General features: G+C 36.6%; 7 protein-coding genes across 7 annotated transcripts in view; 2 read left to right on the top strand and 5 right to left on the bottom strand.

Moving 5' to 3' along the window:
* Window positions 1–3,568, top strand: part of LOC140164517 (uncharacterized) — an 8,687-nt gene extending 5,119 nt beyond the window's left edge. Inside the window, exons 6-8 of the mRNA XM_072187815.1 lie at window positions 1,069–1,146; window positions 1,464–1,677; window positions 3,328–3,568. Of these exons, the coding sequence (XP_072043916.1) occupies window positions 1,069–1,146; window positions 1,464–1,677; window positions 3,328–3,374 (339 nt within the window). The 3' untranslated portion in view covers window positions 3,375–3,568. The remainder of the gene's footprint in view (window positions 1–1,068; window positions 1,147–1,463; window positions 1,678–3,327) is intronic.
* Window positions 3,569–9,595: 6,027 nt separating this feature from the next.
* Window positions 9,596–22,765, bottom strand: LOC140163538 (3-oxoacyl-[acyl-carrier-protein] reductase FabG-like). The gene is made up of 9 exons (XM_072186852.1): window positions 22,648–22,765; window positions 19,393–19,532; window positions 18,074–18,157; window positions 15,400–15,538; window positions 13,926–13,966; window positions 13,272–13,341; window positions 12,908–12,944; window positions 11,957–12,020; window positions 9,596–10,177 (listed from the first exon to the last, which is right to left on the bottom strand). The coding sequence occupies exons 1-9, from the start codon at window positions 22,697–22,699 to the stop codon at window positions 9,992–9,994; spliced, it is 813 nt and encodes a 270-aa protein (XP_072042953.1). The 5' UTR covers window positions 22,700–22,765; the 3' UTR covers window positions 9,596–9,991.
* A 2,479-nt stretch (window positions 22,766–25,244) lies between these two features.
* On the bottom strand, window positions 25,245–35,378 carry LOC140163539 (solute carrier family 28 member 3-like). Its single transcript, XM_072186853.1, has 12 exons — window positions 35,340–35,378; window positions 34,260–34,421; window positions 33,473–33,607; window positions 32,467–32,615; window positions 31,924–32,065; window positions 31,199–31,390; window positions 29,415–29,576; window positions 28,644–28,900; window positions 27,500–27,668; window positions 26,952–27,128; window positions 26,033–26,213; window positions 25,245–25,342 (listed from the first exon to the last, which is right to left on the bottom strand). Exons 1-12 carry the CDS (start codon window positions 35,376–35,378, stop codon window positions 25,275–25,277), a joined length of 1,833 nt encoding a protein of 610 aa, XP_072042954.1. The 3' UTR covers window positions 25,245–25,274.
* A 1,626-nt stretch (window positions 35,379–37,004) lies between these two features.
* On the bottom strand, window positions 37,005–45,226 carry LOC140163540 (solute carrier family 28 member 3-like). Its single transcript, XM_072186854.1, has 9 exons — window positions 45,144–45,226; window positions 42,991–43,132; window positions 41,929–42,120; window positions 41,637–41,798; window positions 39,875–40,131; window positions 39,379–39,547; window positions 38,364–38,540; window positions 37,344–37,524; window positions 37,005–37,075 (listed from the first exon to the last, which is right to left on the bottom strand). Exons 1-9 carry the CDS (start codon window positions 45,224–45,226, stop codon window positions 37,005–37,007), a joined length of 1,434 nt encoding a protein of 477 aa, XP_072042955.1.
* A 12,575-nt stretch (window positions 45,227–57,801) lies between these two features.
* Window positions 57,802–70,842, bottom strand: LOC140164518 (uncharacterized). The gene is made up of 7 exons (XM_072187816.1): window positions 70,818–70,842; window positions 68,571–68,632; window positions 63,608–64,021; window positions 62,088–62,290; window positions 61,458–61,689; window positions 59,904–59,942; window positions 57,802–59,533 (listed from the first exon to the last, which is right to left on the bottom strand). The coding sequence occupies exons 2-6, from the start codon at window positions 68,626–68,628 to the stop codon at window positions 59,923–59,925; spliced, it is 927 nt and encodes a 308-aa protein (XP_072043917.1). The 5' UTR covers window positions 68,629–68,632; window positions 70,818–70,842; the 3' UTR covers window positions 57,802–59,533; window positions 59,904–59,922.
* Window positions 70,843–96,167: 25,325 nt separating this feature from the next.
* Window positions 96,168–108,795, bottom strand: LOC140163541 (solute carrier family 28 member 3-like). The gene is made up of 10 exons (XM_072186855.1): window positions 108,757–108,795; window positions 107,619–107,758; window positions 104,774–104,915; window positions 102,731–102,926; window positions 102,443–102,600; window positions 100,879–101,133; window positions 99,910–100,080; window positions 99,576–99,752; window positions 98,327–98,539; window positions 96,168–96,260 (listed from the first exon to the last, which is right to left on the bottom strand). The coding sequence occupies exons 1-10, from the start codon at window positions 108,793–108,795 to the stop codon at window positions 96,168–96,170; spliced, it is 1,584 nt and encodes a 527-aa protein (XP_072042956.1).
* A 22,265-nt stretch (window positions 108,796–131,060) lies between these two features.
* LOC140164513 (collagenase 3-like) overlaps window positions 131,061–144,179 on the top strand; it is a 13,306-nt gene continuing 187 nt past the window's right edge. Inside the window, exons 1-8 of the mRNA XM_072187808.1 lie at window positions 131,061–131,362; window positions 136,257–136,537; window positions 136,997–137,283; window positions 138,887–139,069; window positions 139,753–139,910; window positions 140,678–140,825; window positions 141,668–141,931; window positions 142,440–144,179. The exon at window positions 142,440–144,179 is cut by the window's right edge and continues 187 nt beyond it. Coding sequence (XP_072043909.1) covers window positions 131,249–131,362; window positions 136,257–136,537; window positions 136,997–137,283; window positions 138,887–139,069; window positions 139,753–139,910; window positions 140,678–140,825; window positions 141,668–141,931; window positions 142,440–142,657 — 1,653 coding nt within the window. The 5' untranslated portion in view covers window positions 131,061–131,248 and the 3' untranslated portion in view covers window positions 142,658–144,179. The remainder of the gene's footprint in view (window positions 131,363–136,256; window positions 136,538–136,996; window positions 137,284–138,886; window positions 139,070–139,752; window positions 139,911–140,677; window positions 140,826–141,667; window positions 141,932–142,439) is intronic.

Consider the following 144,179-nt stretch of genomic DNA (forward strand, 5'->3'; position numbering starts at 1 on the left):
TTTTATGGTCTACTGAGCTCAGCAATGCTTTGCTGTCTTCGATAGCGCATTGTATCGGAGAGGTACCTGGCTTTTATCAAAGCCCAAACCCATTAAAGCCTGTAGCAAACTCTTTTAGGCTCCGCTCAATTGACAACTCTGCTCCGATACAGCGCATTGACCAAAATATCGATCGAATCAATTTTACGACCATGCTTGAATTAACAACCCCTTGAAACCTAATTACACCACTTTATGTAAACATAAACTTACACACATTATTTACTTTCTATTGACCGCAGACACGACCCGAGACATGTGTATTTAATGACCACTTGAGTAGTTGATGAGTGGGTCGTTATGTACTTACTGAACACAAAGGAAATTGATTTTGGTTTTACTATCGACCGTGTTTATAATCCTGCTGCTCTGCTGAACGCTCCGATAGATATCAGCAAACTCGTATACTGTTCGCTTGTTCCTATCGAACGCTCTAGCGTACATGAACCATTATCGAAGACAGCAAAGCATTGCTGAGCTAAGTAGACCATAAAAACTGTCCTCCCTAATTATTATCCGACATTTTAATGTTATTAAAACGTTTTACGTTTTTACCTAACCAAAAGCCAAAATATAACGTATTTAAAACGTTCTAAAAACGTTTTTGTGTTTGTTGGGAGGTATGTCCTGAGTTTTTCCTTTGGTGTATATGTTCCCATTGTAATTTCATGTTTTAATGTACTAGTATAGTATGCGATGCGTGGTTCTTCTATTCCATGTATATATAAAAGTACACAAAATAGAATGGCAAAAGCTCAGGTTTGGGGACCCCCCCAAAAAAAATACATTAATTAATTAATTAAGTGAGTAAGTAAGTAAGTAAGTAAGTAAGTAAGTAAGTAAGTAAGTAAGTAAGTAAGTAAGTAAGTAAGTAAGTAAGTAATTAAGTAAGTTTGCAAAAATATTTTCATATTATATTAATTAACTTTCAAATGCTAGAATATCTAGAAAACCATTTTCTATAATTTTAAATTTTGACTGCAATTTCAGTAAAGTATAACGTCACATTATTCGTCACTATTTTTACAGGGCTGGGACTTAAGCGTGGATCAAATCGTGCGCTTTCAAGGACGGCAGCAGCTCTTCGATGGTCTTTTGAATGATGAAGTAAGTAAATTTAAGCTTGAAACAAAAAAAAACCGTACCTATATTGTGAAACTCTTTGGTGTGATTCTTTTATCCCATTCACATCATTTGAGAAGCTCTAACCTTCCTTGCTTCGAACCATAATGTGCTCGAACGGATTTCCTTGTCCAAAAGATCTAATTATTCTCGGGAATTAATTATTCCGTGAGTCAGCTCCTAATTGGCAAACATTGGAAACATGTAATACAAAATGGTGAGTGTGTGTGGCAGCTGAGAGGGGTCAATTTCGGTTGATAGCACCGGGAAAATAATTATCAAAATGTTTCCTTTACATAAAGGTTGACGCCATATTTGACAACGCAGCAGGTTGGGTTGCCAAAGATCCTGCGGTCGACGTAGTATCCAATGATATCCTGAGCTGTGCGAGAGACGGGTTGTCTGTAATGATGCGTAAGGATAATCAGTTGGACACGTGGTGGAACCCTGCGTTTGAAACGTTGAAGAACACAAAGCAATGGAGGTCCATCTGTAACGATATTATAGATGAACATGGTACGTTTTGTTTTTAACGGCAATTCCTAGAACGTGGACATCTAAAAACATATTTGTACACAATCCGACTCACACCGACACCACCTGGTAAATAATTACATTGTACAGCAGAGAAACTAAAATCAATACTTGGGATCGATACACGTGTATGGCTATGCACGATTTGATGTTCAGACGATAAATCTTTCGATACCGGGGTAGAAAATGATGAATATCTCCCGTAATTTTTTTATTCTAAAGAAGTCGATTTCAAGGCTTGCACTTGAATATGTGTTGAAAGAATATGATAGTCGTTAACTTGCGTATTGAGAAAGAACCGTGCGTTTTGAACTAAAAAACTGACAAAGAATTCTGATTTTATATGTGCCGAACAAAATAAAAACGTTCATTCGTAAACACTCGGGTCACGGAAGATTCACGGTACTATAGCGCAGCGTAGGCCACTGACGGGGGCAGTCTAAAAGCTGATGACATACCATGCTCACTGACATCTACAGAGGTCAGCAGGCTATTGTCAATAGTATTTGTCGGATATCCCTCGGCCCATTATGCGTGTCAAAACTATTAAACAGGTCGGAACAAAATGGCCATGCGTGGCTGTGGATTCAATCTACCATCATGGCGATTTCTGCCATGAAGATATCGGTGCGGTGACACTGTGCGACTCCCTAATCAAAACCAGGGAACAGGTTTTTGGCAAGCGAGACAGAAATTCTACCTGAAATATTTTTTTTAAACGTGCACCCCCGAGTTGTAATGCATGTAGTACTCAAATATTGGCAATGCTTTAGTATATCTTGTGTTTTATTTTGTGACCCATTCCATGTCAACTCCAGGGATGTACACCGCAGCACCTCTTCAATTTTTGTCTTTTTCTGTGTGGTGGTAGATATTGATGAGAAAATAAAATCCTGAAAATTTGAGCTTCATACTCCATTTCGTTTTCCCGTGGCATCAATTTGAAATTTAGGGAGGTCAGCGTAAAAAATGTGTCGCAACGCGAAAGACGACGTTTGGAGGTCCATAAATGTATAAAGGGAATCCTTTACAACTTTGAAAACTATGTATCCTGGGGTACTCTTTCGTGTATAATTCAAAACTGGCATCAGAAAACTTGTAACTCCTTTACTTTAAAAGATATAGGGCCCTCAAAATGCAACCTTTCGTAGTTTTTTTTTCGTATGTTTTTGATGTAATTGTTCTGAGCTTTACTCTGGCAACAGGGGTGCGCCTATTTTAAAGCGGGATTTACGAATCAATCAATCAATGAATCAGCAAGTAACGCGAATGACGCATTAAGTGGGTTTTCAACGAAAATGTGTTTTTTTTCTGATCATCATGATCATGCTAACCAAAGTTAAACTAATCATAGTTTTCAAAATATTTGGAGGGTGAGTGCTTCCAAAGAGCGCATTATTGGTTTTAAAACTCTTGGAGCACTGTGTGTTGACGATAACTCAATTAATCTACAGACCTACATTTGTCATTGACTAACCATTTTAGTAGCCATGCTAACAGGTCTTATAATGTTATAGTCTAATTACCAGTCGTTGGGAGGATCTAGTATATAAACGAGTGCAATGCAGTAACATTTTGTGACAAATTTGGAATTAAATGAAAATAAATAATTATGTTTCTATTTTTCAACAGGACATAAAGGTGGCCCACAACCAGCCGACTTTTGTATTGATTACTGAACCCTGCTGTTCGGTAAAAGATTTTACTCAGCATATCGCCTGAAAGAAAGAAAGGCGTAATTTTACATAGGATTTGATGCAGACATCGGCTTGTTTGGTCCTTGAGCACCTCTAAAAATTTTTTAAAAATTTACACATTTCCTTTTGGTCAGCTCAATGTAGTATGGGGCTGGTTGGGGTAGCCACATGCCCCATATGAATATCCAACAAGCTTAATAATACTATACATTAGCCCCCGATAGAGGGCAGTGCCTAAAGTATGTGGGAAATTGTGATGTAAAAAGCAGCCCGTTACCCTTAAGGTTACTCTAGCTATCTTGCCCTGCGGGGCCCTTATATTGGGTCCCACTTGGAGTGTTGAGTCGTCGTATGGGAGTCCCAAAACACCAAAAAAAATTATGTCTTTTGGGAAAAAATCCATATCTTCAATATAAAAGGTCAAAATTTTCAATTGACCGTCGGCTTTTCCTCCCTGCTACATACACTTTAAGAATATATCATTAGATTTATATAATTTACTTCGAGGACTGTTATATATCAAAATTTGAAAAATATCAAATTTTTATTATTTGTCATAAAATTTGTATTATATTGTGATTTTTAAAAAATGAAAATTATTTGATATCAGAAAGACATGCTTCGTATTCAGAATGCGATTCGATAGGTCTGAGGTGTTCTCATGTCCCACAAAAAATGCTGTCGAAACGCAATAAACGCTCATTTTAGATCCCTTAATGAAACGACCTTAAAATGTAATATAACTTATTCTATGTTGTTATATATTTGTTCACGTATAAAATATGTACAATTAATAACAACAGATGGCGCTATTTATGGCTTACAATGTTTCACGCATACGAACGAGCACAGCTTCTGTGATAATAATTGGAGATATTGACTATATAAATCATGGCTACAAAATAAAAGTTATTTGGTGAAAATGTGATTTTTGGTTGTTTAGATATGTTGGTTACAGCAAATACAGATTTGGCACATCGGAAACGGTTAAAAACTGAAGTCATACGTTTAGTAAGCATCACTATTGCATCTTAGGATAATCTCCATAAAATTGTTTTTAAGATGCAGATGTCCAACTGCTCACTCAGCATGCCTTCTCCAAAACAGAATAAAACTTGTTTTATATGAGAAGAAATCATCGAAGGGTTCAACAGACACACAAAATGTTGGTGAAATTTGCCGGATTTCAACTAGACCACGTTTAAGGGTAATTTACAACTACGTCCATATTTTAAGCAATGCATGCATCTTAACGAGGAAATAAGATGAAAACTTTGTTAATAACATTGTAAATACTTACAAAATACAAAAATGTCAAAAATGTGCATTCAACTTATTTGATTGTAACTTATGATGTGCATTCAACTTATTTGATTGTAACTTATGACCCAATTAATACAATTTGGACTAACAAAGTGCTCACCCGATCGAACTCAACTTCCTATTGAAAAGGGTCAATATGAAGTCTACTCTGAACTTGTATCTCTTTAAAGTTTATATCATGAAATGTAAGGTATAACTCATATTATTTGGCTAATTTAAATTTAAAATATAATATAAATAGCGCCCTAAATTTGCACATGAATATATAGTTTATAGAATTAAAATTACCACAAAAAACAGAAGATGAATAATTTGATATAGATATGAAAATCTATGTTAAAAATTGCTACAAAATGTTTGTGTACATACTGTGTATTAGTGTAATAGCTGTTGGTATTATTCAGGTCTAGAATTGAACATTATAATAACGTTTTGTTAAAAAAATTAATAAATTATCACATCAAACAACCGTGCCTGACACGTAAGATAACAGAGATGTGACGATGGAGGTTTAACCTTTTGACTGACGCTCGTATATCTCGTCAACTAACCAGAGTTTCTGTACCACACAGAATAGAGATGAGGACAGAAGAAAACATAAAAGAAGAAGATTGCTAACATATGCAGCAGTAAGTTACTAGATTACATTAGGGGTACTACACCCCTCGATAAATTTGTCTATTTTTGCGTTTTTCTCAAAACTAATAACACAGTGGTAACAAAAGTTATGTATATTATAGGGAAGGAATCCAATTACTACACTGGAATTTCAGTGACTCAAGACAAGCGGTTTGTTATTTTTGATAAAAAATAAGGTACCGTTAGGATGTACCTCATTTCCTATCATGTATACTGAACCGCTTGTCTTGAGTCACTGAAATTTCAGTGTAGTAATTGGATTCCTTGCCCCAATAATATACATACTTTTTGTTACCAGTGTGTTATTATTTTTTGAGAAAAATGCAAAAATAGTCACAAATTTACCACAGGGGTGTAGTACCCCCTTAAATAATGCTATTACACATTCCAACATACGTACATGGCTTCGCGCTCCGTGAGAGACACACACTGCGGAAACAACATATGCAGCGGTGTACTATCAACAATAGATATCGCAAAATGCCCAGCATGATGCAGTCATGTCTACAGTAGAATTCAACTCGACCTTTGCAGGACTTAAACCCCATTAAAAGCTATTAAACCAAGATAACACTCATTGAAAACAGCTCAACTGATTAAATCATATCTTCTCTAGCTGTGTTCACACATGCACTTATTACCGGTAATATTTTATCTAGGCTTATGTCCGATCGAATTAAATATTTCCGCTAATCCCTTAGTGCGTCCACATTTGTCGGCAATAGAGCTATACGCTGGCGAAGTTACGTAATAATCGGATTAACTACCATAGCAATAGGTGAATCATGCTGATTAGTTGCACCTGTAAGATTAGTATCTTTGAAAAGACCGGTATTGTATTCAATCTATGATTGCAGACATACAGGTGATGAGTGCAACCTGCTTGTAGTACAGCGCGAAATGTTAAATATTGTTTTCACCTATTGCTATGGTAATTAATCCGATAAATGACGTAACTTCGCCAGCGTATGCCCGACGTGTTATGTCCGTTAAAGCCTATTACCGGTCATAAATCTCTTCTTTCTACATGAGCATCATCAGAAAATTTAACCCGATTTTAAATGTTTTCACTGAAAATTCACTTTCAATAAACGCCCCTCTAGAACAAATTACAGACAATGCGGTAGGAATGTCATGTAAGAAAAATGCAAATTCAAAAGTTCCAAAATTAAGACCAATTTTGTATTTATGTAGGTTCTATTATTATTATTATTATTATTATTATTATTATTATTATTTTAGTTTGACAAAGTAGTCCCATTTTACAGTAGACTTAGCTCTATATCGCATTTTATACGTGTAGGCCCTACTATGGTGGACATCTTTGAAAAAATGACAAAAATAAAAAAAATTACACTGACTCCCATCATCATGCTATTTTGTTCTTGGTGGGGGTCCCAAATTTACAAAAAGTCGGTTTCAATAAAATTGCGACCTCCCCTATTTCGGCAGCAAATATTTTATGACCCCCCCCCACCGTTTACACCCCCCCCCAAAAAAAAACAGGCATCAGTCTTTTTGAATAAAATAAACACACTATCTGTAGTCATGCTGTGTTGTGACTCCTACATTTTGGTCATCAAAAATATTTTATGACACCCCCTTTTTTTCTTTCCGTATATCTTTGGGTCCCACTAATCATCTTATCAAATGCAATTGCATGCCTTTCTGTTATCATGCTTATGGCTTAATAAATTTCATCTCCATCTACATCCAGGGCCATACTGCCCCCCCTCCCACTGAACCCTCTGGGGGTTTACATTTGCTACCCCCCCCCCTGAAACTCGTATAGGTTATCCCAATAAGGATGGTCAATTGCTCCTGCGCCTGAATTTTTCACCCGATCATGGAGGGTGCGATGGAGAGTTTTCAGTGCCTTTATCACTACAGGTATCTGCTCCCCCGACCTTATCGGGACCCCCCTTGTCATGTAATAGCGTGGCTATCTCCTCCCAAAGCTTTTTTATCCCAGAAATACTTTCCGTGTCTCTCCAAATTTTGAGTATAATCAATGTTTCCTTGTCATTCCAATTGACCCCTCTATGGAAACGGGAAATCACAAGCAGCAAATAAAAAAAGAAGCTAAAAGGGAAATGTAAGAAAGAACAGATTTTAATGTTCATTTTCAATGATTCTACCTGTTCAGTAATTCTTCCTGTTATAGTGAACGCTCCCATTTACTCATCTAACGGTGATGTCCGAAAAAAAAAATTCGCATCCCCAGGCCTTGCCGTTTGAGGCGAGCGATCGCTCTCGCTCGCCGCCGCTCGCCCAAACTCGATTTTTAGTGAGCGATTTTCCACTCGCCATAGACACTAAATATCACTCGCTGCGAATCTCCCAAAATCAGCCACTGAATCAGCCATTTCAGTATTTAATCGATGCTGTACTCCCTCCAAGCGTAGAAAGTGAAAAATGTTAGTGCGCTTCGCGCGCATTTCAACATAAATGTACATAAATACCGTGTCAAGACAGAAACTCTACTTGATTATTTCCTAAATAAGTGATATTTGTGAAAATTCGACCACTCGCCTACAATCATGCTAGCGAGTGATTAACCACTCGCCTTTAAAATCTAAACGGCAAGGCCTGCATCCCGCTAGTTTATATTAATATTTGCAGCTGCAGCCATAAATTACTCTGCTTAAAATTTTCCGCGAGTGATATAGGCCTACTCACAATTATATCCGACAGCCCAATAGTGCTGCGTGTCCACACGTAATTACTATTACCGGACGTAACGTTTCGATCGGTCTTAACAGCTCTTAACTCTGGTCATCTTCAGCCTTAAATTGTCGGATTTAAAGCACATTACGTCGGATATAGTAATTTTTTTTATATCCGACGCTCATTCACACTGCCACTTGTATCCGATACTATTACCGACGTAATTTAAGTCCGGTAATAGTCCGACTGTGTGAACAAGACGAGTCGGCAATAGCTCTATGTCCAACGTGTTTATATCCGAGCTATTACCGGTCATAACTAACCGGAAATGGTCAGCAGAGCTAATGTCTCCTTCTCTTGCCAGTTCATTCCTCTATTGCGTTTGATATTCGCACCTGCATCCATGATGATTTTGTTTTATCTCTCACTGGTCACACTATTTATACTCTGCTTCAAATCAGTTGCGCGAGTGATTTAATTTAACCCGGAAGTGTTCTTCACGCTGAATCACGCAGAAAGGTGAAAGGTCACAGTTATATCCGACAGCCCAAAAGCGCTGTTCAGTGCTCACACGTATTACTATTACCGATCGTAACGTTTCGATCGGTCTTAACAGCTCTTAACCCTGGTCATCTTCGGATTTAAATTGTCGGATTTAAACCACATTACGTCGGATATAGTTATATCCGACGCTCATTCACACTGCCACTTATACCCGATACTATTACCGACGTAATTTAAGTCCGGTATTAAGTGGTTTAAGTCCGACTGTGTGAACAAGGCTTCTGGTTAATACACACATCATATGTTTCTGCTTTACACGTACAATGGAGCAATGAGCTGGGATTATCCTTTCAGTTGGGTGAACGATTATAAAGCGAGCGCTAGAGAACAATTCTGCATGGTCTTTGTTTACGAAATGAGACAATACGTGCTTATTGTTAACCAGCGTTCTTGAAAATGAGAAACATGGTGGTTTGCAGACTTAACACGGTTTGGAAATAATTTCTTCATATTTTTGGTGTTATCTGTCGTTTACATATCCTTCCTAAAACACCAAAGTACGCATATTTCCAAACATCTAAATTAGCTAAAAATTTAGGACATTTTACAAAACTATATTTTCTAGCGCCCTCGCCTAGCTGAATGTCACTTTTCACAATCTATTTGTACATCATTATAAGTATTATTTGTAACTCTTTTGTTAATACTTCCATTCAGTTTATAATTTGCTCTGGATACATTTTTGGCAGTACCACTCTGTATGCCTATTATTCATGTTATTACAGAGATAGTTACGAGTAACTGGTCGGTAGTGGGCCCGAAAATGGATTGTGCAGGGTGGATTGACAAAATTAGCCTCAGAAATCAAGTTTATTAAGTGTGATGTCTCTCCAAAGACAAGAACTGTTTATTAGCATTTAATACCAAAATAATGACAGTAAGAGCCTACAGATACGGAAGTATGAAGACACCGAGAAAAAGAAACAAAGGGATTGTTGCTTCACACATGTTACCAAGTTTTATTGCCATTACTTAGTAACAATGTGTACAATATTGTACATAGGCCCTGATTTGCATAATTGATGAGGTAATTATATTTCTTTAGTTTTTCACAAAATAGTTATAACAAGCATAAAAAATATTTTTGATCGAGCAAGCTTCCTTCGTGTCCGAAGGGAATAGAATGGAAACAACGGGGGAAACAAGCAAATATTTTGTAAAGAATTAAAAAATCTGAATAATCAGGAGGTGTACTGTTTCGCCCTCTGTGTCAAAGAGAAATGCAAACAGGGGTGAGTCCGGACTAAGTCTAATCTTTTTGGCAATGATTAATACGTATGTGTGTTGGGGGATGGATGTCGGTGGGGTGAACATAATGCTTCACCTTTTAAAAAATGTTAGAAACTTGAGTTTCTAATTGAAAATAAAATCATATAATAGATTGAACCAAATTAAATTCTTCCATGCTATGTTTTAGTCTTTTCTGGTTTGGGTCGAATTATGACCATAGCATGTCTCCCACCATCAATAGTAACTGTTTCCCCTGTGGTATATGAAGAGTCATCAGAGGCCAAGAAAGCAATGGTCTTGGCAACTTCAATGGGTTGACCAATCCTTCCTAAGGCATGGGTTCTGGAACCCTTTTCCAGAAACTGAAAAAACAAACACACAATGGTATGAAATGGACTGTGAATTAAAATATTTTATATGTTCTACCAATAACGATTAGGCCTATAGCAGTAATGACAAATTCTTTTGTTAATATTAAAACGGAAGGTACATGCATAGCCTGATACTGCATGTGGGGATAGAGTAATTATACTTTATTTATATGTGAGAGCGTTTTATAGAAAGTTACAGTTCTTTCAGATGTGCACAAATACTAGTATTCTAGAATATAACCCACAAAATTAGTAAATTATGCAGGCGAGTTGCATGATAGAGCCGGCAACTTGTGAAACCGCCCGGTCGTATGGCATTTTCCATATACTCGGTTAGTTTTGTGGGGTTTATTATCGAACCCCAACGGTTTTAGCTTGTATTTATATTATTAACATAGGCCTATTTATTTGTGATATTTCAAGCGTTTTAAAATTTCAAAATAATCCCATTCAAATACACGGTTGACGATGGAAATTTACTGAATTTAGAGAATGCACTGCGACCACCACCTGAAATTATGCAGCGTGTAAAATATGTCCCAACCAGAATATAATGCAATCAGTACCATTGATTTAAACAAGTTCCCATACATGCCATAATATTACTATATGAGTACAGATTGTTAAATTTTGGATCTATAAAGCGCCTTTCTCCAGATCTTAGAGGACTCAAAGCGCTGTAATTTCGCTGCAATGGTGAATCATCACAATCAGATCGCATCAACTAGGTTGCTGCCGAACGGCGCACATCTATCCGCATTTAGATTGTAACATCCACCAATTATCTGTGCAGCTCCCCAAATTCCATTGGGTGAAGGAAGTTTTGATAACCAAACAACTAATCACCGATTTTTGCGATACAGGAGGAAACCGGAGATCCCGGAGAAAACCTGCGAGATTCCTACCTTTACCAAGATTACTTACTGAGACATCCGTGTAACATTGACCCATCTGTTTTTGGTAAAAGAGATTTTTGGTACCAAAATTTGCAGAAAAAAATAATGGAAGCGCGTGTCCATTTATAAACCTAATAAAGCCACAATGAAACATAGCCTCATCTCCAGCAAGCCTAAGTTGCTATAGTGCCACGCAGAGGGACATTAGGCCAAAACTAAAATGAATCAGTGTGCCTCGATATGAAGGGTTATTGTTTGCGAAAACTACCGAGGGCATTTATTGTTGTTGTGCAATGTGCATGCATGTAGGCCTATGTGACATTGGAACCTATGTAACATTGGCCTACAACCATCAGAGATTCAACAACTGATGAGTTTGGGCCCATCATACTGAGGCTTCCTCTATTCCGTCCATGGTCGATTGATGATAATGTACCTGATAGCAATGAGATGCTCATATCATTATCCCACTCAACATTAGACAATCTGCACACCATACAACCATCCACATCAGTGCGTAGATTTCTTTTTGACATCGGGGGTGATGGGGTTGGTAAAACATTCTTGAAGTATAGTGAATGCAGCACCTTTTTGCTATTTTGAAGCTAAACTGATGAAATATGGTGCAAAAGTGGAATAAATGCGCGCGAAATTTGGCTTTTTTGGGCTAAAATTGGCAAAATTTGCTCAGAAACCCACATTCAGGCGACAATATTGGGATAATTGTATGGACATCCCGCTGGCAGTTTATCCCCTACCCCGGGATCTACGCCTATGATTCATATACATTCAGTTTGTCATATTTAAAAATTAAATAAATAAATAAAAATAAAATAAAACAAATTATAGTGATCACAGTTTGGTATGGTATTACCTGTGCGTATTGTTCTTCATTCATACCTCCTCGTCTGTGTATGTTTGTCTTGATCACTCCAGGGCTACAAGAATTCAAAAGATATACAGAGTTTACTTTAAAATATGATTTCACTTCTTTTATGATTTAAGCCAGGGATTACTCTGTGTACAATTGACCATATGGGGCGCATTTTCAGAAATTTAATATACCATGCAGTTACCCCTTTTACGAGGTCTATTTTGGTATGGATGTATCACAAATTTGTTCAGACTTTCAGGACAAATAACTCAAATTTGCCTACAGTCAGTCTACTCTGAAGTACAGAGTACTTACGCGGACGCACACTTTCTGCCGACTTTAAAGGCACGTAGTATACTTGCAGCAGAGACGCAGCACTGCGCACTGTTTACGGACTGTATACGCGCGAGTTGTCACTTTGTACTTCAGAGTGGACAAACTGTATGCTGGAAATTTGGTAAATTGTCTGTAATTTGACGGAAAACTTCAGCTGGAATTCTGCAGTTACTTCATACCAGAAGTCCTACAATAACACAAATTTGTGTGACCAAAGATAAATTCCTCAAAAAAAGTTTTGAAAGTTTCCAAAAAGGCTTTATATCAGAAATATTTGAAACCTATTTTTATATTGTTTCATATCAATACAAACAAATGACACCAAATTTGTTTGATAACATGGTGGACAGAAAAATAATTGCTTCTTCAAAACAATATGTTATTTGTTTCATTTCATAAGGCACTTCAAATGAGTAAACCAGACATAAAATATTGACAAAATAAGTTAAGAATCGGGTCTTGCACCTACTAATTCAATCTTTGGGGTCAAAGTTCACGAACCTCTGATATTCGGGGGAAACTACCCAGGGATCAAGCAAGGATCAAACAACTTTGTGTGTGTGATATTTTGAAAATAATAAATTGCTGAATTGGAAAAAGAGAATATTAACTTACTTAACTGAGTTGATTCGTACACCATGAAGAGCTAGAGCTGTACAAATAACAATATTAAGAAGATTGTAGGTTATTATGTTTAAGTTCAAGTTCAAGTTTATTTGTTTTCATCTCAATTCACAACAAAATTATACAAATGGAAATTTAAAATAATGAAACACAATAAGAACATGAGAAGTGAAGAGATGTGGATGCCGCAAAGACGCAGAGCGTGAAACTTGTGGCACCCAATCTGAACAAGATGGACATTTAACTTTCGCTATGTACAAAATTAATATGTACAATGATTATATCATGTGGCCGAAATAAGAATAAATGAGTGAAAGTGTCAACCCTACACACGTTATAGTATTAGTAAACCTACTTTCAGCTGCACCCAAAGTAAGAGCATCCAGTGCCGATTTGGACATGCAGTAAGACAGATCACCACGGAACTGTGGGAAGAAGAACAATCATATGAAAAACAACAGTGGGTTAAAGTAGAATTTGTTAGAAATTTATCACAAATTACCCTCTCCCTCTACACCACTAACCCGTTCAAATGTTCCCGAGATTGTGACTAAGGGTGCCAAAACTTTGTGTCTATGAGTTTTCCTGGATCCTAGGCAAACAAGATCCAGAAACGGGCACTACTGCCTTCATTACAATGATTGGTTAATTACGTGATATGATCATGGTGATTTGGTTTGTCTGTAAGTAAGGAAAGAGATGAAACACAGTTCAAGGAACTATTCCCAAGCCACCTTCACAAGAGGAAACTACTAGTACATTGGAGTGCTCATCATAAAACGGGTGAAATAAGGCTCAAGCTCTAGGCTAAAAGAAATATCTAAATTATTTGATATCAGAAGGACATTCCTCGTATTCAGAATGCAATTTGATGCGCAAAAATACTGCGCAAATGTTGCTATCCGATTCCTTAAGGCCGATAGTTCTATCGGTAGTGCCAATATATACATGAATAGGGTTAACATTTGTTTTCATTATTTTTTAACCACTATTTGATGAGAACACTTACAGCTCTGACTCCATTCATGCTGGATACATTTACTACTGTGCCTGTTTTGGTGATAAAACATACAAACATAGCAGTTATAAATTTTAAATGAGCCAGGTCAACTACTTTGAGTCAGAGAGTCAAGTCAAGTCTTTTTAGTGTCAAATTGGCACAAGTCACGAGAAAAATTAAAATCTTTCTCGTTTTGATATTTAGGTTCGTAAATATCATATTACTTTTGGGCTTGGAGATAAAAAAAAAAAAAAAAAAAAAAGATAAAAATTCAAATCGACGCGATGCGTGTGGTCGGTCCGTCAATATGTGTATGTATCAGGTACACAGCAGATAACTTCCTTGCCTGCAGGTGATTTGACGTGGAAATTCACTCGCGTATCTCAAGCAAGAGCTGTTCAGGTAACTTCATTTGAAATTCACACTGTCTGTGTGGAAGATTAAAGGTATTTCTTCCATAGGAGGTGTATGGATTTCAACTGGAATAGCCCAATGGTTTAATCACCTGTGTGAGTTTCTAGCTGCATGTAAAATCATCGGCTAGTAACAGCCCCCATGTCACTTCGGAAAACGCGGTAAATCGCAACATTATTTGCAGAATCTATCAGAATCTATCCTCTTTTCCACCATTTTCAAGATGTTAAGGATCCAAAATGAGCGTTTATTGCGTTTCGACAGTATTTTTTGTGGGACATGAGAGCACCTCAGACCTATCGAATTGCATTCTGAATACGAAGCATGTCTTTCTGATATCAAATAATTTTCATTTTTTAAATCACAATACAATACAAATTTTATGACAAATTATAAAAATTTGATATTTTTCAAATTTTTGATATATAACAGTCCTCGAAGTAAATTATATAAATCTAATGATATATTTTAAAGTGTATGTAGCAGGAGAGGAAAAGCCGACGGTCAATTGCACATTTTGACCTTTCATATTGAAGATATGGATTTTTTTCCCCAAAAGACCTAATTTTTTTTGTGTTTTGGGAAAAAAATCCATATCTTCAATACGAAAGGTCAAAATTTTCAATTGATCGTCGGCTTTTCATCCCACCTACATACACTTTAAGTATAAATCATCAGATTTATAAAGTTTACTTCAAGTACTGTTAAATATCAAAAATATCAATTTTAATGATTTGCCATAAAATGTGTATTAAATTGCGAATTTCAAAAATCAAAATTATTTGATATCAGAATGACATTCTCCATATTCAGAATGCAATTCGATATGTCTGATGTGCTCTAATGTCCCAAAATAAATACTGTCCAAACATTCATACCCCAGCCCTTAAGCTTATCTGCCAGATTTTGTAGTGATCTTTGACGATTTTAGCTTTTTGAGCGATTTCGCTCATTTTACCGCGTTTTCCGAAGTGACATTGGGCCTATTGAATACATACCTTTTGTCTAGACCAGATGGGGTCCTGCTAATATCAGTAGGTATAGTGGCGCCCTGGTATTGAATACATACCTTTTGTCTTGACCAGATAAGGTCCTGTTAATATCAGTAGATGTAGTGGAGCCCTGGTATTAACGGCAAAAGTACTGTCAAAATTTTCCATGGTAACTGTCTCTATGGTATCAGGTTTGAATATTCCTGCATTGTTTATCTGGGTAAATGAACGAAATCTGACAAATTTAAGCTGAACAAGAAACTAGAGCAGTTTTTGCACTTGCTGGAGGATGGATCCTTATTAGGGTGCACCCCTACACTTTAGGGGTGTGCAATATTTTGAGCCGGGGGGGGGGGTAAATTTCCCAATGGCTTGCCAAAAATTGATTGCCCTCCTCTTTCGGCCTGCCAAAATCGTTTGCCTTTCCCCTCTCGGCCTGATGATCTTTGCCCGTCCTCTGCACATGCCACTAGTTTTTGGGATCCCAATTTACTTAAATGGTAAATGGTATTATAATGGACTAGATTTCACGGTTCTCGGGTTTGGTGGTTCTTGTGCTATCTCTAATTACCCAACCCACGTTACCCATGTAGGCCTACATGCTCTGACCTGTTAAACTACTATGATATATGTCTCTCAATGATCAAGACCCAATTTGACACAATAATCACACAATAATCAACTTAGTAGTTTTGTAGTTGTGATGCTTACTTGGCTGTAATTCTGGAAACCCATCGTTTGCCTCTTCCAAGCCCTGTCCTGCTACCACATATGTGACCGTCCACGGCGAATGAGCCGTAAATTCCTCCCCGGTCAATTTTGTTTTATTTCGTGTTTAAAAATAAACATCATAAACTTAAAAATGGTATATCATTTGACTTCAAACGATATCCAGAAGCGGGGTTATGGTTTGTTAAACTTTGCTCCTTCAACAAAATTATAGCTTTTTTCGTTTCTACGTGTGTCTCTTTTTCCACATTGCTGGCAATAAATATCAAACAGTTATAATTGGCGGTCATTTCAAATCATCGACGAGGTTTAAGAAGGTTCTCTCATTGTTAAGTGTTGGTTATGCATACCTATACAAAATACAATGCCTGGTAACCCACCACTTGAAAAGGACTTAGCAAAAGCAAACAAAGACCAGAGCTATTAAAAGTTCTATAGCCATCTAAGGTAGAAGCTTATTATTCACTTCAATAATAATAGGATTATTGATTGGTGTTGTGACTATCAAAATAAGACAGAGATGTCGCGCCAGCTTAAGTGACCGATGAATACGACCTTCGTACACATTTTACACCGTAACTCGGAATACAATTTAGGGAATTTACGGCTCGTTTGTGCTGCCGGGTCACATATGAGGGCCCCAAAAATACCCCGAGATTAGTATCTGGATGTAGTCATGTTGGCCTCTGCACGTGTGCCGTATGTGTTGAAAAAATGCCTATTGATCCGATGAGATGCACCTGCACGATTAACCACACTGTAATGCTTTCCGATGCTCGTACTGCGCCCGTCGGTACTCCGCGCACTACGCGATAGCGCACCGCTCGCACGCGATACGCACCGCGGTCACGCGTTAGCGAGCCACTCGCACGCGATAGCGCGCGGCGCGGGCAGAGGGACGGACGGACGGACACGCCATGATTAGTATTATGTTGCAAGAACAGCGAGCAGGAAAATTTGCATATTTAAGCGTTTGGCTCGTCAAAATGCCCTCCCCCCATTTTACCCTCCCTGCAGGGCTCATAATTATTGCACTGCAGGCCCTTAATGTGCGCTTACTAGGGGCACTTAGTAGGGGTGTTTTGATTTGTCAGTACACAATTTTGAAAATAAGGTGACCGTGGGTTTATTTTATATAGACAAGTTTTTGCCGGTGTTGAAAAGAATTTTCACCAAAAAGTGAGATATGAGGTTTTGTCACTCAACAACGATTTGCTAAACACTATCGCTGCTATTGAATTCTTGCAAGATGACAATTATTGAATTTGACCTGTCATCAAAAAGTGTTGCTGGGATAACATTTTGTAACAATGTACCCATTAGTGATATTAAAATGGTGAAATTCCCAGTGTTACGCATAGGATAATGTAGAATATAGATTATAATGTTCTATCCAAACTAATTTCTCCACACCCGCTGATGAATGGTATATAGCACTGGAGGCTAACGCGATATTGGAAGCCAAAATTGGACCCTAAATTCTTACTCAAAAGTTGGAAACAGAGAAATACGGCTACTTTTTTTTAAGCTGGATAAAGTTTTACATTTTGATTACTTTTGCTTCTATTAAACAGCTTGCAATGCATGCTGATTCAATGTGTCACCGGCTGTTCAATAGACGCAACAGTAATTAAAACATACAACTTTATCCAGCTTTGAACAAAAAACAACTTTTAGGAGCAGTATTTCTTCAGTTGTAATTTAGGGTCTGCAACTTCGAAAAAAAATGTTGAAAAAACCCCGCAATTGTCTACAAAACGCAATAGCGGCCGCGAATACCGCGACCGCGATTTCCTCATTTGTTTATTTCAAAAACTTACTAAGACATCAATTCTTCAAATTGACCTTTTCGGTAAATCCCATAACCCTTTGCGAGTACACCTGAGAACTCGTCATTTTACGTCACGCTGACTTGCAATGCGCAGTAACGATGTTCGATAAACGATGTGCGCATCGGCGCAGAGCAGCGTGACGCAGAATGACGAGTTCTTAGGTGTACTCGCAAAGGCTTATGGGATTTACCGAAAAGGTCAATTGTGTAACTGTTTGGTCGACTAGTTTCTTTACATCTTCATCACGACTAAGGTCACCTTGAACAACAAGCACCTGCCAAAGAAGCATAGTTATACTTATTATTGTTGTCATTATTTATTGTTTACAGTATTTACAATGTATTTGAAAGAAGGCAGCTCACCTACATCTTATTATACTAGCGGTCACCCGTCTTTCGCGGTTCGTAAATTAAAGACGAGGGCTAACCACTACAAAATGATGTATATAAAGTAATCAAGTTTGAAGCAAGATATGGCAGAGCAATAAATATTTATACTTTACAATTTACACAAGAACCAGAATTTTAAATTGGAAACGTTCCAGTGCAGGCAACCAATGCAACTGTCTCAGGTATACGGTAGTGTGGCATTTGTTGGGACAGTAAATGAGTTTAACATCCCAGTTTTGTCAACGTTGAAGTTTGAGGTCCACATGGTTAGATCCCAAAATAAGTGCATTGCCGTAATCTAAACGAGAGAGTACAAGAGCTCTTATGATGTGATGGCAGGAATCTGTGTCTAGAAACCGACGTATGCGCGAGATGTTACGGAGTTGAAAAGTGATGGAAATATGAGGAGACGTAGATATGTGGGTGTCAAACAAGATGCCCAAATTGCGAATAGTATCTGAAGGGTGGACAATTTCCCAAGACAATTTCAGTACTAAGTTGGAGATGAACTGGCGGCATCTTGCGTTTGTTAATATGTGACACTGCTACAAAAAACTTTAGTTTTATTTCATACAAGTAGAGAATTTTGAAAGAGAGCTTTGAATTGAAGTACATGTAGCATCTGAGGGATTGAAGTAAAGATAGAGTTGAATATTTTCTGCATACATGTGATATGAGATGAGATGTTTTCTGATAATGCGACCGATAGGGATAGTGTAGATTTTGAATGCCGCAGGTCCAACAATTAAGCCCTGCGGGAGACCGTACGCGTAATCCATGTGGCGAGGTTCCGAAAAAGCACTGTTGATATTATACAACTTTGGTTTTCCTTCCAGCAAAATAAGACTTAAACCACATAAATGCAGTTCCTGACAGGCCGATTTCATTTGCCATTCTGTTCACAAGTATAGTATGCTCAACCGTATCAAACGCGGCAGACAGGTCCAACAGGACCAGGAACGCACCTTGTTGGTTATGGAGGTAAGTCATAAGTCATGATGGATTTTTATTTATTTTGGTTCTCAACAGTGATCTCTGAAATCCCTTAAAATGAACACCAAGCTGCATGCACGGTGTAAATTAATAATAAATTTAAACATCATTAATACTTTCTACATACTTTGTCTTTAGGCAATCCTCTTTCCTCACACTCTTTGGCCACTTTCATCAAATTATCCAAGTTACGTCCAGTAATAGATACATAGCATCCAAGTGAGGCAAAGTACCGTGCTGTTTCCGCTCCAATACCAGAACTTGCACCTTGGAAAAAAGGGAAATGTAGTAATTGGGAAACAAGAACAACATTGTTATATACTCGTAAATATTTCATTACTTAAAAGGGGACTCCGGCAATCATAACATTATGCCTTATATGTTAGAAAAGTAATTATCAAGCACGAATCACATTGTTTTATTTAAAACAAACTCATATTGACCATAAAAACGAATAAAAACAGTCGGCTCTCAAGTCTCAACACGCGATATTCAAAATTCCCGCGCCGAAATTGTCTAAGTGCAATGACGTAATGGTTATTTGTGTTCAATTGCCTTCATTGTATTACTTGGACGTCATTGCACTCGGCGCCCGGGAATGTTGAATATCGCGTGTTGAGAAACGGATGTTTTTATTCGTTTTTATGGTCACTATGAGTTTGTTTTAAATAAAACCATGTGATTCGTGCTTGATAATTATTTTTCTAACATATAAGGAATAATGTTGTCGTTGCCGGACTTCCTTTAATGTGTATTCAAAGCACTACAAGTCCATTAGTTCATATAGCGAAAATATGAATATATCGTAAACTTGATCCAAGTTGTAAGTCCACCCTCCCGACTGCCAACGTGTGGCAATAAGCCTTTTTGACATATGGCGGGCACAAAAGGAGAGGGCGTATCTTTGAAGTGAGTAATCTTTTGTCAGCTGAGAAGCATACAAAAGATTACTCACTTCAAAGAACGCCCTCACCTTTTGTGCTCACCATATTTCAAAAAGGCTTATTGTAGGGTGAAAACAAGCGGCAAGCGCAGTGATTTATAGTGTGCTACGCACAGGATCAACGCCTAGACATTGGTCTACAAGTATCAGCACACTAGGATCTAAAAAACATAAATTTAGATTTTTTTAATGACCTACCCTCTCATTTGGTACATTATGGTTAAAAAGCATTGCATGAAAAAAATTATACGCTTTGAACAAATTTTTAGAGGTCCCTCCGGACTTGGAAATTTTGTGTGTGAAGTCAATGTGATTTTTGAGGTGAATCTTTTTCTCTTTGTTTTCACTTTCAAAAAGTTAGATGTATGCTAAAAGACTCTCACATATTTTTGAAATGACAAATTCTTTTTTATAATCATGGATATCTGTAAGAATAAAGTTAAAGATTCGTCAAAAACACACAAAACTGAACATCCTAGTTGGGGGAGTGTAGCTTTTAAACACATCTGCTTTTATTTCTGTTACTTTTTGAATTATTTACTACTATAAATATTCAGATCATCACTAACAAAGGCTTGCACACCTGAAACCATTTCATATAAGTATTAAATAAGTCTGCCACAGAGAAGTAAACACATTATGCAATATTGAATTGATCTGATTCTATAAACCATTTGAAGTATTTTGATTCACTGGTTGTAAGTACCTATTTGAATATATGCATTCAATTCAATATTTCAATGGACTATTTCAAGATTATGTAATGCAGATACAAACTAAATTCAGAGCAAGGCCTAATTAAAAATGTTCAGTTTGCCGGCAATTCAATTGCCTGGTAGCATAATGCCATAGTACACAACACATAAAGTATATAGCAAACATAAGAATTTTTTCAAATGGCCAACTACTCACTGGCTGTTGAATATACTGCTGTTACCCCCATTTTGCCCTTTTTACAAATTTGATTTTTTATTGATTTGGGTATATTTTATCCCGAATTTTCTTTCACAATTATGTTACAAATTCCAATAACTCTCTGATGACAAGTTTTGAGGAATTATTTAAGATAAATATTACTTTATTGAAAATAGCTAAAATCACCATTGACATTATGTGCAAAATTAAAATGCTCGGTAGGAACCTCTAAAATTTGTTCAAAACGTATAATTTTTTGCATGCGATGTTTTTTTGACCATAATGTACCACATGAGAGGTTAGGCCATAAAAAAACTAAATTTTATGTTTTTCAGATTCACCCTACAGCACACTTTACACGTTTTCCCTGACCACTACCGCCACTACGGCTTCATATCATTCCATAAACCATTAACAACAACACAGGGACTTTGCAGCTTCAAGAGCGCACAGCATAGACATTCCACAAATGACCAGCTCCCGGGTTACAACGAAACAATTAGCAGTAAGGTTCTTGTCCAGGGAAATTTTTTTCCCGCAAGAGCGTACTAAACCACCGCCAGGGTACGAACCCGCAACCTCTCGCGCCATAGTCGAACGCTTTATCGATTGAGCTAACTTGACTGAAGGAGGGTGGGCCAAGCATTGTATTTTTTTAAATTTTCATCTGCTGCATTCTCCTGATTAAAAAACATATTTGGCGATTAAAACCTAGTTGGAAGTAAGAAAGATATTCTCCATAAATATTTTACTGATCAGCTTTTACCTCAAAGCAACAAATTGTTTTAAAGACCCATTCAGTGATTTTGCTCTTCCGAACAATCGTAAAAATCATCAAAATTCAGATTTTGGTACCTATAGATGTGCTGACATAGCCTGCTAGTGGTTCAGCCGAAAGCAGTGTATTAATAAGGCATTTACATGAATCTGTAATTTAGTCTATAATACTGACAGTATATAAAATTAGCTACCCGTACATGTATTTCAATGGGGCATCAATTTCGTCAATACTGCTGGTTTCTTTGTTTTTTTGCCAAATTTTTCATATCAAAAATACCAAATGACAATTTGAATGACTTTTCATTATTTATTTTAATTGCACTGGAAATCTGGGATCATTGAATGCGCCTTTATCAATAGAATATGTCACTATGTGAAAAGGACAAAATAGCGATTTCGCTGTACAAATAATAAATGCCATGCAATGCGTCGTTATGTCACAGTAGAGAGGTCACTTTGTGGCTAGGGCAAGGCTAGGGTCTCGAACATCAGTTTTGGACAAAGGTACCAGCCGGGTTGGAATTAATTGGTTCGATCAAGCATTGAAGTGCTTTCAAGTTGTGTACTGGATTGTTCAAGCATGCTCTACAAGTTTTTCAATGTAAAGTGCCTTTGGCCCTAGTAGTAGAAGTAAAAAACGGTTACTATGGCCAGAGTCATAGGGCTGGTAGGAATGGTGATAGGTAACTACTTTTACTAATAGCTTCATCATCATGATCACGCATATTATTAAACTTAACTTACCGGTGACGATAGCAACTTTTCCTTTCAATGATGCACCTGTAGCTGTTGCCATTGTGTCGGTGTTACTACATACTTTTATGCAGTCTTGAGTACATGAGTGACCGTGTACGCGTGTGTTTTTTTACCTTTCACCAGGGAGTAGATGTTCTTGAGAAGGGACTCCTTTTCCAACGTGGTTTCTTTTCCAACGCAAAAATATCACGAATTTTGGTGGTTTGCGAGTGCAGAGTGTCCGCACTATCAACGCATTACATAACTGTTATGAATAATTTATTGGGGTTTTCAATGAAATCACCTTGATCAATTAATGTATATTAATATGAAAGTACTTGCAATAGAGGTTATCCACTTCGCTCATGTGTGACTTCTAACAAAAGGCACTGGTTGCCGTAGTATTCTTCATTCAAACCAATTCAATGCACGACCTCGAAGCTACCTGCATGACTTAAGCAGGCTATTTTGAAACAGTCACGGTTGCACATGGAGGCACTTCTTTTGAAAGTCCTGAACAAGGAATAGCAGTTGCTGATAGGATATGTAGCTTATAGAACACGAATAACCTCTATAGCAGTCCGGTGTAGCACCGAAAACACGGGATGCCTGAATTCCGAGTCTCCGGCAGAGGGTAGGATTAGGGTTAGAGTTAGGCTTAGGGTTAGGGTTACTGTTAGTGTTGGCTGTTGGGGTAACAATCCTGTGATTTTGGAGCTGCTGACATCCCGGGATTACGGCAACACATTTCTGACGAAATCCCGGGATTTCGACAATCCCGTGATTTCGGCGCAACACCGATGAGTTCAATGAACTACGTTCTGTTTTGGCTTTACATACACAAATGAACAAAGACAATAAGCGAATGCTAACACATGTGACCTGGTTAGTGACATGTTAAATGATTTGTACAAAAACCTGACTAATGACTATCATAAAGAACATTATTCGTTTATGCGCATGAACTGCACATTGAAAATATTATATAATTTATTACAAGTATTGACATATTATGGTATAAAACAACTAATAATTCCTGCCATCATGGCGTCAGATCAATATTTCATTATACCCCGTATGTTTTTTCCAATTTATTAATTTTTGAGACCAATTTCTCTACCCATTTATAATGTACAAAGGTGTATCATCATTGTTGACCTTGTGATTTAAATATATTCTATCGCACGTGTATCTGAATGGGTCTAGATGGTGCTATCATATCATTCATATGGCGGTGTCATATTCTTTTGTAGATCTAGGAATGCATTTTTCTCAAAACTCTGAATATATCCAATTGTTTTTTTCTTTTTGTAAAAGCCAATTTCAAGGCTTGCACTTGAATATACACTGTGCACAACTTATAAGTTCCCCCTAATAATTTTTCAATTAAGTCGAAAAATCATTGTGTTCAGTCACAATGGTGAATTATGTAAGAAAAGAGGCCGTTTTAAAAGTTGCACCTGAGCCCGTAGCAGTCGGGATTTCTTTAACAAACACATGTATAGGCCTAGCCTGCTATATTGTTTGAGAGATGACTTCTATGGACTCAGATGCAACGTTTAACACAGTTTAAAACGGTCTGTTTTTTACACAATGAACAATTGTGACTGAACGCAATGACGTGTGATGCTATAATTTGGTCCATAGGTGTAAAACAAATAAGGCTACACATGTCTTTTTACACGTTTGCATTTCGTCAAATATGTTTCGATTAATTAAAACAGTATTTAGGGGGAACTTATAAGTTTGTGCACCCTGTATGTGGTATATATATCCGATAACCTTTACTCTGCGTATTGAATTTTCCATCTGTGTCTTGAGAGCAAAAACGGACCAAAAATTGAATTTTCTTCGTTAGTAAACGTTAAACGAGTAATGACCATCCGCAGATCGTGATTTCAGCAGAATTGCCTGGAGTGTTCGGCCTCAATCTCAAAACTATTCACGGCGGAACAAATGCCGTGCTGTTGAACAACGAGTGGATTCGTCTTACTGTTGCCGGGGTGGTACTAATTGAATGCTTTAACAGTATTTCTATATAGTACTATGCGGCACCAAACTCTACCTGAGAGCGTTGGACCCCAAGTAGGGCTCTTCGTACACAAATGAACAAACACAATGGAGGGTAATCTCCTCCGCGGCCAGTTTTATTCAGAGGGAATGGAACCAAATTGGCTGCGGAGGAGAATAAATGGACGGGTCATTCTGGCATGCAAATGAGATAGTGCCAGTGGGTAGCTTTCACTCCGTACAGTTAGGGCCAGGGATTGATTGAATTCTGGATGGTCGACCCCAGGGAGTGTTCAAAAGTACTTTGGTGGGTTGTTGGAAAATATAGGGGGATAAAAGAAAATGTGGTTAAAAATTAGTCCTTAATAGGGCGGTTAATTTACTTAAAAGTATTCAATTGTGTACTCTCAAGCTTCAAATCAACAAAATGTTCACACTTGTACTCCCGTGGTTCAGCTCCTTATAGGAAGGCTAAGTTCGCCATTGTGTATAATACAAAATTGTCGTAATTATGAAATTGACGTATATGATATTTATTTTATGTAACTTGTATCATGTGTATTGTATTGCACAATTTTGAATGTTATATCTATTTTGGCTGCATAAGTCAAATAGCGTTGCTGCCATCAAATGCTGAAACTTGACATCGTAGTATTGCTTGGTGATGAAGTAGTTTCCGAAACATATAATAACCCTGAAAATAAAATGTTAAGTCACAAATAGAAGTCAGATTGTGACGTTTATCATAATTGATCATGTTAAGAATACTTTCGTTACTGGTCACGTAGTATATAATGTACTTTACACATTTATTTAGTGTGAACGACCGTTCCTTTCTCGAAAGTCTCTTTTGTTCGCATAATTTAGTAAAAAAATGGGCACAACAGTTTGCGTTCCCCCTTGCGTCTGCTCACAATTTTCGGATTTCCCCTTGTTTCCCCCATTTCTCCATTTAAAACTTAGTGGTTCAAGTAAAAAAACAAAACAAAACACAGTTTCCATCCTAAGACACCACAACAAATGCACCCCCTTAAACCTCACACTAGCGTAAATATTGTATGGTCCATAATAACCCTTAAAATTTGAGTTAAAAGGTGGAACTTGGTGAACACTTTATAATGATATTATAGTTTAGGCAAAAGAAACAAATTAGTTCGATCTTTCGATCGACCGTCGATGCTTGTTCGGTCCTTAATATTTATGAAATCAATTAATTTACTAGTTTTAATTGTGATAAAATATTAATTTGTGCCTGTAGTGATATTGACCAATATAAATTTAGCGTTAATTCTGATTAATTAGTTGATAATTCATTAATAACAAGCATCGAAGCAGCATCGAAGGTCGATCCAAAGATCGAATTAATTTGTTTCTGGTGCCTTACCTGCAGTACACGCTGTTACGTAACATGCCAATGTACCCCCAATGAGTGCTCGAACAGCAAGACCAGAGAAATCTCGTTTTCTTTCGGGAACTATAGTACACAAAGTGCCTAACTGCATACCAACGGAGCCAAAGTTATCGAAACCACATAATGCATACGTTGCTATCACTTCTGATCTCACCTAAAAATAAAATGGCAAACAAGAGTCATCACTTAACTCGTCAATTGTCTTGTCAATTGTTAAAGTGGTCTCTTATCATGTCAATCAACTCGTCAGGAATGAAGAAGATGGAGGAAAGAAGAAGAAATGAAAGAAGGATGAGGAAAGAAGAAAACAAAATAGAGAAGAGAAAAGGAGAAAACAGAACAGGGAGGAGGAAAGGAGAAAACAGAACAGAGAAGAGAAAAGGAGAAAAAAGAACAGAGAAGAGAAGAGAAAAGAAGAAAACAGAATAGAAAAGAAGAAAAGAGAAAAGAAGAAGACGGGAAAGGAGAAGAAGATTGCTGACATGTACAGCAATAGATTATTATATAGATTACATAAAATAATGCAATTGTAGATTCCAACATCACACGTAGTATTACTTTCGGGCTCTGTTGCTTTGGTAAACTATCCAGAGTCGGCCGAGCGCACCGCGCTCTGTGACAGACACACACTGCGGCTACATCATACGCAGCGGTGTGCTAAGAGCATTAGATATCGCAAAATGCCCAGCGAATAATTGCATATAACAATCTGCTAAATCATCTGTTAATTAGCAACAGTAGCGGCAGACAAAATCAAAATTTTCAACAACAAAAAATAAAAACAAAAGTAACAAAAAACACGCTATGGTAAATCCCTAAAAGTAAATCACGTCATGGAAAACACACACTAAATTGGCTAATTTGTAACATGTTCAGAATGAATCGCACTTACCGATATTGTTGCCCCTGTACCAGCTTCTCTGTTTGTTATTAATTCCCCCAATCTCTCGTAAGCAACGAATTCATTGATGAATGTTTTAATACCTAAGAGTTCCGCAACCTTACCACAGTCATCCCACTCGACACCCATCATGTACGCAATTGGCATGAACAGATAGGAAAATATAAGCTGACAGAAAGATACGCAAACAGATACAGAAAATGAAATATATCTTAAAACTATGAATTAAAATGAATAATTGACGCATAGAAATGACTGTATTCTTTGAGCAAATATGACTCCCATGTAAAATATCAAATATTATGAAAAAGTAAACTTCAACAAAACTTTCTGGAGAAGTCTGTTTATTTACCAGTTATGAAATTAAATACTTTGCCAATCTGCTTACAATATACAATGTATATAATCTTAAAATGTTCAGCCGGACAAAGTACCTGTACGATTCTAGCAACGTACAGGTAACTAAAACACTGTTTTCTTCAGTATTTTTTCTTCCCTGAAGAAAGTTAAGAAAACAAACTTGTAATAAAAAAAATTACCTCAACACTTAATTCAGGAAATCCCACCAATCCACCTGTATATGCTAATACTCCATTAATGAGGGCTAATAATGCTACGAAAGCAATAATATTAGCAATTATATTAAGAACGGCTGGGATGGCTTGAGACGCACCAACTGTAGCTGCTTCAATCACGTTACGCTCCTCACTGTATTTAAAAACAATGTAATTCAGATATCAGGCATTAGAGCTAATTATCCAACCTTTAAACATTATTAAGTTTGACATTACGTTGAAGATCCTTTAAATTTTTGCCATTTTTCACCGTTATAATGATATTATGGACGGCTGGAATTGCTAGAGACACAAGCGCGACTGCTTCTATTACGTTGTTTAGCGCCTCTCTGTATTGATTACGGAAAGTACTAATAATCATTAGTTCAATCAATCTAACAGCATTACCTATTCGGAAAACTGAAATTCAAGATTGGCACTTACGCTACAAGGCCCCCTCAAAATCTGACGCTCACTGGTCCTCGCTGCTTAAAAATAAATTTCCCAAGACCTCCGTACTGGTAAATACCCTTTAAACTTCTGTTTCTTTAAATTGCTATGTAACATACTCTTGAAACCAACAGAAGCAACAGTTTAAAGGAGCTGAATTTATCATAAATCTACAAAAGTTTGACACTGTAATTCATACTAGAAATTGTAACACATTGCGTAATGTTTACTTTAAATATTGGAAGTATATCGTTGAAGTTACCTTATGCAAGATACCATCCCAAAATTATGACGGGATATTTTATCGACCATGTTTAAGACTAAACATTCTCAATATTACCGCCACCCCAAAACATGTTATAATTACACGATAAAATTTAAGATGCCATGTTACTATTAATTTTACAGTAAAATATATGGAAGATCTTAACTAATCTGTATCATTTTCAGTATAATGTAAAATACTGCGAGACGTACGTTTTACTGTAACGTTTGCATCATTATATTGTATTTTTACAGTGTAGGCTATACTTTAACAGTCAGTGGTCGCCAAACCCCAACTATATTATTATCCAAACCCTTATCATATTAACAGGCTAACGCTAATGGTAAGCGGTAACCCTAATCCAAATAATCTAGCCCTAACCTAACCTCATGTTGGTTTAGTTTACATGTATACCTTTTTGGCAATACGAGATCTTTTGCATCAGCCAGCTGCGATTCCTCTGTCTCCGGATACAGTAATTTGGCAATAGCCAATGCAGCAGGTGAAGACATCACCAACGCTGCCAATAAATGAACGGTATCAATACCGAATGTACTATAGACACCTATGCTATCACCAGACATCGTGGCCAAGCCACAACACATGATGGCCATGATTTCAGACTTGGTCATTTTCTTAATGTATGGCCCAATTAAGAAGAACGCTTCACTCTGTAAGTACAAGTAAGAATGAAAATTTGCGATACATATTAATTTCACCAAAAACTCTTTTATTGAGTGATATCAATAATTCTGAAGCATAGTAAAAAATACTGAAACAAAGTATTAGTATAATGATGTTAAAAACACCTATTTGAACTTTCTTTCTTTTACCATGTTTATTGACAACCAACAATAAGTAAAAAATATTTGCCACGAGACCTTTCTTTCAGGCTAAGACCACTACTGAATATAATGCAAAGGTTATGATGGCTGATATTTTTCAAATGTCTCATTCTTAGGTACTTTGTCCTGAAGAAGTCAGAGCTACTCCTGACGAGCTTGACAGTTCTAAACTTGTCCGACGGCGGACCCACTAAAAAACCCCACCAATTGACTAGTTTTCATTTTTACTGAGTAGGATACCAGTAATAAATTAGGCATTATGCAATCATACTTACTGTAGTAGTATACAGATTGAAAGAAACAATTTGAATCATATCAAATTTTATCAGCAAATGCTTACCAATCCAACAATGATGTTACCGGCTGCATTCATGGATTCTGGTGCTGTAGTTTTAATGGAATGCTGCATAAGCCATGTAATCTTTGTAATCAAAGCTTGCATGATTCCTAAATAATATAATACCGCTACCACGCTGCAGAAATATATAATAACGGGAAGAACCTGAAAAAGAGAAACATTATAATTTGAGTAATCACCAAAACACTAGATTAAATTGATTTTTGAATCAGTTGCAACCAACGCTCTGCAGGGTCTATTGTTCTATTGTTTCCGATTAGAACGCTGACATATTGGAAAATGTTGCCAATCAATATTCATGAGAGTGTACATTCAACGTCCAGTTTGCGAAATTGGGTGAGTTGTGTTTGGTAGGTGTGAAATACATCTGACTGGGCGTTTTAATTACGTAACGAATAAAGGCATTAACATCGTCGAATGGCTGCCCAGTGCTGTTATGTGTTTAGTTATTATATAGGCCTAATAATTATTATTAAATGTATTCATCATTCCTTTCTTTTCCCTTCTCTGTACTTATTCTTTCCTAGGCCTACACTTTATCACTCCCTCGCTCTCATTTTCCCCTCTCACCCTCCCTCTCTCATTCCCATCATTTTCCTTATATTTCTATTTATCTACTTGTCTTTATTATATCTTTTTATTTCTCCTTTCCTCCAGCCCTCTCTGTCTCCATATCCCTCCTCCCCTCTTCCTCCCTCCTCCCCTCCCAAGACTTCTCACAGAGGTGAATCTGCCCCTCCCCAACCCCCTCCCCTCTTTGGGTAGGCCTACGCCACTATTTCTATACCAATCTCCTTCTTAAAATAAAATTAAATGGAAATTTCTTAGAAACAACCTTTATAGGCCTATACTTATACTTACATGTATACGTATAGCGATTACCATTATAGTGTAATATAGATATATGAACTGGACATGGCAGCCTTCATACATTCTAATGTGTAATTGATCACCAAGAGCATTCAATTTATTTAAATGAAACGCCTATCGTCAGGTGGGTGGTAAAGATGATTGCATCGACAGCTAAAGCCTCCTTATAGTCTTCAGATCCACACAAGCACACATTTGGGATACATGAGTATAATGGTACCACTTTACACATGGCTGCCCTTACACATGACTGTAGTGTGGTTACTTATTGATAATCGCCTGTTGTGTAGAGCGTTAATATGATGCCGGATCAGTGACCAATTTAATGGCGGAACCCCTTTATTCGAAACAATGGTACCACTTTTATGAATAGCCTGTCGCAACTTCTAATCGGCATCAAACGAACAAAAGATTATATAATCTATTGCGACTCTATTTCTATTTAAAAGCTCTTTGGTTGCAACGGTTGTGATAACGCGCACGAGCATTAAATGGGCTATTCCAGAAAATAGACATGATAGATGCACACCCCCTATAGAGGAGTTCGGATTTTCAGACTTTTTGTCCAGTCGTGATTGTTGGAAATCCAGTCTTTTAAAATGTCTTTCCAGCAGGAACTTGTTCAAAATCAAAAATCCTCAATTTGAGAGCTCATTTTGGACAATTCCGTTATTTTTCATTCGTGTAATTGCATTTCCAAGCTTTTTCCAGTAACATTGGCAACTGGAATTTCAGCAGTTTTCAGAAAGCAAACATGGAAATCCAGACATTTCTTTTAAAGTTACTCCTCTATATGGGGTGTGCCGGTATTTTCTGCAATAGCCCAATGTCTCCGCTCTTTGAGAGTATGAAAATTGACACCAGTACGTTTGTGACTTTTTTTTATGCGTGCTTACCACAAAAGCAAAGAAGTGATCTTCATAAGTGTCACCAAATACAAATATACAACCAGCTGATACATAACCCATAAACGTCTTGGTGAAATCTCCCATGAAATTGAAGAGGTAGAATCCAACCTTTGTCCTTAGAATGAAGAGGCCCAACGCAAATTGTATAGCAATACCCCAGATCACGGGATTCCAATTTACCTAAAAACACGATGGTTTATGATAAAGATGCAATTATTATGAAAGGTGTAACAATGGTATATTTTTGATATAGTAACCGATTATTATTAGTAAGGAAGGAGGTAGTTTAGGGTTAATCAAAGCTAAAGATCTCCGTTAACATCTGAGAAAGTCATGTTAATATATGAAATAATCTGAATTAGTATCGTTAACGTTAAAGTGGTAGCGTTAGTGCTAGTGTTAGTCTTAGTGTTCTTCGTCTCAGTGTCATTGTTGGCATTAGTGTTCTTCGTCTTCTTCGCGTCAGTCTTAGTGTAAATGTAAGCTTTAGTGCTTATGTTGCTATTCGGTTTTGGAAATAGTAGTTTAGGGAATGACAAGGTTATGGCCATGTGCTATAGTAGGTATACTATAAGTATCGAGTGATACTGTTACTTTTTAGTGAAGTTTGTACCACTACAACATTTTTAATCAAACATTGTCTCTATTAATTTTCAAAAGACAGAATCTAGATTGTAAGAGAAAATGCGCAATCTTCAGTTAAGAGTACTTACATGTCTAGGATGCCTAGATAATAGTAAACTAATTAAAACAAGAACAGCAAGACCGGCTAATGAAATCAGTTGACTTGGGTTATCTTTGGTAAGAAAATACAATGTTGCCGCGATAACACCGACAAGAAGGATCCGTAGCGGCCTAGAAGGAAGTACAAAGTTGGGAAGTTAAAGATGAAACATTTTAAGATGACAGAAAAGTATTCCCAAGATGTTTTTTTTTTTTCGCATTGGATTGGTTGGTTTCGTCGAAGGTATTTTTTCATAAATATCAACGACTCTATAATGCCTCGCATTCTAAACCCAGTTTTATTAAAACGGGCAATTAATTTTATTAATATCATATCAGTCATACTAATTTCAGTCAAAGCAAGATTATACTGAGTATAGTGTGTTGCTTTGGCATTGGACAATACGATAACAAGAAAAGATTGATAGCGAAATCTTTAGATCGGCTGAAATGACGTGCGTCATGTTCATGATGTTATGGTATTTGTGGCGAAATGAGTAAGTATTAAACTATAATAATTCAATATCCATTACCATACGATATAAATCCAATACTGTTCGATTTTTGTCCAAAGTGGCAGACAACAACCCTGATAAATGTTTTTGCCAAAGTTATTACGTATAATAATGTAGAAAAGAGAACTGGCCACGATACAGGTGATAATTAACATCACTAGAGCTTCCTGAAATGAAGAAAATAGATCATTGCTCAATACGCTGGCGAAGTTACGTAATTAATCGGATTATTTACCATAGCAATAGGTGAAAACAATTTTGAACATATCGCGCTGCACTACAAGCAGGTTACACTCATCACCTGTGTATGTCTGCAATCATAGATTGAATACAATACTGGTCTTTTCAAAGATACTAATCTTACAGGTGCAAGTGATCAGCATGATATGGTTCAATGAAGAGGTACCGCGTGAACGTATCAGTGTAGCGCGGTATATTCAAACATTGTTTTCACCTATTGCTATGGTAGTTAGTCCGATTAGTACGTAACTTCGCCAGCGTATACTAGTGCAAAAGTTAGCCAACATTGAATTGGGATCTACCGCCATTATCTTCATCCTATTGTAATCTTCTTGGTGAATATGAATATTCTTGGAACAAAACATATTTTTACTCGCACGCTTGTCGTTTCACTTTTATGACGTCATGAATAGAGACGAGGGCGACCATTTTAGATTTAACCTGGGGTTACCAATAGATACACTGATACTGTTCTCCCTTGGTTTAATTCCAAAGATTGGGGAAAGTATTAGTCAAAGAAAAGTTTTCGATCGGGAGAATGTGCTTCACATTGTTCATATTCCCATTACATTGAAATCAAGGCAAGTTATATATAAATTATTGATAATAGTATTTATTGCTAACAATAGAATTAACAATGCACCACTCCTCGGAATATAATTGTATACTGTTCCAGGTATCCATACTTTTGTGACTTTTGAAATATATGATTTGATACACCACCCCTCCCCACCCATCCTACACCCACCCAAGCCCAACACCCCCAGTCCCACCCCTACTGTACCTCCATATCGTAGATACAAGCGTATATAATATAAGCAAGATAACCCATGGCCGATACGAGGTAAATCAATCTCCAAATAAGCGTCTCGTTGGTTTGGTAGAAACGTCTCAACTTCAGCTTCACTTTATCAATATTCTGAAATTAGAAAAACCTCTATAAGTATATTAATGCCAACTTTTCGCAAACATATAGGTAACAATTTTTGAAGTCATGCTACCATGGCTACTGTAAATGGAACACTAAGGGGAAATAGTGACATCAAAATCGGCTCATTGGAATAGAATTTGCGTTTTTGTTTTGTTGTTATTGATAGTGTTGCTCCGTGTTGGTTTTGTTTGTCCTTCAACAGTTGTCACGGTTGTTGAGTTAGTAGTTATTGTTCTAAATGATGGCAACCGGACGGAACCAGCGATCAACCGCCGGTCAAGTTTTAATTTCATCCCTTTGTGGATCTTTTACAAATATTCTATTTTATTGATCATATTTTCCACAATACTTTTGTCGCAGGTTTGCACCAGGACCAGAAACTGTAATTTTGATCTTTCAGTAACATAGTCTGAAGAAAGTGTAATTGAGAAATGTTGAATTGGAAATGCATTAGGTAAATGACCAGTATTGAAAACAATATAAACACGTAGAACTGAAATGAAGGCCCTTTTTTGCCATTATAAACTAAGTTAAGTATATGGACAATGATATTTTAATGTCATTGTCAACCTACTAAATGTTTTCTTAATCCATTTCTTAATGTTCTTATGCTGAAAAACACAAGAGCATGTCACTTTACCTCCCACATTGCATTTTCAATACTTGAATCATTATTGTCCCTGGTCTTGTCTTGGGTAATTTCTAAACACGTGTGTCCATCTTGATCATTAGATATGGATCCTGGCACCTGCAAAGTCAAACTCGTTTCAATGGCAACGCCATTTCTATTTGGTTTATCGTTCTGAAAAAGAAATAAGATTGATTGAACAAAATGTTTCTGACATAATACACATCTGAATGCCCTCCAACCAGAACACTGTACCGGATTGCCTCATAATGTCGATTTGTGTATTTGGAACGACTTAATCACGTTAATTGGCCAATACTGTAGCGGCAAGTTATAAACGCGGCGGGCAGGTTATACTACGGCTCGTACTTGCCCGAATGTCAAGTCGGCCATTTTGAATGACTTGAATCACAAATGTGCAAACGTGAATAGTTATATTGCAAAATACTTTAAGGCATGTTGACTTGCTGGAATACCAGTTGTGAGCCTCCTCTGATTTAGGGTAATGGGTAACTTGATTCTAACGTTATGCGTGGCATCTGGGTAAGTCCATACTAAAGAAGGCGTATAACAGTATAGGGTATCAGCTTGCAGACAGGCCGAACAAATCGGCTAAATCCAGTTCGAAGAGTCGTTTAAGGTTGCAGGCGTGGAACACTTTATTCACTACTTGCGTAGTTCCGCCACTATGCACAATGTGCGAGCCCGGGTGTGCGAGGAGAGCCTCGAACTGGCAGCACACATGAATGAGAATAGAACTTGTCATATTACATTGTGTGTAAAGTTATGTAATTATTCCTTTCATGTGATGTCAGTTCGAGGCTCTCCTCGCACATAGTACATAATGGCGGAACTGCGCAAGTAATGAATAGCTTTCTGAATTTCAATTTTCTGAAGCTCCAGTCAAATTTGGATTCTTACAAAAGCATTTGGGATAAAGAAATTACGGCAGTATGATCAATGAAATTAGCGGTATATAGTACCACAGAACCACTCAAACAACGTGGAAAGGATATAGAGGAAACAACGAACGTATTTGCTCCGAGGGGATTTTATTGATGTTGAAATGACACTTTAAGACAATGAACTTACAATAGATTCGAAGAAGCGTTGGTCATCAATGTCCGCCATTCTTCGTATCCTCTAAAAGATCTCCGCCATCAATAATAATTAAAACTTTCAACTGGATTAAATACTATAGGCGTGCTTTGCCGGTAGCCTATATATTAGCGTTCCATTGATGATCTCCATTGATAAATCTGTATATATTTGTTGTTATCAACTTTAATTGAATATAAGCGATCAAAGTCCACTTGCCTGCCTTGGTGGGAATGATAAGTGTGGCTCAAGTGTGTTGATAACTTGATAATGATAAGAAGTTAAATCAAATGGATAAAGTTTGCATCAAGTAAAACAATACTGACTTCTTCGTAATTGTCTTCTTCATATTCTGCTGCTTCTTCGTCGTCATCACGACCATCGTCGTTGGTGATTTATAATGCTTATTGTATTCCTTGTACAAATGAAGTTGTAAGCAATACTTTGTATATTATAATGTATCTATTATTATTATTATTGTTATTATTATTATTATTATTATTATTATTATTATTATTATTATTATTATTATTATTATTATTATTGTTATTATCATCATCATCATCATCATACGCAATCCTTCAGTTGGACTTAACTGGCGATTAAAGATTTTAATATTTGCTAAATTTTAGGAAATTAGGCCCAAAAGCACAAAAGCATGGGTTTTTTTGTGACAATCAAGCCTCAAGTCTTGTGCAAAGTTTAATATCAGTCTATTAACTCTATTTTTAGCAAACACAATTTTTATTCTGTTTGATTATCAATTATTGATTACATCTCAGCCTAAACTCGATTCTGAATGTTGTATGAAATATGCCGCAGGTGGTTAAGTATTAGGATTGAGCAACGTTTATATTTTAAACCCCTCCCTTCAAAATAGTGCTGTATTTCTCTAGAATCGGGAGTAGTTATTATTATGCAGATTTATCATGGGACCCTAAAGAGGCGGGGGTACCTTTGACAATCAAACCAGAAGAATAAAAAGAGGAAGAAAGAAAACAAAAACAAAAAACGCAGTGATTTATAGTGCGCTGCGCACAGGCACAACACCTAGACGTTGATCCACAAGCCTCAGCACACTTTACATGTTGTCGCTGACCACTACGGCCCCACATCTTTCCATAAACCATTAAACAAGAATACAGGGACATTGCTGCTTCAAGCGCGCACACCCTAGACATTCCACAAATAACCTTCGCAACCAGGATTAACTCCGCGAGTTTCGTACGGGTTACAACGAGACAAATTAGCAGTAAGTTCCTTGTCCAGGGAAATCTCAAGTTAACTCTATTTCTTCCACGAGAGCGTACTAGGCACCACCAGGGTTCGAACCTGCAACCTCTCGCACCATAGTCGAACGCCTTATCGATTGAGCTAACTTGAATACAACGTGTAAGTCATCGATACGTGTAGGTAACCATGGTAACAGCAGGTTTTGTATGGTATTGACCATCATAGGGTTCGTTTCCTTCGTGCCCAAGCTCCTTCTCATTAAGTTCGCCATTGGGCAATAGAAAAATGACAAAACTTGTTTACGAAATTCATGCCTATAATCATTTATAACTTTAAGATACCGGTATGTGCAATATATTGCACAAGTTTATTGTATACCGATTTGGTATGCATAAATCCCACTCAAATCAAATAGAGTTGCTGTCATCATAATATGCTGAAGCTTGACATCGTTGTGTTGATTGGTGATGAAGCAGTTTCTGAAACGTATAACAACCCTGAAAGTGGAAGGACACAACACAAGTTTATTAATTACTATACTAAAGCCACTTTCATTATTAATAGTAAGATTGTGCTTCCTTACAACACTTTTATCAGTAGATTACATTGAAAATGTACTAGGAAGTTTCGCGAAAGTGCATTGAAACGATCAATGTCAACTACATATAGACAAGCTTATGTTTGAATATTCTACCTTGTAACCCAAACAATTACGTTTCCGACGATACAGTTCTTTCAGGGACACCCTGTATATGTTATTATTACCTGCAGTACAAGCCGTTACGTAACATGCCAATGTACCCCCAATGAGTGCTCTAACAGCAAGACCAGAGAAATCTCGTTTTCTGTCCGGCACAATAGAACACAAAGTGCCTAGCTGCATACCAACGGAGCCGAAGTTATCGAAACCACATAATGCATACGTTGCTATTACTTCTGATCTCACCTAACAACAAAGTGGCCAACAAGTTAAGTGACAACAACCATGACAACATTAACAGAAGAAAGAAGGGTAATAAGAAAAAAGAAAATAAATGAAACGAGAGAAACTAGAAGAGGAACAGAAAGAAAAAGGAAGGAAGGAAGAAAATGAAGAAGAGGAACAGGTGGGGAGGAAGAAGAAGGAAGCAATTGCTATTACAAATTAGGATTTAAAAATTGGGGTTCAATAATTATTGGTCTAAGTAATAAAAATGGGGACTCATGTAGCAATTACAAGATATTTTAAGATAAATAAAGCACCCAATACTTACAGAGTCCCTATTAACTTAACCAAAAATGATGTAGCAATTACAAGATATTTAATGTCTAAATAAAGCACCCGATACTTATAGAGTCCTTATTAACTTTACCAACATACCATTAATAATAATTGCTGGACCTAACTTGATTTGTTGGAAGATACCAAGCAAAATAAAAATGGACTATTCCAGAAAATAGATGCACACCCCCTATAGAGGAGTTCAGATTTCCGGACTTTTTGTCCAGTAGTGACTGTTGGAAATTCAGACTTACAAAGTGCCCAAATGCAAAAAAAAAATATCCGGCATAAATGTAGTTCTAAGTCAGAAATCCTGAATTTGAGAGCTCATTTTGGGCCTTACCGTGATTTTTCCTTCATTTAATTGGGTTTCCAAACTAACAAGTTCAATTGGCAAATGGAATTTCAGTCGTTTTCAGAAAGCAGACTTGGAAATCCGGCCATATCTTCGATTGAAAAGTTACTCCTCTACAGGGGGTGTGCACTTATTTTTTGGAATAACCTAATACCCGTTTTAAACTTACCGATATTGTGGCCCCTGTGCCAGCTTTTCTATTTTTTATTAATTCCGCTAATCTCTCATACGCAACGAATTCATTGATGAATGTTTTAATACCTAAGAGTTCCGCTACCTTACCGCAGTCATCCCACTCGATACCCATCATGTACGCAATGGGCATGAACAGATAGGAAAATATAAGCTATGAGAAAAAATAAAACAGCAACATAAAATCAAATACATTTTAACACTCTTCACGCGCGACGACATGTTTCAAAAAACTTTCAAAATTCAAAAATGTCATAAATGTAAATTTTCATGACCATATTTGGAATCAGCATGAAAAATGCATTAAAATGAGTACAAACAAGCCTAGTATTGGTTCAGTGGTTCTTGAGATGGCTCTTGATATTTTGAGAAAATATCTATAAACCTGGGACTTCTTATGTCATTGTATGTTGAAGCCTATGGCATTAATAAAAAAAATAATGCACGAGAACATTCCTTCTCATAGTAGAAATTGACACATATCACTTTCAAATAAATTTTCTGATCTATTGCATTATGTGTATATAGCAGATGAACGATTTTCTCGTTATTTTAACTGGATGTTGAGATGTAATATTTATTATGCCTAATATTTTGGAATCGCTCTGTGAAATATGTGAAGACAGTATTGGAAAAATATCATCATGAAAATGTTTTTTGTCAAACCAAACGAACATAATATCTGTAAACAGGATTTAGTGGATATTATAACTGAAGACCGAATTAAAAAGACTAGTTTGCGTCTGACGTGCTGTCAACCAGACCAAAAATGCCGTACTGCTCAGGTCAGCAACCAATCACATCGCGCCGTTGTCCTGACGTCAGACACAAACTAAAAGCAAACAAAACACTCGGGAAATTAGCAGTTGCAAATACAGTTTTCTCGAATGCTTTGTTTCTGAAGGACGTTCAGAACACATATCTAAATGAGATATTATGTATGCTTTTAACTGGTTGATCAAAAATGGGGATATAACAAATAAGTAATTTACCTCTATACTTAGTTCAGGAAATCCCATCAATCCCCCAGTATATGCTAATACTCCATTCACAAGAGCCAATAATGCTACGAAGACAATGAGATTAGCAATGATATCAAGAACGGCTGGGATGGCTTGAGACGCACCAACGGTAGCTGCTTCTATCACGTTACGCTCCTCGCTGTATTCGAAATAGAAATAAAGTCCAGTCACTAGAGGTAATTGTCTAACCAAAAGAGGTATCAAACTGTTCATTTTGATATAACAATTCAAATATAAGCATAGATTTCAAATTCTATGATGTTTCTTTGCCTATGTAATTCAGCAAAATAGATCAAGGTCAATTGGCATCAATGTGTTACCTGGGTAGCGAAACATCTTGGATAGCGCAAACTATTCTTTGTTCTGATGGATTGTCTTTGTTATATGTTTTGTTGTTGTTCATGTTATTGTTGTTGTTGTCCTTGTTACTGCTGTTAATTTGCTTTGTGTTGTTTTGATAGTTTACCTTTTTGGCAATGCAAGATATTTTGCATCCGCGAGATGTGATTCCTCTGTCTCCGGATACAGTAATTTGGCAATAGCCAATGCAGCCGGTGAAGACATCACCAATGCTGCCAATAAATGCACGGTATCAATACCCATCATACTATAGACACCAATAATATCAGCAGCCATGGTGGCTAAGCCGCAACACATGATGGCCATGATTTCAGACTTGGTCATTTTCTTAATGTATGGACCGATTAGGAAGAAAGCTTCAGTCTGAAAGCAGATTAAGTTTTACATGAAATATTGCCATAATGTACGATCTTTTAATATGAAATTTATTTTAAAAAATCAAACATGATTTTTTGGTATATTTGTTATGTTTACACATGTCCCAACTTGACCTAAATAGAATCAGCCAAATTCATTGAGTTTGTCAGATAAACGGCCAAAAATAGCCAGTTGGTTTTATTTCACGAATATTTAGTTATTTCGGCTTAGAATGGACAGAAACATTTCCCGACTACCAGCATTTTCAGTAAAGAATAACAACATTTTAATTTGACGGATTTATGGTTTAAAAAACCCAGAACATAACAAATAAATATGCTTAAAGAAGGAAATAATGCCGGAGCAGAATAAGAAAAGATTAAACAAAAAATTAGTAAGCATTTCAAAAATCCTAATTTTCAGTGATTTTGATCATTTGGATTAGACGGAAATTCTATACTACTGGAATAATTCAAATTTGCAGAAAAAATAAATGTTGATAACTTCATTCTTTTGTCCTGTTTCACTGCATTGTTAACATTATTCAATTAAACAATGGTAGGTATTCGTCGCGTTGGTGTTTATGTAAGACAAACTGGAGTGAAATATTCGCTGTGGAAGTAGTAATGTAACAGGATTAACTAGATGGCACTGTTGCGTTTGAGCAAACACGAATATCTATGCTTGTGATTCCCCCTACCCCCCCCCCCCTTAACCCACCATGACACCCTTAACCCATCTTGACACCCCGTAATATGTTTAATGCTATAATGGCTATGGGCTATCAGTATACCAACGCAGGGCATTGTAGCTGCTTTATTTACCGAGTAACGGCTGGCCCTTTATTTTAACATTTGGGGCCCTGGGGTCCATAACGTAAGATATATGGGTTCATTTATACTTGCAAATATGGAGTACCCCACGGGCTATCATTGTACCAACTCAGGGCCCTAAGGCTGTTTTATTTGATGAGAAACGGCATGATTGGTATTTTTACATTTGGGCCCGTGACCTTTGACCTCTGGGTCAAGATGGGCAAAAGGCACATCTACTGGGTATGAGCCTTAGCGCCATTGTAGTTTTGGAGATAGCCCTGTCAATATGAAGGGTCTGGAGATGGAGAAGACTAAAGAGCATAAGCAGAATATCTATGCCCTGTTCCACAGGCATAGATAATAACCATAGCGATAATAACCATAGCGACACATTCACAAAATAATTTGTGAATGTGTAGCGCTGTTATTCTGAATCGCACCATTGAAGAATATGCATAAAACATGGATCGTAATTCTATGGAAATTTCACATTATGTGGAGTCCATGTATGTTTCACTCGCACCTTAACAATTGGTGTCTTTGAAACGAGCCCTGTGTATGGTGGTACACATACACAGCTGATTAGTGCTGCCTATTTATAGTGCATGGTAATACATTCAAAAATTGTTTTCATATATCGCTATGATAATTAGTCTAGACAGCGGCTTGAGTTAAATAGTATCATAAAATTCTTACGAATCCAACAATGATGTTCCCAGCTGCATTTATTGATTCTGGGGCTGTTGTTTTAATTGAATGTTGCATAAGCCATGTAATCTTGGTAATCAAAGATTGTATGATTCCTAAGTAGTATACGACCGCTACGACGCTGTTGAAATATATGATGACTGGAAGAACCTGGAAGAGAAAATGTTAGGTAATGACCAAAACATTTGTTCAACAATCTATTTTTGAATACGAGCCATTGTAAATGCATGATCATAAACGATCGGACACACAGTTTGTTGTTTTGTTTGTTTGTTTTTACCGCAAAAGCAAAGAAGTGATCTTGGTAAGTGTCACCAAACACAAATATACAACCAGCTGACACATAACCCATAAACGTCTTGGTGAAATCTCCCATGAAATTGAAGAGGTAGAATCCAACCTTTGTCCTTAGAATGAAGAGGCCCAACGCAAATTGTATAGCAAGACCCCAGATCACGGGATTCCAATTTATCTATAAAAATAGTTGAATGAAAAGTGTGCAATTATTTTAATATCTGTAATTATGTTATGACATAATTATATTGATCAATCAATTGACAAATACATTTGCACTCAGTGTTAGTCTTAGTATAATTATGTCTTAACGTTCTTCGTCTCAGTGTTCTTTGCTTCCGTATTAATCTTAGTGTAAGTTTTAGGTGTTATCATTGGTATTAGTATTATAGTGTTATTATTACTGCTGTAGAGGAGACTGAGGTTGCAGCTGTGGATCGTAGGACTTGGAAGCATCTCTTGAGCCGAGCAGCAGGTGGAGAAATGCATGACACTGTTACCGTAGGTAGGTAGGTAGGTAGGTAGGTAGGTAGGTAGGTAGGTAGGCAGACAGGCAGACAGGCAGGCAGACAGGTCAGGTAGGTATATAGGTTAGTGCTAGTCAATGTTTTAATGTTTGTCACTTAGTCCCAAGTCTTAAAGATCAGGTGTAGTGCAAGGGTTTAATTAGAGAGCTCAGAGAATGGCCAGGTTTCAGTAGCGAAGTAAGGAGTTTAGTGTGAGGGAAAAGTCAAACTTTTCATCCCCTGTTTTTCAATTTTGTATCCCATTTTCAGTCATTTTAAGGACACTTTACTCTTTACCGTCCCCTTTGTATCCCTAAAAAAATTAGGGGAGGGGCAATTCCCCCAGCCCCCTGGCTACGTCCCTGCAAGGTTTGGCTGTGTGTTACGCATACTATGTCTGTAGTGCTGCTGTCATTGTTACACGGTAATGAATTGGGGGTGTGGGGCAGTATTATACAGACCCTGGAAGATGTGGTTTGTACAACTATAGAGCTATAGAGAATATAATTTCAACAAATATTGTCATCTGACTGATTACTTACATGTCTAGGATGCCTAGATAATAGTAGACTAATTAAAACAAGAACAGCAAGACCAGCTAATGAAATCAGTTGACTTGGGTTATCTTTGCTAAGAAAATACAATGTTGCCACGATAACACCGACAAGAAGGATCCGTAACGGCCTAGAAGGTAAAAACAAATTGGCAATGGTTCAATTTTTTTTCCGATGTCAAATAAAAATAAAAATACCTGGGATGTTCTAGCCCTATGTATTAGTCTGGGAACTAAATCCCAAGGATATGATTGGGATCTTCGTTTAGCCTTTTGTGTTCTGACTTCTTTCTGGTGGCTGTTGGCGGCAATTTTGAAATGTTTTTTGGTCTGAAATTGGATTTAAATATATTATTTGACCTTTAATCATGAAAATGATGCCATAAATCAATTTCTTGCATGCAAAAACCTATGAAATGATGTATCATATGTGCACCATTAGTGAAATATTATGATTTAAAATTTTCAAAATGGCCGCCGGCGGCCATCTTGGATTTCTCGAATTCGCAGCCGCTTTCGCAAAAGCACCTCCGTGATTCATCAACCTCAAAGGTCCAATAACCCAAATCAAGTGTCAAAATCTCTACCCTATCCGGTGTAGGCCAGGTCCTAGCTAGGGCCAGGACTAACAAGGCACAAAGAGAAACTCGTCAGTTATAATCATTCTTGCTGTTCAACAACCTGATAATTTTGGATTATTCTGAAATATACATTTTGTTAATTAATTTTGTGGTGAAATTGAGTTACGAAATAATTAAATATGCATTACCATATGATGTAAATCCAATATTGATCGATTTTTTTTTATTTTTTCAGATAACAACCCTGATATATGTATTTGCCAAAGTTATTACGTATAATAATGTAGAAAAGGGAACTGGCCACGATACAGGTGATAATTAACATCACTAGAGCTTCCTGAAATGAACAAATTGCTTGTTAATAGCAGTGGCAAAATAATCCATGCTATAAAAATACACTTTCCGGCAACCTTTCTGTCGGGTTGGTTAGATAGCAACACTAAGGTACGTGAATTTGTCATTCTTACAGAAAAAGTTTTAGACATACCATAGATGCTTCACACAAGGTCTATAGACATTCCCATTGACAAAATGATATCGTGTAAACATAGAATTTGTCTTTGAAGGCCTATGGTGTCAGAATGCCATGAAACGGTCACGTTATAAATAATTGAGAACACTTGCTACTCAGATAGATATTTTCACGACTTTTAAGATATATTATGTCACACCCACACAACCCACCAGCGGTCGAATTCGACGGTATCGCGTCGCAAAATGGGATGCAATTCCCATCAACTGCTATGCACTTTTCCAAAATGCATAGCTAAAAGTGCTATGCATAAATTTGAGCTAAATTCCTTGTCAGATATTCCCAATCTTCTTCCTATCTCTCACTTTGATATTCCTTCCTCCGAAAGGGCAGAAATTTGTCCTTTTTCGAACTCGGTTAACTCTCTAAATCTCTCTTTTTGTTTTTACCTCCATATCGTAGATACAAGCGTAGATTATGTAAGCAAGATAACCCATAGCCGATACGAGGTATATTAGTCTCCATATAAGCGTCTCGTTGGTTTGGGAGAAACGTTTCAACTTCAACTTCACTTTATCAATATTCTGAAATAATAATAATAAAAAACACGCATTATTGAAAGCCTATATACAGAGCCTTATTCCCAAGCAGAGGAGGCGATTTCTGAACTCACAAATAGGAAGCATGGGTGCAAGGATTGATCAGTGGGACCTGGTAGCCTAATGGATAGGACGTCCGTATGTAATTAGTTTGACTCCCATGTCGGCACATTCCCTCGCTTGGAACGCTTGCATGTAAATAACGGAAACTATGCAATGTTGAGAAATGACAATGTCTTCAGCGGTTTCCCAATGTGTCCAACATTGATTGATGGGGAGGCCGGGGAAGGGTAAACCATTGTTGTAGATATAATGTTTGTTCCCAAGCACAATATAGGCCTATGTCATTTCCATGATCATTAGAAATTCTGCACGGAATTTACGGCAGAGTGTGCCAAGCGTTCCAAGTACTTATTTCCAAGATCGTAGGTAAAGTTTTTTTTTTAATTGAGGACATTGGCCTATTTGGACCATAACGTGGTACTGTTACCTTCCACATTGCATTGCTAATACTTGAATTGCTGTTTTCACTAGTCTTGTGGTCTTGGATAGTTTGGTAGCAAATCGATTCATCTTGATCATCTGGTCCTGACACTTGCAAAGTATATCTCAGTTCAATTTCAATAGCATTTTCATTCGGTTTATCGTTCTGAAAAACAATGGTATACATTATGATAAATCTACATGTAATACTTACAATTCGGTGACATTGAATAATTTAGTGACATTAAAATAATTCAGTTGCATTGAATTCCTAAAGCGTACTTAAAGTGTCCAAAGTGTAAGGTTAGTCCCAGGCCCAAATGCCCGTGAAAATAATGTCAGGTCGCGCGGTCGCTTGACAAGCTTTGATATACCGTTTTTTTTGTGTACATGTGGTAATCTTTCGAATCGCCTAAATCGTAAAGAAGGGACGAGCTGCCCTCCTGCATAAAGGGCCTCAAAACGGCTTTAATCTTATTGTGGCTTATTTCGCTAGGTTGCTATCTGGATTTAATTCAACTCCCAGACCGGTAAACTCTCCATGGAATTTACATGTCAGAGTTACGATGGGTTGGACTGAGCAGTGTACTTCGAAATGCGCTTTTATAAATACGCACCTCCGCGCTGCCATAACTGTTTATCTCTTGAAGTCTCGAAGTGACCTTCTACATAGCGAGTGGTCTTTCTATACATTTGATTGCAAAGGCGGAACAACACGAGACTGCTGTGCAGCAAAATTGTCTATTTTGTTCAACTTTGTGATTATATTGTAAACGTTTAGAATGGTTGCAGACATCATTGAAATCATTGGTGTTAGAATTATTACACATGATACAGTTGTACTCTGATCTTTGTTTTATAATATTTATAATTTCTGCTTCTTTAAATAATGTAATTTTGAGACAACGAACTTACAATAGATTCGAAGCAGCGTTGGTCTTCAATGTCCGCCATTCTTGGTGTCCTCTAAAAGATGTCCGCCATCAATAATGATTAAAATTTTCAACGGGCTTTAAACGGACGATTTCAATACTACATTTACTATAGGCGTGCTTTACCGGTGTATGGTATAGCCTACACGATTGTCATACCATCTTCATTGATAAATCTCTGCTTTTGCTGTTATTAATTTTATTTTAATGTAAAAGATCGAAGTCCACTGTCCTGCATTGATGGGAATGATAACTATCATAATGGGCCATGTGTTTTGGAAATGATAAGAATCGATCAAGTGTTTTGCGAATGATAAGAATAGATGAAGTACCGTAAAGTCTCGTTTGAATTAAGTAAACATTTTTCATCATCTTCTTCTACTGATCCCCCTCATTATCAGCAACAACAACATCATCATCAGCACCAATATGCTATGGAATTCGAACCCAAGACTTTTCCTTCCATGGATGCTGAATACAAGGCAATAGAATTTTACTGCAATTTTCAAATCTTGGGTTACTATCATTGAAATGTACGCAGCGTAGAAATAAATTCGGCTTCAAATGCATATGTGACGTGTCATGTCAAAAACAGACACTTTTGGGCATGTTATCCATTTTGAGGTTTTTACATAATACTCTTAAATCTAAAGATATTTTGATCCACAACGCCGTTTTCCTCAGTAAAATCGGACATTCCTAAGCGAAGATATTGAGTTCGTAAGTAAATTGGAAATTGAGATATCGGTCTTTAAAAATATTATTGACAATGTTGAGAGTAGGAATTACCTTGAAAAATGTCTCAAAAATACAAGATGCTAGTTATATTCCTGAAACTATCGGACAATATTTTAAACATTAATAACATTACAAATTCACAACAAACCCAAATTGTGAAAAAATCACTCCCGGGGAGATTTTTGGCTATTTCTCTATTTATGACCCTGCCCAAAAGTGCTTGCTTTTGATATACCACGTCACATATACCATATTTGTCATACAATCAACCGTTTTGGAACAATGGTCATTCATTAGGGGGTAATTACTTGTTGGTAGGTGTTTAGGTAGCCATAATCATGATGATATGTGTCAGCAAAAATGGAGCGATAAAAATTGAGAAAACACATTTCCATACAATACAAAACAGTACTTGACAAAAGGCAGTTTTGAGAATTTAATAACAGCAACTTCAAACAATGTAAATGTGATGTTTGGATATTATACGAGTACCATTACCATGACAAAAGAAAGTTTATATATATATATGACAATTTTTTTTTCAAAATGCATTTTATTGCTTATATTACACCTATAAACAAGTATCTTCCCCCTGAATTAAAGTATAGCTGAGTTATGTCTCTAAAAAGTTAAAATTCTCATGTTGAATACTTGCTTCCTTAAATTTTGTATATAGAAAGTATAGGACAATCTCTAAAACACCATGACAAAAGGAAGCAATGGCCAAATAATTGCCAATTGTTTTGACAATTTTAAGCAAATTAGTCATCATCTTAAAAGAAAGTTGTTGGTATTTGATAAATTAATACAACAGTACTAATAAACTTACTAAACCGTCAAATAATCTACGAGCGTATTTTCTTCATATCTATAATAAATTACCGAGTTGCAAAACTTTTCGTGATAACAGCTCGAACGGTGGTGATGCATCTGCAAATGTCACTTTTGCAAACCTAATCATTCACCGAGTTACGCTGCATATTCACCTCATTTTTTTTCAATCTTAGTGATTAAAGTCTAAAAATGAGCAAAAATACCTTTAAAAATATCCAGGGACCTCAAGGTAGCGGCCAAAATAGTGAGCATCAGTTATCCTCCTAACAATTACATCGCGTCTAACAAAAAAAAATTTGCGCCTTCGCGTATCAACACGCCGCGTCAAAAAAAAACGCGTATCATTTAGTTTGCGTTATCTCGCGACATCGCGTATCAACACGCTGCCTCTAAAGCAAGTGGGAATAATAAAGGGCGCACACCACTAAATAATCGCCCCATTGAAATACGTGTAGAAACACCCGTTTTCTTTGCTCGTTTTGAGGCCTTTTCGGCGCTTTCTGAGAAATTTAGTGAGAACCAGTCGATTGCAAATCGATGAAAGTTTAACATATGTTTCAATGTATGGGTAGTCTTCCACCTCGTTTTCCCGGTAGGAGCCGCTAAACAGCGCCCTCACTGTTTTTGACATGCTCTCAAGACTGAAAACCTGTTTCTGCCCATTTTTAATACGCGGACCTATTTTCTCGATAATTGTAAAAATGCGACTTTTTTGGCGATTCAAATTCATGCACAGGCTTTACACTTTCATTTAAGCTACAACTCGCTGCTCTTTCTGATTATTAGTCCAAAGACCAGCCCTTAATACCTCAAAAACTTTCTGAATATTACCGGCACTCAGTACGGTTGCACAATGGCGCATTGATTTAGTGGTGTGCTCCCTAAACACGGGAAAATATTATTTAACAATCCGCAATGCATGGGTGACCATCAAACTTTGTGAACATGGCAAATATACAAAGTAATAGCCGTTATACATTTGTTGAGCATAGGACTTACTTTACTTATACTGGCTTTAAAATGTGTACATTTTATGTTTCACATTCACAAATTGTTGACTAGGGAGCAGTAGGCTTACTAAAACCATGATATTAGGGACAGATAAGAGGCAAAGCGGATAAGAGGGAGAAGAGTATATATGATAGGAAACGAGGTACATCCTAGCGGTACCTTATTTCTGATCATAAATAACAAACCGCTTGTCTTGGGTCACTGAAATTTCAGTGGAGTAATTGGATTCCTTGCCCCTATAATATACATAACTTTTGTTACCACTATGTTATTAGTTTGTGAGAAAAATGCAAAAATAGACGCAAATTTATCGAGGGGTGTAGTACCCCCTTAAATGAAACGACTGATCAATCTGTAATAAATTAGGGAGTTTGTAAAAAAACACGGAGGGTGGTGATGCATTAATTGCATTTATTTACGAACCGCGAAAGACGGGTGACCGCTAGTTAAACAAATTAAACAAATTTATGTTTTTGGCCTATATCTCAATAATATAAAATTTGTCTTTTTTACAACACATGATGTAATCTTGGAAATTCCCAAGTCTTAATTATAACATTAAACTTCCTTTTGCCATGGTAGGGCAGTATAGGCATCATGGGTTTTCCTAGTTATTTTCGCACTTTGGTCATTAATATTAATCATTTTTAAGTTCAATTTCCAATTTCATAAATCGGTAATTGAAATTCATTTTAATAATGTCATATATTCAAATACTTCACATATAGTGTCATTGATATTCTTCTTGTAAGTCTATTTCGTCCACCATGTTCCAGCATTGACTTTGTTTGTCAATAAAAGTCACAATTGTTGTTTCAGTTAATTAATTTCGTCAAAGTGTATTATACGCCAACATAAATAGGCCTACGGTACCGCTTTATTCACCAATTTAAGAAAAACACAGCTATGAATGTGGAATTTAAACAATGTATTTGTTTGCCAATAATTATAAGCATATTTGTTGACTTAACATGTGTAAATTCGTTGTTTTCTTACTCATCATGCTAAGGTATTTTATATTTGTGTATATTCTCAGTCATCCAGGTATATAAAATATCAAAATTGATAATTAAAATCTATTCAACTGGACTTACTATTTTAACTGGCGACGTTTCACATCCTATCCTGGATGTTTCTTCTAGCAGTCTGATTTCTCGGTGGCGATTGGTTTATAATGTTACAATATTATAGTGACCCGTGACGGGTCACAGAACTGAGTCGTCGAGGGATCTTTTGGATAGCAGAACTGTAGGCCCCCGCCAAGTTGGGGCGCAGACCTCCTTTGTTCAGAGATGGCTCCTCCCGCTTCACTTATACAGCCTCTTTCACATCTCTTTCAAACCACCGCGATTCTCTGTTCAATATGACAACGTCTTTGTTATCAAACGTGTGGTTGGTACTGTTAAAGGAAATCTGTACCATAAACTAATCAATGGCTATATAGTTGCAGTAATAATAAAAACGACAAACAGTAAAAGTCCCTCGCTTATACGTCCAAATAAAGGAGAAATTCTTAATTGCAATTCAGGGTAAAAACCACATGTGCCTGCTAACGGTCAAAAAATTTTTTATCGCATGAGGTGAAAGGGCTTTGGTAGTAGGTTACAAAAAGTCACATCAAAAATTCCTCCGGAGCTTGTTGCCATAGCAACGGCAGATTTTATGATTTTGGCGATTTTTGCTTATTTTGGGGTGAAAATAAGGGAAAATATGTACTTTTTTGAATCGCTCCTGACTTTATATTTGAGGTCACATTAAAAAAGTAACCTTACCACCATAAAGTAATATCTTTGTGCTTTCCCCAGATGTAAAAAATATTTCAATAATATTTCCCTATGTGCAATTTTAGGGCTGGGCAACATTGCCAATTTAGCACTTTTGAAAAAATGCAATTTTTACCCTATCTTTGAAGTCTAAAAACTAATTTTGCTTGAGCACCTAGAATTATTTCCTCTTTGTTGATACTTGGGCAGACATTGCCCCTTCCAAATTTGGTAAAAAATCTCTGGGGCTATTTGATCTGTAAAGCCAGTGTTGCCAGAAAGTTTGATAATTTTCAAAAAATGCATTTTTCGAAATAATGCATTTTCTACATATTTACTCATGTAACCTTTAATACCACCAACTTAATTGAAATATTTGCACACTTTGCACACATGATTAGACACACATTGCTACGGAAGCAACACTTTGAGGCTGGGGACCAGTACAGTCCTGCAAAAACCGGTATTGCCAGACAATCTTACTATATTAATCCAAATTTCCAATTTGTGCGTTTTACAATTATTTATTCCGTGAAGGTTATACTATCAATGTTAGTTCAATATAATGTGCATTTAAACATCATCTGATACAATAGAGGTTCAGACACATGGGCAAGTTTCTCGACAGGTGGCTTAGTAAGCCTTAGGCTTAGGTGACCTTGCGGATACTAAGTCTAGTTTGACCAAAAATAGTAATTATTACATGGGAAATTTAAAAATATGCATCTTGGAAAGTGTATCAGCTTATTAAGATGGATGTTTAGATCAAAAAGGTAAATCACAACATTTTTCTGTGACCCATGGTTCATTGGCCTATTGCCTCTTGGAATTCATAAGTAGGCCTAAAATGCAGGTTTTTAATGATTTTGGTCATTTTGGGCAAAAATTGACCCTTATTAACCATTTTTAGCCATTTTTTGTATTACAAAAGTTTAAACTACACTTAACTTTATTGATAAATAGGACTTCTTTAATTTTAGGCTATTGAGAGAATTCAACGAGTATGCAGTTTCCATGGCAACGGCCATGAATGCTCATTTTTAAGCAAATATCTGTAAAATAGAGCTAATATTTCCCAGTAAAATTAACAAAAAATGGGTTTAAATGGCTGTTTCCATGGAAACTGTCTTCTTAGAATTCTCCTAATAGCTTAAAATGTTATGCCAATCAAACAATTTTTGTAGGCTTTATGATAATCCTGTTAATGATTTTAGTTTTAAAAAGCCAAAAATTTGTAAAATGAGCGGTCCATGAAGCCTTTCGTGGATAAGTTTTTCCCTCTTATTGTAGGCCTATAAATGGTGTTAAACATAATATTGACAAATGCGCGAAAGCAGGAGCGAAAATAGCCACTTGTATATGGATTACGCAGGGGTGTCAGAAGTTAGAAAATTTTGCAAAATGAAAGTCCAATTCAAGCCATTTGGTGCATCATTTTTGCACTATTTAAACAACCCAATTTACAAACCTTGAGACTCGCATTTACTAAAGCATGCATATATCGATGAAGTCAGTATGGAGTCCGTCTTAATACTGACTTTGGTGGCAAAGTGTAACGGGCCCTGCATATTGGCGGGTCCATAGTAATTTTTACATGCTTTTAGGACGAGGACCCGTCTTCAAACAATGCTTAAAATAATCGCCTTTCCTCCTTTTTTCTTCTCTTTTTCCCCTTTCCCTTTCTCTTCTCTTCTCTACTTTCCTGGAAGGCTGGAAGGAGGGGCGGGTCTACCCCCCAAACTACATTCCATCAATGCCCAATTTGGCAGTAAGAACACCAGTTTGGTGCAGACGGGACCCAGTAATGGCCGACTGAATTGTGACCATCACTTGGCTCAATGAATTCTTCTATAGGCCCACTTTATTCGCCCCAAACACTCAATGTGGACCGGAATGTGATCAAGATCAAGGCCCGCATACATAAATATTTTTCTGGTATGCAGGATTTGGTAAATCTTTAGATCCTTCATGTTTTATTATAAAGACCATCGAATGTTATCTTCCACAGTTGATCACATCCTTACATCCCTGATCCTGGGCATCCCGGGAGGAGGAAAAAATTAAATTGGGAGTCTTTCAGGGCAAATGTTAAACATCGGACCTTTCAAAGGGAAGCTAGCTTTAGTAGGGGCATGGAAGTAAGAGAGGTCTTCTTGTGTGTCAAATGTTATTTAGGAATTTATTATTCACAATTAAATTAATCACAGGAATTTTGAAATTTGACCCGTGCATGATGTTTGACCTGAAGTGACCTCTGCTGTGTTTTTAACATGTTCCCATTTCGGTTTATATTCACCAACTTTGAGCCCAATCACAGGTATTTTAAATTCAACCCCTAAATGACCTTCAACCTCAACATCCTTTAGGGTAATATGTATTATATCTTTTCTCCCTTCCACCCAATGATCATACCATGATACTTTGATACCACCGACATGATAACATGTTACATGGCAATTTTAACCAAATTGATAGCATGTACACATACGGATAGAGATTTATCTTGAGGATTGTGTTAGAAACTAGGGAAATGGGGAAAATAGGGAGTGTTTTAATTGCAACAGCCCATCAGGCCTCTAGCTTCATCACCAGTTGGATTTTTACTTGCATTGTAAACATGATAAATATTGTCTGCACGGTTGTTTCGATGTGAACACATGTGATGTTACCTTTCCACCCTGGACAACAGTTCCTGTATCAACGTAGAAGTAGAAGTCAAATTGAAGGCATCGGAACAACAAACGGATGTCTAAATTTATGGAAGAAATTAAATAAGGGTGTCAAATAATGCAAACATCAACATTGATGCCCCCATGGGAGTTTGAAGTTTTTATTGTGCGTATCATTCATTTTACCAGGCTACATTTTTAAACAAATGCACGCATGTTTTGACGAACTCAAAAATTACGGGTATGGGTAAATTAATTGTCATATAATCTGGTAACACCATCATTGCCTATGTTTCAAAACCTGTTTGAGATGGTGGTTAAAAAGGGTCCATTTTTGCCCAAAATGACCAAAATCATTAAAAACCTGCATTGTAGGCCTACTTATGAATTCCAAGAGAGGTCATGGGTCAAAAACTATAGGTCAAAGGAAAATGTTGTGATTTACTTTTTTGATCCAAACATCCATCTTACATGTCTTAGTAAGCTGATACACTTTCCAAGATGCATATGTCATTTTTCAAAACAATTTCCCATGTAAAAATTACGGTACTATTTTTGGTCAAAAACTAGCTTAGTATCCTCAAGGACGCATAAGCCTAAGGCTTACTAAGCCACCTGTCGAGAAACTCGCCCATGTGTCTGAATCTCTATTGTATCAGATGATGTTTAAATGCACATTCTATTCAACTAAACATTGATAGTATAAAATTAAGCGAATAAATAATTGTAAAACGCACAAATTGGAAATTTGGATTTATAAAATATGATTTTCTGGCAATACCGGATTTTGCAGGACAGAACTTGTTCCCAGCCTCAAAGTGTTGCTTCCGTTGCAATGTGTGTCTAATCATGTGTGCAAAGTGTGCAAATATTTCAATTAAGTTGGTGGTATTAAAGTGTACTTGAGTAAATATGTAGAAAATGCATTATTTCGAAAAATGCATTTTTTGAAAATTATCAAACTTTCTGGCAACACTGGCTTTACAGGTCAAATAAGCCCCAGAGATTTTTTATCAAATTTGGAAGGGGCAATGTCTGCCCAAGTATCAACAAAGAGGAAATAATTCTAGGTGCTCAAGCAAAATTAGTTTTTAGACTTCAAAGATAGGGTAAAAATTGCATTTTTTCAAAAGTGCTAAATTGGCAATGTTGCCCAGCCCTAAAATTGCACAAAGGGAAATATTATTGAAATATTTTTTGCATCTGGGGAAAGATATTACTTTATGGTGGTAAGGTTGCTTTTTTAATGTGACCTCAAATATAAAGTCAGGAGCGATTCAAAAAAGTACATATTTTCCCTTATTTTCACCCCAAAATAAGCAAAAATCGCCAAAATCATAAAATCTGCCGTTGCTATGGCAACAAGCTCCGGAGGAATTTTTGATGTGACTTTTTGTAACCTACTACCAAAGCCCTTTCACCTCATGCGATAAAAAAATGTTGCCGTTTGCAGGCACATGTGGTTTTTACCCAGAATTGCAATTAATTCCTTACGACAATCGGCCGTTAGTTTGCAATCCATGGTGGCTGCCATATTGATACCCGATGTTTTTTTATTACTCTGTAACGGTACCCCGATTTTGAAACCAGCGAAATCCGTGCCACAAGCCTCGTCCCTCGTGAACTTTGGTGACACGAAGCGAATACTACCAAAGTTCAGATTCAACATTCGTTCAAAAGAAAACGCGACAATTTTTACCCATAAAACTACAGAAGAACATAAAAAAATGTATTTTAAGTAATATTTATGATCAACAATGTCTTTTGAGAGCGAAAAGTGTAAAAACAGCACTTAAAAACGAAATTCGCTGTGGGGGTCGCGAATGCCATAAAGCAACACACGCTCGCCGAAGGTAGCCGAGGGTCTGTGTGAAAGGTTACACTACCGCTTGTGGCTGAAAGGATTCGCAAGCAGCTATCATGGCGGCTTCCATGAATCGCAGAAACGAAGGACTAAAAGTGCCTTTTCTTTGTTAGGAATATTCCGAAATTCATATAGACCGTCTGGTATGTTTAATTTAGGGGTATATAACTATATTAGCCATTGATTAGTTTATGGTACAGATTTCCTTTAAAGAAACATCCAGGACAGGATGTGAAACGTCGCCAGTTATAATAGTAAGTCCAGTTGAACAGATTTTCAATTTTGATACAACTGTAAAGTTCGTTACATTTTTTCACAACGTACATACACCTTAAACAATATAAAGTTAATTACAGTTTTCTCAAATTATATATATTATTTATTTTATTAAGCGTGCTAAATTCATACTTAAATGCATTGATATCAAACAAAAATCTATTAAAATCAATATGACGAAACACGAAATAGGTTTTTTTGCAATCGCCAGGCTGCCAGCACGCCAGATAGGCATAAGATGAATTTGAACGAAATTTGGAGAAAAAAATTGAAAAAACAAATTGGTTGCAATGTGCAAAATAGGTTCCTAAGATTTTCTCAAACTTAGACCAAATGGATTTAAGGTGAGTTAGTAGGCCTATACCAACAGAAAAAAAAACATAACTGAGTATAACAAAGCGAGTAGCAAAGAAACATGCACAACACCAAACACATCGAAAAGACCAATAGCAATTAGGAAATGTGACGTGTCATGTCAAAAGGAGACACTTTTGGGCAGGATCGTGAATGGAGAAATAGCCAAAAAATCTGCCCGGGGTGATTTTTTTCACAATTTGGGTTTGTTGCGAGAATGTGATGTTAATAATGTTTAAAATATTAGCTGATAGTTTCAGACCGGAATATAACTGGCATCTTGAATTTTTGAGACATTTTTCAAGGTAATTCCTACTCTCAACATTGTCAATAATATTTTTAAATGCAGATATCTCAATTTCCAATTTTATAATACCATAACTTACGAACTCAATATCTTCGCTTAGGAATGTCCGATTTCATTGGGGAAAACGGCGTTGTGGGGCAAAATATCTCTATATGTAAGATATGTAAAAACCTCAAAATTGATAACCTGCCCAAAAGTGTCTCCTTTTGACATGACACGTCACATATAAGTAATTGTAAAGCGGAATAAATTAGCTGTCCATTGATATGCGACACGATGTGAACATGTCACGAATACTCTGCGATATAAACTGAGCTCAATTTTTTCAGGATAGGATAGGATTTTTTTTCACAACTTTATTCCCTGTACTTGAGTCCGGTGGGAGGAGAAAAAAACATACAAAATGACCACCGGACCCCTTAAAAATATTAAAATTATACAGTATATTTGTATATATCTACTTTTACAATTAATATAAATTTAATAAATTCCATTTTTCCATATCAAAATGGGAGAAACATTTCTCAATTTCTTGATATAGACGTAACTTCCCATAGCAAAAAAAAAAGTTTCCCGGTGACCACCCGATGATCATTCGGTAGTCATCAGAAACCTTTCGGGTACCTTTTCCAGAGTTATCCAAAAGTTTTCGGGTAGACATCCGGAAGTCTCCCAAAACTCAAATATTTGAAATGAGTTACCCAGAAGGTTCCCAGAAACATAGATTCTTTGCAGGAGTTACCCGGTGGTTATCCGCTTTTAATTTGACCTTGAAAATAGCATAAAGCATCTTAAGAATGCATTGTGGGTGGGTATATGGTCAAAGGTCACTGAATGAATTCAAAATGGAGCAGCTAGCTGTTGGCAGTTGGAATATATTTGTGCAGAATATTCAAGTTACTTGTGGTCCAAATGTATGGATTTACATGTAGGACATCACAAGATGTTTACTAATTAATCTGGAACATGCTGTAGGAATTATAAAGCATTGAATGCTTAATTTCATATGATAATACAGGTAAGAAAATTTGTATGAAATGATTTGTATATTGATGCAGACTTTATATATGCATGTACCTAATATATGACACATTTGAATGTTTTAGTTTATGTTTTCTAGTAAATCATACATGATTTTGACAGTTAATTAATGTCAATTAAATTAATAATCATCAGCTAATGTGTCAATTAACATGATATAAGCTTTATGTTAAGCTATTTGTTGTAAATAAATTATAATATTTGATATAAAAATTACAAGATGTGTCATCACATTTAGGTACTGTAATACATATGCTATATAATCATAACAATTTGGTTGTACATTAATTAAGGTATGCACATCATAAAGGTGTGAACCAAATTACATCAGAAGAATATTTTTGTACAAAAACTACAATTACATTGTACACTTTCAAGTTTCTTATTGCAAGATAGCACTTTATAAGCTCAACTGCCATGCCTACAGAGTTGTATTTCTCCAAAACTACAATTCAAATAATAAGCTTACTAACTGTCTAATAACTTTGTGCATACTCATGAATTTGTATTTCTGCATTCCCCAAAAGGTCAACAGGAAGTCTCCAAAAAGATCATCAGGTTTATTGTCACCAAAAGTTATCCGCTAGGTCCCCGAAAAGTTATCGGGTAGTTATCCGCTAGTTCCCAAAAAAAGTCACCGGGTAGTTACCCGCTAGTTTCCCAAAAAAGTCATCGGGTAGTCATCCGATACCTATATTACCTGAAAGGTATCCGCTATGGTTTCCCGAAAATTTATCGGGTAGTCACCCGCTACCTATCTAATTTGCATGTGAAATTTGCCGGTGTCTACCCGGTGACTATCGGGAAGTTATCCGGAAAGGTCTAATTTGTTTGATATGGGTTACTTTTGAAGTAAGATCTTTCTAAGATGCCAAACAGAATCTCCTGTTCTGAAAATGATATATCGACATTCAAAATAGATCTTTCAACATCATTCCAAAATTGATAAGAAAAATTACAATTCCAAAAAAGAAGACGTATCGTTTCGACGTGAGATTTCCAAAAGGAACACAGATTTGACTGAACAATACCCATACGAGACAATAGTCCATTTACTGCTAGATACCTATGTAAAATTTTGAATTGAAAATATCTTAACTTAATAGAAGGTGTACAGAGTTTTGATATAGGGTAAATTTTTTCCAGTCCAAATTAGCAACATTAAAATCTTGTGCCCATTCATTTTCTGATATTGGCTTATTAAAACAGTCTGCTTTCTGCTTTTCACGCACTTTCTTTAGCAGTCAAGTTAGCTCAATCGATAAGGCGTTCGACTGTGGTGCGAGAGGTTGCGGGTTCGAACCCTGGCGGTGCCTAGTACGCTCACGTGGAAAAATTGAGTTAGCTTGAAATTCCCTGGACAAGGAACTCACTGCTAATTTGTCTCGTTGTAACCCGTACGAAACTCGGGGAGCTGATCCTGGTTGCGATGGATATTTGTGGAATGTATAGGGTGTGCGCTCTTGAAGCAGCAAAGTCCCTGATTTGTTGTTTAATGGTTTGTGGAATGATGTGGGGCCGTAGTGGTCAGGGTCAACCTGTAAAGTGTGCTGAGGCTTGTGGATCAACGTCTAGGCGTTGTGCCTGTACGTAGCGCACTATAAATCACTGCTTTTTTTTTTTTTTTTTTTTTTAAGAAACATGTCTTGTTCCACACTATTCCACTCGCTCTTTAGTAATTGTCATCTGTGCGAGCATCTTTGTACACATTCTCACAGATGCCTTGTGCTGCATACTAATTATTGGGCTGTGAATGTGGTCCAGGAAGCTGTTTCATGTCAGTGAATTTTGCTGTTGTGTCAGTTGGACATCTGCTTGGTTACTGACATGTGGTTAGAGTAGAGTATTGAACTAATTCTGTGTGTAATTTTGGTTTACTTTGATGGACAGGATTTTAAGATATGACCTTGTGAAAAAGTAGAAGTTTCCTTTTTAGCTCAGGTAAGATGCTTTAAAAAGGGTACAAACTTTTTGAGGAGTTTAGTTCAAGAGTTGCTCTGTTACGAAGGCAGTATTTTATGACGGCGAAAATTAAATTAAATTCAACAGCTTTGTACCACTTTTTGTTATTTTGATAGATATAATATAAGGGACCGTTCACAAACACTTGTTGGGGGCCTGATGCAAAAAGGGGCCCTGAAAATGTTTGACCCTCCTAAGGGGCAGGGGGCCTGAAAAAATGACCACAAATTTTCCTGGAAAAATTGAGTTTACATGCTTTTCTATGGGGTTGACCCATAATTTTCATGTCAAAAAGGGGGACCTGACATTTTTTAGGTCTGTAAACATGGTAAAGGGGGCCCTGAAAAATTTTCGCGATGAAATGTTTTTGTATCAGCCCCCCCATGTATGTGTTTGTGAACGGTCCCTAATCACCAATAATACATGTATTATCTTGAAATTAAATACCACCGCATTATTATATAATTATATGTAGCAATATTATATTATCAAGTACAGACCAGGCCCATACTAGGCCAGGAAGACTGATATGATTGAGTTCGCATGCAATGTCTATTATTTTCCTATTGTTTTCCTCAGCAGCAGATATTGTTCAGTTTCCATGGGAATGGCCATATGCAGTGCTTGCTCAGTTTCCATAAAGAAGGGTCATACACCAGAGGAGGCTTAAAGGCATTCCTACAATGCACTATGATAGGGAAATTTGATCAATATAACCTAATTTTAAAGGCAAAGTCCCCATTGCCACACACACAAAGTGGTAATTTTAAAACTGCAGCCAACAAGCTAATAGTTGAGACTTAGGACTGATATTTGATTTTCTTACAGGAAACATTCATATCGTCCCACTGCATTGATTTTATTCCTAAGTCTCGATGTTATGAATGTTAAATAATAGGATGAAAATACCAGATATTTGCACACAATCCCAATACAAGGCATGATCAACTGTACCACATGTGTACAAAAGCCACAGAAACCCCATTGTGTTGTGGGAATGTCTTTAAACATCCTCTGGTCATACACAGAACTTCTTCAGTTTTCATTGGAGGTCCCTGAAAATAAAAGATGCATTATCATGTTAGTGTATAATTTATCATAAAGATAATGTTACTTCTAAAAGGGTGCGATCAAATCACAAGTGTTGCATGCCAGCTTGTCACATGTCATGGCGGTATAAAATGGTCATATGTTTAGGCTTGGCATGAACACTCCGGCAATGACAATATTATGCCTTATATGTTAGAAAAACAATTATCAAGTACGAACGACGTGGTTTTATTTAAAACAAAATTATAATGACCAAAAAAACAACAAATAAAAACAGCCGGCGCTCAACACGCGATATTCAAAATTCAAGCGCCGGAATTAATTCCTGTGGCATGACATACCATTTATACACAAACGTGCTGGAAAAGGATTTAATAGTGCATTTATTATACAAATAACCAACTTCTATGGCCCACAGAACTGTGTGCATCTATCGGGAACTAACTGTTTGTTATGCCTTCCCAATATTTCGTGTTGAAGGTCGCGCTTTACATACATCAATGAACATCAAAAGAGTTCCCCTGTGTCAAAACATATCACGGAAAATGTGTATTATGTATATTATTTAATGGGTAAAATTTCAAGTTTTTATAATAAAACCGGGGATCCCACCGCTTGTACTTACACTAGGATCGACAACATGCTCATCTTATCAGGACATGATTGTTCAATTAAGGTTATTGAACTATGCCATTGGGATGAGGCCATTGTGGTCCATAGTGCTACGTGCAATTAACTGGAGCTTCATAATAACACCCCAATTTGCTAGGGCCGTACTTCACTGCATAGAAATCTGCTAGTGACTGCTCCTCTCCTAGCCAACTTTACAATCCTAAAAAAAAGGGTTGGCACACTTTGGCTGTATTTTGGTGTATCCCTTCCCCCGTTCCGCCAATTCAATGTTGCCGACGAAGCCATATTGTGGGCAGGTCCGTGAGACCCTCCAACATTGAAAGGGTTGGAGTGGGAAAGAGTGAGACACAGACACTGCCTATCCAATTTTGATATGGCACGTATTTCAATATCATTGTTTAGTACAAGTATGCCAACGCCAACTATTTTTTCCAGGATTGTAACTCCCTCACTTAAGCAGCAATATATCTACCTTCGCGACAATCTTGTTTCTTGCATCTGACAATCTGGTCACCACCTTGTTGAACTTTAAACATGAAATCTGGGGTAGCCCTCTGTCCTTTGGTGTATTCTAAGCAAAGATACTGGTACTCCTCCCCTTCGAACACAAGAACTAGTGCCATGCATGCTTTCCATTGATTAGAACATTAGAATGCAACTTTTGATTTTTATAGTTCCTTCCTTGGGTTTTAGATCACCGTTGCTTTAATTCAGATTTCAACGAATGAGGTCTTACATCATAGATTAAATGGTACAGGTTTTACTTTTGACATATTTGTCTTGGTTTAGAATATACAAGGGTAAACATAACTGGTAACTTAATTCCTTTGCGGTCTGTATGCATGCTGCATAATGCACCGTCATTATAAACAGACACAAATACGCACCTTTACAAGAACCATCTGGTGCTTCAAAGCATGCCTTCAGCACGGTCTCATCAGGTACTCCAGCGAGTTCAAAGTCCATGGTGCTTTGTGGGTTCTTGCTCAATTCAGTACACATATGCTTGACTTGGGCGCATGTCAGACCTATCATGTCAAAATTGGTTGCAACATCATCGTAGGTAAGCATTTGTCCTGGATCACGCAGAGGAATGCTGGCATGGTATGAGGAAAGAACCTGCAGTAAAGTGATGAAAAGAGACATGTAACATTTGTTTGCCATATCCTCAGAGTTAAACGTCCATGTTGTCTCATGCTCCACGTGACTGGTCAGTTTGGTCTCGATTGGGGATCTGCTAGTAAACTGTGGGTTTGTTGAGCCATGAAGACCAACCCTCACGCAAGTTTTCACCCTCAACATTGCCGCTATTTACAAGACTTCCATGGTCTCTCCAGCTTAAAGTGACTGGTCAGAGTGCAGCTAGTGGTCAGTATGATCTCGACTGAGGATATGCCAGTGCCCTGTGGGTTTGTTGAGCCATGAAGACCAACCCTCCAGTAGGTTTTCACCCTCCCGTAAGTTTTCACACTCAATACTGCTATTTACAACACTCGCTATTTACAAGAATAACTAACCTGTTCTTGTCTTCCATACTGGGGACCTTCTCCGTTGGGTCGCTCACTGCCATACAAAGCCATGCTCCACATGTTAAGTCCAACCACTGGACCACTAGCCTCTGTTGTTTGAGCATTGCTGTCAAATGTTATGTAGTTGCTAGGGTTACCTTCGTACAACATCAAGTTTTCTGAGCTTGATTCGGTACCGGTCACAAATACACCTGAAAACCAAACCAGAATTCCCCAGCAGGGAAGATAGTCAGTTTTAATTCCGAATAGATGGGAAACGATCATCCTTCTAAGCTAAATGTACAAGGTATATGTATAAACAGTGGCATGCTGTGCGATGTGGAGAAATTGTCCACTCTCTTGAAAAACTTACACGAAATTTACCAACATTAGCAAAGCAAAACTCCCTTAATACGTATAAAAGATGAAAATGTCAACACTTTTTTTTGTACACTGTCTTGGCAAAGGCATTCTGGGAAATCAGTGGTAGACTTTGTAATTTTGACCCCTTTCGCCGGTTTGCCACTGGGAAGATATTGTTACAAAATTTCTAATATGTGGAACCTGGGTTTCTCTACCGGAAGTCAATTTGTACTGTATGCTCTGCTGATTACTCGCGTGGGGTGCCAACGGGCGTGCGGTTAGTACCTGCATATTGCATTGTGGGAAAGAGTTTCAGTCAAACCAAACCACCCCTGGTAGAGAAACCCAGGTTCTACGTACTATTGAGCAGTAATTAACTACTAGTATTATGAGGTTTTATTAGGTAAACTATTGATGTAATCTTCAAGCGATCATGAGATTTTGATATGCAAGGAGTCATTGAATCCTATCTTATACACATCAGCTAACAACTACAATGTAATTACTGGCCTTCCATAAACTACAAGTGGGCTATTCCAGTTGAAATCATACATTTCCTATGGAAGATGTGACCATAATCTCCTACACAGGGAGTGTGAATTTCAAATGGCGTTTTCCTGAATGGGTAACTCCATTCGAAATCTACAACCCCTGTGTGGGAGATTAAGGTCATATCTTTTTATGTGGTGTATGGCTTCAAACGGGAATAGTAGCCCAATGTTAGTTTTATTTATGGTGCAATTTTAAGGAGAAATCTACTCACAAGAGCACCCCTATGCCTCTCTACTGTTAAAATACTCTGCGTGCTAGCCATAGGCTTCAAGTTTTGAGATACTTTCTCAAACTATGAAGAGCTATCACAAGAACCACTGAACCAATACTAGGCTTTATTTGTACACATTTTAATGCATTTTTTATGCTGATTCCAAATATGGTCATAAAAATGTACAATTTTGAAATTGTATTTTTAATGAAAATTTGAAACTTGTCGTCTGCAGTCGACACCTGTTTGGAGAGAGTCAACATTCAACATGCTCATCTGTCAGGACATAGTTCATTACCTCTGTTATTAGACTATGCCATAGTCGATTTTTGATTTAAAAAAATATGCTATTGTATAAAAAGATATATATATATAATAGATCCCTACGAATATAAATACCTACCTATACATTCAGCTGGTACACAGCTCGTAACTGCACCCTCTGGGGTAGCTTCCATCTCGAAGAAGACACTCGAATCTGGACCCTTGCCCAATTCCAAGCAGATAAACTGTACGGTTTCGCAGGTCTGACCTTCCATGCTGTAGATGAAATCCACTCGGCCGTAGTTCATTGTATGTCCGCCTCTGAACGTGATGGATGCTTGTCTTGCATTAAATGTATCGGTTGTTGGGTTGAGTTGTTCCCCAGAGCCATCAGCATTAGCACTACCATACGCTGTCAGCTGCCATAGACCGGTACCTTCTACATCAACTCCGTTGCCAAACACAGAGTAGCCAATGTCGTACTCGTTGCTTTCGCGACCATCAACGACTGAACCAGAGATCAAGTTTGCATCAGTTCGCTCAATGGTTATAGCTGAATAATTAGAATAGCAATACAACAATTATTATTATTAACAAAAAAGAGAAAAAAGCTCACCAGTTTTTGCATTTCCTACTTGAAAAGAAGCAAAATATTATGGTTAATTATTTGATCTTGATACGGTCAATAATTTTGTAAAACCTGAATATGTTTTCTATCAACCACCACTTTTGACTTATTCCAAATGCAAAAACTAATTATTTCACTACTCAACACAAATAAATGCTTGCATTGGTGACAGACCTATTATAATGATACGATAATTAGTTCCACAATAATGGCTTTCATTTTAACCTTTATTTATTCAACTGAGATTTTTTACTTTTTGAGAAATTAATGAATTTATCGAAAAACTTTTCGGAGATTGGTACCTTAATTGCTTAACCCCTTAACAAAGAGAATTGGCCATTGCTCAAATTTGAAAAAAAAATGTAAGAAACGCTTGAGGTTTTGACTTTAAAACCTACATTTTTAATCAAAGTATAAAAGCATATAGAGTCGGCAAGTCAAAATAAGGCAGATACTACTTATTTACTTTACCAGGGAGTTGCATGCAGCCATACAGCCCTGGATGGGTAAGATCGGGAGACTTTACCATGTTGCATTTTGCATATAAAATGTAAAAGTTCAAATTTGGGTAATTTAGGTGAAAATTTGTTTACAAAGTTTTGAATTTTAGCCTGTATAAATTTGATCATCCAATTCTGGGATTACTTTAGGATGCCATAAGCACCCATCAAAATATTCGTTTAAATTCCTGAAATTGTCATAAAAGTAACTTACTAGTCAAAACCAAGATAAGGGTGATATTTTAAAGTTATCTATTTGACTAATAGAAATTGCACCACGAACTATTTTTTCTTAACATTTCATAGGAAATACAAATTAAATTCGGTGTAATTTGCAATAATAAATACCTTCAATATATTGGTATTGATCACTTAATAGTGCGATTGTTCATTCGTTTCTATTGTTGTTGACTGAAATACAAACATGACCTTTCCACATACTAAAATCATGTTTATCGCAAAAATCACATCAGCACCCTGGAAACTATTCAACGTCGTGCCACCAGGTTTATATTGGGTCAACGGCGGGGGGAACAATCATATGGGGAACGTCTGAAACAACTCAACATCATGGATCTTAACAACAGAAGGAAATATTTGTCTATTTGTTTTGCCTGTACTTGTATATTAAATTGTAACGCTTTTGGTTTCAGCAATTGGTCTGTAAACACACGTCACTCAGAAAACTTAGTTTTTAATCATAATATCACACCCAAAACTGACAGTTTCAAATTTGCTGTAAATTTCCCTCGCCTGTGGGCAGTCGGCCCTGATTTGGTAAAACGGTCTAACTTGAAATTGGGACATTTTGAGATAAATCCATATCATGGGTAATGTGAGGGCGCTCTTTCCATTGGTGACATGCTAAAATCACCACCATGCCACCAAATAATGAGATTGTTATATTTTCTAAGACATTAGATCTGTTTAACAATTTATTTTATTCAAAAAGAAAAACGTCAAGTGTTCAAACTTTAAAGCTCTTTTTCTCGAAAGAGCGATTTTAATTTCAAGTTAGATCATTTTACCAAATCAGGGCCGGGCTGGTTTGCTAAATTCTGTAAAGGATCATTTTATCCTGTACATGGGCGCAAAGTCTTTTAAAAAAACATTTGAAAACTTATTTAGTAAATAATAGTACTGAAGAGCAGGACTCTTAACTTTTGTTGTCTCGGTTTTCTGCTCAGTGACCTACTTTATCCGTCTTCATGGCCTGTGTTGGTCTGGTGGGTGGGAGTGGGGTGTTGCTGGGTGGGTTGGTTGGGTTCAGGTGGGCCGGGGAGGAGGGGGGGGGGGGGTAAATCCATGTTTCTGATAGGTAGGGGTCACTGAGCAGATTTCCATCTTGTAATAATGTAATAATGTGTACATCCATTTCGGGAGGGTGGGCTTGTCGGCTGCTGCATGTGTCTCTTTTCATTTGTTGGCCTTGGGTGGATGCCGGACTCGCCCCGTGTCCCGGTCGCTTGGGGCCATCCCCGGGTTGCCTGGTTTGGGAATATTTTCTGTATTCCTTCATGTGGGCAAGGTGGCGTGGGGATGATTTGGAGTGGCCTCCACGTGGCATGGGTCTGGTTATTGTTCCTGGCTGGTAGGTGGGGGGAGGCGCATGTGGTGGCTGGCGGGTGCTTCCTTGTGATGTGGATGTACACACAATGGGTTTAAATAGTGCAATAGTATATCTTTTTATGTAATTGCCCCAATGGGCTGGAGGAGTCACACCTTTTGGTGACAGTGTCTTGATGCTTCTGACTCTTCCTGGCTAGCCCATTGGGTCTATTTTACTTTTGTTTCCTTTTGTATGTATAGCGTAATTTTACTTTGCTTTTTGATGTATTTTAGCCGAATTTGTAAAATAAAATAAATAAATAATAAATACTATGTCTTTAAAATTAGTTGTGTTCAGATCTGCATGAGGAATTAACCCTAGGTTCACACGTGCATGTATTATACTTTTGGAAAAAATCTACAGAATTTGCAAACTGCTCAGTTTTAAGGGATCTGGAATGAGCGTTTAGAGCGTTTCGACAGTAGTTTTTGTGGGACATGAGAGCACATCAGACATGTCGAATTACATTCTGAATACGAAGAATGTCTTTCTGAAGTGATATCAAATAATTTTCATTTTTTGAAATTCACGATATGATACAAATTTTATGACAAATTATTAAAATTTGATATTTTTCACCTTTTTCATATATAACAATCCTCGAAGTAAATTTTATAAATCTAATGATATATTCTTAAAGTGTATGTAGCTGGGAGGAAAATCCGACGATCAATTGAAAATTTTGACCTTTCATATTGAAGATATGGATTTTTTTTCCCAAAAAGACCTAATTTTATATTTTTGGTGTTTTGGGAACAAAATCCATAACTTCAATACGAAAGGTTTTCTTCGAGTACTGTAATATCAATTTTTAATCATTTGCCATAAAATGTGTATTACATTGCAAATTTCAATAAATTAAAATTATTTGATATCAGAAGGACATTCGTCGTATTCAGAATGCAATTCGATATGACTGATGTGCTAAATTGTCCCACAATAAATACTGTCCAAACGTTCATACCCCATCCCTTAAGTTGAACCTATGCAATACTACTTGATAGTGGCAAAACAAATAGCTCTACAAATGTTCCTTCCTATTTCTTATTTCGCAATTTGCATACTTACTCTACATGTATATTAACTTAATTACCAAGCAGGCTTTGTGTTATGCTTAACATTGAACATATATATAAATTGTATAAATATTGTATAAATCATTCTCATATGAACATGTCATGTATCTTATCATAGGAGATGGTAGCTTTGTGGCAGGTACAGGTCACTTTGTACAAAGTTGATATTAGAATTTGATTTTCTTTCAACCAAATTTCTTTCTTTTCAAAGATTTTCTTTTCAATTATTTCAGTTCAAAGATTAATTGCTGATAGATTTACATAGATTTGACCTCGTAAAACGTGACTCGTAAAAAGGTACCAGAACTGGGCCAGAACTACGTTTTCTGCTGTGTTTTAGATCCATTGCATTCCGTTTTTGAACACCCTTCCATTATTAACGCCTTTGCTGCGGAGTTCAATATGTTTGTTTTTATCTCGGTGTTTTTCATGCTATATATTTTGTTTTTCATGCTGACTGTTGTATTCATTGGATCCATTGGCACCCCTAAGAAGAATATAAAACTGCGCAAAAGTACCCATACATTTGAGAGACAAAAGTTACATTAAAACAGCCCCGGCGAAGAGCATGCTAACGTTAAACCAAACCTTCCATAGTCTGACCTGGTTTCTTCTGCAATTGAGCGTTTGTGTGTACGTGTCAAGGCATAATTATATATTTTTATTCTACAATTTGTTGTGTACAGTCCTTTTTTCCACAATACGGGGTGGAGGGTGCACTTTAGACCAATATCAAGATTCGCTCCTTTGACGTATTTTAGGCACAAACATATAATGGTGTCTTCCAGTAAAAAGGCATTGACCATAAAGTTGAGGGGCTTCTCAGAGGAGAGAGCTCTCTGTTTCATTTTTGTACGTGAAATATACCGTATGGCAATGGCACACATGTGCACCATTAAGTGAATTTTGACAGTATTCGCGGTGAAAAGATGCATAGAGGTAAAACAAAACGCTTCAAAAAGTTATATACTCTTGACTTTTTATCTGTTTTGGAGCTACCTATTCTGGCAATTTCATAACTTACAAACAAAATGTATTTGAACACAGTTTAGGATATAAAGTATAAAATATAGAATGTTGTGTCTTAATAATGTATTCATCGGACAATGTACTTAACTTAAAATTAACTTGTTCATTGTCAATTTGTCATGCGCAATGTGTCCTATCATATCACGTGTTTGGACACTAGCGTGACTTGATTGATTCAGAGTATGAAACGCAAACTGAAAGACAGGCTGTTACAATGCAAGATATTCTAAACTTTTTTTCAAAGACTAGAGTGGAAATACCTGTTGTGTGTCCTAGAGCCAGAATGCTCAGCAAAATGGAACCCAGGAATACATACATCGTCCTGCAAACAAATAAACAATAAACGTATACTTTAAATGCTTCAAAAGCAGCAATAAGTGAGATTTCATGACACTTACTGCCTCAATATCGGTCAAACGCAATGTTTGTCCAAGTGAACTATTTCAGCATCATCATCATCATCCTAAGCCATCGTCGACCCACAGCAGGGTGGAGGTCTCTCCAAGGTGACGCCACTCTGATGTATTCCACGTCTTTCTCATCCAGGTTACATCAAGAGATTTTGTAATTTCATCCCTCCATCAAGCTTCCTGTCTTCCTGGGTGCCTAGTACCATTTCTAGGTATCCATTCTGTAACTAGTTTGGTCCATTGTCCATCTGATGTTCTCGCTAGGTGACAAAGCTTAATTCCAGTGTCTTAACTTGTACAATTTCATAATTTCAATAAAACTTAATTACCCAATAGAAACGTTGCTCGTAAAATGTCTATGCTTTTCCTTTTTACATTTTTGTCTTCAAAATATCTCTGAGGTGGGTTTCTATGTGATACATATCCATAAAAACAATCGAAATTGCCTCATTTGATTTTCCAGAGCCCCTTTAATAATACAAACCTCCGTAACACCAAAGTTTGTCACCGTGGGTCGTTCGATATTATTTATCATGATGCAGTCATGTCTACAGTAGAATTCATCTCGACCTTTGCAGGACTTAACCCCATTAAAAGCTATTAAACCAAGATAACACTCATTGAAACAGCTCAACTGATTAAATCGGATCTTCTCTGGTTGTGCACAAGTGACTGTTTTCATGTGCGATATCGCAATAAAGCTGGTATTCATAGCTTCAGTTGGGTAACCGATTATAAAGGAAACGAAAGGAAACAATGTTATGTGTGGCTTTGTTCACGAAATCAGACAATGTCGTGCTTTTTGTAAACCAGCATTCTTGAAAATGAGCAACATAATGATTTTTGACATAACACGGTTTAGAAATAATTTCTTCATATTTTTGGTGTTATCTGTCGTTTACATGTCCTTCCTAAAACACAAAAGTACGACCCTCTCCAAACACCTAAATTAGCTAAAAATTTAGGACATGTTACAAAACTTTATTTTCTAGAACCTATTTAGAATAATTTAAATGTAGCTTTTACCGGTTTTTTTGTGGCATCCTTCAGAAGTGAGCGGTCCGATACCAATATTTTCGGTCAAATCTCCATTCAAATAACACGGGGAGTTGGCTAGCTATGCCTTGCCCTCACTCATATTTTACAAAAGTACGACCATTTCTGAACATCTAACCTAGCTGTAATTTTAGGTCATGTTAGAGAAATATATTTGCTAGAAGTTTTGGAGAATAAATAAAATATTGGCTGGTTATTTTTCACACAGTGATGTTAACTAGGCAAGTGTCCATTCTCCCAACATACATCATTTGTAGGGGTCACGCGTCATTGGTGAGAGCACTGTGTATTGTGTATAGGAAAACGGACAGTAACTGCAGTATGTGTTACTTTTTGGTCTATAATGATCGTTGTGTTGAGTTAACGAAGCATAAAACACACAATACACATCAGGTGACTAACACGAAATGAAATAAAATTATTTTATTCGCATATTTAAACAAATATGGTTATAGCAAGAAGCCATATATTGGTACATTTCAGTGGTGCTAAACAAGTTTCAGGCTCACTTCCCCATGGTTTTGGTAACGTTGCTTTTGTCGATGTGCCGAACCGTTTTACATACAGCGTGTTTATAGTTAATATACCGCATTTTGAGTATACCGTATACGATAATCCTTGCATGTAGGGCATATATAATATGTACTGATACTCTTGCTGTTTATAGCGAGACACAGCCGCACAAATTATACCAACTAAAATTATCGTACATTTGGAATGACCCCGATGTCACACGGGGGAATGTGTAAATATTGTGGCGCGAGCTATAAACAGCCCATTTAACAATATGATTATGGCAGCAAACATGTTGCTTATGTTTTGATAACTCTAAGGGTGAGAATCGTTCCGAAGTATCGGTACATAATATACAAGGATTATCGTATACGGTATACTCAAAATGCGGTATATTCACTATAAAGACGCTGTCATTCCACAAGTTCTATAGGTTTTATCCCGGGGTTTTATAGCGTCTAAAAAGAACAAATCGACTGTAAGTCGTATATGTTCAAAATAAAACAATAAAAACCACAACAACCCTACCTTATTTCTAGGCTGTCTCACGGTACATACTGCAGTTACTGTCCGTTTTCCTATACACAATACACAGTGCTCTTTCCCATTGACGCGTGACCTCTACAAATAGCCCTACGTTAACAGTATGGGGATATGACTAGTTAACGTCGCTGTGTGAAAAATAACCGGCCAATATTAAAAGTACTCTTCTAAAGTTCTAGAAAATATAGTTTTTAACATGTCCTAAATTTTAGCTAATTTAGATGTTTGGAAATATTCGTACTTTGGTGTTTAGTTAATGTTATAGGTAATAGTACATTGCCTAGTTAACGTCGCTGTGTGAAAAATAACCGGCCAATATTAAAAGTACTCTTCTAAAATTCTAGACAATATAGTTTTGTAACATGTCCTAAATTTTTATCTAATTTAGGTGTTTGGAGAGGGTCGTACTTTTGTGTTTTAGGAAGGATATGTAAACGACAGATAACACCAAAAATATGAAGAAATTATTTCCAAACCGTGTTAAGTCAACAATCATTATGTTGCTCATTTTCAAGAATGCTGGTTTACAAAAGCACGCCATTGTCTCATTTCGTGAACAATGGTACACATACCATTGTTTCCTTTCGTTTCCTTTATAATCGGTTACCCAACTGAAGCTTTAATACAAACTTTATTGCGATATCGCACATGAAAACAGTCACATGTGCACAGCCAGAGAAGATCCGATTTAATCAGTTGAGCTGTTTCAATGAGTGTTATCTTGGTTTAATAGCTTTTAATGGGGTTAAGTCCTGCAAAGGTCGAGATGAATTCTACTGTAGACATGACTGCATCATGAAAGCGCTTCAGTATTATGGTGCTTGCTTACAGACGTAAACGACAATGTTGTGACAGGGTTACGAGCGTCATACGACATGTGATCTAATCTTAAAAATATGCGAACAAAATACAAAACCAAGCTAGAGCTATTGTGGCTCAAGAGCCACAAATATCAGGCGGTGGCTTCTGATTGACCTCATTTTGACCTTTGACCATTTTTTCATGCTCCCTCATATCAAAAATAATTGGCACCAAGTTTAAGCCTAATCGGGCACATTTTAAGATTTGACTTGGGTCAGCGCACAGTGTCGACTTCCTATTCGATAAATATAAATTTAATACTCCGTTGGTGAGCGACGGGCGACTGGTATTTCACCGAACGCAAGAAAAGGAGTTCTATCTGATTGGCTAGCAATCGATCGCTTAGGTCGCTTAGTAGTCAACTACAAACTCAAAACTGAGCATCGTATTCAATTCGATTGAAATCGATATTCTATTATTGCCGTAGATAAAGAGGGTGATAGTGTGTCAATAATGTACATTGTATTGCAGCTGGATTTTACATGCATTCTTTTATATAAATTTTTTCTCAAAGAGTTGAATATGATCAAAATTTTTACTCAGGATTTCAAATTTTTTACCCGCAAATTGCAGTTAAACATATCCACAGCAAAATACCGGTCCTCACTAATTAGTGTATTTAATTTCCAGTTAGTGTATTTAAGATAAAACCTGAAAACAAATAAAATTTTCTTGCAATAGAAATATCATATGGGATACTGATATGGTAGGCCGCAACCGCCACAACGTGGAGCTGGATATACGCGTAGCTGACTTTTTGCTCCGTGGAGCCAAATTGACCAATCATGATCATGTTAGAGTTTTTCATTACTCGGAGGTAAAACTGACTAATTAAGTACCGGTACGACTTACTCATTACGTGAAGCGAATTTATTCATTAAGAATTTGCCAGACGAGCGTCACGTAGTTGCAAGATATCCTCGGTCACGAAAGTTATGATTCAAAAAGTAGTTTATGAAAAGTACGAACTGACTTATTATTAAGATGGACATGCACTCATAAGAAACTCATACAGTATTGTACATAACTATATAGCTAGGCAGAGTGGTGGTAAACTATGCACACAGTTCTGCGATCTGCAGTGTATCGCCGGGAGCTAATTTGTATAACTTGCGCGGTGTCCCTGCGGAATTCGACCTTCAGCAAACTGCAAACCAGCTCGGATTTACTTTATATACTAGTAGTAGGCCATACATACTGTAGTTACTGTCCGTTTTCCTATACACAATACTCAGTGCGCTCACCATTGACGCGTGACCTCTACAAATAGTGTATGTTAGAAGTATAGGCCATTGCCTAGTTGACGTCACTACTGTGTAAAAAATAACCGACCAATATTTAAAGTATTCTCTGAAATTCTAGAAAATATAGGTTTGTAACATGTCCTAAATTTTTAGCTAATTTAGGTGTTTGGAAATATTGGTACTTTTGTACCAAAAAATATGAAGAAATTATTTCCGTGTTAAGTCATTAAGCTTCTCATTTTCAAGAACGCTGGTTAACAATAAGCAGACTATTGTCTCATTTCGTAAACAAAAGCCCACAGTAATTGTTACCTTGCGTTCGCTTTATAATCGTTCACCCAACTGAAACTATAATACCAGCTCATTGCTCATTGCACAGGTAAAACAGACACAAGTGCAGTGTGTATTTAACCAGAGAAGATCTGATGTAACATAGTTGAGCCGTTTTCATTGAGTGTTATCTTGGTTTAATAGCTTTTAATAGGGTTTAAGTCCTTCAAAGGTCGTGGTGAGTTCTACTGTAGACATGACTGCATCATGATTATTTTTAAGTCAACAACATTCAACAATATGATCACCGTGATAGTATGAGAGTATCAGTACCGTGGGTGTCAGTGATCCTGGCCTGACACAGTAGACAAACAAACACGCCACACACATGACACATGCATGCAAGGTAACATTGACTATACACTAATCAAACAATGGTATTGATCCTGTACAACTGGTCGTGGTTTATTTACAATCGATTCATTTAAAATCCCCATAGTAAACATTAATTTTGGCAAGAGTTTTCTCTCTCTGGAACGAGGATGCATCCACTGGCTCCGCGTAATGAAAAGATCTAACATGATTGGTCAATTTTGCTCCGCGAAGCGAAAAGTAAGCTACGCGTAGCAGCTCCACGTTGTGGCGGTTACGGCCAGCCATATATTGATCATGCGAAAATCGTAAAACATAGAATAGAAACAGTGTGACAGGCGCTCAAAATCTCAAATTGTATGCTTAGCCTGAGTTGCACGGCCTATCTCGAATAAAATCACCATGCGTAGTTGTTGAAAAACGTGAGGATTCATCGTACTATCACGGCAATTTTTAACACGAAGATATAGGGATGATGACGGTGTGCAGCGGTTCTTATGGCCACATTTGGTCGAAATCGGGTCAAGCGCTAGAAGCATTTGAAAGATTTTCATATAATGATCTCTAATAACCCCTACATCCTTTCATCCCTAACTATGTCAGTGCTGCTTGTGGCCAAGTTTGGTCGAGATTGGCGCAAGCGTCTGGCACTAGTAGCATTTTAAATGATGGTTTGACGAAAGAAATGGAAGTATATCTAGTCCCAAATCGTGGTCATAGTACATAAACATAGCTGGGCGTGTTGGTGAGGTACCTGACCCCTGCAAAAATGTTCCAAAAATTTTCCCCTAGTCATGCGGTTTGCTGTCACAAAGTTTGAGCCTTGTATTCATTACAGATGTCTAGAAAATGCAATTCTAATATTTGACTTTGGATGGCCTTTGGTCAAATATTTCTATAAAGTTAACCTTTATAGAAAGGTTAACTTCATACGAAGATTTTCAATTGCGATTTTCTCGAAATGCGTGTTTTTCAAGATAGACCAGTATGTGATGCGACCGACGATATATAGGTGCCGGAGGGAACGTAGGTAAGAGGTAGGGCCTATGGGTTGTGCTTTCCGGGGAATAATCTAATTCATAATCAAATTATCTACATCATCATGCATCGTTTATATTTCAGACAAATAAACCCCCCCCCCCCCACCACCACCACCACCCCTCAATATATGCACATGATTTCTACATGTAGGCCTCATATAGAACTCGGGTGTAATTATACCGTGTGTCGAAAGTCCGTTCCGCCTATATTCTTACTTCCCCAGGCGCATAGCATCAATATGGAAGTACCCTCTCTGTTTATTTGCCTTTGGGCTACTAGCTGCAATGAACCCTAAGGCTCATTGCAGCGAAAAAAAATGGTTGGCCGTTGTTCTAGAGTTTTAGAGCTAATTTGGTATGTTTTGACATATTTAAAGGTCTGCAAACCTTGATTTTCAATGGAAAAACAACAATAACCGAGGTTTGCAGACTTTCGGAGGTTATCGACCATAAAAAGACAACAACTTCAAATAAATGGCTAAGTGACATTTATATTGATCCAAAACAATAACCAGTAACAAATTAATATCAAATTAATTGTGTGAGTTTAATTTAAAGCATGTTAAAATGGTTTTCTTATGGGGGGAGGAACAGACTTATGACACACGGTATATAAGGTACATGCACGTGTCATGAAAGTGTGCCACCTACGGCAGAGAGCATCAACTGTCGCCCGCGTTGATAGATATCCGATAATGACAATGTTAGCACAATAGGCTATTATATACGTATGGTTATAGGCCATTATACTTTTGGTTATATATACCCTCTTGTGTCCTCCCAGCACAATAGTGTTATGATTGCAGACCAGTTCATCTCCACTTTTTAATCCCTTGATTTTTGGTTTCTGAACAAAAGAGAAACCAAAACTAATGATTTGAAATGAGGGAATGTAGAAATCATGTTATGTAATACTAGCAGCTATTAATCATGCTTCAGTGGGCAAGTATATCTAACTTTAAAGGGAGTCTCCGGCAATCATAAAATTATGCCTTAAGGGGTGGGGTATGAACGTTTGGACAGTATTTATTGTGGGACATTAGAGCACATCAGATATATCGAATTGCATTCTGAATACGAAGAATATCCATCTGATATCAAATAATGTTGATTATTTTTTGAAATTCGCAATGTAATACACATTTTATGGCAAATGATTAAAAATTGATATTTTTGAGTGTATGTAGGTGGGATGAAAAGCCGACGATTGATTGAAAATGTTGACCTTTCGAATTGAAGATATGGATTTTTTTTCCCAAAACACCATTATCACAACTTCAGCCGTGTAACTTACCTAAAAAGTAGTTCTTTTAATTAAAAATAGAATAAATAAAATCACTCCGCGCTTTTTGTACCAGAGCCGTACTAGACAGGGACCCCCCCCATTTGCACAAGTATACACATTTTTAAAATCAGCACCCTCCCCCCAACACACACACACCCAAACAAAATCCTGGCTACGGTCCTATAATATTTTATTCGTCGAATGGGGTTTCTTTCTTTCTGTGCACACTATAGAAGACGTTTTACAATGTAGAAATCATGTTATGTAATACTAGCAGCTATTAATCATGCTTCAGTGGGCAAGTACATCTAACTTTAAAGGGAATCTCCGGCAATCATAAAATTATGCCTTAACCCTAACCGCCTAAGGGCTTTTTGGCGACGGGAAGGGAAAGAAGGAAAGAAGTTGTTTGCTCTGGTTGGGATTCGAACCCGAGACCCCTCGCATGCCAAGCACTCGGTCGGCGACACTTTGCCACGGGTCTTGGGCTTCGCTGGCCAGCGAAACCGTGCCTATATATCACTTAGGGCGATTGCGTCATCATACCACGTGGGATGCATGCACGAACAGCGCATATATCAAGTAGTATTTTGTAGTATTCAGGAGGGTTAGGGTTAAGGAAGCATATACTGAGTTTCGATAGTGTTCCCCTAACCCTAACCGCCTAAGGGCTTTTTGGCGACGGGAAGGGAAAGAAGGAAAGAATAAAGAGAGAAAAGAAGGAAAGAAGTTGTTTGCTCTGGGTGGGATTCGAACCCGAGACCCCTCGCATGCCAAGCACTCGGTCGGCGACACTTTGCCACGGGTCTTGGGCTTCGCTGGCCAGCGAAACCGTGCCTATATATCACTTAGGGCGATTGCGTCATCACACCACGTGGGATGCATGCACGAACAGCGCATATATCAAGGAGTATTTTGTAGTATTCAGGAGGGTTAGGGTTAAGGGGTGGGGTATGAACGTTTGGACAGTATTTATTGTGGGACATTAGAGCACATTAGATAATCGAATTGCATTCTGAATACGAAGAATATCCATCTGAAATTTGAAATTCGCAATGTAATACACATTTTATGGCAAATGATTAAAAATTGATATTTTTGATATTTAACAGTACTCGAAGTAAACGTTATAAATCTGATGATTTATACTTAAAGTGTATGTAGGTGGGATGAAAAGCCGACGATTGATTGAAAATTGTGACCTTCCGAATTGAAGATATGGATTTTTTAAAAAAAAAAAAAAAAAAGAATGAAAATTATTTGATATCAGAAAGACATTCTTCGTATTCAGAATGCAATTCGATATGTCTGATGTGCTCTCATGTCCCACAAAAAATACTGTCGAAATGCTCAAAACTCTCATTCCAGATCCCTTAAATGTTAGAAATATAATTATCAAGCACACATCACGTGGTTTTATTTAAAACAAACTCATATTAAAACGAATAAACACAGTTGGCTCTCAGCACGCGATATTCAAAATTCCCGAGCCGAAATTGTCTAAGTGCAATGACGTAATGGTTATTTGTGCTCAATTGTCGTCGGCCTTCATTGTATTACTGGGACGTCATTGCACTAGACAATTTCGGCGTTCATTTGAATATCGCGTGTTGAGAGACGGATGTTTTTATTGATCACCAAAAGACTTATTTGATAAAGTTTTAGTTCTGAGTCCGAATCGATTTGTTTCAAGGAAGTCTCTTCTAGGGGTGGGGGACTGAAGCTTAGGGACATAAAAGTAATTGTAATTTTCATTATAATTGGGTGTAGAGACTTAATTGCACTCAGATAAACCAGCCTCATCTTCGGTGTAAGCACATATATACTTGCAAACATATTTGAAGAGCTTGGTTCCGGACCGGTAAGTCCACAATCACATGTTTCTGATTTACCTGTGCGATATTGCAATGGGTTGTGATGCCATAGGTATAGTAATTTCAGTTGGATGCACCATTACAAAGCAAACAGTGGATGGATGCATAGTAACAATACTGTGTGAGGCCTTTGGTTCCCAAATGAGAACAATAATCTCCATATTATTGTTAAGCAGCATTGTTGGGGGTAAATAATGGCTTGTTAATGGTACAACCCATTGTTGCTAATGGCAAACCTGTCAAAGTTATTGTGATTGTATCAAACAAGTAAATGAGAAACATATGATTGTGGACTTAACATGGTTTGGAAAAAAGCTCTTCATTTATACAACATTTAATCTTGATATTTTTGTTTCATGTTTTTTTAGTGATTCGTCCAGAAAACCCAGTAAAGATTCTACCAATACTGCTAGAGAACCGAAACTAGCAGGAAGAAAAGGCACTCAAACATCGAAATATGATGGGCTATGATGACACACAATAAATGTAACCATAGACTAAAAATAATAGAGACAATCGACCAAATGGCAAAGTCCAAGCATCATCTGTCTGGTAAATGGCCAATCGTTCCATATGAAGTGCGACATATGAAACTGCTACACCCTTCACATAAATACAAAGGCAAGATATCGGTCAAAATGCTTACTTTTCTCATTTGAAACAATATACGGGACTGCCCTCCCTTTTTTTCTCCAAACATTGACCAAATATTGATATTTAAAACAAAATATATAATTTAAAAAAAGTATCATAATCATGAGTAACGATTAAAATAAAGGCACTTCTGTGAGTATCAAAAGTCAAATTGTCACATATTTCAAAAGAGAATGAGTGTGATAAACCCTAGAACTACGCGTTTACGCCCAAATGACCTAGGCTATTCGTAGATATTTTGCGCTCATTTTGGTGATAAAATATTTACCGGCCGGCCATCAAATATGACCATAGAGGGTGAGGCCCCACCCAGCAAACTCAAAACGTTTTCGACACCATTCGCAAAAGGTTAGACAAGGTTGCCAGAAAACGTTTAAATGTCGGGTTATCTAAAGGGCATATGAAGGGTATAAAACGTTTTCATAACATTTAAAAACATTTGTTGATAACCTACTGCAAATATTCTAACATAATGTTAAAAGTGTTGACAAAATATTTGGCAAAAAATGTTTGCAAAAAAATATTTTTGAATAACATTTTCAAAACATTTTCAAAATACCGTAAACGTTCGCCTAATGGCGCTTTTGGATTCTTAGAAATATGAGAGCGCCATCCTTGTAAAATCTCAACAGCATTAAGGATACGTGTATGTTAAATTGAGCAACCTGGACATAATGCCTCAGAAAAAAATATCGTGACATGACCCAATACTTAAGGTCACTAGGTTAGTTGCTAGAGCAGCAAATGTTTTGGGGTTTCTTCAGGTATTCTTTCTCAAAGTGTCATTGGACTTAATTTGTAAATCGATTCATACGTTATACCTAACTCATTTTGGTAAATCTTTTTATAACATTGTAATTTCTTCATATTTTTTTAATATTCTTCAGTTCAAAATTACACCCTTCTATTGTCTGACCCGTTAGCTCAGTTGGTAGAGGGTGCGCCTTGAATGGTGAATGGTACTTGTTTGACTCTTGATTTCTGCCCCCACTTTTATGTGAAGAAGGGTCAAGATTTTTTTTTTGATTTTGTCCCCATTTTACGAAAGAATATTGTGAATTTTAATTTTCTTATTTTTTAGATAAATAGGTACTGGAACAAACGGCAACAAAACCCGCTGACAAAATTTGCTCCACCTGCTACCTATCAATGCGTGATATATTCCACTACATTTAACAGTTAAATGACCTTTGAAAAATAGAACGGCCTCAATGTTTCAAATTGTGTAACTACATTACTTTATTCATTTATGCATTATAAATGATCAGCTAGATCAGACCATTGATCATATACGCTGGCGAAGTTACGTAATAATCGGATTAACTACCATAGCAATAGGTGAAAACAATTTTTGAATATACCGCGCTGCACTGATACTTTCACGCGGTACCTCTGCATTGAACCATATCATGTTGATCACTTGCACCTGTAAGATTAGTATCTTTGAAAAGACCAGTATTGTGTTCAATCTATGATTGCAGACATACACAGGTGATTAGTTCAATCTGCTTGTAGTGCAGCGCGATATGTTCAAAATTGTTTTCACCTATTGCTATGGTAGTTAATCGGATTTATTACGTAACTTCGCCAGCGTATAACTATCAGACCACGAAGTACGGTTACGTAACTCCGTGATGGTATCGGAACCAAGCACTGTTTATATGGCGATCATTACGATCACGCCATTTTGGTATGCCTTTTTTGTGTACTGATTGTTTCGATCGTGGTTCATTACTTAAGCGCGTGATCCCGTTGACATAGTAACATTACGTAACTTCGATACCGGGCTTAGATACTGAATAGTTGTTGAGTGCACATAATATGGAAAGCCATTGGGGTATTGTGTGGCTTCCAAAGCGCCTTATAACATGTTCTCATTGTGTTGTGGAATCCTAGCCAGTATTCAATGATAGCTATAGAGGCCTTGCGTTTATCGATTGGCTCCAAACAAAGGATTTGAACCGGTTTTTTCCCGTAATCATGGCGCAGTGCAGTCCATTCAATCAAATGTTGTCATCAACCTATTTGATCGTAGTGCATTTTGTTATGTGTGTGAGACGAACTGTCGCGGTAGATGCAATCATGCTTTTATTGAATGCATTTGAGTAGTCCGCCACTAGATTTACGGGATGATACGTCATATGCACAGCCTCTATTCAGTTGGTCGTTGTATGATTTTGTTCGTTCACTCATTCAAATTTTATTTATATCATTTGAAGACTATAGGTCATTTATGATACATCCTCCGTGGAACAGTTTCAAACAAATATAGCTAGGGATTATTGGGACAGAGGTTATCTTTTGAATCCTCTTAAGGGCTGGGGTATGAGCGACCTTGAAGTTCCGGTATCTGGAGAGGGGAAGCAATGAGTTACCCCAAATCACAGCGGCAGGTAGTGACTGGGCCGCCGAGTGCTAATATATATTTAGTTTGGAAGGTTCGTGTTTGTTTTAAATTTTGGGGCGTTTTTCCAAAATTTGATATTTTTGGTCATATTTCAAAAAAAGCGACATGCCAAAGACAACTCTTTGGGCACATAGTTTGTTATTGCTATTGCAGTTCTTTTCCACATACCTACGTTAACATTCGATTGGGTGATTTACTAATATTATATATTTTATGACTGCAATTTGGCGTTTTCAATGCGTTTTACACGTATCATGAAATTAACGCAAATATCTAGTCACGCTGCTTTTAGAATTTTTACCTGATCGTCGGCTTTTGCAGGCAACAGAATGCAGATTGGCTCACGATAGATGTCGTATTCCTCTATGTGGTTCACTCATTGATAAAATGAGTTTGCATTCCTTGTAACAACACACACATTGCCGTCTGGAAACCGGGTCTGGTACTGATTTTGGGACAGCCAATAGACTTCAGCGCCGTATCAAATCTCATAAAAACCACACGACTGACGACTATGTGTTTATGTTTCCCGCACGAAATCTTGTGTCTACATCTATTACTATACTTCTTTGGAAACGTTGACCTTTGACCATTCTTTGTATAACGCTCTGATATGACCTTGATATGTTCGCTTGATTGGGTACGTTATAGCATCCATTTCATTGAGGTGTTAGGACTTGGTCAGTATAATACTTGCAGGGATACAATAGTTTAACATGGTGTGTGAGCATGGTGAAAGACTCATTATTGATTAGGCGCGGACATATTAAAGGCACAGGTCCTTTGCGTGTATAGCAGAAAATTATAATAGAATGTGTGAATAGAATGTTTGGAATTTTGCAACTAAAATACTAACTGCATTCTGCATTATGTATTTATTTATTTATTTAGGCCTATGCCTATTTATTTATTTATTTACTGACTTATTTATTTATTTTATTTATTTGGTATATTAGTTAGTAGGCCTAGTTAGTAATATTCCATGATAGGCCTACGTCGGTTTATTATTGATTGTTGATAACTTGACAACTTGATTGATTGATCGATTGATAGTCATTTCACATTATATTCCTAGTTTATAGGCCAATTTGAATAACATCGTACATTAGATAAATAGACCTATCAGTATTGATTTATTCTATTCAGCAATATCAAGGATTACTATCAAACTTCTCATAGCTGATTGTCAGTTGGCTCAGTGGTAACGCGGTAGGTTTTACAACACCGAGGTCCCGGGTTCGATTCCCACCTCTGCCTATTTTTTGCAAGGCTGAGAAAAAATGAAATTTCTGGACTGCAAACTTATTTGGCGCGCGATCTGAGCTGGTCCTTTTCTGGTGGCTGTGTCTGTTACAAGCACACTCCCTCTGCATCCAAACCAGGTTCACGCTCATTACACCTCCCTTAAAGGGCTATCATTTTTTTCGGAAGGGGGGTCCCAAATTTACAAAAAGTCTGCGTCAATAAAATTGCGCAACCCCTATTTCGGCAATAAAAATTTTATGATCCCAACCCCTAAAATTGTATTGAGTCTTTTTGAATAAAATAACACACTTTCTATGGTCATTGTGTGACTCCCTACATTTGGTCATAAAACATTTTATGACCCCCTGCTATTATTCTTTCCAAGACTTTATGACCCCCGTATATTTGGGACCCCCCCCCCCCCCCCCTTTTCGAATAAAATGATATACCTCTTATGACCACTAATGCATAGGCAAGGACACTCGCGCGAATTGAAAGACTTGTCGCACGCGACAGTTCGTCTCACACACATAACAAATGCATACAATCAAATAGGTTCATTACAACATTTGATTGAATGGACTGAGTTACTCTAAAATGAAACGAAAAAACAAAGAATCATGAAAAAAGACACATACAAGATAAAATAATAAAATTATATAAACAATGTTAAAGATAAAATCAAGAAAATAGAGAATAAAATTTCCTCAAATCAGAAAAAAAACCATTGACAGACATCATAATCTATCAGAAATTACTGCATGAGATTCGAACCATCAAACTTCTCCACAAGTTCTCTTTATCCTCGCACTATAGTCTAATGCTCTGCTCACTGAGCCACAACGTATCAGGTGAATGATTACCGCATTATCATGAACAAGTTTGTTCGATCTTGCTCATAATTGTATGTGTCGATAGGTTTCAGTGACAATAGTCGGCGTTTACAGGGATGGCGCTCTCTCATTTCCATGAACTCCATACCGCCATTAGGCGAACGTTTACGGTATTGTTGTAGTGTGTTTTCATACAAAACGTTTTAAAACGTTTCCATGACCTTTATATAACCCGACATTTAATTGGAAAACGTTTTTATCTAAACCAATACCCAATATATAACATGTTTAAAACGTTTTAAAAACATTTTTGTGTTTGCTGGGCAATGATTTTCATTTCGCTCTTGTGAAATTATTTCAAGAGCTACTGACTTTTTACTTGTTAGGTGAAAATAGTCATTTTCTGTTATTTTTGTCAAATTTTTATCCGAAAATCAATTTTGATTAAATACATAGCCAGAATTTCCAGAAATTGCATGGCCGCCCTCGCATTATGACATCATAGCGACATTATGTGGGGAATGTTTGTACTTATTTTGGTATCACTGGATAGAGGAGAACAATAGCTATACATTATAGACCAGGCTGTAGATGAGCTAGGTGTCACTTGGAGCGTAAACTTATCCCATGTGGTTTTTCTAGATCAGAATTTCATGAGGAATAAGAATATCTTGGGTAACAAGCCCCTATCCTGAACAGGCTCCCACAAAAGGGGGGTTCTTTCCGGGGGGTCCATTTTTTAAGGATAAAATATCATACGTTACGTTTTAACACAATAGTGTAGAGCAAACTCTTATCAATCTCATAATGTACACCCAATTAGTAAATTAAGCCTAACATATTTGATGTGGTAACAATCTGGAGGGTGGAGGAGTAGTAGGGGGGTCTCTAAAGGACCCCCATTTCCGGGGGGGTCCATTTTAAAGGAAAACATACCCTAAGTTACGCTTAAACACAAAATAGTATAAAGTACACTCTTTTTAATGCCAAGATTGAACCCACTTATTTAAATAAGCCTTTTATATTTGATGTGGTAACAATATGGGGGTGGGGTGTAGAAGGGGGTCTCTAAATGGCCCCTATTTAAAAAACAACACCAGTGAAATTTGCCTAAAGTTTATTCTTTGTTTGGTATGACCAGATTTTTATGAAGATTAAGTATATCTTGACCAAGAAAGTCAAACTCCTTCATACAAACATCCAGCCACCAACTCCCCACCCCACCCCACCCCCAAACAGGGAGGTGCCATTCAGGCGTTATTAGCATTTTGAGAATATAATGTGTAATAATGTATGATACTGTAATTTCAAATAATTATGATGCAACACATCTTACAACCTAAAATCAAAATTAATGTTGATATGTTATTCCAAAACTCGATGGCAACAATACTGTGTGTGTGTGGGGGGGGGCTGGAAGAGGAAGTCTCTGAAGACCCCATATTTAATAGACGGGATGGGGTCTTTAGTCTATAGGGGAATCTTATATTATACGGTTCCAAGCATTTGGGTCCGTAATTTGTAGGAAAATACTTCATACAATTATGTTACCCTTTGGTTCAAATAGGGCACAAATACTTGTTTGTACTATAAAGTTTGCTTTAAAGTTCTACCAATTATGCTTACTTAATCCTCTGTATCGCTTTCATCGCTGTTGCCTACAAAGTCTTCACAATCATGATCTATAAACAGTTCTTGCATATCATCAGGCATAACCTTCTCGAGCCATCTCAGTTCTACGGATTATGTCCATCCATTGTCTGCAATGTTTCCAGCCTCATAACTACAAAGGACTGCTGAGCGCCATTCTCTAGCGATAAAGTTTGATCTCAAAATATGAAGTCTCAGTGTGGTGGTGGTAGCAATGACACATCAGTGATCTTGTTCTGTTTGGTAAATTTCCGATCAAAGAGTATATACCGGGCCTCGTTGACGCTTTTAAACTTTATGCCATACACCAAGGCAACATATTCTTCAAGGTCTGCCTCCAGGGTTTCAGCAGAAGACACCCCAAGATTGGAGAAGGTATCCAGGAATTTGTAGTCATTGCCTGTGAAGGCATGAAATCCTATCAGCGATGTCTTCTGTGCTGGTGTTAGGTCTATGTCGCTCATTCTAAAAACCTTGCGATATGTGCTTGTGTTTGTATCTAGTACAACTCTTGCATCATCATCAATGAAGTGTGATAACGCTAGGATTGCAATATCTATGTCACCAGAATGAGATCGGATGATGACTGTGCCACTATCATTATTTCCCAAGACATGCTGCGCGTGCAAGATAACCTTTGTGTCAGCTTCTTCTTGTTCTGTGGTAAGTTCTGGGACCTCTGCAGTACCTTCTTTGGTCACGAGAGTACATTTCTGGTATGAAGAGAAGTAAACCACTTCACTCTTAAGACTTCCCAGGATAGTTTCTCTCTTGGACTCCAGCACACTCTGGATAAGGTCAATCAGTCTCGTTTTGTTCTCACCATTGGAGAGGAAACCTGTGAAGTCGCGGGCAACTTTGATTGGGCTGACCGCACTATTATTTTGGGTGCCGTTCCACGTCTATCTCTCTCAGTTGATTTGATACTCTGTGGTAGGTAAGCATCAGCAACAATATCAACTCTCCTGTAGCCTTTAAGGATGCATGAAAACACCTTCAAGGCAAGAGCCTCAAATGTGTTGGGATACGTTTTAAATGTTCTAAGTAACGCCATCAAGTCAACCACATAAGCAGCCACACTTTCATTTGCTGGTAGTCTGCTGGTAGGATCTAATGTGTCGGTAGGATCCAGTGTACTGTTCTGTAATAGAACTTTCATCAGGTCACTTTTGTCATTTTTCCTTCTTGTACCATCTGCATTTGCAGTTAAAGGATACTCTAAGGCTTTCTTGAAATCGATGATTTTACCATGGTTTGTTGATGTAGCTAGAAGCGTCCCTACGACATCTCGATTAGCTTCTACTACCTTCACTTTGCCCTTCGCCTTAATTTCAATCTTCTTACCACTGTCAGAAAACAGGGAAAGTTTGTTGCGTTTAAGAGGATCGTGGAACTTGGTTTCAGTAGACTCAAGTCTGTCTTTTACAAAGCTTTCATGTGCACCTTTCCCAACTGACGCAACATCAAGGATTCCATCTGCTAGATCTTTTTGACAGGTGTTCCAGAGCTGAGATTGTACAACTCATCTGAACTTAAACTTCCGAAGTCATGACATGGACAAGTTTCTGCACTCGTTTCTCCGATGTTAGGATGCTGGATGGCCTTACTTGTTTGTATACATCATCTAGAGGCTCAGTATTAGAGAAATTAAAGGGCATATACTGAGACTTCATATTTTGAGATCAAACTTTATCGCTAGAGAATGGCGCTCAGCAGTCCTTTGTAGTTATGAGGCTAGAAACATTGCTGACAATGGATGGACAGAATCACTAGAACTGAGATGGCTCGAGAAGGTTATGCCTGATGATATGCAAGAACTGTTTATAGATCATGATTGTGAAGACTTTGTAGGCAACAGCGATGAAAGCGATACAGAGGATTAAGTAAGCATAATTGGTAGAACTTTAAAGCAAACTTTATAGTACAAACAAGTATTTGTGCCCTATTTGAACCAAATGGTAACATAATGGTATGAAGTATTTTCCTACAAATTACAGACCCAAATGCTTGGAACCGTATAATATAAGATTCCCCTAAAGACTAAAGACCCCATCCCATCTATTAAATATGGGGTCTTCAGAGACTTCCTCTTCCATCCCCCCCCCCCCCCCCCCCCCCCCCCCACCCCCCCCCCCCACACACACACACACAGTATTGTTGCCATCGAGTTTTGGAATAACATATCAACATTAATTTTGATTTTAGGTTGTAAGATGTGTTGCATCATAATTATTTGAAATGACAGTATCATACATTATTACACATTATATTCTCAAAATGCTAATAACGCCTGAATGGCACCTCCCTGTTTGGGAGTGGGGTGGGGGTGGGGAGTTGGTGGCTGGATGTTTGTATGAAGGAGTTTGACTTTCTTGGTCAAGATATACAATCTTCATAAAAATCTGGTCATACCAAACAAAGAATAAACTTTAGGCAAATTTCACTGGTGTTGTTTTTTTAAATAGGGGCCATTTAGAGACCCCCTTCTACACCCCACCCCACCCCATATTGTTACCACATCAAATATAAAAGGCTTATTTAAATAAGTGGGTTCAATCTTGGCATTAAAAAGAGTGTACTTTATACTAGTTTGTGTTTAAGCGTAACTTAGGGTATGTTTTCCTTTAAAATGGACCCCCCGGAAATGGGGGTCCTTTAGAGACCCCCTACTACTCTTCCACCCTCCAGATTGTTACCACATCAAATATGTTAGGCTTAATTTACTAATTGGGTGTACATTATGAGATTTATAAGAGTTTGCTCTACACTATTGTGTTAAAACGTAACTTATGATATGTTATCCTTAAAAATGGACCCCCCGGAAAGAACCCCCCTTTTGTGGGAGCCTGTTCAGGATAGGGGCTTGTTACCCAAGATATTCTTATTCCTCATGAAATTCTGATCTAGAAAAACCACATGGGATAAGTTTACGCTCCAAGTGACACCTAGCTCATCTACAGCCTGGTCTATTAGTACCATGACGGTAACGACATGACGGTAACCACATTTATAATTGAAAATTAAGGAGGGGTCGCAACAATAACCCCCTCTTCGTAGTTCGTGTTAAAAAAAATGGCACTGTAGTTCTAGGGTTAAATTTAAAACGACCTAAATTAATGTCAAATGTCAACATTTTGGAAAAAAATTGTATGAATGCAGTTGAAAGGAGCGTCATATTGATCAACACTGCCGTTTTCTTTTGCCTTTGCTAAATTTTTCATATGACTTTTCTTTGACGTATCCGTTACTTTCTTACAAATTCTTATTTTTTTTTATAACTTTCGCTTGTATCACTGCTAGTGCCTTTAAATCACATTATTTCCTATAATTATACCCAACAAAACGATGTAAATAAAACGTGTTTGGTTTTGGTTAAAATAACACTTAAATGTCGGGTGGGTTATTAAATGTCGGTCATGAAAACATTAATGAAAAAAACAACCACTGCAACTTCATTTTAGGAATGTAATAATAATTTTTTGTATAATATTATTTGGCAAACATTTTTTGCAAAATATTTTACCAACACTTAACCAAGCCAAACTGTAACACCTGGGGAGGCAACTACGCCGTGGGCAGCTTACACAGGTGGGACGGCGACCTGGTTGGCACCTCTTGTGGCTAGATCAGCGTTTTCTGCAACAACAAAAAAATCAAATATTTCGGGTATATACAACGATTGTTTGATGTGATCATTTATTAAAGTTTCTATTAAGGGATCAGATTTATAAAGTTTACTTCAAGTACTGTTAAATATCAAAATATCAATTTTAATGATTTGCCATAAAATGTGTATTACATTGCGAATTTCAAAAAATCAAAATTATTTGATATCAGAAGGACATTCTTCGTATTCGGAATGCAATTCGATATGTCAGATGTGCTCTAATGTCCCCCAATAAATACTGTCCAAACGTTCATACCCCTTCCCTTAAACATTATAATATGTTCATTCCTAGAGGGCTATTGTACAACAGCTATCATACTAATATGCACATATTTTTTTTAAATTATTTTTAACATTTTCGGTTTTTTTATAAACTTATTTATCTGTTTTGCGGTCATTTTATTATTATTTGTGTGGAAATTGAGGGCGCTATTTACATATATTCTAAATTAAATTTAGGCAAATAATATAAGTTATTCCTTATAATTTCATGATAACAACTTTTTTTCTGATGTTTCAGTGCCATAGTCTACCCTTGTAAAGATGAAAACAAGATTTAAAACAAGGAATTTTTTCTATTATTTCATAATAGACTTTAAATAGTCTGATTTTTCATTTGAGCATAATCTAGCAGTTGATGTTGTTTAATGCAAACGGTGCGTGCAGTAATAAAACAATAATTTGTTTTAAATATTTAGTTTTTCTGATGGGTTGCAGTTAATATATGATTTCTATTGGTATGGTTGTAGTGGTATCTTATTAATCCAATTTGATTATAAGTGAATTAATCTTTTTAAAGATTTTAAAAAAAGTAATCCAAGAAAAGATTACTTTGTAATCCTAATAGATTTGTCCTTCAGGACAATCTCAAATAGATTAAAAAGTTAATCTTTTAGATTGAAAATTTAATCTTTCGAATTTAGAGAGTAGGCCTACCCCAAGATTTATGCTAGACAGGTTCGTGATCCCTCGACTAACTTTTTACTGTCTAATTGCTTCCACTTTTAAATACTGGTATCAATCTTTTTATCAATTTAAAGCTTTTGGTATCAAACGACCGTGTCAATCAAATTGTCATAACACTATGAGCAGGTTTAGATTTACTTAATACAAACTTACCTGCATTAACTTCAACCAGGATATGGACTGCAAAAAATACACAAACCATGAAGAAAATAATCCGTGACTTCATCTTCCTGTCAAAATAAATAATAATACAATAAAAGTTATTTTAGGATGTCTATAATTGTTTTCATTGCACAATTTTAATATATAGATTTTAATATGATTTATGATTTTTGTTAAGTTAGGTATAAATAATTTTGATTCATCACGTATACTTACAGCATAGTACACTGATTTGCTGTATTGAACAAGCGAATGGGTTCCATAAGCTAACGACGACGCGTATGACTCTCAGATGATGTGGTTTTGAAGCTTTTGTGCCACCGCACGGATTCGTTTTCATTTAATATACTTTCAAAATGTCTATGATTCCATTGCACTTTTGATCATATGCTGATGTGAAATGCAGAAATTTAAAAAAAAATAATGGTATCAATTATCATAATGAAACATTTGGTTAATTTTTCAAACGACATTCATTTGATGCTTTACAAATGATAACTCTCATCAGTGAAAGTACAAATCAATTAAAGCATGTCGTACATTTGAATTATCTATTGAATAATTATAGGATCCACAACATAGTTATTAGTTTATAGTTATTTTATTTCCATCATTAAAAAAAACTTTTTCAGAGTTAATATTTTCAATTCTGTCAACTGTCTTCAATCGGGAAATATTTGTTACTAACTTTAATCGCTAAAAGAATGAAATCTTAAATTGAAAGAATTAATAAGATGGTGACTTTCCCTCATTTCAAATATATAGTTTTGGTTTCTCTATTGTTCAGAAACCAAAAATCAAGGGATTAAAATGTGGAGATGAACTGGTATGCAATCATAACACTATTGTGCTGGGAGGACACAAGAGGGTATATATAATCAAAAGTATAATGGCCTATAACCATACGTATATAATAGCCTATTGTGCTAACATTTTCATTATCGATATCTATCAACGCGGGCGATTTTTGCCGTAGATGGCACACTTCCATGACACCATAAAATTACACCCGAGTTTGATAAGTTATGCATAGACATCGTTGAGACACAAATGATGGATATATACGAGACCTAGGCCTACATGTAGAAATCATGTGCATATATATAGAGGGGTGGGGGGAGGGGTGTTTTGTTTATTTGTCTGAAATATAAACGATGCATGATGATGTAGATGATTTGATTATGAATTAGATTATTCCCCGGAAAGCACAACCCATACCTCTTACCTATGTTCCCTCCGCCACCTATATATAACCTCCTCCCTCCCCCTCCCCACACTCGATATCGACTCTTCCCTATTCCACTCCACTCTTGAGCCCCCCTCTCCCCCTCCTTCCCTTCCCACTTCCAATGCTCTCTCCCCTCTGTTTCTCTTTCTCCCTTACCCTTACCCCCCTCCCCCTCACACACACACCTACCCTCTTTCCCTGGCGATCTCTTCTATCTCTCTCTTTATTCTCCAATAAACAGTCAGCTACCTGCACAACCGATTCTTTTGTTCTGCAAGGCTCACTCAGTCATTTAATGAGGCAATACAAACGATCGAAATTGGTGTTGAAATGAGCAAAATTTTGAGTTACACCTTTTCAGTGTAAAAATTTTTTTTCTCAGCCAAATGAAAAGCAATAATTTTCATTTTTTCAGTAAATGGCTGGAAAAACTATAATGCTTGATACTGATTTTTTTTAAAATCCTGGTGTTAAACTTAGGCCTGAAATTCAGTCATTTAGTGTAAGATATTCGATTTTTATAGGCTTCAGCTCGGCCCGCGAGCTTTTTCTTGGATCAACCTTTTAGCTTTTCAAAGTAATATAGTTCGCTAATGAAGGATTTTCCCCAACTTTCTAAAGCACATCACCGTGAGCTATATATCATAGTTTTGTCAGAATTTCCGTTTTGATTTCACCATCTTTCACTGTCGGCTGAAAAAATTTCTAAATCAACACGTGAAATCTAAAGGCTAGTACTAGCATTTTGGATCGATATCCCTGGGTTTAATAGGAATACCGGCATGGCTATAGTGTTGCCAGAACTTCAATATAGCAAAGAAATTCCCAGACCTATAGCGCTCCTACTGATCATGTTTAACCAGAACACCCAATTGGGGATTTAATCGCTGGTCGGGCAATTTGCTTTCAATGAAAAATTGACCTGGATAACAACAAAGGAAATATCGACTATTTCTGCTGGTTGCTCTCGAGATAAAAGTACTCACCATTGCCTACTTTTACTTAGTTTGACATTTTCGGAGCATAAATGGAAAAAGGGTAAAACAAAAACGGAAATTCTGACAAAACTATAACATATAGACCCACACGATGTGCTTTACAGAGGTGGGAAATATCTTTCTTTAGCAAACTATGTTAGTTTGAGACGCTAAAACATGAATTCCGTAAAAAGCTCGCAGGCGAATTCAAGGCCTATAAAAATCAAAAATATCACACTAAAAGACACAATTTGATGCTTAATTTTAACACCAGGATTTAAAAAAAAATGTATATTCAAGCACCAAGTTTTTAACTGACATTACTGAAGAAAAAAAATATTGCTTTATATTTGACCGAGAAAATTAATTTCATAGCAAAAAGGTGTATCTCTGAATTGTGCTGATTTTTACATGTATCGATCGACTTTTAGCGCGACTAAGCATTTCTAAAGAATTGGTTGTCCAGGCGGCAGACTGTAAATAAATTGAATAAAAGTTAGTTTAAACCAGCTTTCTATGATATTGATCTTCCGTCATGCGTCATGCACATAAATAGAGTTATGTATAATAGTGTTGATATCAATGAAGTCATAATCTGTCAAGTGGCTATTGTAATGTCTGTGGAAATATTTCGATGGTCTATATATTTTCACAGTGAAATCAGCTTAGGCTAATTCGTAGTCTCAAGTCAATGCTTTCAAACTAAATCAATGCTTTCAAATGTAGACTGCTTTGTTCGACTTCTCTGCTCGTGAATATTGCACTGCGAAATTTAAACATTTCTTTTGTATACTTAGAGTAGGTAACTTCAAATCAAATAATTTTACGATCCACACCACTTATAAGAAACTGAAACCAAAACCGAAACTAACTGACACAAATGTTCGGTTTTAAACAAAAGGTAGACACAATGCCTCATTTCAAATATATAGTTTTAGTTTTGGTTTTGGTTTTGGTCACGTGGTTTCCTATTGTCCTGCCTAACCACTTGAATCACAAGATATCGAACTCTTTGTTTCTACCTTTTGTTTAAAACTAAACATTTGTGACAGGTAGTTTCGGTTTTGGTTTCAGTTTCTTATAAGTGGTGTGACGAATAAAATTACAGGATTTTCGAGTTACCTGATCTAAGTATACAAAAGAAATGTTTAAATTTCGCAGTGCAATATTCACGAGCAGAGAAGTCGAACAAAACAGTCTACATTTGAAAGCATTGATTTAGTTTGAAAGCATTGGCTTGAGACTACGAAATAGCCTAAGCTGATTTCACTGTGAAAATATATAGACCATCGAAATATTTGCATTCGACATTACAAAAGGGCCACCACTGTAATTGTATAGGTGCTATAAACAAAATCGATTCATATCCTTAATACCATGTACCAGACTCGATGGAAGGCCATTCTATGACCTCTAATAACCTAATGACTTTTACTGAAGCAATTTTTACTGCAAAAAGTAGAAGATAGAGGGGAGAAGATTGGGGTGTGTGTGTGTGGGGGGGGTTGGAGGGCAAGGGGGATATGGGCCGGGAGAGAGAGAAACATATGAGAGAGAGCATTGGAAGTGAAAGAGAAGGGGAGGAGAGCTCGAGATGAAGATATCGAATGTAGGGGAGGAGGAGGGGAAAGGGGTAATTTAGGAAAGAGGTGGTTATATAGGGAGGGGAGCCCCCTCTTAAAGAGGTATGGGTTGTGTTGGGATAATAAACTAATTCATAATCAAATCATCTCCATTCATCGTTTATGTTTCATACAAACAAACAAATTCCCCCACCCCACCCCATCCTTCAGTATACGCGCATGTATATGATTTCTAGGCCTAGAACTCGTGAGTGTAATATGCCACCTACCTTCGACAGAGAGCATCAACTGTCGTCCGCGGGATAGATTTCCGATATCAATCATGATAATAATTATGTTAGCACAATAGGCTATTGTATACTTCTGGTTATATACCCTATACTGTGTCCTCCCAGCATAATAGTGTTATGATTGCAGATCAGATCAGCTCTACTTTTTAATCCCTTGATTTTTGGTTTCTGAACAAAAGAGAAACCAAAACTATATATTTGAAATGAGGGAATGAGTTCGATATCTTATGATTCAAGTGGTTAGGCAGGACAATAGGAAACCACGTGACCAAAACCAAAACCAAAACTAAAACTATATATTTGAAATGAGGCTTTGAGTTGGGTGGGGAAAAGAGGGAGGAAGACACATTCCGCATTGGAGTTAAAATCTTCGCAAGCTTTGAGATATCATTTTTTGCCTAACATGTGCATGAGAACACAAAATCTGATTGACATAATTATCATTTTGGTTTGTGTAGTTTATGTCTATATCCAGATATCAACAGATGTTGGCAATTAAACTGAACTGTTATTGCATTCATTTATATTTGTGTGTATTACTGATGTTAATATCATTGTACTATACTAATAATGAATATTGCTATAATAATTATGTCGATAAAAGTCAATATTAAATTACAGATCGCAGATCGACAGAATTTTTTTAAATCAATATTTTCCTCAATTATCATTGTCTTTTTATACATTTAATAACCTTATTTGGCTTATGTTTCGCAACTTAATATTTCTGTAAGCGTCATGATGACTATTTAAGCTCGTTGTGAGTTTCTGCCTGTAGCAGCCATCATTGTTTCGTTCCCTTGGCCATTTTGCATCTGTTAGTTATTCTGCATCTGTCAATTGTATAATTTTGCTACTCCTCCCAAGTTTTTGACCAAAGGATTTTAGGCGCTAGCGCCCTAAAAGCAACATTTTTTCAAAAAAATTTAAGCTTTTTCAATTTTTGGCGCCCTTTTTCTTTTGCTAATTCGTTTTGCCGCCCCTTCGTTTTTGCCGCCCCTGTTTTTGCCGCCCCTTCTTCTTCCGCCGCCCCTTCGTTTTTGCCGCCCCCTACTTTGACCCCGGGGGGCTGGCGCCCCCAAAGCCCCCCCCCAAATACGCGCATGCATACGGTACGTCAGAGCGACGCAGCTCCCAAGTTGACTGAAATTGAATTCAACTCCTAGACCTAGCGATCTGTCGCTTTGGGCAAACTGGTACTAAGAGTGAATAATATCTCGGCTTGCTACTGGCAACTGTAACTGCTGCGACTGCAGTGTGCAGTAAAATTGTTGTCAGAGCAGCAAAGCGGCAAGCGGCAGGAAAGTATGAAACCAGCATAGATAGTGCCACAGGTGCCAGTCTCTCCAGACTCTACTGCTAGCATTGGTAAATCCTTCAACTATTGCAGCTGCACCGAATGTTACCGGTACTGTATTTTGCTGGCCATGAACTTGGAAGCTGCATGCCTTTGAACCTAGTAGAGTTCTACGATAAACACAGACTATCCTTAAAGAGATCATGAGATTTAAGACAAGTAAAGATTCTGAAAACATAATAATGATAAAATTGGATGGTTTTTTTCACCCAATACTACAAATGTATTGGTCTCGCTATGAGTTTTAAAATATTGGAATCGACTACGTCTCGTCCAATATTTTAAAACTCATAGCTCGACCAATAAATTTGTAGTATTGGGTTCAAACCATCCAATTTTATATCAAACGTGGGTGCTTTTTGGGTGCTTTTCGTTAAATATTTGTATACTGATGGTTTGCAAAAACAGCAAAAAGTAGAAAGTCAGCATCCGAAAGTCTGCGTGACACATCTCCGTACAAATGTTCTTGAAGACCCCCCCCCCCCAATTTACACTTAAACCAGTAGGTCTATTATACCATCAAGTAACGAGTATTTGCAAAACAAGGTATAATTTTATGTGCTGCTTTGTGAATGTTTTTGATTTGTTTATTTTGCAATTCGTATTAATTGTTTATAATGAGTAAAATACATTGTAATTAAGCTGTAACAACTTGACATAGGAGTAGATATCATATAATTTCATGTAGCATAGAATTTAAAATTGTCAAAATGACAGTTGTTGATTGATCAAATCCTTAAATACATTATATAAGGCAGCACTTCGAGTTAATTGGTTTGGGAAATAAGTTGTGACCTCCCAGCAAACACAAAACGTTTTGGACATTATTTGCAAAGGATTGAAGAATTGGTATAACGGGTATAAAACGTTTTCATAACATTCAAAAGAATTTAATACAAACTATTCTACATAAGAATGTTATTTATGTTTTCGAAAAAATATTTGGCAAAAATGGTTGCAAAATATATTTCATAATAACATTTTGACAATATTTTAAAAATTTTGTTATATTTTGTTTCATACAAAAACGCTTTCATGACTTTTATATAACCCGGTATTTAATGTTATTAAAACATTTTTACTAAAACCCACAATATAACCACCTCCCCTATTTTTGGTGTACAAATATTCTATACTACTGTATTTGCAAAAACAGTTTGAAACAGACTTTTTAACTTTGAGATATTAACCTTTGAAATTGGGTAAAGTTGTTTTTGGACCACCCTGTACCGGCTGTATCAACAAATCTACAAATAAGTAGGATCTTATGTTAAATTTTGATGTGTCAGACTCATCCATTACCATTGAAAACTAATGGGTACAATTCATTTTGATACAGTTTGTATATGACTATAATTTGGCTACGCAAGTCAAGTAGCTTTACTGCCATCAGATGCTGGGGCTGGAACTTGACATCGTTGTGTTGGTTGGTGATGAGGCAGTTTCCGAAATATATAATAACCCTGAAAGTTAAATACAAAGGCATAAACAAACAACAAAAGTCAGATTGTCAGGGTTTATCATGTTTTATCATATTTAATTTAAGATACTTTCGTTATTGATCACATGGTATAGAGGTCTACTTAACACTTTTCTTAGTGTTACAAAAAAGTATGCTCGTTTATTTCTCAAAAGTGAGTTGACATGGGTAATATCATTCACGTACTAATATAAGCCTATTAATCAAACAACTTTTAGAAAAAGCACGAACATTGCACTCGGTATTTTTCAGATTTTTAATGTTGTGGAGTGTTCTTATTCTTATTAAAATGTTTGAGAATGCTATACTTATGATAGCATTTTTGTTTAGATATAAAATTCTGCAGTTAAAAATCTTTTTTAAGCTCTATCTTCCTAACTTCACGAAACATTTTTATAAAGAACACTTTTTACAACATTTTATACATTTCTGAAAAGGAAGAAAGTCAATTATACATAATTAGTGTAAAAACAAGCATTTTGGAGAAAATCACAAAAACAAAACATTTGCATGTAAAAAATTTCGTCTTTGGATTTGTTTTGATTTTTAAATCTAGAGACTCAATTCTAATGACTATATTGCGGTCTTTTATTAAATTTTTGACCAAATAAGGCAATTTTTTGACTAAAAAATTACTTATTTTATACAGGATGTCCCAGAATGATTTATACCGGGAAAGTTGAATTGTTTTAGGAATGAATTGCATTACTATTGGTGGCATTTTCTTACATTTTACGTTTTACATTATATTTAGCTTTCTTAAGAATTTTAGATTTTAACATTGGACGTTTCTAATCGAATTTCAGGATGTTGCGTAAAAATGGCGAATTCTAAGTTTAGACAAAACAGCCTATTTTGTATATCTGTAAAATTACTAACCCTTCAGCACAAAGTTATTTGGAAAAACTTATGCCGGTATTTTTGTTGTGTCCTGTTCTTACTTCCACTAAAAAGGCAATATCTATCGATTATTTATGCTGTTACGAAGCACTCCTTGTATGGAACAAAGAATTTGTTACGCTTGAGTGACCTTATACTATTCTGTCTTTCTGGCGCAGCTTTTAAGATGATAGAGGTTATCCGTGTTCTATCAGCTTTATATCCTATCAGCGACTGCTATACCTTGTTTAAGGACTTTCAAAAGAGAAGTACCTAAAATAGCCCGCCCAAGTCATGCAGGTCGTGCATTGAATTGGTTTGAATGAGGAATAGTACGGGAACCAGCGCCTTTTGTTAGAAGTCACACATGAGTGAAGTGAATAACCTCTATTATTACAGGGTGTGTGAGTTTCATCGTTTTAAATGCCGGTAGAGATGGATTTGTCACAAAAGTTCTTAGTGCCGCATCATGTATTTATGTTCACAGTATATTTGGCACATCTGCAGCTACGTAAAGGTGAATATTAAATTTGCTACAAGATTTTATTGAGGAAGTTATCCTCTGTAATTATGACATTTTTTGGTAAAATTGTGATAAAAATTACATGAAAAATACGTTTCTAACCTAAATATCTGAACTCATATTGAAATGTATCACTTAATTCCATCTATCGAATTATTCAGTGTTGTACGCTCTACATCTGTGTCAAATTTGGTTTCTTTTCTATAAAAAAAATGTATGATTTCTTGAATATATTACACAATACAGCTGGAAGATGGTTATAAAACATCCACGTGTTATGATGCTTTTGCACTGTAAATTACACACATATGCAGTTTTCTTTCATTTTCAAAAATATCAGCGTCACGCCCAAAACGAATCGAGCTACTTCAAATGAAAGTCACAGACTAAGTAGGTGACATGTGTGTCATTGTATTGCACTTATTAAAATTAGATACACTGTTGATTATGTATTTTTAATATTTTTTCAAACATGGTATAGATCATTCTGGGACACCCTGTATTGGTCAATATAATCAAACATAAAAAAAAAAAAACCTGGCTCTAGAATCGAGTCCCTATTTAGTCGCCTTTCCCCATCAGATCTTACACCCTGGGTGCCTCAACTGACATGGGACGGCCTTGGTCACCATCACCACCACCCCTACCCTTGCGTTACTAGGATGATATGGCATTTTACCTGCAGTACATGCTGTTACGTAACATGCCAATATACCCCCAATGAGTGATCGAACAGCAAGACCAGAGAAATCTTGTTTTCTGTCCGGGACAATCGAACACAAAGTACCTAGCTGCATACCGACGGCGCCAAAGTTATCGAAACCACATAATGAATACGTTGCTATTACTTCTGATCTCACCTAAAAGTAAAGTGGCAAACAGAGTCGTGACTTAAAGGAAGTCTCCGGCAATCACAACATTATGCCGTATATGTAAGAAAAAAAATTAACAAGCACGAATCACATGGTTTTATTTAAAACACACTCATAATGACCATAAAAACGAATAAAAATATCTGTCTCTCAACACGCGATATTCAAATTTGTTTTATTTTTTTTTGTTAATATGAGTTTGTTTTAAATAAAACCATTTGATTCGTGCTTGATAATTATTTTTCTAACATATAAAGCATAATGTTGTGATTGCCGGGGTCTCCCTTTAACTCGTCAATCTTTAAAGTCATCATTTAACTCGTCAGTCAACTCATCATCTCTTCAGCTCAACACATGATAACATACAAGAGAAAAAGAACAAGAGAAAAGAAGGAAGAACAAGAGAAAATAAGGAAGAACACGAAAAGAAGGAAGAAGAGGAAAGAAGAAGAAAAAAGAGGGGGAAAGAAAGAACAAAATAGAGAAGGGAAAAGAAGTAAACGAAAAAGAAGAAAAGGAACAAAAACGTAGATTGTTGTGCAGTATAGATCACTAGACTGGGCTATTCCAGTTGAAATCCATACACCCCCTATGGCATACCCTTAAGCTTCCACACAGTGGGTACATATTTCAAATGGAGTCACCCATCCAGGTAACTCACACTCCTGACACTCTCTGTGTGGAAGATTAAGATAATGTCTTCCATAGGGGTTATGTGGAATAGAGGTTGTGTGGATTTTAATTGGAATAGCCCAATGAAAAAATAGCCAATTTGAAGACATGAGCGCAAGAAGACCGTAAGTCCACTTGGCCCTCAACATGTATACACTAAAGTTACGTATAGTTTCTTAGAGTTTTATCGTGTTTAATACATGTTTCGGGGTGAAAACATCATGGAAGGTTTGTTTTGGCCCCTAAACATGTATAAAACATTACCAAACTATACGCAACTTTAGTGTTGAGAGGCCAAGTGGACTTACGGTCTTCTTGCGCTCAGGTCTTCATTTGAATAACACCTGCTTACCGATATTGTTGCCCCTGTGCCATCTTCTCTGTTTGTTATTAATTCCCCTAATCTCTCGTACGCAACGAATTCATTGATGAATGTTTTAATACCTAAGAGTTCCGCTACCTTACCACAGTCATCCCACTCGACACCCATCATGTACGCAATGGGCATAAACAGATAGGTAAATATTAGCTGAGAGGAAAACAAACATACATAAGTAGAAATTGAAGTATTTTTTAAACACAAATAACCAAAAGCAACATTCCTCTTTCAGAATGTTTTGTAAAGGAAAGTTTACAAAATGTCCTAACTATGCAATTTGGATGGTAGCTTTCAGTAAGTAATTTACCTCTACACTCAGTTCAGGAAATCCCATCAATCCCCCTGTATATGCTAATACTCCATTAATGAGAGCTAATAATGCTACGAAGACAATAAGATTGGCAATGATATTGAGAACGGCAGGGATGGCTTGAGACGCACCAACGGTAGCTGCTTCTATCACGTTATGTTCTTCACTGTATTTCAAAATATTTAACAATTCAATCAGTAGATCTTATCTTATAACTGGTCAACTGAAATTTGCGGTGACATTACGTTACATATTCCCTTAAAATCTATCCTTTTCACCAACTGTTCCCAGCTCGATTCTATACCACCGCCCACAGGTTGCTGCATATTAGTTAAGGACAGGGTGTATCCAGAGGATGATTTAAGGAAGCCCCATCATGCACTGTAAAAGTGTTATCACTAGAGTTTCAACTGCCACTTTACTTTTCAAATCCCATTGAACTCTGTGCAAAAGATGTTGTTTTAGAATTGCCCGTGTGTCATTATTAGTTGGTCGATTTCAGATCTAAAGTGATGTATGCATGAAGGATAATCCACACCTTCTGTAGATAACATAAAATGTCAAATCGACCAACCTTTAGAAGGTGTTTTTATTGTAAACATATCTGTCCAAATTCAAATTTAACCATGCACGTGTGTATGCAGTAGGCGGGCAGTGGTGTGTGTTCACTCACACAGCTGTGCTAACCGCAAGACTTGCTGGGAAGTGCTTAAATCATCCTCTGGGGTGTATCAACAGTGTAAAGGTATAATTTTAAAAAAACCACCAGATTTATGCTGTGAAATTTATAGCCATTTGTTGACACTTAACTGTCCTAATTTTACTATTATAATTCACATTATTTTGGAGCGACTTTAGCAGACCCTCCGTATTCCAATCCTAACCCTAACCATTATCCTTACCCTAACCCGTACTCACGTGGCTGCAGCTATTGAAAAAATATAGTTTGTTATTTCAATGTACCTTTTTTGGTAATGCGAGATCTTTTGCATCAGCGAGCTGCGATTCCTCTGTCTCAGGATACAGTAATTTGGCAATAGCCAATGCAGCAGGTGAAGACATCACCAACGCTGCCAATAAATGAACTGTATCAATGCCGAATATACCATAGACACCAATAGTACTAGCAGACATCGTGGCCAGGCCACAACACATGATAGCCATGAGTTCAGACTTTATCATTTTCTTAATGTATGGACCAATTAGAAATTCCGCTTCACTCTGAAAGTAAATTAATATATCAGAGAAACATTTTTTGCATATACGAATTTAAGACATAATAAATACACATTTAATGACAAAACAATTAAGCAAATTAATATTGCCGAGTGAGTGGTAAACTTGAAACAAAGAATTAGTACAATGATGTCAAAAATTCTGATATCGGTCTTTTATTAAACAAATATATTTGGCATAAGGCTCCCATGCAGACTAAGACTAACTAAGGCTACTTTAATGGAATATTCCAGTTGAAATCCATACACCCCCTACAAAAGACATGCCTTCCCACCCCACCCCCACACAGAGAGTGTGAATTTCAAATGGGGTTACCTAAATGGGTGACTCTATTTGAAATATCTACTACCTGTGTACAGGAGATTTAAGTCATGTCTTCCATAGGGGTGGTATGGATTCCAACTAGAATAGCCCAAAGCAAAGGTTAATCTATGTGACCAATCAGGTCAATGTCTACAGTTTAATCGTAACACTTTTTAACACGTTAGGCGATAACTTGTGAACCAAATGGACGGTGTTCATTTTATTTTGGATTTGAAGACCAGTGGCGTAGATTTCTTTTTGACATTAGGGGGATGGAGTTGGAAAAGTATAGTATAGTCAATTCAGCACATTTTGGCGACAGAATAAGTTTGTGGACCAAATGCGCGCAAAGCGCGCGATAAATTTTGCTATTTTTAATCTAAACTGAAGAAATATGGTGTAAAAGCAGAATAAATGTGGCTAAAATAGGCAAATATGAGGTTAATTTGGTCAGAAACCCATGATCAGGCGTCAACATTGGGGGGGGGGGGGATGATTGTATGGACCACCCCTGGGAAATTATTGGGGGATTTATCCCCCCATCCCCCCCGGGATCTACGCCTATGTTGAAGACCTGAGCGCAAGAAGACCGTAAGTCCACTTGGCCCCTCAACATGTATACACTAAAGTTGCGTATAGTTACGTATAGTTTGGTAATGTTTTATACATGTTCAGGGTCCAAAACAAATCTTTCACAACCTTTCATGATGTTTTCACCCTGGAACATGTATTAAACACTATCAAACCCTAAGAAACTATACGTAAATTTAGTGTATACATGTTGAGGGGCCAAGTGGACTTTCAGTCTTCTTGCGCTCAGGTCTTCACATGTAGATAATAATTACAATTTAGCTAAACGCCTAACGTGTTTAAAAAGTGTTACAGCTGAGGATTTATAGTGTAGGCATCAGGCAAATGCAAACTGCAGTGAAATACCGGTACAAATTGAAGAAGAAGCAATTTAAATCAAATTCTATCGGAAGATTCTTACCATTCCAACAATGATGTTACAGGCAGCATTCATGGATTCTGGTGCTGTAGTTTTAATTGAATGTTGCATAAACCATGAAATCTTGGTTATTAAAGCTTGCATTATTCCTAGGTAATATAATACTGCAACCACGCTGCAGAAATATATAATAACGGAAAAAAACAAAAAAAGTAACCACCAAAACATTGGTTCAACAATCTATTTTTTAACATGGACTATCCTAAACGCATGAGCTTAATCGGTTTGATATGTTGTTATTCATTAATGTTTTTCAGTATTCTTATGTAGTTACCTCAAAAGCAAAGAAGTGATCTTGGTAAGTGTCACCAAACACAAATATACAACCAGCTGACACATAACCCGTAAACGTCTTGGTGAAATCTCCCATGAAATTGAAGAGGTAGAATCCAACCTTTGTCCTTAGAATGAAGAGGCCCAACGCAAATTGTATAGCAAGACCCCAGATCACGGGATTCCAATTTATCTATAAACATAGTTGAATGAAACCATTTAGTTGAATGAAATCATGCCCGAAATACCAAATCTGCAGTGTGGCTATGTGGAACCAAGAACTTGAATGCGATAGAAATGAAGCAAGACCTGTATTTACGTGTTTTTAAACAATTAAAATTGATTAAACCATGGCATTCGACACCGTAAATCATGAGAAACTGTTGAAAATTTTGAGTGAGATTAATATTGTTGGACAAGACCTGAGAATTATCAGAAATTTGTATTGGAACCAGACAGCAGCAATCGGAGTGGGAAATGGTGTAGGGGAGTTTGTTGAAATCAAGAAGGGGGTGCGGCAAGGACGTGTTTTTCGCCAGATTTATTCAATTTGTATAGCGATTGGATACTGAGAGAATCGGAGGAGATACCAGGATTGCAGATTGGTGGTAAAATAGTAACAAGGTGTGAAGATGACAGTGTCCTAGCTATATCTAAGTCGGACCTTCACCAAATGGTGAACAAAGTTGTGACTGAAAGTGAGAAGAAAGTACTCGTCATTATCTGCAAGAAAACTGAGTGTCTGGTAGATACAAAACAGAAGGATGTACCCATCTGCAACATTAAAATCCATGAGAGCAATCTGAAACAAGTTGATGGGTTTACCTATCTCGGAAGCTGGATCACATCAGATGGGAGGTGTGACAGAGAAATCAATAGGAGAATTGCAATGGCAAAAGAGACTTTCTCACGAATGAGCCCCCTCCTTTGCAATCTGAATATCACCATGAGTACAAGACTCAGGGTCTTGGATTGCTATGTAGCACCAATTCTGAAATATGGTTGCGAGAGGTGGGTAGTTTTGAAAGGCAGTGGAACTTTCCTAGTAGGCCACTGTTGAGGAAAGAATATCTGGAGTGTTACTGGGAAGATTAATGGAAGGAGAGACCAAGGACGCCAGAGGACAACACATCTTCAGAGTATCGCAGCCTGGACGGGACATCAAGGTGTTGAGATTGTAAAGAACAGGGATTGGTATTCCATGGTCGGCCACATCACTGGAGAGAGAGAGAATTGAATGAAAAAGGTGCAAATGTTTTGAACGTTTTAATTATGTTATATAATAAAGACAGCAAGTGCCAAAGAACTTGCAATCAATAATGTGAATAGTATGAAATGTGGTAGTTTAAGAGTTAATCAAAGCTAAAGGTTCCGGTAGTCTTAGAGTTCTTCGTCTCAGTGTGAGTGTCTTAGTGTAGTATCTTAGTCTTAGCGTTCTTAGTCTCAGAATTACGCTTAGTATTCTTCGTTCCAATGCACAGCAACCTACTAGTACTAAACCCTTACACCCAAATGGCAACAAATTAAGCAAAAGGGTTCATTTAAAGAAATCTGGTAGTTTAGGGTTAATCAAAGTTAAAGGTTCCGGTTAGTTTTACTGTTCTTCGTCTCAGTGTCTTAGTTTAGTATCTTAGTCTTAGCGTTCTTATTCTTAGAATGACACTTAGTGTTCTTCGTCTCAGTGTTAGTCTTAGTATAATCATTAGTGTTTGGTCTTAGTATTTGTCGTGTTAGTATTGGTGTTGCTCGCCTCATCAGTTTTAGTCTTAGGGTAAGTATTAGTGTTAATATTAAAGTAAACTGTTGTGTTCGTGCTGGTGTTAGTCTTAGTGTAAGGCCGGTTCAATGTAGGGAATGGCAAGAGCTGGCTGTGTGCTACGCATACCGTGCGGCTGTCACTGTTACGGGTGTTACGGTTACGGATTTTGGGGAAGTTTTTACCACTATAGAGAATACTATAATTAAACAGTCTCTATATCCTTACGGAAGACACAATTAAGGTTGTATAAGAAAAGGCAATGTTTAGCTAAGATTACTTACATGTCTAGGATGCCTAGAGATTAGTAAACTAATTAACACAAAAACAGCAAGACCGGCTAATGAAATCAGTTGACTTGGGTTATCTTTGGTAAGAAAATACAATGTTGCTACGATAACGCCGACAAGAAGGATCCGCAGCGGCCTGGAAGGAAGGTACAAATTGGCAATTAAATGAAGTATTTTTTTTCGGAAAAAAGATTCCCGGGATGTTCTAGCCAAATGTAAAGTTCTTTAGTTTTGTTATGTGAACTTAAAGTACAGTACATACGAGCACGAGTGATTACTTAGACGTTAATCAGTTGATAGAAACAACACGTATTAATCAATTAAACAAAATGAATTATTTATTGAGTGCATCTTTCTCTTTTGTTTGCTTTGGTTGGTTTCGTCAGAGATCATATTTGTTCCGTATTATAGGCCTAATTGGTTAAAATGATCAATAAATTTCAGTCATACTAAATTCAGTCATAGCATGAGTAAAATATAAACTGATAATGTAGTCATAATGCCAAACATGATCGGGAGGCCTTGTGTTTGGGAACTGCGTCGCTTCCTTCGACAATTCGATTACTGGGAATGGTTGATATCGAAATCTTTAGGGACTGTTCCCATCAAATTAATGTGTGCCAAAAATCGCTTTCCCCTTTTCGACCTGGCAAATATTGCTTGCCTCCTCCCGTTTGACCCCAAAATAATTACTATACAGTCCCTTAGATCTTAGTCAGGGACCGCGGTTGCTCGGGGCCAAAGAGGGCCAAACAAATCAAAGATCTGTGTTTGGGAGCCAAGTGTACCTGTGTTTTGTCTAGTGGCACTCCCCTGGTATAACCGCCATTGGTCCCCGGGTTGGATTTGGTCGGGCAAACCTAGTCTCTCTACTAAAGTGCCAAGCCCAATGTGGCTGAGGCCACCGGCTTTCATAGTAAAGACTTGGAACTAATGGAGTTCCAATATAGAAGAGCCCCGCAGGGCATGCAATCAAAGTTAATGAAATAATTATAAATATGAAGATTGGGTCACGCCTTCATAATTAGAGACAGCCCGTCACCCATTTCATATTTTTACCTTTTTATATTTATCCCTCAATTTCCTTCATTCTTCAGGCACTGCCCTTTATCGGGGGATAATTTATAGTTTAAGCTTGATCGCTATTGTTTCTTTTTAGCCCTATGGGGCAATCTTGAAGGCTATTGCTTCTTTGCAGTCTGCCTTGTATTTCTAGCCTCCCCCTCCTCCACACCCCACGATTCTTTAACTTAACAATAATACTTAGTCATTTATATAATTGATTGTGTCAAAATACATTATTTAAATGTAATAATAACAGATGGCGCTATCACTGTATTAATGCGCTCAATATTAGCACTTTAAGACTGTTGTACCATGCTTTTAACTACCACTTTAGTAGAGAGACTGTATCGGGTCGGCGGGCCCCATGTTGAGAATCACTGATCTAAGCAATGAAATGAATTGCGCCATGTTCATGATATTATGATTGTCGTGGTGAAATGGATTTAATTCGTTAACCAAGATTTTATATTTATATTTTTCAAAATTTTGATGTGCAATAACTTTTTCTGGACCAGTGATGAAGTCTAATAAATAAATAAATAATAAATAAATAAATAAATAAAAGAGGGCGCTCACGGTTGTTTGATGGGATCATTTATTAGTTTTTCAAACAAAACATCATGCACAACCAAATTTTAGGCTTAAACAGCTTAATGTGATATCATGCTAATGTATACAAATGCTTTTGAGTCATTCTCAACTTTAATTTCCCATTTGTTACAAAATTATTAACTGTATTAATCCGCTCAATATAAGCACTTTAAGACTGTTGTACCATGCTTTTAACTACCACTTTAGTAGAGAGACTGTGTTGGGTCGGCGGGCCCCATGTTGAGAATCACTGATCTAAGCAATGAAATGAATTGTAGCCCTACTACAGGGCCTTATTTTCTTTTTTTTACATACTATATACACCGAGACATCATGCTATAAACTGAGAACTGCTAAAAACCCAGTGATAGCTCACAACCCACTAACCGCTGTCCCCGTTTCTCGGGGACAGCGGTTAGTGGGTTAAGCAGTTCTCGGGGTATAGCGTGTCTCTGAGTATAGCATGTAAAAAAAGAAGAAAATAAGGCCCTGTAGTAGGGCTAATGAATTGCGCCGTGTTCATAATATTTTGATTGTCGTGGTGAAATGGATTTAATTCGTAAACCAAGATTGTGATAATATTATAATAATTAAACATCCATTACCATACGATGTAAATCCAATACTGTTCAATTTGTGTCCAAAGTGGCAGACAACAACCCTGATAAATGTATTTGCCGAAAGTATTACGTATAATAATGTAGAAAAGTGAACTGGTCACGATACAGGTGATAATTAACATCACTAGAGCTTCCTGAAATGAAGAAAATAGATCATTCCTTGTTAATAGCAGTGGCAAAATAATCCATACTATAAAGTACACTTTTCTGTTGGGCAACTTTTCTGTTGGGCAACTTTTCTGTCGGGCAATCTTTCTGTCGGGTTTGTTAGATACACTAAGCTACGTGCATTGGTCATTCTTAGAGAAAAAAGTTTTAGACAGATCATAAATGCTTCACACAAGATCTACATTGCCATTAACGAATGATATTGTGTAAACATAAGTATTGTGTTTGAAGGACTATGGTGTCAGGAACGCCATGAAAAGGTTACGTTATAAAATAATTGAGAACAGTCGTATACTGCTCCTCAGATTCATATTTTTACGACTTTTAAAATATATTATTTCACACCCACACAACCCACATTACCACTTACCCCTCCCCACGTGTCTCACCCCTACTGTACCTCCATATCGTAGATACAAGCATAGATAATGTAAGCAAGATAACCCATGGCCGATACGAAGTACATAAATCTCCAAATAACCGCCTCGTTGGTTTGGTAGAAACGTCTCAACTTCAGCTTCATTTGATCTATACTCTGAAAAAAGTAGCGTCCGCACAGCACACATCAATGTTTACTAGTATGTTTTCTATATCTCATATATATTTTTTGTTGTAAAATAAAAATCATGTCAACGAATTATTGCATATCGTATACGTTTGAAATTTAACTGAGCAATTGTTACATAATCATTTCTAATCCTATAAATGAATGTTCTTTTAATATCTGTACTGTACAGGTATTTGGATATAACATTCTATTAAATTTGCTAAAAAGTGTCACAAAAGGGTTTTCATCCGGGTTTACATACATTTGTGTTTAGTGAAGCAGATCTCCGAAACCCAAAATGAATAAAACAAACGGTATTTGAAAGCTAGGACTGCTCCCTTGACGTTGAGGTAAGCATCATGTCACAACATGATTTTCTAATTGCCAAAGATGGCGCTTTCCACTTGCACAATTTTTTAGACAGGCTGTATATCGAGGGCTTAGAGCCAGAACTAGCTATGTACATGTCCACAATTACATGTTACTCATTTCGGCAACAAATGGACAGTTAATTCTTCGCTCTATAATATAATGTAAATGACTTTTGGGGAATATACATGGTCACTTGCGTCTACCTAACTGTTTACCAAACATATACCCCAAAGTCACTTGCATTTATTATGGAGGGCAGAATAAACCATCCATTTGTTGCCGAAATGAGTAACATGTAATCGTGGACATAGCTAGTTCTGGTTCTGACCCCTCGATATCATAGCCTTTTTTAACAGTATCCGGCGAGCGAATAGCGTTCTTAGTGTTTAGTGCTAGAGTTACGATGGGGTTAGACTTACCAATTTACGCTTGGTTATAAAATGACTTTATAATATGGCTAACACAGAATGGTTGCAGACGTCATTGCAATAATTGGTGACAGAATTTAAATACACATGATATCCCGGGCATTATTATACACTTGTACCCAGATCTTTGTTTTTAAAATAACATTTGCTTCTTAAAACCATATAATTTTGAGATGACGAACTTACAATAGATTCTAAGTAGCGTTGGTCTTCAATGTCAGTCATACTTGGTGTCCTCTAAAAGTTGTCCGCCACCAATAATGATTAAAACCATCACGGGCTAAAAAAGGACGATTTTAATACTAAAGGGCTATAGGTACTCTGCAGGTGTGTGGTATACTAGATAGTGTTTTGGAAAATCTATGACATTTATTTTGATATAATCGATCAAAGTACACTGGGCTGCATTGATTAGTATAGGGTCATACAGCAATTCCGTGTCCGTGATAGCGATGGTTTGTTTGTTTCTCAGTGGATTTGTCTTCCAGTGATCATAATGAAGGTTAGATAAAACATTTAGCAACCATATGACCCTTTCGAAAATGTAGGCTAACTCCATGTGGGCATTAGCGCCAATCCGGCTTGAAATAGTATGTGCGTGTGTGTTTGGGGTGGGGGTGGCAACCAGTCAAAATTGTTGAAAGGTGAAGCACCGTAGAGGGCGTGATGAGTTGGTCAAATATGTTGTTGAGTGCGCCTCGTCCTTGCTTACCCATAAAAGGACACAGTGGAGTCAGATGTAATGAGTTGCCAGTCTGATGAAGCCACTATAGTACAGTGGTGAAACGTCACTAAAACGTGAATTAATCACCTTCGTTTTTGGAATTTTTCAAAATGAGCAAAATTCAGACATATTAAATTGTATAAATGTATCACGTGTTTTGAGAATGATAAGAATCAGTGGAGTGTCCAGTTTGAATAATGACTCAACACATTGATCAGAGGGGCTAAATGTTAGTCCAAAAGTGGTTAAAGTTAGGTTCGTATTATTGTTAGGATTAGGTTTGGGGTTAGCATTATGGTTAGGGTTTAGTATTACATTAGGGATATAGTTAAGCTATATAGAGTTAGGATCAGAGTTAGAATTAGAATTATAGTCAGGGCTAGGATTAAGTTTATGATTAGGATTAGAGCTTAGGTTATAGGTTAGCATAAGGGAGAAGTTTAGTGTTACGGTAAGGATTAGAATTTATAATACATTGATGAGTTTTTGGACAAATGACCCTTCAGACCATCGACCTGCATGTATCATTCCGGCGATACCACGAAGCATCCTCCGCCCGGATCCCCAGCAGCCATTGATCATCTCTATTACTTCCACCATGATTCCTGGATTTGTGGGTAACTTTACCTTGACTTTGACCAATATTAGTGTCCGGTCTGTGACGAAATGTTAAAGAACCGGAAAGTAATTCAAATGTACAGGATATTATAATAGCAAATGTTTCAACTGTTATAAACGAGAATAATAGGCCTACTCCACTTATTCCTTGCCACCCGAGTTGTAACGAGTCAAGGCAATGCATGACACGGGTACTGCCGGGCAAGGATGCGATGATTCGAATCAATTTTTTGTCAAGTCGAGAGTCGAGTCACTATTGTGTTTGTATCTTGTGTATTATGGTTACCGTTAAAATTGAACTGAAAATACAAATATAGCTGCTAAAATGAAGATATTAAACTATTATGTAGGCCCGGCCCCATAATACCATGCAATGCAGTCCTTCGCAGTCACAAAGCCTCGTCCTAACGTGACGTATGACTCATGATATCGGATGGTTGACGATTCGAACCAGTTACCTATAAGCGGTGCCTTTGTGTTGTGGACTTATATAGATAAGGCATAAAACCTCTGTTGTCTCTCCCAAAGTGTATGACTGTATAGATCGTGCCGGTAATGCCTGCTAGTGCATGTTGGGAAGGTACGCCTATAAAGACGAGACTCGTTAAGGGATGGGGTATGAACGTTTGGACAGTGTTTATTGTGGGACATTAAAGCACATCAGACATATCGAATTGCATTATGAATACGAAGAATGTCCATCTGATATCAAATAATTTTGATTTTTTTGTTTTAATTCGCAATGCAATAAACATCTTACGGCAAATGATTAAAAACTGATATTTTGGACATTTAACAGTACTCGAAGTAAACTTTATAAATCTGATAATAATGTACTTTTTGTAAGTAGGTGGGATGAAAAGCCGATGATCAATAATTGAAAATGTTGTCCTTTCGTATTGAAGATGTGGATTTTTTCCTAAACCACCAAAACAAATGATGTCTTTTTGGAATGAATTTTTATGAAAGGTCAAAATTTTCAATTGATCATCGGCTTTTCCTCCCAGCTACATACACTTTAAGAATATATCATTAGATTTATACAATTTACTTCGAGGATTGTTATATATCAAAAATGTGAAAAATATCAAATTTTGATAAATTGTCATAAACTTGGTATTATATCGTGAATTTCAAAAAATGATAATTATTTGATACCAGAAAGACATTCTTCGTGTTCAGAATGCAATTCAATATGTCTGATGTGCTCTCATGTCCCACAAAAAATTCTGTCGAGTGGGAGAAGTGACGAGCCCCGACACCCAATTAGCTTTAATTCGTGGTAGTCTGGGCATGCTGAGCAAGGAAATGCATGGAAATTGCGCGTGCGTTTCCTTTACATATCTCTCAAGTTCATTTCGTGCATTATTGTGATAACGAGATAAAGACCCAAATGCCTAGGCCTATATGATTTTACCAATAAAACAATCGACCTTCTGTACACTTCCCTTATAAGTTCCTATTGTGTTCTCGATTGGTTTTCTTTTCCAATGAACCATGGTTTGATAAGGAAACTTAACTAACTTATGTAAGCTGAGCAATATGTGACGTGTCATGTCAAAAGGAGACACTTTTGGGCAGGTTATCAATTTTGATATTTTGACATATCTTAAATAAAGAGATATTTTGCTCCACAGCGCCGTTTTCCCCAATAAAATCGGGCATTCCGAAGCGAAGATATTGCGTTCGTAAGTTATGGTATTATAAAATTGGAAATTGAGATATCGGCCTTTAAAAATACTATTGACAATGTTGAGAGTAGGAATTACCTTGAAAAATGTCTCAAAAAATAGAAGATGCCAGTTATATTCCGGTCTGAAACTATCAGACAATATTGTTAACATTAATAACATCACAAATTCGCAAGAAACCCAAATTGTGAAAAAATCACCCCTGGGCAGATTTTTGGCTATTTCTCCATTTACGATCCTGCCCAAAAGTGTCTCCTTTTGACATGACACGTCACATATATCATCATGGTTATATAACACCATTTTAGTGTTTATTTCTAAAAGTTGGTCAAAATTTAAAACAAAAAGAAAAATCCTTTATTTATTTAAGAAATGATCATTTTTTGTTTGTTTTTGTTTTTGGTGTGTTTTTTTTCTATGTTAATGTTGTCCACAACTTTTTTGGTCAAAATCGTGCTTTTTATGGTTTTCTTAAAAACTGCACATTTTTCATAAATCTGACGTCATGGTCCAAATGTCAAATAGCTGGCTTTTTGGTGAGAAAACCGAGGGTGGGGGTTGTCATGGACACTCGAATTTGGCAACAGGTTAAAACATGGATACCCGTAAAATCAACGGTTCTATCATGAGTCTGCCTCAGTGGTGTAACCAGGGGGATTCGGATATTGGATCAAAGAGTTAAATGTCATTAAAAGTTAAATGTCATTAAAATGACTAAAAACGTGATGAAAATGGACAAACGGGAACAGGACGAAAACATGGCTTTGACCCCACCCCCCACACCCCCACCCCTACCCCCCATCCCCCACCCCACCCACCACGGACTAAAATGCTTGCTACGGCACTGGTCTGTCTCAATGAAGGTCACATGACCCTTTTGGCTAAGCCATTGATCATTATTTGGTGAAATTAAATGGTGATAAATCCAACGGACGACGTCTGTGTCCTCGCCGTCATTGGCATGTAACCTGTAGTCATTTTAAAGTAAAAGTGAACAATTATGGCGCTATTTATCTTAAATCTTCCTTGCATCTTTAAATGGTATTAGAACATCAGAAAAAAAGACCATCACATTGCAAGGAAATTTTCAAAACAAATCATTCAACGTAGGGAATAACTCATGTATATTGTCAAATTTAAATATAATATATTGTGTGAATAGCGCCCTCAATTTGCACACAAAAATACAGCCAGAATAAAAATTGCCACAAAAAACGGAAAAAGACAAATTATTTGATATACGAGGGGCAGTCAGTATGTTTTAAGAGTTGACTCGTGACGTCATATGTCGATTGTTTTCATGGCATTTCTCAATGATTACATAAACACTGTACCTTTGTCTTTTAAACAACACATCGTCACCCTCATAACCAAAGTGCCTAAGTCATTATTACATGTTTCTCATTTGCAATTTTGATTTTCTGAGTAATAAACCCATAATTAATCAAATTTCCAGCCGCATTCTTCATTAACTTGTGGAATTCGTCTCTTTTGATGTATTCCACAAGTTAATGAAGAATGCAGCTGGAAATTTTATTAATTATGGGTTTATTACTCAGAAAATCAAAATTGCAAATGAGAAACTTGTAATAATGACTTAGGCACTTTGGTTATGAGGGTGACGACATGTAAAAATTAGGCCTATATTATACACATGATTACGTAACAGCATTAGCATAAAATCAATATACTAGGGACACTGCCAAATCACGCAAAAAGGCGGGCCTTTTAAATTACAGAAAAAACACGTGTTTACAATGTCCGAAAACAGCAAAAGTACAAGGTGCATATGGCTAGTTTTGGGCAGGAATAAACACTAGCTCCTCCGTTTGCATATGGTAAAATATGAGACTTGCCATTAAACTTTGGTGCAAATGGGACGTCTGGAAACTTCAACAACTTTAGGGCTTGAATGGATGCAAAATTATTCTGCAAAAATGGCGAAAATGAAAAAGCAGTTATTACAAATGACATTAATTATCTCCAAAATGAAACAGACTAAAATATAATGACTGGTCACGTGTGAGAGCTGGTACTCAGTGCGATGATAAATGGTGTAAATGAAACAACAATCTGCGCATGTGCAGGTGGGATGACCGATATAACATGGTGGAAATGCACGGAAATTGCTAAATTCCATGTAAATAGGGCCTAAAATATTACAAAATGTTATGAAAATTGTAATTTAAATATTCATATGAATTTTTATGGATGATCTCAACCTGAAATGAACAGAAAAGTTTTAAAAATAAATTTCTCATTCAAACGATGGCCTCTCTCTTTGTACCACTACATTTTGTATAAATGTAACAATGGTACAATAACAGTTATATTTTAATCACGGATTCAAATATTTTCTAGGGAGACTCCCGTTTAAATGTTTGGAGATTAGTCAACAGAACTGGCAAAAAAAATTAAATTTCCACGTTTGCTATTTTTGGCAATACCAAGATTTTTAAAGAAAGAAAAGCCTTGTTTTTGTCAAAAATAAGACATATTTGACCACGAATTTTAAATAAACTAAAACCTTTACAGCCCAACAAACATGGTTTAATGAACTGGTAGATTGTGTTCTATTACTGTTCCAAAAGGCAGCATTCTCCATTCTTTAATTCCCGAGAAAATATAGAAAATACAACAATACCTCATTTCAACCTCTTATTTCCCTTAACAAAAACGCCTCAATTTCACCAGATGACTCTAGACCATTGATTTTATGCTAATGCTGTTACGTAATCATGTGTGTGATAGAATTTTTACATGTGTTGTTTGAAAGACAAAGGTACAGTGTTTATGTAATCATTGAGAAATGCCATGAAAACGATCCACAAATGACGTCACGAGTCAACTCTTAAAACATACTGACTGCCCCTCGTATAGAAACGAAAATATATGCTTAAAATAGTTTTAAAAAATATGTCTATATTAGTGTCATAACTGTTGGTATTGTCCAGGTCCAGAATTTAACATTATAATTATGTTTTGTTAGACAAATAATAATAATGATCACAACAAACTGTGGGACGGTGTGGATGATCGATAATACAAGAGGATAAACCTGAAATAGAAATGAAAAGAAGGGGGACAAGAAACAAAATATAGAAGTATGTCAACTAGTCAAGTTCGATGGCTTAAAATTGCAAATCGCGTGTGACGTCGACGTCCAAACCACTAGAAGTATAAAAAAGAGCCTGCAAAAACACCCGGCAAAAACAACTGGTACCGAAATAAGAATGATCAAGCAAACGAAACAAAATTGCGCGGAAATCGGCGGAATAACAACATACAAGCGACATACTAAACCAACGATAAACATGATAAACCAAACATAATATATAGAAACCGTATGTTTGTGGGTTTGTTGGTTGGTTACCTTTAAGTTTTGTCAATGTTTAATGTTTGTCTGGCTTTCTAACAGGCCTGGCGTTTTTTATACTCGGACATACAAGTGCACAGTCATCTTCATCATAGAGTACTTTTTGGATTAATGTTTAACATCATCAGGATCATGTTTGGGGACCGCTCACCGGAACCACTTAATACTTGCGCGTGGGAGGGGTTTTGAGGGGGGATCTGAAAGCTTTTTGGGGGTCTTGAGGGAGGATCTGGATGCTTTATTTAAACCATGAAGGGGAATGTTAAGTTTTAAATGGAAAAATATTGAAAGGTCCCCGGCTTACTTCAAGCTACTTCATGCCTTCATGCCAATCAAGTCCCACCCACCCCTCCCCGTGGTACCCTTAATTCCACCAAAGGGTGTACTTTTTTGTTGTTGATATAATACCAAAATATGTCCAGGTTTTAAGGATTTGAGGGGTTGAAGTCCACCTTTCACATGGTAGCTAAATTTTCAGGAAGTCCCGTATCGCCTTACCAGCCATATTGGTCCATGGGTTTGGGAATGGGATATAGGAATGATTTTTGGCCATCGAAATTTCTGTGACTGAATGTTATTTCTAGACATTGTCTGTGTTTTATTTGTTACCCCACATCAAGTGAAATTTCTGTACCTACATGTTATTTCTCTACATACTATCTGTGTTTTATTTGTTTCACCACATAAAGTTGATACATTGCTATTTCGTTTTATAGACCTATAACAAGAATTGTACGTAAAAGCACTAAGAAAATATCTCGTTATCATAGTTATTCCCCACAACAATTTTTGTTACCCCTTTTATTGTACGCCACTGCCAAATAGGTGAATTATTTTTGTTTGTTTTGTTTTGTTCATTGTTTTAAATCATTAGAAGAGGTGTCTGAAAACCAACCAACAGATGACTTGCAAACCAACAGCTGAATCATCTATTCCAAAATGTTTTTCGAAATTCAGAATGTCTATGTTTTGCCATGTTTGGTGACGTCAATCATTAGATAGCGAGAACCAATCAGAACAAACATCTCAGGTGCGTAGCGCCGATACAGAGGCGCGCAGCGCCAAGGTGAGAAGAGGCGCTTAGCCGCGCTGCCCAGTGCCTCAGATTGTGGATGGTAGTAGGCTGCACACATAAACATACCACTAGCACACCTCATTATGCGTAGACTATGCCATAGTCGATTTTTGATAAATAAAAATACGTTATTAATCATGATGAACGCATTCAGTTGAACTCGAAATTATACTGATATTTATTACATCAAAATACTAGTATAAAATGGTTATGAAAAAGTTTATATAATTGAATATATGAATACAAAAGCCACCCAAGTCCATACTTTGGCCAAATTGAGTTAAGCCCGCGAAATTGTTGCTATACATAGGCCTGTCATATCTATGAAAGAACAACTCAAATTCATCCTCTGTGTCTATTGAGCATGTGAGAAATAGCATGTATGACAGAATCACCCAATTCTATGATTTGAGTCTTGTAACACATTGATTGAAATCCAGTATGTATAAAAGTCTACTTGTAACACATTCATTGCTAGAGAGTGACTTTTGAAGAAAAAACAGGTTTAATAAAGGAAAGTGTGTGGTTTATATTACATGGCAGAATGCTTATCAACATTATACATACCTGTGTGCTTTATTTTGTATTATCTTACTAGTGGTAATCTCATTCTAACATTGTTGTCTTTGTATATGATTCAAAAACCACCCAAGTCCAAAATTTAAAATGAACCCCACGAAGTCCCTGAAATGCTAATCGTCATACCTAATACAGGTTAATCCACTCATCAACTTACCATATCAACTTACCATATTGACCAGGTAAATCTAACTGAAGGAATTAAAATGATACACAGGTTTTTCTCTCAAAATCACTTCCCATGGACTTGGGTGGCTTTTGTATTCATGTATTCAATTATATTTGTGACAGTAAAAGTAAAGTATACGTAGGCTTATATAATTGAATGCAACATATCATAATGGCATAACTATAATGGCACTTCAATACTGAACAATTCTAATTTTAGAATCTGCCAGTTTGTACGAGTTAAAAATCGACTATGGACTTTTCACTTTTAAGCAGAACTTTACCCAGGGACTTCGTTCTCTAAAACACACTGTCAATCATACTGCAGTTACTGTCCGTTTTCCTATACACAATACACAGTGCTCTTTCCCATTGACGCGTGACCTCTACAAATAGCCCTACGTTAAAAGTATGGGGATATGCCTAGTTAACGTCGCTGTGTGAAAAATAACCGGCCAATATTAAAAGTACTCTTCTAAAGTTCTAGAAAATATAGTTTTGTAACATATCCTAAATTTTTAGCTAATTTATATGTTTGGAAATATGCGTACTTTGGTGTTTTAGTTAATGTTATAGGTAATAGTACATTGCCTAGTTAACGTCGCGGTGTGAAAAATAACCGGCCAATATTAAAAGTACTCTTCTAAAATTCTAGACAATATAGTTTTGTAACATGTCCTAAATTTTTAGCTAATTTAGGTGTTTGGAGAGGGTCGCACTTTTGTGTTTTAGGAAGGATATGTAAACGACAGATAACACCAAAAATATGAAGAAATTATTTCCAAACCGTGTTAAGTCAACAATCATTATGTTGCTCATTTTCAAGAATGCTGGTTTACAAAAAGCAGGCCATTGTCTCATTTCGTGAACAAAGGTACACATACCATTGTTTCCTTTCGTTTCCTTTATAATCGGTTACCCAACTGAACCTATAATACCAGCTTTATTGCGATATCGCACATGAAAACAGACACATGTGCACAACCAGAGAAGATCCCATTTAATCAGTTGAGCTGTTTCAATGAGTGTTATCTTGGTTTAATTGTCCATGCCAGAGAGATCCAGGCAATATGACAAAATCTAGGAACATGAAGGTTGGCCAAATCGGTTCATACTTTGTAAGATTGATGTACTGGATGACATATTTCCACATGCCAGACTAGACCCACCTGACCCCCCTGGGTAGGGAGATATGGGTACCCCCTATTTTGGGGCTTTTGACACAGGTAAATTGCTGTGAAAACATTTGAAAAATGGCAACGTTTATGAAGTTATTTTGCTTTCAGCAACTTCTCGATTGGATTTTATTTTGAAATATTTGTCAAAAGCATAGTTTGTTTGTAATATAGAACTTAAAATTGCAATGATTGGGGTCTTGGGTTTTCAGGAGGAGGTCATCAATGTTACCCCTCTTTAGCATTTTTTAAAAATGTAAAATAAAGGTAATTTTTAAAGCCCTTTTATGAAAATATACATCTTAAATATTGATTTTTTTAATGTCAACATTTTAAGGCTATATTGGTCTACTCCAAACAATAAATGGTAGATTCGGGCGGTGTAACGAATTTGCATAAAATTGGTGTTTCTAGACAGTATTTTCGCCTAATAAATTTCTTGAAAATGATATTGTAAGTCTAAAAATTGGAGGAAACTGAATCTGACAATTCTATTTTTAGTTTTAAAATGCTTAAAATGTTTTCATATGGTGACATTGTTTTAGATTTTTCTAAACAGAATCATGTCAAGTCTGCAGAAGTGTTTCTAAATACAAAACAATTCATATTTAGCTCTCTGAGTAAAATACAAAACAGAAATACTGATTACAAGACTACCTTGTGATAAACCATGATGAACAAAATTGCAATATAAATGTAGGTCCATAATGAAGGCCTATTGTGTATGCATTTTTTAATTATATCATTATATTGTTTTTATATATTAATAAAAAGTATGCCTAAAAGCCCTCAATGTTGTGAATAAGAAACTAGGATATTAGTTGGCTATACTGTGATAATAGCTAGCTGATAACTAACATAAATCACAAGAGTTTATAAAGGAGTAAGTTAATCATTTCAAATAAATTGGATCACAGTTTACATTCACAAATAATTATTCTAGAAACACTATACTGCAAGTGCCCAAGAATCTTAGCCATAGGATGTAGTTCTAGTAGGCCTAGCTAGTAGCTGGGGCAGATATGGTCTTTTATGATCTTCAATTTCATGCTATACTGCTTGAACTGCAACTGCCTTATTAATACTGAAGTATTCACTAAATCAAACCAGGATTTTATTCAATTACAATCGCAAATTTCCAATTTGCGATTCCTTGCGATTGTACTGTTGGACAGTTCTTCTTTCTTTCTTCTGTCAAACTTGTAATGAGCCATCGTAGCCATATGCTATAGGCCAATGTAACCATATTTGATCACAAGGACCAGTGGGTGGGGGCACAAATGTTACATGACCAACTCGGGGTCAAAGGTAATCCAAAGGTCATTATGGCCAAAATGTGATTTTCACTAAAAATGCTTCTTTTTCCACAAATTACATAACACAATGACGTCACGTGAATGAATTTAGCTAATGTCTAAAAGTTGAACAAAGAATTGAGGTCAAAGGACATTAAGGGGGTAAAATCTTATAATTGCATTATCTCAACATCCGTAAGGGGTATGGGGCTCAAACTCGGTGACAACAAATCTCATGACCAGGGGAACATTTTACAGGGGTCAGAGAAAAGGTCATGCAGAGGTCAAATTTTAGAAATGCATTTTCTGTACATCTGTAAGGGTACGGGACTCAAACTCTGTGACACCAAGCTAAATGACTAGGGGAATATTTTGGAACACTTTGCAGGGGTCAGGTCAAAGGTTATCTGAGGTCAAATGTTATCATTTCTTTTCTGGACATCTGTAAGGGGTATGGGGCTCAAGCTCAGTGACAACAAACCTCATGACCAGAGGAACATTTTGCACGGTCAGGTCAAAGACCATGCAGAGGTCAAATTTTAGAAATGTATTTTTTGGACATCGGTCTGGAATGTAATTCATAGGCCTACATTTACATGCGAGATACAGGTTGTATTAAAACGATTGGTACCAATCCATATTTTGTTTATTAAAAAGCAAACGTCTTGGAACATCATGATATCTGTTATATGTTATTTGTTCCTGAGAATAAAATAACCTAGATAATTTGCATAGTCATAAAATGACCTTTGAATGCTTCTGCATGCATATTTGAACTGGAAATAATATAACTGCAAGACATCATAAATACTTGAGAAGTAAAACATGTTTGATGTATATGATTTAATCAAAGTATCTATTCTGGCTGGAATACTTAGATTGTGCTTGAAATATTTGAAGTATAAAATTGCATACTTTTCAATAAAATATTGGGTAAGTTGGGATGAGTTGGGATGAGTTGTTCTATATTATCATAATTATCAGGATCAGAAATATCAATGGACGATTGAGAGTAAAATCCAAGAATCTTTGCAATGTCCAACAAAAAGTAACAGATTTCCATTTGAGATACCCAAAATTAATATTGCGAGTATCCTGCTTTGTTTTTTTCTTTAGCGGTTACTTCGTAACTTGTTAATAGACATTTTCAACAATGCCACGATAATTGTATTTCAAACACCAGTATGAGGTAACATTTTGTTTTCTTACATTATATTATTTATAGGCTGATTGTGATATTTGTAAACAAAGCAAATAAGTGCACAGCCAATCTACGTTGGGACAATTTGTTTAGTAATGTTTAGTAATGTTTATTTTTCTATTTATTATCAGCTTGGTAACTTTAGTCAACTTTATAATGAAGAAATACCTTAAAAGACATGTGCTTCCTTAACGGAGATTTTCAGTTTTGTGATCTTGCTAAAATACCATATAGAAACACTGAATTTTCTATTAAACCAGGCAACACCATCCAAAGATAATCTGATTTGTTTCCCACAGTCTAGGCCTACAGCCTAAGGTTGGTTCATTTGGAGGAAGATGAAAACAAAACAAAATTTGGATATATATTCTATTATAGAATGCTTGTCAATTATTCATTTAATAAAAATGAAAATTTTAAAGAAGTTCTGAGGAAGGCCAAATGATAGGGATTGCTTGAATTATTATTTGTTAACTATAATGTTCACTAGAATGAATGAGGTATAATGAGGTAATAATTTTTGTATTACAATTATATTTAGAGGTTAATAACTGCGCATCGGTTATTTGGAGGGCATTGTGAAAAATCTAAACATTTTGCCTTTGGAACCGAGGAATATCGAGGGCGCAGCCCCGAGGATATTCCGAGGTCCAAAGCAAAATGTTTAGATTTTTCACAATGCCCGACATATTACCGATGCAAAGTTATTAACCTCATTCATAACCGTCACTTTAATCTCTTCACCTTACAAAATGACACAAAATTTTGCTCAAAAGTTTATAAAAATAGATGATTTGTACATCTTCCCTTGCCAAAAATCGATCAGGCTAAAACAGAACGACCAATAACAAAAGTGCGTATCAGAATCTGTGCAAATATGGTAGCGCGCAATCCAAATACGGCAGCCAGCGCGCGCGCAGTTCGTTGGACGCACAATACGGCGCACGCAGAAGTCAATTGTGTGCGACATTTGAACAATTACGCATTTTGCGGTCAATTGTGAGATATTAATGACCTCGATTTGCGTTCGCGTTTTCACAAATAATAAAATATGATTGGATCGCACGCATCGCGTTTATTAATGAGGTTATGAATGCTAAGTAATGTTGTATGATCATGATTTAAATCCTAAGGGAGTGCTGCTTACCAAATAATTGTTTATTTCTTACTTTTGTTTGAATCTGTTCATAAACGGTTTGTTCAATCAAACTGTTCTTTAAAATTCCTGAGTGTTTGACCAAGTATTTCAGATTTTTCTCATTTTAGATCGAATAAAATCTAGAAACACTTAAATTTTAGTAACATTTTGCTTTTGTTATCCATGATATTAAAGTTTAAAATCTTACACAACTTAATAACCAGCTCTAAATAAAGTATGTAGTTGAAATAATCACGTATTTCATTAATATTACACTATTTTCAGTTTGTAATATTGCTAAAAATACCACATAGAAACACTGTATTTTCTAAAAAAAGCAACACCGCCCCAAGATATTCTAATTTGTTTCTCACAGCCACATGTTGGGTCACTCTAATGACACCAACAAAAATTCAAAATTTTGATGTATATTTTTTATATTTGCATTTGAATTCATCAACTAAAAATTCAATTTTTTAAGATATTTTGAGGGGGTATGTTTAGACACCCCCTAGAGCCAAATGATAGGGGGTGGTTGAATGTCAATTGTTCCCTGAAATGCCCCGGGGTAGATGTTTCCTACAAATACTTAATTTACTTAAATAACTTCAACCACTTGTGAAAAAATGAGAATACAAAATTGGCTTAAATTCAGGAAAAATTCATCCATTTTTAAGGGTGTAGATTGTACCAAAACAAATAAGGGCTATAAACCCTTAACAAGGGGGGTCAGAATCCTGAAAAAGTTTCAGTTAGAATGTTTCATCAAACACCCCTACTACACCAAATATGGGCAAATTCAGACAACCTTGATGTTCCTGCCACTGCCTGGCTTTCTCCGGCATGATCAATTAATAGCTTTTAATGGGGTTTAAGTCCTGCAAAGGTCGAGATGAATTCTACTGTAGACATGACTGCATCATGTCATACTTGTTTATCAATCAAATCTAACCACAAGACTAAGCGTGGTGGTACAATACGCGCTAGATGCGTACGTTCAGCCACCAACTTTCGCACCAGCACAAACGCTCCGCATTCCAAAGATAGATGTGTACCATGTATAGTTAATGGTAATGGTACACATCGGGAGGATTTAAACAATAACGAGATCTGGGCGACCAATCACAAGCCAGATTCATTTAAAGATGATTACATCATGACCAATTTTAGTTAGGCCAGAAATTGGCCTAACTCTCCATAGAGTCCCATGTTAAAAATGTTAACCGCAATCCAAAGTCAGTAGTCCACTTGGGAAGCTAACATACAGAGGGAGTACGGTGACTGAAAAGATGATCAGTTGTGAAAATCTATCAATTGTGCACAAATTAATTAAATCGGAATTTTAAGCTTAAATGCAATATCCAGAGTATGCACAATCATGACAATGGGCAAGTGGACTACGGAGTAGTCTACATTATGCGTGGCAGAAGCTCTATTAGAGCTACAAGACCTATGAATATATAAATGCGATTGACTTCGTTGACTCATTTCCAATAGAATCTATGTTTTAATATAATGAAGTACACTGCAGTTCTTTTTAGTTAAATGGTTAAAACTAGACAATAGTTATGGCCCCTGTCATCCCAATCGCCTATCCTTCTAATTTGAAATACGTTAAAGGTTCTTGTGCAGCGTTGTGTGAATCACTGAGTGCCTTTAAATTATAATTACCGATTAAGTCATAGACACATTAGTAACACATTGTTTCTTTCTCGTATGTTATAAATATCTGTTCTAATATTTGATCATATACGATACTTCCAAAACAAATATTACATCATGCGGTTTCCGGTAGAATCTGTAATCTGTTCCTCAATTGTCTAAGTCTTTGTCGCCAGATGCCAACAATGACATGCGATTTTTTCAACATCATTATAGCTATAGTCTATGATATAGCACACACAGTGACCTCTCCTCAAATTATCTCATATGCGACGGAAATTGTATCATATTATTTTATCTAAATATAAGTTATCATATTATTTTATCTTATCAAACTGGTAATTTTTCCGTGTTTTCATACTTTGTATTATTTTTTTACAATATTGTCACTTTTGTTAAATAAGTGATATGTTTGCCTTCCACTATTTTCTAAATTGTATACTTTTTGTTGTTATAACCTGTATGTCCGACAAGTTAGACATTCCAATTAATAATTCAATAATAAACCAACCTTCACTGACAACCAACTCCGTAACACAATTCCACAACCATTGGATGAATATTTATGTCTCGTAATGGGGGGTAATTACTTTTTGGGGTGGGGGGGTAATTACTTTTGGGGGTAATTACTTTTTGGGATGCATAATATACAATATATCAGTATTCAGTATTCAGTAATAAGCAGTGGCTCCGGAACCGGGGGGCCTGGGGGCCCGGCCCCCTCAATAATTTTGGTGAGGTGGCCCAAGTACCCTAGAGCCCCCAATAACCGGAGGTAAAATTCACAATTTTAGGGTAAAATTCATAAATTTTAGGGTAAAAATCATAATTTTAGGGTAAAATTCATTAATTTTAGGGTAAAATTCATAGTTTTAGGATCAGATTCATAATTTTAAGGTAACATTCATAATTTTTGGGTATAATTCAAAACGTAAGGTACAATTCATGTAAAAATGTCAATACCCCCTCCCGCACCCACCCCCTGCAGCGTTTTGTGCCTCGGAGCTGGCACAAAATCTTCCGGAGCCTATGTATATAAGCATGCAACATTGTGAAAAACAGAGGGGTGATAACTCCCTTTGATAACCGGTCAATACAAAAGGGTGTGGCAGTATATCAGTATTCTATTACCCCCACGACCCATTATTCAAAATCGCGCATTGTGATTTGTTGAAACGCGTCACGTGACAGACCATTAATTAGCGATCAAGTGTCAAGGGCAACGAACTTTATGTTCTTCTATCATCACAGCACACAGCAGAGCGCACAGCACACCTGCTTATGTAGGGGAGAATGGAATGTCAAGGGTGTGTTATTGTATGTGCATACCTGCTTATAGGGGAGAATGGAATGTTAGGTTGTGTTATTGGAATGTGCATACGCTTTGGCTACGCGTATGCGCTCCACCTTGAGGTAAACAACTTGAAATATTTGGGCAAAAAAATTGATATTTTCTCTTTAAATCACATATTTTGTGGTAATAGAATAGAAATAAAGGGTGCAGCATTATCCTTTACACGCAAATAATGTGTCCTCGGCAGTAAAACGTTTAAATAATGGGTTCGGCTGCGCCTCACCCATTATTTACGTTTTACTGCCTCGGACACATTATTTTCGTGTAAAGGATCATGCATTACCCTTTATTTCTTAAGGTTGGTCTGAACCCTGGAATTATGGAAACTTTCGGGCCTCATAACTTCTAAATTGTTGGTCTAAAGTATATAAAAGTATACATATTTAGAATGGCAAAGACTTGATAAGTTCATCTGTGAGGTCAAATTTGGGCCAAAATGGCACTTTTGGCCCAAAATCCCAAAAATAACGGTTTTTGGCCCACTTCTTTTTGTGCACCATAACAAAAAAATTCTTGGGCCAAAATTTTTTTTTATTAATTTTTAAAACTAGATCAAAATATCTAGGACCCGTTTTTCATTTTTTGAATTTCGACTAACTTTGAGAAATTTGCGCCAAAAATGGTCAAAAATGTTGATTTTCAAAAAATCATAAAAAACCCGATTTTGGCACAAATTTCAAATATTTTTGGTGAAATTGGTCAAAATTCAAAAAAATGAAAAAACGGGTCCTAGATATTTTGATCTAGTTTTTAAAAATTAATAAAAATTAAATTTTGGCCAATTAATTTTTTTGTTACGGTGCACAAAAAAGAAGTGGGCCAAAAACCATTATTTTTGGGGATTTTGGGCCAAAAGTGCCATTTTGACCCAAATTTGACCTCACAGATGAACTTATCCAGTCTTTGCCATTCTAAATATGTATACTTTTATATACTTTAGACAAACAATTTAGAAGTTATGAGGCCCGAAAGTTTCCATAATTCCAGGGTTCAGACCAACCTTAAATAAACTTTGTTGTCGTGATTAGAGCAACGAACGTACTATCCAAAGGTCTGTTAGTCCTAAGAATTTTGTCATTTCATATGCGCGTTTCATGTTTATTTTGTTTTTTGTTTTTCAAGAAAACAAAATGAGCGGGAGTCGTTTTTGTGTCGTAAGGCCCTGGACTACTAAATGTAAAAGAGTGAAAAACTCACTCCCGAAAAGAGTGATTCACTTATAAGACCACTCAAAAAGGAGTGAAATGTGTTTTTTAACTTTAAAAATTGAAAACCACTCTAAAAGAGTGAATTTTAACTCTTTCAAGTTAAGGACAACTCTAAAAACGTGCTGTCCTTTTTTTTTTCTTTTTTTTTTTTTTTGAGTGGTTTTATTTTATAAGACATAGTGAATCACTCTTTTAGGGAGTGGGTTGTTCACTCTTTTACATTTAGAGAGGATCCGAAAATAAGATTCGCTAATCCGAAGAAAAAAAACCCGATTCGCTAGTCCGAAACATAAAAAATAAAAAGGCTCGCTATTCCGAAAATGTTGGTACCACCGTATCAGTTACGGTTACGGAAAATGGTTATGGTTAGGGTTATCATGGCGCTGTCCTTAAAGGGACAGTGTCTTTGGTATCACAGTGTTTAGCGTTTATATATACGTACTGCAACTACATCATATTTGGGTAAATTTATTTTTAATAGATGCACTATATGATCTTATCCTGCACAATATATGACACCACAATGGACCCCATTGAATCTGATGAGACCTCAGAAGTAAAGTTAGAAGCGTTTAATCAGACGAAGGTCCAGTTTTAAATAAAGTGACAAAATGTCCTATTCATAAGTCCATGCGGACTAGAATTCTGGTTTGAGGGTGTGGATGGCTAATTTTTGCGCGCCTTTTTAAAATTTAAATTCAAAGCAAAAGGAACAAAAGAAAACTGCAACGAAAGACTGAACTGGAAAGTAAAATAAAGATTGTAAAAAGTACAGAGAAGAAAAATTGAAATAAAAACTGTTTTAAATAAATCTTGACTGAAGAAACTGTGCAGTGTTGACTTTTTGTTATGCTTGTTGGAATCTTTTTCACTTTTAAAACTGGACCTTCGTCTAATGCTTGTAACATCACTTTTTGGATTCAATGGGCTGTCATAAATGGGTAGGATTAAAAAAAAACCCAAATATGGTTTAGTTTTTAAATTAGGATTTGTTTTCCAAGTGCGCGGACACTTTCCAAGTGCATGGCGCAGTATAGTTAGAGTTTAGTGAATGGTATAAATAGCAAAGTTTTTGAAATTTCGAATCTTACAATCATCATGATCATGGAAGACTATACGGATATGCATATAGCAGTACTAATAAATTGACCACTCAAACATTGACATGTCCGGCGGAAGGACTGAGAGGTTAACCAGATGAATTGGACAAAACGACACAATGTAACTTCATCAGTATCCATATATGGGCATCCATTAATTAAACCTAGTTTTATTGAACCGTGAATTTAAAGAAAGATTAAAAAGGCATGCAAAAATAACAAAATTATCACCTTAATACAATAGCCTACACCTTAAGGGTAGACGAGGTATTGTTGGTCGAAGCAACCAAAAAATCGATTTTCATTATCTAGATCAATATATTATTGAAAAATAACACCTTGATGTTTTGCAAACGTTCATTCTACAAATCGTATACTTTGCAAACTTGCTTAATTTATTGTTTTTAATGAGTTCTGTACGTTTTACAAAAGTGTTGTTGTTTCAGCCCTCTTTACAACATAACTCAAGAACCGCAGCACCTATAAAAGTATATCTGTGATATTTTAATTCTTCTACACAATCGCTATGAATTGAGCAATGCAGTTTTTGCCAAAGCTCACTACCATTCGTACGATGCTGTGAACTACCAAATCACAACAGTTTAAAATAATTATTAACCTTAATCGAAATAAAAGTGACAAGTGCATGGTCAAGTGGCGGGAATTAATTTGAAAGTGAGGTGTTGTGGTTTGAAGCATGAGAATTAAAATCTGTTTAAATGTTTACAAATTACAGCTTGTCTAAACATGATCTATATATTATAAAACGACATTGAACAAGGAGGACTTTATATGGAGGGCGCTTTTCAAACGGGCCACAAAAATTGGATGCGTATATCTTTTTTACAAAGACTAAAAAAAGACTTCTTGCTTTATACAAAAAGAGAACATTTTTGGGCGTATTGGCCCATGATTGGTATTAAAGGGGTAAACACAGAAGATACACCGGACAGTTTGGGGGGGTTCACACACCAAAAATGTATCCCGTCCTAAGGGACCGTTCATTATTAATGCGGGGGGGGCCGGGAGAATGTTGAGCTTTATGGGTGAAAATACCTAGCCCCCCTATTGCGATGAATCAATTTCACGTAACCCCCCTGTTGAATCAAACAAAATCACATAACCCCCCCCCCTCCTGTCAAGCAAACTTCAATATTAATTCAGTCACCGAGATTGGGATTTTGACATTGGGGGTGATATGGTTTGAAAAATTTCTTGAATTAAGTCATAGTGAATCCAGCTCTTATTGGCGACAAAATAAGCTTATTGTACAAATGCGCGCGAAGCGCGTTAAAATTTTTGCCATTTTGAAGCTAAACCGATGAAATATGGGGCAAAAATGGAATAAATTTGGGCCTAAAATGGCCAAATATAAGGTTAATTTGGTCATAAACCCACATAGGCCAACAGGCCTCAACTTTGACCACCCCTCCCTCTGGCAAAATATTGGGTGATTTACCCCCCCCCCATCCCCAGGATCTACGCCTATGCCAATAGATCTACTTTTGGTGAGAAAATTTATAGGTGTGTGCTTGCAGGTGGGTGGTCATGTGGTGAGGAGTGAGTGGTTTGTGTGTGTAGCATGTGGCGGTTGTTTTTTGACATTGGGGGATGGGGTAGGAAAAAGAAAACATTCTTGAAGTATAGTGAATCCACCACATTTTGGCCATTGACTATGTTTATGGTACAAATTCGCGCGAAGCGCGCAATTTTTTGCCCTATTGAAGCTAAAATGGTGAAATATGGTGCAAAATGGGAACAATTTTGTGCGAATAAGTCATAAGACAATTGTACGGTATGATTGATATTGTTACTATTTATGCAAGGCCTTCCAAGATATTAGTATTATAAATAATAGTGAATGACTATTAAATTTCACATGACCCCCCCTATCAGGAAAAATAAAATCACATAACCCCCCCTGTTTGTCAGAGTGAAAATCACATAACCCCCTACATTTTTCCCGGCCCCTCTCCCACATTAATAATGAGCGGTCCCTAACTATATAGGCTGAGCTTTAAAGTTTGCAGATCTCGAAGCCCCTTGAATAACGACATCGACAGGAAAACCATTCTTGTTGACAATACTATTAGGACAGTTACTGCACAACAGAGATACGAGTACCCAGTTGGGCAAGGCGACTTTTGGTTGCTTTCAGCCTGAAAATTGGTATACTGATGGGTTGCAAAAACGTCAACAAGTTAGTAGCCATATAGAAAAAGTCTGCATCCCGGGCCTGCATCCAAAAGTCTGCATCAGACCCCCTCCCACCCCGAGAAAATACAATGGCAGCAACAGCAACAATAACAAATAAATAATATAACAATGATAACAACAACAACAACAGTAACAACAACCACAACAACAATAATAATAATCACAACAATATAATGCAACAACAAATTAACATGCATGTTTTTTAATATATATTTTGCTGTTACGGAAATTGTATCGTTATTTAATAAACTTGTATTTGCTTTAGATAATAGTGCCTGTATTTATGATTCCACAGTGAAAAAGTATTTTCGTGTCAAACTGAACGCACGAACAGTTTCTTATTCATTGAGTTGCACCATTTATCTCTTTGACTAATTATGCATTGAAAGCGAGGGTGGGCGGTTCTTTCATGACGGTATTTTTTTACCGATTCGGCCTTGTGTTCTATATCTTTAAACTTCAGATGACTTACAATGACAATACGTCATTGTATCATGAATATGCAAAAGTTGTTAGTCAGAAATAGCGAAGAAACAAAGTGGAGGTAAAATATGCGAGTTATCAACAATTAAGATGGAGTTTTTTGCTATTAGAGATTATCATATACTAGTTTATAGAAGACCATCTTGTCTGATAGAAAGCTTGGCAATAGAAGAAAGATTATAAAGTCATGTAGGTTTAAATATGCACTAATCATGATTGTCTTATACAGAAAATATTTATTAAATATATAGAGACAGGGAGATCACTAAGGATAATTTATTACATCAATTTATTTTTGCCCTCAAATCAGGGAAATAATTTACTAAGTGGGCAGCTGAAAATTAATGCCAACCCGTGTGGAATTACCAAAATGTGGACATGTTTTTACGAAGTAATGAAAAGTAAAGTAAACTTTAACGCCCCCCCCCCCCCATATGAATCTTTTTATTATAATGTTCTTAAGAAAATGGACCTTTGTAATAATTTCCAAACTTGGGAAAAAGAAAACTTGACGATTTATAACATTTTTCATGATTGTACCTAATCCTATAATGTTCGGACCAGATAGTTAAAAACAATAAAGAAGTTAGGAAGGGTTATAATGTTTTTATTTGGTAATGAAATAAGTTTTTGAAATTTTACAGTGTAGGCATAACTTCTTCTTATTAATATTATAGACATACATTATTTATTATTTGATATTTTAAGCCGCGGCCCTGATTTTACACAATTTCGGATCGGTCGCTGGAAGACATACCATTTCTGTTTTTTGACCCAATCGTTGTCCTGAGCTTAGTGTTGAGGGGGTAACCATAGCACAACACAGAGGATCCGGAAGGGGAGGGCATCGGGGATTAGGGCAAAACCCCGAGGGAAAGGTAATATATGGTAACATATACGATCCTTATCATCCGAGAGGGCTTTGATCAAAGAGGGCTTAAATGAATATAACCCCTGCATGGCCCGGCCCTACGACACCTTAATGTAGACCAACTTAATGCTGATATTTTGAAACGTTTTGAAAGAACAGTGAAAGAACATTTAAATGGCTCAAAAACCCCAACTCTGTTGCTTAAATTCTACGCGAAACTTACATGTTCGCAATTCTTTATTTATTCTATAAATAGTGCGTTAACATGGTTAAGGAGGCATCGAGCCAGGGGTAATAATTCGTTTTTCTATGTTTTGGGGATAATGTTTGAGAAAAATCAGTGCAACGTTTCATAGTTTCAATACCTGGCCGAGGAAATTTACACACATAAAATAGTTCGACTTTATTTGGTAGCACTCACAATACTGACTAAAACTCGCCACTTTGATACTCACAAAACTTCCGTAAAAGACCACAACACTAGACAGTGGGTCTTTTATTCCGTTGGTAGGTGACATGGAAATTGTATTGGCATGATGTCATCGTGTTTAGTGCCCCGAGGGAGTCGAGGGAAACCCTATAAATAAATGGTGATCCCCGGTTAGCGGGTCACTAACTTGGATTTACTCGCATAGAACAGTACTAGAATAGCAGCAGTACTAAAACCTAGGATACATAAAGATTAGCTAGAACAGAATTTTAAGTGAACTTTTAGAAGTTGTTCAGAAGAGGCAACAGCAATTATGATTGCATACACTTTCCTTATAGCGGCTGTGACGCTTTGTCATCAGGGGTACGCCTTACCACTTGAAGTTACTAACCAATATGGAGAATCGGAAAACTTAACAGACTATTTGGTAAGTAAAATAATATCTTAAATGATGTACATTTACCATATTTATATACATGCATATTGTCTGTATAAACTGGCAAGATATGTGTGGCAATTAAGAAGAGCGGTGCAGTGATTTGTAACAAGTGGTTTGGTCTTCTTTCTCAGTCATTCTCACTGTTCCTCACCTTCACCAATATCTACACAAATGGACATATTTTAGATAAAAGTCTCACAAACGCTTTGACATTGTTCGTGATCCCGGGTTCGTGGTTTAGAAACCGAAGTGGGGTTCAATCTCTAATGTATAGACATAATAGGCTACATTTCTTGCGGGATTTCTTCCCGGGGGGGGCACTCAACTTTGGAAGTGACGGTATGTGCCTGTCAATAGGCCCCCTCTTTTGAAGTCGACTATACCGATGACCCCCTTTTTAAAAAGCCATACCGATGACCCCCTTTTTAGTTGCGGCTACCCAATGACCCCCTTTTTTTGGTTGCGGCTACCCAATGACCCCCTTTTTTCTAGAATAGCATCATCAAAATGCAACAAAAAATGCAGAAACTGTCAAATTTTGCTCCATTTTTTCAAAATTATGCCTGAAATTTTCAAAATTTTGCTCCATTTTTTCAAAATTTTCTACCCGATGACCCTTTTTTTTAATAAATCTTATACTCGATGACCCCCTTTTTTCAAAATATTGTACCTAATGACCCCCTTTTTTATTTTGTTTGTACCCAATGACCCCCTTTTTTAAAATAACGCTTTGTACCCGATAGGCCCCTACTTCGCGACTCCGGTAGGAACATACCCGTCACTTCCAAAGTTGAGTGCCCCCCCCGGGGATTTCTTGCAATGTGTTCCTTATTTTTTTATCTGGCTACATCATGATTATGCATATACCGATACCAGAAGCGGGTAAGTGCAATAATTGCCACGTGTAGTATAGGCCTATTATACTCTGTATTCCCAAATCTCACAGGGTAACAATTGCACTTACCCACTTCTGGCACTAATAAGCATTAAAATTGTCTAAATTAATAGACTTGTTTGTTTGAAGTTATTGTTTTGTTTTCGGTCTAATATCAATAAAATTATATGACCACTTTATATCTAGGCATATATTACTTCAAGCATTTAGGCTTACATAAAGCGAATACGCAAATAGAGAAAATATTATGAATAAAAATTTACTAGGCTTTACTATACAATGCATTTTACAATCTATAGGCCCCTAATTGATTCAAAATTTGATGACTGGATTTTATGAAATATATGAAATCGTGAAATCAAGATGTAAAAATTTCAAGCATTATAATTTCAACGTATCAGATTTAAGCACGAGGTCTTTCGTCCCTGGTTTCAATTAAGTTGGTATTTTAAGAAACCCTATGGAAGTGCGTACCGAAGTGCATGCGCTCGTGAGTCGTGACACTTATCGGAAACAGGTTAGATAAGACAGCTAACATGGTTAACGCTTTATATCTGAAACGTTTCCGGTGGTAAGACTCTCGATGGCCATATTACTAGTATTAGTGCATGATGGTAAATTTAAAAGAACATTATTTCTATGAAGCATTTGTTATTGGTTTTGATAAAGGGACTTTCAGAGATATGCCAAGGACTAAAGAAATCTGTACAATTTTCCGAAGTCGCCTAATAATAGGCCTAATCATTATGGTTGTTATTGGAGAAATACCTATAAATTTAAGACTAGAGAATATGATCATCCTATTTCAAACACACAAAAGTCTAAACGCGTGCGAAGACCATGAGAAAAACGGAAAACCAATTTTAATCAATCATAAATTATGTAAAAATTAATGTAGGCTATTTTCAAAAAACTAACAGGCCTGCCAGCACTTTAAGAATTAATCTCTTGACTTGAAAACGAAACAAAACACAAAAACGGGCCTCCTAACAAGTGGACATTAGTTACTTAAAAACGTTTTGTTCAAGATCCTGTTGTTCAAGATCGTAGGCCTACACACGAAATATTTGTATTGTAACTCAAAAATCTCCATCTTGAATATAGTTGTAAAATTGTTACGACACATATACGCCATTGGCTTATCTTGTTTTACAAAAAATAAGTAAATAAATGAAAATGAAAAAAAAAATAGGTTATAGACCTGTATTATCCTTTAAACTGTTAAAGTTACTTAGTTACGCATATGCGCTGAATGCTGCGTGCTTAAATAAAATTATTAATACCATGTTGATCGGCAAGTGTAGCCATGATAATGTTTACATGTGTTTGCACGCTCAATTAACAATATCCTCGCTACAAGCCACTGCATTTTAAATACCTGAGGCGTGTGTAAAAGTGTGTGGGTTTGTTTTTTGGCAAGTGTAGATAATAACAACAAGTACCCCCACAAACAAAAATTGCAAAACAGATCATTAATTTTAAAAATTTAACTTTCACGAACTTGTATGTAAATCGTGTATAGCATTGTGAGTCAATGATCATTCAATTAACAAAAAAAAAAAAAACACTACAGGTATACACTGTAAATCCAAGTGTTTAGGTTTCTGTAACACTTTTTAAACACTGCAAGGTGTTTAATTTTTCATTTACACAGTTAAGGTATAGGACACCTAAACACCAAAGTAAACACATAGGCCTAAACACAAAGAGTAAACACATGAGAGTATTTAGATTCTAAACATTCAACATGTTTACTTTCATATTGTTCGAAAAGTAAATGCACATGTACACGTGTTGACTTTGAAAACATTTGGTGTCATTACTTTCTAAACAATTTTGAAAGTGTTGATGTTTAGAATCTAAATACTCGCATATGTTTACTCTTTTGTGTTTATGTGTTTACTTTGGTGTTTAGGTGTTTATGTGTCCTTTACTGTGTAAATGAAGAATTAAACACCTTGCTGTGTTTAAAAAGTGTTACAGAAACTCTAAACACTTGGATTTACAGTGTAGTTGTACACAATTATGATCTGTCAAAATAGGTAAGTTGGCCTATTACGTATAAGAACAAAATGAACAAAGTCGATTTTTATTATCTAAATCAATATATTATTGAAAAATAACACTTTGATGTTTTGCAAAAGTTCATTCTACAAATCATATATACTGTGAAAACTTGCTTGATTTATTGTTGTTGTAAATGAGTTATGTACCGGTACGTTTTACAAAAGTGTTGTTGTTTCAGCCTTCACATAACTTAAGAACCACAGTACCTACATAAGTATATAATATATATTATGTGATATTTGAATTCTTCTACCCACTCGCTATGAAATGATCAATGGGTGAAATTTTGCCAAAGCTCACTACCATAATTCCGCAAGATGCTCTGAACTACAAAAATCGCAACAGTTTACAGTAGCTAACCTCAAGTCTTGTCAATTCTCCTGGTCAATGTTAGACAATTTCGCCACCAACCTATATCAATATACCTTCTTTTGTATTTTAAGGAGAAATCACCAATGATCTAATTTGGGGTAAGGATGACTCATGTCTGTATCAATTACAATCGAACCAGATATGAACTTTCTTTGACCTACTAAATACAAGAACCCTTGTTTGTGGAGGATCTGTGGTGTTTTGATTTTAATCTTTTAAAACATAAACATGATTGTCCTCAAACAATATAGGTTTTATTTATGTTTATAATACAATGAAACTAAATTCTTTTCAACTTTTCGCCAGCTGCTGCAATGAACTAACATGTTTAATGAACTATTGTAACTGATAGGCCTAAATCATAAAAACCACAAAAGTTTTACCGGATTACATGTAGCAATGTCGGGAAACTGATTGGTCAATTTCCATGACCATGGGTGACCATCGAACGAGCAAAATATTTTACATGATAGGTAATTGTACTTTCTTATCACACTTAAATTATCTCTTGCAAGCGGGCTTGCAAGGCAACTTGCGTGAGGTAAGGCCAACGTTAAGGGCCATCATCAGAAAACTGTTGAGGAAAAATCAAAACAAAAACGTAGCCTTTCAATTTGTGCAAAAATTGTTTCTTTATCGAAAAGTCAGGTTTATCAAAAATGTGGCTTTTCGAATCGAGATACCATGTTCCAAATCGAGAAATTACCATAGTTCATTTGAAAAGCAACATTTTTTGAAACACCTCCTGGTTGCTCTATCGAGAACTTTTATTGTGTAAAATAAGCATTTATATATTCGAAGGTCTATATACTATTTGTTTCTTTGTTTCCACTTATTCGACATAGAAGTGATCATGAAACAGGATTAACTGCCACAGTAATAAGTTAAAACAATTTTGAATATATCGCCCTGCACTACAGGCAGGTTGCACTCATCACCCATGTATGTCTGCAATGATAGATTGAATACAATACCAAAGATACTGACCTTACAGGTGCGAGTGATCAACATGATATGAATATTCTGCAGAACTATACGTTCCAGGTATTTATCCCTATTCTTAGACATCATGGCCTGTATGGTTCAATGCAGAGTTAGAGTGAACGTATAGTTAATATGAGTTGCTCTATGAAAAAAGTAATTACTGATAATTACCCCCTTCACTCCCAGCTTAGCCAATGTATTATCACCTTGTGCTTGGTCTCTGTTCCTGGTCTTGTCAGTTAATTGCTCATTGCCTCAAGGATGATAATTGTTGAATTAGTGGTCACACTTCTAAGCTCTTAATGCTGACAGCTTATCAGTGTGGATCAGCAGGGTACAATTTTATGTCCTTTTTCATAGAGCAACTCAACTATACTAGTGCAGTGCAATATATTCAGTTGTTTTAACCTATTGCTATGGTATAGTTAATTCTGATACATTATCATGGCGAATAGTTTTTTGTAACTCAAAAAATCTTATTTTATATTCAAAACAGTCTTTCGAACAGAAGTCGTATTTTTCGTTTCGTTATCATTAAATAATTTCTCTCATTATTTTCGACAGACATGGATGCGGAATTATGGATACCTCCAAAAGGACAGCAGCGATTCGCTGCTTCGAGTAGTGGATATCGAGGGTGGCATACGACGAATGCAGCTCTACGGCAACATTCCGCAGACAGGTCAATTCGATGCAGCTACCATTGCTTTGACGAAGAAGCCCCGATGTGGTGTTCCTGATCCTGCAGGAGTTAGTAGTGAGACAGGGGACGCATTGGGAGGAGCACTGGAGAAAAGATATGCACACACTGGTGGGAAATGGGAGAAAACTATGTTGTCCTTCAGGTACGGGAACCTCTATCGTACATGTAACAAATAATATAAATTTAGAAGGAAAAGAAAAACAGTCTATTGAGCTGCATTTTATTATGATGGGGTAGTTCTACCGTAATTATCCGAATATAAGCTTTTCACTGAAATAATTATAAACAACAAATGGGATTAACTACTGTGTCGTGTAAGAGACAATGATTGGGGCCATGTTCAATAGATTTGAATAATTTATATATTGTTTTGTTGTTGTTGTTGTTGTTGTTGTTGTTGTTGTTGTTGTTGTTGTTGTTTATGGAGGTGTTTTTTGTTTTTGATTTGATAATCTTTCAACGTACTTTTTAATTGATGATTACAAAAAGCCCTGTTCTTTGCATTCCTTTATAGTGCTGAGATTTAGACATATTTGTTTTTACTCCAGAAATAATAAATAGAAATACTAATTAAGTATTCCACTCTTTCATACTTTCCCAGAATCCTAAACAGTGCCGGAAGTGGTAAGATTTCAAGCACTGCAAGCAACGATGCGATTAGAAGAGCATTCAAAGTTTGGAGTGACGCAACACCTTTGAAATTCGAAGAAAAAACTGGCGGATTTGCGGATATCTATCTTAAATTCGGTCGCGAGTACCATGGCGATCCCTATCCTTTTGATGGTGTCGGTTTTACTTTGGCCCATGCTTATCCACCAATGAGCGGTTTTGGAGATCTTGACGGAGACGTCCATTTTGACGACGCTGAACCATTTGCGGAAGTTACTGGTATGTTTATATATATGCGTTAAGGGGGTACTACACCCCTGGCCAATTTTGTGCCTATTTTTTCATTTTTCTCAAAAATTATAGCACATTTGGTGACAAGTAAGACATAGGGGCAAGGACTACAACTACTGTACTGAAATTTCAACAACTCAAAGCAAGTAGTTATTGAGTTATTTATCAAATATTGGTTTTCCCTCATTTTTGACTGTAACTCCTTAACTGTTGTCTGTGCTGAAATAAAATTTCCAGTGCAGTAGTTGTATTCCTTGCCCCTATAATATACATATTACTTGTCCCCAATGCGCTATCATTTTGAGAAAAATGCAAAAATAGGCACAGAATTTGGCAGGGTGTAGTACCCCCTTAACCCTATGTGCACTACCCATTTATTACAGAGTCACTGATTGGTTAATTTAATGATATATTCATCTGAGCTGAGTGACCAATAAAAACCCGCTTCTAAATTTAAAATCCTCTTTTTCCCTAAAAATTGAAACACTTGCAAAAGTAGGCCTATACATTTTGTTTTATATGAGCTAGGTTAAAAAATGATATCACAAGAATTAGAGAATAATTATAAAGGTTCTGATTTTAGCCGCTGGAGTGTATCTATCGTTTCGTATAACACGGGCGACATCATTATTTTTCGCCATAACTAATGATGTCGCGTGTTATATGAGACGATAGATGCACGACAGCGGCTAAAACAATACCTTTATTCTCATTCTTCAATTCAATTAATATATTAATCATAAGTATATCAAATTTTAATCAAATTAAATGCTACATTTAACAAGGAATTACATAGGGCTTAAAATCGATCAGTCCGTTGTTGCTATACCGACCTCCGATTGGTTCAAATAGCGTGTACGAGTATTGCGTCGACGTGTCATATCACACGGGTAACAACCAATAAGATTGCAAGAACATCATCAAGTGTTTAAGAATAACCCTTAGAATATCAGCTTGTACTATGAATTGTTAGCCTATAATGTTTATTTTCTGAAAAAAACAAACAAATTGGTTTAGGTGGCCGCCTACATGCAGCAAATATGAGTACAACATTGGTCAAAATCAAGCGTAACCTTAATTTCTCTGGAACTGAATGTGTTGTAATCGGTAATAGCATTTTGGATGCTAAAATCAATAATTGGTCACAAAATTGAATGAATACTTTCAGATAAACCTTGAGCGTCAAAAGCGCAGTGATTTATAGTGCGCTGCGCACAGGCACAACGCCTAGACGTTGATCCACAAGCCTCAGCACACTTTACAGTCGTCAATAAGGCCTAAAAATGGTTTGATTGGGCTAATCCGACCGACCCTAAAAATAGGCCCGACCCTAGACTTTTTTCTTATTTTTTGCAAAAAAATTGAAAAAAAAAAAGAAAAAAAAAAAGCAATTTACAGCATAAAATGTGTGTAAAAAAGTTTTAAAAAATGCCGACCAACCGACCCTACCCTATTTTTTTTATGTTACGCCAATCAAACATTTGTTTTTAGGCCTAAGTGGATGAGAGAAATGGTTATTCAAAACTAGTCTCGAACAGTATATTGCAACATTTTTTAAACTTCATATCCACATTTTTAATATATTTCACAGATCAATACTCCCGAGATATCGACCTGTTTATTGTCGCGCTCCATGAGATTGGCCACGCCCTGGGGTTGGCTCATTCCAGCGTGGAAGGAGCATTGATGTTACCCTATTACCAGCCACCAGACGTAACCATGGCAAGCTATACACTTCCTTATGATGATCAAGTTGGTATTCAACTCCTCTATGGTAAGTCACTAACTCAAAGATGTCTTAAAGAAGTTCTGATACGCTGTGACGCTGTATAATTAGAAACTTTTGGTAAAATATGTAAAATGTAAAATATTTTGATGAGTTGAACCTGTTTTAACAGTGTATACAACATACGTCACCATGAGTCAAAACTGTTTCACTTCCAGTGGCACAGTTCGTTAACTTCCATATCTCAATATTGGGGTTAAAGAACTATACCCTGATACATACGAGTATGTTTGGCATATAGTGCATGTTCTGCCTGGCAATATCATGTTTGAGTGGTCCAGCTTTAGAAATACTATAACTATATAAAAAAGTTGGAAAGGTTTTTTTGTTGTTGTTGGGTTTTTTTATTAGTCTATTGACAAGACTCAAAACGTATTTTTGACAAGACTGTCGAATTTCTAATTTCTAAAATACAATTTATTTTTGCACTTACTGAACTAATACATCGATTTCAGTTCTTGACATTTGCATGTGAGGATCATTCGCAATGTACAATTATAATTATCTTAGAACTTTTATCATGTTTATGATATGCTTTGGCTTGGTATTCATGGTATTGGGGATTGATTGAATGAATGAATGAATGATTGATTGATTGATTGATTGATTGGTTGGTTGATTGATTGGTTGATAGAGTGGCTGACCGTTTATCCACAATTGATTCATTTCAGGTGGTCCAGAAGCTCCCCCTGCAGCTGATCCCACTACCAAGAAACCCAGTAACCCAGGTGCTCCACCAGTGACTCCCGGTAAACCAGAAATCGGGGCATGTAATTCTCTGTCTTTCAGAGCTATTGGTTATATCAGAGGAGAATTGTTTGCTTTTAAGGTGAGTTAACTTATAGCTACGAAAAATGAAAATTAAATCGAACTTTGCTTGCACCGCAAGAACTCGATAGTTACCAGATAGCCTATGTGATTACTATCGAGCGCTTTTGAAAACATGAGATTGTACCAAATTCCGGCGCTTTACCAACTGAGCTAATGAGGTTAAAACACACATTTGCAGGTTTACTTGTTCGTATCTAATTATTTGTGTCGATGATTTACTTTACTGATATTATTTTCATCTTAAAAGTTGAAAAGAGAAAAAAAGAAGCACGGTAAATAACGGTGCGGACAGAAGTAAATTATGACATGTATGATCATGATCCTCAGCACACTTTAAAGGAATTCGCTGACCAGCAGTGGTCTGAGGCACATTATAACCATTTAGTATTATTCACAGTCGCAGCACCATACATGCGCAGAACCTTAATCAGCCTATGATACCGTCGTATCCATCAGCTTCCTAGTTTCGTACGGATATATCGGGCCATTTAACAGGAAAGTCCTTGTCAAGAGGAATCATTTTTTAAGCTACTCGATTTTATACGAGAATTAACTTTGACACTGTTCATCAGCTCTAGTCGTCCCTGTAGCGCTTTACCGATTGAGTTAAACTTGACTGCATGCTGCGAGGCGCATTTGCCCACTGAAAGTAGACAGAATAGGCCTATTAACATATAGCGTAAATTATTTTGTATTTTAGGCTTTAGTGCCCAATGCCCATATGCAAATCATAATGTAACTATATCTATATTCTATTTAATGCAGGGTGATCGTTACTGGCGTATTCGTACACCTAAGACATTATTAACAAAAGTGGAAGGAGATGAGACCAAATTTTTCTGGTACAATTTACCAAACGACATTGATGCAGCGTACGAAAGATACCACGACCAAAGGATAGTCTTCTTCAAAGGTAATTATAATATTGATAATTCGTCGTCTGCATCATGTATCGTATCTCAAAAGCCTGACCACAGTCGTTTGATGGCATGTTAAACTATGTCATTTTTAAGTAAACGTGAACACTGATGGCGCTATTTATCTTAAATTGGTTTTTACAAGGGCAGACACTATGGCATTAAAACATCATAAAAAGTAACAAATAGCAAGGGAATTTTCAAAAAACTTTTTATCATGAAATGTAAGGAATACCTTTGGCTAAATTAAATTAAAAATGTATGTATTCAAATAGCACATACGCGTTTCGTGTCGACGCGCACTCCATAATAATGAATTTGCTTGAACAAATTCTGTAAAAACTGGAGCTGTACCTTTTCATTTAGGCCAACTTTATCTACATTAGTCTTTATGAAATATGGCAGGCACAAAATGAGAGGGCGTACTGTGGTTTAGGTAATCTTTTGTAATGCTTCTCAGCTGACAAAAGATTACCCAAATTAAAGTACGCCCCCTCCTTTTGTGCCCGCCAAATTATAAAAAGGCTAATGTCGACTACTCAGTGCTAGAAGTGGATAAGTGCAATAGCTGCCCTGTGAACACTTGGCAATTTTTGAGTATAGGCCCTATTGTTCCCATCTGCACATGGCATCTACACATGGTAGCTATTGCACTTACCTGAGACTAGTAAACCATTACTAGTCTCAGCACTTACCCACTTCTGGTACTGAGCAATCGATGTATAATCATATACATGTAAAGCTAAAGTTATTTGTTGCATTTGACTCCTTATACTAACAGGTGATATCTAAAGTTAAGTTATAAGTTTAATACCTTTGTTATTTTCCTTTTTCTCAGGTAATAACTATTGGGAGTACGACGGTCTCAACGCAGTCACCGGTTTCCCCAAAACAATTAAAGAATTAGACGCCAGGTTACCTAGTAATGTGGACGCCGTACTGACCTACAATGAGTACTTGAAAACCTACTTCTTCAAAGGTAACCAGGTGTGGAGGTTTGACGAAGGTACCCAAACTGTTGATGAAGGATGGCCGTATGAAATCGACCTTGTATTCCCCGGTATACCTGCAGACCTTGGTGCCGCTTTCCGGTATAAAGATGGTGAGTTCCGTTATTACATTTATCTGTTTAAGTGACCCGTTTAAAGGAATGAATATTATTTTTTTTTTAATTCATAGCAATTCAAGCAAAAGGCCAGGCAAGACCTAACAGTGTGTGTACCAGGCAAAAACAAAACATTTTGAATTTAAAACATGCATACAACCTAATTTTAAGCCAAATGTATTGTTTAAAGCTCCAGAAGCCATTTCTCAATGATAACTGTGGATATTAAGTGTTTTACAAGTTGCTTTAAGCTGTTTTAATGAAAATATGCTATTTTGGCGGCCATTTTAAACAATTACCCCTATATTCTCCCAACCCACCCTAAGATGCGCGCATACCTGAACTTTTCTGTTCATACACATGCTAAGGACTCAAGAAAACATTGTGTCATTGATATCCTTTCCAGGTGGCAACTAGCTCAATCTAAAACCGGCCTACGTGGCAGGTGACCCGAATGATAGCCCCGCCCATTGCACAAAACTTATACACTCTATTTTGCTTGCAGGTATTCCAATATTCGTGAAGGGGTCACAATACTACATGTACAATGACCTAACACGAGCCGTTGACCCGGGATATCCTAAGGCCTTCGGAGAAGATTTCCTTGGATGCGAACCAGGAAAGTTAGAGGGTGGTGGTGGTAGTGGAGCTGCAACGAGAACGCCAACATTACTGGGAGTCGTACTAGGGACATTGCTGATGGTTTTGAACCAGTTTTTATAGAGTCTACAGCATTATTTTCAGATTGCCCTGATGCATTTGAACACTGTTTCCGCTATTATAGGTTATGTGTCACGACCCCAACTTGGATCAGAATTTTGAAAAAGATGGGAAATGAACAAAGAAAATAATAAAAAGATTGACTACCGAAAAACCTCGTCTGCAAACATATAGAGTGCCTCTGATAAAAGCTAAATTATTCCAGGCGCCATTATGGAGTTTGAGCAAATAAATTACAGATCCAAGCATATACAAACAAGTATTATTGTAAGACCAATCTATTGTATTGGGATATTTACGGTAGGCCTACCCTTGTTTTGTATTGATTAAGCTTTCATCAAAAACACTTTATATGCTTGTAGACGAGGTTTTACGGTATGTTGAATATTATAGTCACAGGGCTAATAATATTTGCCGTACCTTATAGGCCTACTGGTATAAGTTAAAATAATCCAAGCTTTAAATTCATACTTTTGATTCATTTGGTGCTATCTAACATGTATGTATATGAAGGAATTTTAAGTGAAGCGTAAATTAAGCAAATTGGGAAAAGTTCTGCGAGTTGTGTTAATATATAGAACATGATCCAAATTCATTTAAATTTGCTGAGTATGGACAAACCATAGGCAGGATATATTGTAACTGTCCAAGTTAAGGTGAAAATGGGGATGTGTTTGTTATTTATTAAGTGTATGGATGGGTTGTGTGGTGCGTGTGCAGTGGCGGCCCCTAGCCCCTGAATTTCAGGGGGTCAAATTCAAGAAATTGCGTGAAATTGCATAAAAAGTAGAAATGTTCGTAATTTTGGGTTTTCACGGGGGGGGGACAGGGGGGTTGACTGGGCACATATATAGAGGAGAGAGAGAGAGCTAGAGAGGGAGAGTGGGAGAGTGGGAGAGGAGAGAGAGCGTAGGGGATGGAGCGAGAGAGGGAGGGAAACTCTTAGGTTCTACAGGACCATGCTCAATATGAGCGAGTTAAGTATTATTAATATAATTAATAAGTAACTATACATTATTTATTTGTTTATTACTATTGGTCTCGAGATAATTGAGCACCATATGTCCATTCATCGTGTTTATAAATACTTGTTGTCATCATCCGTTAGGTATTATTATGTGACTTTAGATATTGGTCTTGATAATCGTGTTATCTTCCTTTTTGTGCAGTAAATGAATTAATGTTGATGTATAAATAACGAACGCTGTGATAATAATTCGCAATGTTGATTAAATTATTTATTTAATGTTGATTAAATCATATTGAGTAAAAATGTAATCAATATATTGAGTAAAAATGTAATCAATATATTGAGTACAAATGTATAATCAATATATTGAGTAAAAATGTAATCAATATATTGAGTAAAAATTTAATCAATATTGAGGTCCATTTGACAAATTGAGTAATTTTTACTATTTTTTATTTAGAGTGTAAAGTAAAACTATGCTGACGAAGAAATAATATCTTGGTAAAAATAAACATGTATTTACAAAAAGAAAACCTCGCTGGCGAGGTTGGGCGG

Source organism: Amphiura filiformis, chromosome 11 (assembly GCF_039555335.1).
Source record: "Amphiura filiformis chromosome 11, Afil_fr2py, whole genome shotgun sequence".
NCBI classification, from domain to species: Eukaryota; Metazoa; Echinodermata; class Ophiuroidea; order Amphilepidida; family Amphiuridae; genus Amphiura; species Amphiura filiformis.

Bases quoted from the DNA above. Each gene is read 5' to 3' on its own strand.
- LOC140163538 (XM_072186852.1), bottom strand. From the start codon at position 22,699: ATGGCAACAGCTACAGGTGCATCATTGAAAGGAAAAGTTGCTATCGTC. The intron at 15,539-18,073 runs GTAAATCCCATA...TCATTTACCCAG, and splicing joins TTACACAATTGACCTTTTCG to ATAAACAATGCAGGAATATT. The intron at 10,178-11,956 runs GTAATACCATAC...TTGTTTTTTCAG, and splicing joins ATGAAGAACAATACGCACAG to TTTCTGGAAAAGGGTTCCAG.
- LOC140163539 (XM_072186853.1), bottom strand. From the start codon at position 35,378: ATGGCGGACATTGATGACCAACGCTTCTTCGAATCTATT. The intron at 27,669-28,643 runs GTATACATGTAA...TTTTAAATACAG, and splicing joins GATCTCGTATTGCCAAAAAG to TGAGGAGCGTAACGTGATTG. The intron at 25,343-26,032 runs GTAAGGCACCAG...TTTTATTTTCAG, and splicing joins CGTAACAGCGTGTACTGCAG to GGTTATTATATGTTTCGGAA.
- LOC140163540 (XM_072186854.1), bottom strand. From the start codon at position 45,226: ATGAATCGATTTGCTACCAAACTATCCAAGACCACAAGACTAGTGAAA. The intron at 43,133-45,143 runs GTAACAGTACCA...TTTACCTTCTAG, and splicing joins TTAGCAATGCAATGTGGAAG to GCCGTTACGGATCCTTCTTG. The intron at 42,121-42,990 runs GTAAGTAATCAG...CTATTTTTATAG, and splicing joins TATCTAGGCATCCTAGACAT to ATAAATTGGAATCCCGTGAT.
- LOC140164518 (XM_072187816.1), bottom strand. From the start codon at position 68,628: ATGTATGTATTCCTGGGTTCCATTTTGCTGAGCATTCTGGCTCTAGGA. The intron at 64,022-68,570 runs GTATTTCCACTC...CTAATTATTCAG, and splicing joins GGCTCTAGGACACACAACAG to CTATAACCATTGAGCGAACT. The intron at 62,291-63,607 runs GTAGGTATTTAT...TTTGGTTTTCAG, and splicing joins TGTACCAGCTGAATGTATAG to GTGTATTTGTGACCGGTACC.
- LOC140163541 (XM_072186855.1), bottom strand. From the start codon at position 108,795: ATGACTGACATTGAAGACCAACGCTACTTAGAATCTATT. The intron at 104,916-107,618 runs GTAGGGGTGAGA...CCTTCCTTCCAG, and splicing joins ATCTACGATATGGAGGTACA to GCCGCTGCGGATCCTTCTTG. The intron at 96,261-98,326 runs GTAGGGGTGGTG...TTTAACTTTCAG, and splicing joins ATCATCCTAGTAACGCAAGG to GGTTATTATATATTTCGGAA.